Source organism: Podarcis vaucheri (genome assembly GCF_965113315.1).
Source record: "Podarcis vaucheri genome assembly, chromosome: Z".
NCBI classification, from domain to species: domain Eukaryota; kingdom Metazoa; phylum Chordata; class Lepidosauria; order Squamata; family Lacertidae; genus Podarcis; species Podarcis vaucheri.
In genome coordinates, this window is record NC_138758.1 from 4447502 (window position 1) to 4588756 (window position 141255).

A 141255-nucleotide genomic window follows, 5' to 3' on the forward strand; every position below is an offset into this window, starting at 1 on the left:
TGCTGACCTTTAAAGCCCTAAATGGCCTCAGCCCAGTATACCAGAAGGAGTGTCTCCACCTCCATCGTTCACCTCTGAGGGCCTCCTGGTGGTTCCCTCACTGGAAGAAGTGAGGTTACAAGGAGCCAGGCAGAGGGCCTTCTTGGCAGTGGTGCCTGCCCTGTGGAATGCCCTCCCGTCAGATGTCAAGGAAATAAACAACTATCTGCCTTTCAGTGGACATCTGAAGGCAACCCTGAAGGAAACAATTTTCTATTTGCTGTAAGCTGCCTAGAGTGGCTGGGGAAACCCAGCTAGATGGGTGGGGTATAAATATTGTTTTCCAAATGTTGCCTAACACCTGCACAACTTGAGACATGAGGGAAGGAAATGGACAAGAGCCATTCTTTTGAATTTTTTGGAGAGTAACTAGCCAATATGTCAGTATTTTACTTCCCACCAAGAAGAATCCTTGCAGATGCCCATGAATTACATCCCAAAGTGCTGAAGCCTTCTTCAGGAAAAGGGGACATGCTGCGTTACCTGGCAGAAATCTACCACCACCATTCAGGAGTCAACAATCAAGCCTTCTCCTAGTGATACACCCCCACTTCTACATTGTTTCTTAAAAATGGCCAAAGATAAGGGTGAACTGGCCAAGGGACAAAAAGTATTTATTACGAGGAACAACAAAAACACTTTACTCAAAGTTCTTCCGTGGCTGTCAGCCCCAGTTAAGAAGCTAATTTCCCATCCAGGTATTGACGAGGCTGAGACCCACTCAACTTTCAAGAGTGGCAGCATCACATAAACTCTTCTCTCTCCTCTTTTTAAAATTAATCTTGCATTTCCAGAATGGAGTCCCAACACTGCAAATGGATTCCAGGGCAAAGTTTTGCCAACACTTTTTGCAAATAAAACACCACACCAACTGTAGAGGGAGGAGCAACAAAGCTGTCTTTCCCAGGCTTTCAGCAACATACTGCAGTTTAAGACACCCCTCCATCACCCCCCCAAAGAAAGACAAGAAAAACTCAGTGCAGTGTCGAACAAGTATATTTATAGCAAAAATAGGCTTTTACTCTCTTTCCCACATGATGTTCTGTCCCCCCCCACAAAAAAATCATTTACACAGTAAACAGGTCAGCTGCCGCTGTGTGCACTGAGCCAGCTCCTGACCTCCCTGATGTCTCCAGCTCTTAATGGTCCCTTCCCACCAGCATCTGTCCACCGCAAACTCCCCACCATCCTGCCTGGCACAAAGTGAGAGTCTCCCAAAAGGTGCAGGGTGTGCACAGTGCTCCACATATATAACAAGCATGCACAACTGCCCAAATGAAGGGTGATCGTAGTGCCTTGTGCCAGTAAGGAGAGTGGGCTTGCTGTGTTTCCAGAGTGGCATTTGCCAGCATTATAACGGGACCCCAGCCCTCCTGGCTCGGTGGTGGGGAAATCTTAGCAAGAGCATTTATAGATTACAGGGAGACCCACCCAGAACCAGCTCCCAGCATCAGACTGTGCTCCTTGGGAGGGGGTAAAAAACAAGGGGATACGTATTGGAGGAAACCCACCTTGGGCAATGAGTGAAAGTGTTCAGGAGTGCAAGGTGGGAATCTGTGGAATCTCTGTAGCTTTGCTACAACCAAAGCCAAAAGGTGCTGGGGAGTCACAGCCCTCTTTCTAGGCAGCCATGAAATCAGACATCAGGAAGGGGAAGCAATTGGGACAGCTGGGGTGGCCGGGAGGCAGGCTGAAAAACTGGTACAACTTTGGGAATATAAAAAAGAGCAGAAGTGGAGGCCAGGAAATGACCATTGAGGGCAACTCTAGAAAGAGTAATGGAGTGGAATTCTCTCATGGGAAGAAGCACTGCAGGCCCACCTGGTGCTTTCCCACCATCATTAGACTCCAACTCCCATCAGCTCTTGTAAATATGGCCAGCAGTCAGAGGAATGATGGGAGTTGTAGTACAGCAAACATTCAGAGGGCATGCCAGGTTAAAGAAGGCTGCTGCAGACCTCCTCCCCCCTGGACCAGTAGGAAGCAAGAAAGTCCTTCCCTCAAAGTCCAGGGACTTATCTTTTCCACAAGTTTGGCTTAAAGCCACCGACCACCCCAACTGACAGAACATCCAAGACCCAAAGTGGGCTAAGACATTGGCACAATTATGAGCAGCAGGAATGGCACAAGGCAAGGAAAGGGTCCTCTAATACTGTAAAGGACGCCAGAAACTCAGTAAGAGCTGCTACAACTGGACCAACAATGAATTGCAATGACGACCCCACCCATCCCCATTAAAAACATCTAGCCACCATGTGGCTTTCCACACCCTTTGCAGCACACACCTGCCTGCAAAAGGGTTGTGTGGACAGAAATGGCTCCAAAAGCTGTTGGATAGAAAACACCCTTGCACGCAGCCAGCCATCTGACCCAATACTTTCTCCCAGATCCTCAGAGCTCAGCAATTGCACAAGACAACAGAGGACCGCTGGGAGGAAAGGCGCATCTTTCTCTTCACATCTTAAGAGGGGAAGGGAAAGCTATCAAGTAACTGAAGTCGCTGAAATGGCATGGTGCATGAGCCAGAGTCCAGGAGGTGCTCGCCTGCAGCCCTCTAGGAGACCATGTACTGAGTGATGGCTCGAAGGGCGTAGAGCAACTCTGCCTGCAGCCGGGCTTCCAGGATGAGAAGGTTCATGTGGACCTAAAAAGGAGCAGAAGAAAAAGGGATGGTTAGAGGAGAAAGAAGCCTGACTGGACCACAGGGCAGGGGTTAAGTACATGTGAGCTTGTTGGAGCAGGCCAGTGGCCACTAAGATGCCTGTGGGAATCACACAAACAGAACATTAGCTCAACAGTTCTCTTCCATTTTTCATGCATCCTGAATCTTCAAAAATTCATCTCCATTGGAGTTCATTCACAAGTTATAGTGTTTTAAGAAACTCATTGGAGCACCAAACTACCAATGGTGGCTACTGTCTCCCTCTACAGTTGGAGGCCGTATGCCTCTGAATTCCAGTTGCTGAGAACTGCTGCTAGAGAGAGTGCTTTCACCATCTGCTTGCGGGCTTCCCATTAAGGTATGTGGTCAGCCACTGTGCTAGACTAGGGAGGCTTTGGGACAGATCCAGGTGGGTTCTCAAGTTTGCCCAGCCCACCTCTAGAACATCTCTCCTGCACCATTTAACTCCAACAGAAACATATGAAACTGCCCAGTACAGAGTTATTCGAGTGCTGGTCCATCTAGCCTAGCATTCTCAACAGCAGCAGCATTGGCAGCAGCAGACTCCCGAGACCTCAAGCAGAGCAGTCTCCCCAGTCTTGCTGCTCAACCTTCTGCAGTAGATGTAGATTGAACCTGGGACCTTCTGCATGTACATAATACTCTCTATCCACCAAGCTCTCTAAGCTATTGGACCTGCCATAAGCTCAGTGGTTGAGCACATCAACTTTTAATTAAGTGTGGTAAATCAAGATCAGCACAGCCTATTAAATTAATCAAACCATTGTTTGTAATCCCTCCCTCCTGTGTTGGGACACATTAAATTGCTCACTCAGGAAGGGGTGAGTTGGGGGAGAGAAGAGAGGAGAGAAACCCAGCCTCCTTCTCTCCATTGCCCTCAATCCTGCAATCTTGATATAAAAGTTTTTTAAAAAAACAAACCAAAAAACCCACACTCTCTAACAACCTGGCATTTGGTACAGAAAATGATTCATGGACATCCAATTCCCCCAGGGTCTTAAAAATACACAGGGCCAGCCAGCTTCTTTGAAAAGGCAGCAGCAGCAGAGATTAATGTCTTTGCCAAGCAAGGTGGTTAGATCCTCAGGTTGCAAAGCAGGTGGCTGATTTTGTAGGGCAAAAAAAAGAGAACACAGCCGGCAGTAGAACACACAGAACTATGGGCACATAAGCAAAGCTCACTCAATTAAAAAGCAGGGCAGGGTCTGCATGTTGGTGGGGACCAAAAAGTGCATGTAACACTCCTTGTCCAAATCTCTGTCAAGGCCAGCACTGTGCTGGAATCTCTCCTCCAGTTTCTCAAAAGTTTTCTAGCTCTGTCCTTTTGCCTCATAAAGATGTCTTTAGCAGACTGTGCCTGTTGGGTTATGAGCTTGCTTATTCATTGCAAGAGGGGTATATTGCGCATGTTTTATTTTCCAGGAAATCATTTTGGAGCCTCTATGGCTGCCCATGCCTCCTAATCTGAAAAAAAGGCCCAAAGGGCGAGTTCTTGTGGTGTCTCTCTGTGGGCTTTAATGGGCATGGGGGCATCCAGGGGTGCTGCAGAGTTCAAGCTGCTGGAGTGTGATTGTTTGTAGAATGAAAGAAGAGATGACCAACATACACACAGAGCCTTGGGCACCTTAGAAGTGAAGTACAGAAGACAAAGCCCCTGCCCCCTACGGATGAGAATTTCACCACACTTTCCTCTTCCCTTTAAAAATTTTCAAATGCAGTATCTTCTTTCCTCATCTTAATAACTGACAAGTATGTTGGAGTGGTGGGGCAAGGAGAGAAAACAAATATTTTAGGCAGAACAATTTCCCAGCTGCCATTCTAACAGGGCTTTTTTTTTTTTTTTGGGGTGGGGGAGCATTCTGGATTCACTGCAAGTGAAGAGGAATGCAAACATCAGCTGAGCGAGAACTGCCTGCACCACATTACCATGATGCTCCAAAAAGAGAGGGCATCTCACCCACCCCCCTCAACAATTCACCATTGGAGATGTGGTTTTGTTGCTGTTACTCCAGTGGTGCCTCGCAAGACGAAATTAATTCATTCCGCGAGTTTTGTCATCTTGCGATTTTTTTCGTCTTGAGAAGCACGGTGTCGGGAAAGTTTTGGAAAAGCTTCAAAAATCACCAAAGTCCTTAAAAACCTCAAAAAAGGCTACCACACCACGTTCTATGAGTTGCTCCTCGAAGTCACAACTGTATTAACGGTGTTAAGAAAAAGGAAACAAACTTGCAAGACGTTTCCGTCTTGCAAAGCAAGCCCATAGGGAAAATCGTCTTGCGAAGCAACTCAAAAAACCAAAAACCCTTTCGTCTTGCGAGTTTTTTGTCTTGCGAGGCATTCATCTTGCGAGGTACCACTGTATTGCCTGTAAAATGGATACAGCCTGGGCATCACCAAGGAGCAGACTAATACCCCTTTGCCCAAGACACATACACATTCTCCACCAGTAATAAGGTGGCAAATTCAGAAGTGCCGGGATCCCTTCAGGATAGTCACAGACACACACAGACACACCCCACCCCCTTCTACGATTATACAATGATCTTATAATTATGCAGTAAAAGCAATTAGAGATGCATTGTATCTCCATGTGTTGCCTCTCGGCTAGATCTGCTATTTTCTGTGCATGTACATAAGCAAATGATTTGGAGTGCTCCGGTATCTTCTTTTGAATTTAAGTGGTTTTTTCAGCACCTTGTTTGTTCAGTGTTATTAAATGCTCAGCTTTGGAGCATGGAGAACAACTTCTCCTTGGTGTTCTTCTGATGCTCCTCCTCCAGAGTGACCCTGGGAGACTGTCCTCAGTGGCTGAACTCACCTCCTTCACTCCCGATGGGCTCCAGTCAGTACAAAGGGAGAGAAGACCTTTTCTCAGTAGCTCAAAAGCTCCCCTTTCATGTGACCGGGCAGCTTCAGGACCCTGAGGTAGAAACCGTAACGGGTCTTCAACCCCTGCAATCCCTGGACACCTCTGTCCTCCATCCACTCACAAATCCTGCTATCTCTAACCTTTTCGCTGTGCTTGAACTGCTTCCAAAAGTGCGTGAACGTCTCCTGATCCAACTTCTCTGGGGTGCAAGTCACAGTTTGTATGTAGAGCTTGAGTGTCCGTTCCAGGAGCTGGTTCACCTCTGAGTAGTCGTAATCATCATACCTGGAATAGAACAGCAGTTACACAGGAGCTGGCAACCAGAATAGTTTCTCTCACCCTAAACACATGTCAGTTTCAAGCCAGATTCCAAGATGCCCTGGGCGAACAGGAATTCTGCCTGCTTCCTCCTCAGCTGAAGCTTAGGAAACTAAAACAAAACATTTGCCGGAGGCCAGGAGAATGATCTGGTCCAAACCCTCCTGTCTCTGAAAGGCAGCTGGCTCTCCATTTCCTGGACATACACACATACAGCAGAAGCATGAAGCAGAAGCTCCAAATCCTTTCCTGCAGGGATCTTGCCCAGATCCACAGAATGCACCATGCACCCTCCTCGGGTGCTTTTCCCTGCCTGGCATGTCTCCCTGATCAGCCACACTGCCTCTCCTGGGGGAGAGGGGATTTTGAAAGGCCGTGTGGCAGGATGCAGAAACCTCAGGGTTTTGCTTTGAGCAAGGACTGTGGCTCAGCGGTAGGGAACCTGCCTTACATGACGAACATCCCAAACTCACTTCCTTGGCATCTCCAAGTGAGGCTACGGATCGCACTCCCTGTCTGATACTCTGGAGAGCTGTACCCAGTCAGAGTTTCCAACACTGAGTTACATGGACCAACAGGTGTGACTCCGGTACAAGGCAGATTCCCAGGTGGTCGGAACGTAGCCTGCTTTATAGAAGGTAAGTATCACATCCATTGCTCAGCCTGCTGTTGCCTCTGGCCTCATCCACTACGTTGGGCTGAAAAAAAACCTCCCCAAGTCTTGCTTTAAATGGGTGCAGCAGAGACTAGGCTGAGTGGGGAGAAATGGGATGATTCCTCATGCTAGGCTGTAGTGCCTCTCTATATATCTAATTCAGAATATAAACAATAACTGTATATTATTAATCTCTATTATTGCTATTTTATTACCGTGTGTGTGCATGTGCGTGTGTGTTTTTTTCATTTATTGTGAGAGGCTTTTTTGTGGAATCTCGTTCAGCTGCACCGTATGGGTCCATGGTGGTAAATCCAGCAATGGAAAATTTATGTGGTGCCTCCCTTCCCCTGATGCCCTAAACAGGTGCTTATTTTGCTTAGTGGTTAATTCAGCCCTGCATTCAGCACAGTATGTGGCCTGGCTTGCTTTTTATAGCCCCCATGCATCAGTTCCACACTGGTCAGGGACGGGACGGGGGTGTTTTCGGACAATAGCTTGGTCCCCCACAGAGCACAGGAGAGACGGGCGAAGGAAGTGGTTACCTGATGCTGAACATGGAGTGGACGTAGTTCCACACGCTGCGCTTGAATGTGGCTGGGTCACAGCCCTGCCGCTTTGCCAGCACACAGCTCTGGAGCTTTTGGACCTTTTGGAACTTGTCGTCTAGCAGAAACCCGATGTCAGTGTACAACCTGTTCACCAGTGAGAAGCCGTGGTCTGCCCAGGAGTAATCCTGCCAAAAAGAAAAGAAGAAAAAAGGTGGGTCGAGAGAAAGGACAGGTAAGGAAAGGCAAAGGGAGGGTGCCACCAGCAGCCCCCAATGCAGGCTGGGGAGGACCAGCAAGGTTTCTGTGCCGATTCTGTCCCCCGCAACTGTGCAGGACATTTTCAGGGGGATCACAGCCACTCAATCACAGCCACTTTAACGCAGCTCCTTTGTAACATTTGTGAAATTTTTCTAGAAATATTCTGCAATTGCATTGTAGATTGATGCTGTGTCTTGATATTCCACATATTTTGTGGTTTTTACTACTTGTGTTTATTTCGCTATGAAATTCATTGTTGCTGAATTAGGTGACTCAAAATGTGGAATTTATCATTGTCATTATTATCACCATTAGCAGCAGCAGTACGGAATGCAGAATTTTGAGTTTTTTGCATGGGTTTCAGCTGTTATGTGCAACCTGCTTAGAGGTTGAAATATTAAAAGGTTGTGTGAATTAAAATGTAATAAGCATGTACCTGCACACAGAATATCTGTGGTTGGTTCTCATTAAGCTGAGCAAAATCCTGGTACCCAAAACTGGGGTCTTCAATGAAGCAAGAGATGTCTGTGGTGCCAGAAATTTCACCATTGCAAGCTGGAAGCCAGGTACATATAAGCAAAAGAAAAAAGAATAAGAAAGCTGTGTTGAAAGGAAAAGGAGAGGGGCCTTGGAGAAAAAGCAGGGCGTGTGTGTATGCATGCATGGTAGTACTGCATTCACTCCCTGCATGCAGAAATGTCTCCACCCAGAATGTTCTCCTGCAGCCTTACCTAAATGGAGGTTGGTCCATGTGGGCAAACAGGCAGTGCCCCACCAAACTCAGTCTGTTTACAACTGCCCCCGCCTGCCTGCCTGCCATCATGCTCACTACCAGTCATAGAACCATACAATTGTAGAGTTGGAAGGGACCATGAGGGTCATCTAGTCCAACCCCTGCAATTAAGAGCCTCTTGTTCTACAGACTGAGCTTTCCCAGCCCAGATGATGGTAGTGCCTGCCAGCTTCCTCCTCCTTGGTCTCAGCGCTGGTCTTGTCAAACACAGCTGGGAGGAGGAAGTGGTAGAAGCTAGAAGCAGCTGGCTCTCCATGCCATGGGCTCTGGTGCCATCTACTGTTGGCCTCCCTGCTTTCCATCCCACCAGTCCCAACGAGTGGCTGCCACCACTGGCATCCACCAGCGTCCAATACCCTTCTTAGGCATTACCTTCTTCCCTCTCAGGTGTTCTCATCTCCTCCCATGCCTCATTCTCCACTTTCAGCTTGTGAATGCGCTCTTGTAGACACTCCACCTCCACACAGGAATCCATAGACTGCAGGCCGGGGGGTGGGGGGGGGAGAGAAAACACCAAAGAGTTTTGCTGGCTCCCAGTCCAAGAAGGGCTCCTCCCCACCCAACCACAGTCATGATGATCAGTCAGACCAGTGGTGCATCAAGTATTGTCTACACTGACTGGCAGCAGCTCTCCAGGGTTTCAGGCCGTGGATTTCTCTAGTCCTACCTAGAGATGCTGGGGATCGAACCTGCAACCTTCTGCATGCAAAGCAGATGCTCCACCACTGAGCCACAAATCCCATGTTTCAAGTACAGAATATTTCTGCCTTCTCACCATGCCCACTTCTCTGTATACCCCAACCTCCCTTCCCAGCCCCCGGAGCATCAAGTTCACCTTCTTGCGGTTGTGATGAAACACATCCTGACTGCAGCCATTGTTGACTTCACAAAAGCACAGGCTCCCCGGCAGCGTGAGCTTCAGCAAGCCGTCTGGCGGGAAGTCTTGTTCACAGCCACATCCAAAGGCAAAACTGGCCAGTGCATGGTAGTGGGCAAGGAGCACAACAGCATGGACCAGTTCTGCCAGGGACCAGCTCTCCTCCCTGATCTGCAGCAGCTTCTGAAAGGGAAGCAACAGAAGGGGGAAATCACCTCTGAATGCAGCCAGTGGCCTCAGTTCCCAGGAACCCCACATTCCAGACACGGAAAACCTCTCACACAGCTGTCAGAATGCTTCATTTAATCCGTGCCCTTAAATTTATTCCAGCTGCCTGTTTTAAGTTAGGCTTCACACCCGCTTGCCAGTATTTCAGTTGTGGCTGCCATTTATCTTAACATTTTGACAGAATTACTTCATTGTGTATTTTGTATTATGTGTGTTTATTGTGTGCCGTTGGTTTCAAAGTTGTAAACTTGCTTAAAAGCCAATTTAGGCAGCATACAGATTTAATAATGATGATCCTAGTAATATTATTAAAATAATAAAAGTATTGCAATGGAAAAGTTTTAGTCAAATGAATTATTATTATTAATGCATGTGCAGAAGCAGGTGTGAGCACAAAGGCTCCGCTGCATTTACAGTGGGGATGAATGGAGACTCCCAACCGTATCACCATTCCCTGCTAGATTCCTTCTGCACAGCCCCACGGTGTTACCTCAAAGTGCTCCTTGCCAATGAGCCATGGCTGGTGTGCCAGGATCTTGTTAATCTCGCTGAGTCTTTGGAGTTTTGGGGGGATGTATTCTAAGCCTCTCAGCCACTGAGGGTCACCACCCACCCTCAGGAACTGCAGTGCATGTAGATTCACTAAGTATCGACACCGGTGCCGGGCAGCTGCCTGCAAGAGATGCAACAGGCACATTAAATACACTCAGAATCATAGAAATGTAGTGCTGAAAGGGACCCTGAGGGTCATCTAGTCCAACCCCCTGCAATGCAGGAATCTCAGCTCAAGCATCCATATAGAGGCTATTTCATATAGAGGCTATTTTGGAGGCAATGCAGGAAGAAGGCAACTGGCATGTATGCCCAGTTGTGCAGCACCCCTGAGGCACTCCACAAGTGCTATAAAGGTCTGGGCAGCAGAGGATGGTCCATGAGTACTGCCTCCCTAACCTCAGCTTTCCTTCAACCAGACCCCATGTGTCCGCCTTTTTTACTAGTGCAGAGGGTGGCACTGGCTGCCAGCTTCCTCATCCTTATCCTCATAGGGAGGAAGACAGGTACAAAGCCTAGAATTAAGTTGGCCCTACCTTTCATAGACCCTGTTGCTTTTGCCTCCTCCCTTAAACCCTCACCAGACCCAACGGACAAGAGACAACACAGGGTTATGAGCAGCTCCAAACCAATAACAGCAAACCGGTGCGTAAAATGGGGGAAGTGTGGGGTGAAAGGGCTGAGTGAGACCAACAGCTGTAGCAAACAAATGAAACACACGCACACACACACACACACACACACACAGCGTTTGCATGGCAGCGGAACCAGCTTTGGTTACTCCAGAAGTTTTGGACTACAACACCTAATCTGGCTGGGGCTGATGCAGTCCAAACAGGTTGGAAAAGGCTGGCTTGTGCCAACAGGCAGGTGCCGAGCAAGCTCTGGCTGGAGCCTGGAGTGCGAGTGCACCTGGCCCTTTAAGCCAAAGGTGCCACGTTGAGGGCTGGCTCCCCCCCACTCACCATGATGGCGATGTAGTGGCGGCAGTAGAATGGCAGCGGCCCATCCATGTGCAGTAGGTAGTGTTGCATCCGGAGGAAACTGTCCAGGTATTGCGGGTGATATCCCATCTGCTGGCTTATGGCTTCGAGGCACCCACGGGTAGCCAGGGCTTTCACAAAGAGCAAGTGGGAAGTCCTCTCTTTGTCACCAGCACTCATCTTTGCTACCTGGGGAGGGAGCGGGAGGGGAGGGAGGGGAAGGAGGAGAATGAGAAAGGTGCTTTGTGTCCCCCAGCTGCTCTTTTTGGGAACAGGAGAAGAGGGCGATAACAAGAAGAGGTTGACAGGTGCAGCGAGAAAGTGAAATTGCAAGCTCATGGAACGCAATGTGTCTCAAAGGCAGGAGTTGCTTTTATTACTGATTAAACTTGTAGGGGTGTTGGAAGCTGCCTCATACTGAGTCAGACCAGTGGTCCATGTCACTCAGTATCTTCTGCAACGGGAACCTTCTGCAGCCCAGGGGCCGCGTTCCCTTCTGGGCAATCTCCCAAGGGCCACATGCCAGAGGTGGGTGAGGCCAGAAGCAAAAGTAAGAGGAGCAAAGACTGAAAATTTTACGTTTGTATGGTAGGCTAGATCCTACACACACTCACCAAATCCTCAATATCCTCTATATCCTCCATCCAGAAAACCAAGAAGCATTATGAGAGTTCAAGGGTACATTCCAGCTAGGCAAAAAACAAACAAAACAGTTTGGATTTGAAGCAAGATCAGTGAAGGGAGCAGCATGGGGAGAGTTCCAGGTGTCAGAACCAGGAGTGGAGGGTCACATCCAGACCCCTTGCCCAAGGTTTCCCACCCCTTCTCTACACTGACTGGGAACAATTTCCCAAGGTTTCAGACCAGAGCCTTTTGCAGTTCTCCTGGGAGAGACCCAGAATTGGACCTAGGACCTTCTGCAGGCAACAGAGATGCTCTACCACATGAAGATTCCCAGGTGCATAGCCGTTGCAATGCACAAATCAGTACAAGAAGCATACAACCAACGACAGACACAGCAAATTATTAAAGAAAGCCGAGCATCACAATATCAAAAGATCAAACAGCCCAACAGCACATCTAAAAAACAGTCATTCCCATTGGCCCAAGAAACCACCTGCATCTTAATCTGTTGCTTAATATGGTAGGGGGCAGCGGGGTCTCGGTGGAAAGAGACTGTGTCCCCATCATCTGAGAAAAGAGAAAATCCCCTTCTCTGGGAAGCTGACTGGGTGTTAGAAGAAAACTTAGAACTGGGCACTTTGTGGGTTCAGGGCTGCACACAGTTCTGGACTATAAATAAGTGCCTGCCATGTTTTAATAAGAGTCCGGCTGCTGGACCAGAGCAAGGGTCCATCACTTTGTGTCTCACAACCAGCCAGCTAGATACCACTGGGAAACCCACAAGTGGGATGCAAGGGTGCTGACACAAAAAAAGTTTTATTTTGCCACCATGTAGAAGCAATACACCATTAAGTCTAATTGCACTAATTTCTGTTATATCTATTTTTGCTAGGGAAGAGTGAAGGGAGAGGAAAATGTATCACTGAATTCTTCCCTCCCAATCAGAAGACATTGGATTCAGCCCCCAAACCCTACAGATAATTTCACCAATCACTGCACAGGTCAGTTTACACCCTCTTGAGGACTAGAAGCTCATTTCTCCCCTCTTATTTTTTTTAAATGAAAGCCAAGGTTCCTCGGATACCTTCCTTGAACAAACTAATCAAAGCAGACATTTGTTATCAGTGATTCTGCCATGGAGGGCTCCTTCCTACAAGTCCTTGTATCTCAAAGCCCAGGTTCACATGCATTTTGCTCTCCAGCCTACCCCCTGAAATCTTCAGCTGGTCTTTCCAAGCCAGAGGGGCTCCTGCCTCCCACTTAAATAATCATTCAGGGGAGGCTCAGGCTCAAATCTCACCCAGAGCCCCATAAACAGATTTTGAGCTAAGCCAACAGATACTGCAAAAACTGTACCAACGGCAGGTGCCTAAGAGCATCTCTTGCCTGTACAGCAATACAAACAACTCTCCCTCTCCCTCTGCAATGAGCTATGGATAACATTAAGGCAAGTCTTGTGCAGTCCATTTAAGATCTGGGAAGTCGACCCACCCACCCAGGGCTTTTGGGCTTTTCTACCACTACTCCCTTACTCACCCATATGCATCGAGGCTGGGACTCATGGCAAATAGATAGAGCAGAGAAGGAGGACGGGACAGTGGAAAATCACTCAGTTTCACATATCCAGGTGGGGTACCCCACTCCTTCAGAGTCTAACAGGGCCTTAAAATAACATTCCTGAACTCTAAAATAAAATTAGAAAAAGCAACACTGGGAAGTGGGGTCAGTGGAAGTGCCAAAGCCTGGCCTTCGAGCCTCAGGAACTTCAGAGACTCCACCTGGTCCGGACACACCAGAGTTCTGTGCAAGTTAGTCGCAGGGGTCTTGTGCCAGAGTTCAGTTCAGAGGGAGCTCACCGCAGCTCCTGCTTTATTTTTAACATGCCCTGAAAGGAGGGGTCTAGGCTCTCTCTCCCCCCCCCCCATACACGCCTTCTCCATCTCCCTGATGAATAAGTAATCTAGTAAGCTATTGGTCCTGGAGATGCCCTCTCTTTCTGGTATATACAACACACATATAAAGCACACCCTCTTCCCAAAGAGAACCCTGGGAACTGTCACTCACCCCTCAAAGAGTTGCAGCTCCCAGCACCTTAAACTACAGTTCCCAGCATTCCTTTTCCTTTTGGAGCGGAGGGAGGAATGTGTTTTAAATGTATGGAGGGGATGCAGGCTAGATGCGTGCAGGTGTGATGGGCCACCACCACTCTGCTTTGGGAACAGATGAAATTCTTTGAACCAAGGTGCAGATGAACGCCAACCGGTTCTTACAAATGCTTGTGCTACTCAGAGAAGAGTCCATTAAAATTAATGACCCTGACTAACTTAGGTTCATTCATTCCGATGTGCCTACCCTGAGAGAAACTTACGACCCAATGTGATGGGAGGCGAAAAAACACCCCAACATCATTTTACAGAATTGTTTCTAACAAGTGGCAGATTAACCATAAAGGGAACAACAACAACAACGAGAACAGAGAGATAGGCTGATACGTGTTTTGGGGGAGCAGGATGCACAGCTTACCAGGGTGCTTCTTCGCCCGCCCCCCCCCCCATCTCCCCAAACACCCGACACGCAGAAGCCAGCCACTCTCCATCTTCAAGTGGGAGAATTATAAACAAGGGGGCGCACCCTGGGGAAGTGAGAGGTCTATACCTCCAAGCAAAGTGAAACACTACGAGAAGCACGGACAGCAGCAGCAGCAGCACCAAAATGGGGGAGTGTGCGGTGGTCTCTGCAGGGCGGTACAGAAACCCTGAGTTCCCTTTTTAAAAAGGCTTTCCAAAACGCAACATCTCGGGGAAAGAACACGCCCCCTCCTGAAGCCTTAGCAGCAGCTGGACCAGTGACGGCCCACTCTCCCGTCCCGGTAGCGGCCCCATTGTCTCCCTGCCGGCGCGCCCCCCAATCCATCTATGCACCCACCCACCCACCCCCGCCGCAGCGAGCGGGCCGCAGCGCCCCCTAGCCGCACCACCGACGAAACGCAGGAGGAAAAAGAGAAAAACAACTTTGATTGGCAGCGCGGGGAGGCGGAGGAGGAGAAAGAAGAAGAAGCGGCGGCAGCAGCATCCCGCATCCTTGCCTCTGCCGCCCGGACTAGGACAAAGAGAGCGGCGGAGGCCGAACGCGCACAGGCAGCGCTCCAGGGACGCACCGGACAAACAGCCGCTCCGGATGGATGGGAAGAAGCGGAGGGAGAAGCAGGGCGGCAAGCACCATGCCTCTCCCCCCGCACGCCCGTTTCCTGAGGGGTCCTAATCCTGAGAGTCAGAGGAGAGCCTTCTACGCCCCACGCCCGCCCCCGGCTCTCCTGCCCTTAGGAGGTTCAGCTACGCCAAGAAAGCAAAGCAAGTGGGGGAAGGGCACTCTGGGGGCGCGACGTTCAGGGACCCCCCCCAATTAAAAAGAAAAAGTCCACCGCAGGGTTTTTGTGGGGGGGACACGCACGTTCCGGCTGCAACTTCAACGGCTCGCATGCTTTTGAGAAGCGGGCATCCGTAGCATTCACCCGCTGTCAGGAGTGGACTGGAGGAGGGGGCGTGTGCACCCCATCCGACCGGCGCGATTGACTTGCCAGCAAACGCCGGCGGGGCTTGGAACTCTTTGCTTACTCTAGAAATTGCACCCTCCTCTGACCCAGCTGCCACAAGAATCCCTTTTAAACGAACCCCCTTCGGACGCGGCGCCAGCGCCCCAAACCGGCCACCTCGGGGGAGGTTGTTCTACGGACGTGGTGGAATTTGCAAGCGCGGAGGGTCTGTGGAATGAGTTTGTTGGTCGTGCCGCTGCTGCAGCATTTAAGCTGTGCAAGCGGGAAGTGAGCCCGAAGTGAGCGTGGTTTTAAATGAGGGGACTTCTACGCGCCTTTCCCTCGGGGGTCTCCTTAAGCCCTGCAAAGACAGTCACTGCCAGCATCTCAGAGGATCTCCCGCTTACCTGCAGCCTATGGCACTGTTTTCCGCGGGGATGTTCCGTGCTAGCGGGGCAGAGTATCATTTTCACCGGCCTGCCGGGTTTTCCTCCCTCACTGCATGGATACGGCCACTACCGGACTCTGAGCCGCGGCCAACCGGCGAAGCTTACAAGCCCGGACAGCCTAGCTGGAGTTAAGAGGAGAAGGGGCGTGGCCCACCTCCCAACGCTGTCCAAACACTGCAGAGGGGCGGAGCCGAATAAGGACTCCTGGCCTATCCCGGTCGGCGGGGCGGGGCATGGGGAGCCTTGCGGCAGGAGGCTTGCGTAACCACGTGGGTCCGAATGGAAAGTTACCTGCCCGTCAAGCGCCTAGTCCCCGCCTATTTAGGTGAAAGGGGCGGGGCCAATGTTCCAGCGTGGTATTCCTTGACAGCTCTTAAAGGAGTCGCGCCTTATTTTTGCATGTGTGTTTTTGTGCATGTGTGTATGTTACTCTGTGTGCGCGCGTGCGTGTGTGTGCGCGCGCGCTTGTATGTGTATGTGCATGTGGCTAGCTTCCTCCTATACCTGTTGGTTTACTCGGAGAACCCACTGAAGTCTTCAGAAGCTTGTAACCTGCAAAGAATAGCAAGAACACTTGTATCAATAAAATAAAATTTAAAAACCAATACAATTTTGGTTATTCGGTCCACTCTTTGTTTTTCCGTTTATAGCTCCAATGTATATTACTGCAATAGTTTGCCGTATACATACCGTAAAATTTCTCATTCGATATAAATACTCTATATATGGAGCTCAGTCACTTTCTTCTCCTCCCCCCACCCCCCAAATCCTGAGCCCTGCAGAATGTCAGAAACATAGAAATGTAGAGGTGAAAGAGACTCCACGGGTCAACTAGTCAAACTCCCTGCAATGCAGAAATCGCAACTAAATAATTCCTCACAGATGCCCCCACAACCTCTGCTAAAAAACCTCCTAGGATGGAGAGCGTACCACCTCTTCTGGGAGTCCCTTCCACTGTCAAAGAGCTCCTACTGTCAGAAAGTTCTTCCAGATGAATCTCCTTTCCTGTAGCTGGAATCCACTGGTTTGAGTCCCACCCTCCAGAGCAGGGGAAAACAAGCTTGCTCCCTCTTGCATGTGACGTCCTTCAGATATTTGAAAATGCATCTCGTATCTCCTCTGTTTTCTTTTTAGCAATCTAAACATACCCAACTTTCTCAAGCATCCCTCGCATCAGAGTTGGATTCCAGAGAGTTGATCGTCTTAGTCACCCTCCTCTGTACATGTTCAAGCTTGGCAATATCCTTCGTAAATTGTGGTGCCCAGAATTGGACACAGGACTCCAGGTGTGGTCTGACCAAGGCAGAGTAGAGCGGTACTATTACTTCCCCTTGATCAAGACACTATACCTCTGTTGAATCAGCCTAGAATTGGGTTAGCTTTTTTGCTGCCGCACCACACTATTGACTCATGTTAAACTTCTGGTCTAGATCCTTTTCACATGTACTGCTGTCAAGGCAGATGTCCCAAATCCTATATTTGTGCATCTGGTTGCTGGATCCTACAAGGCAGTACAGAGCTCAATATTTTATTCATGGTTTTCATAGCTTGTAACCAGTTGATACTGGTGTATTCATGTTATGAATACCTGCCTGCAATTTCTTTCCTTACTGTTGGTAGCATTCTAAAAATGTAAATGATATTGGGGGGGCGGGGACATAAGCACTACTGCTATCTAACAACAGCTTTTTTTTGTGTTGAACCCAGTTTGTGTCACAGTTTCTAGTTTGGGCAATGAGCCCCTGTGCTGGCTGTGGTATAATGACAGAACTCTGCACGTGCACAAAGGAGTCTGACATTCCAAATTGGTTTTAGTAGTGGGTAAAGTAAAGGGGTACCTTTACCTTTACCTTTTTACATGAAAATATACTGCTCCATTCCTCAGGAAGCCACTATAGCAACATCCCAGCAATCCTTGTTCACAAGCGAGTTGCTGTGCAGAAATCCCAAGGACTTGCCCACCCAGCTGAAAAGAAGGGAAATTACAGGAGTGTCTTTTTTATTCTGACACCTAGCATAGAAATACACTTCGGCCATGGCATGAGCCCTGGGTTTTAGAAAGATTACCAGGATAGAATATGGAGAGTATTATAGATAATCCCTTCTGCTCATTATGAAGGCCATTGGTTGGTGATGAAACATCAAAAGCCTTGTGCCCTAAGTAACAACATCCCCTCATCTGAATGCAAAAATGGAATTATAGGTCATTGCCAGGTATCCACAAGCAGGTGCTCACCCTGAGCAAGCTCAGTGAAGCTGCTGACCCAGAGTGCGGCAGCTGTGAAAAAGGCAAATTCCATGCCAGGGATTATTAGGAAAAGAACTGAAAATAAAACTGCCATTATACAAATAATGTCATTATACAAATCTTTGATGCATCTGCATTTGGAGTACAGTGTACATTTCTGGATACCTCACTTCAAAAAGAATACTGTAGAGCTGGAAAAGGTTCATAAAATGGGGAACGAAAAGATCAAGGTGGTGGAGCAACTCCCCTATGAAGAAAGGTTGCACAGGGTTTGGGACAGTTTATAGAAAAGGTGAGTGAGAGGTGACATGATAAGATTGCAAAATTATGCATGACATGGGGAAAGTGGAGGGAAGTTTATCTTCCTCCCTCATAACTCTAGAACTCACTGACATCCAATGAAACTGAATGTGGGAATATTAAGGACACATAAAACGAAGAACTTCTCTATGCAGTAAAGAGTTAAACCGTGGAACTTGCTCCCACAGGAGGCAGTGATGGACATAAACTTGGATGCTTTTAAAAGAGGAAGAGACAAATTTACAGTGGAGAGGGCTATTGATGGCCACATGCCAGGATGGAGTCGGAGGAAGCAATTCTTCTGAATATCAGTTGCTGGAAACCACAGAAGTGGGGAGAGTTGCTCTTGTGCTTGAGTCCTGCTTGCTGGTTTCCCACAGACATCTGGCTGGCCACTGTAAGAACAGGGGGCTGGACAAGATGGGCCAGCAGACTCTTCTTCTCTCATGTTCTTAACCTCCTGATCCAGTTATCCATTCATATTCTATCTCTGGGTTTTAATGCTTTTCATCCTCATAGCAGACACATTGAAATTAATCGTCCCAGTTAGCTGAGGTTCATTAATTTCAATGGGTCTACTCTTAAACATAGCTTGTGAATAAGTAGTAATAGCAAGAAGAAGGGGGAAAGAGGGGCAGGAGGTTTCAGGTAGGGGGCCCAACTTGAATAAAATATTGGGAAGGGAGGCAATAAGCCCCACCCTGCATAACTGATCACATGACATGGTGCACACACACTGTTCAAATGGCAATGCCCATCAGCTTTGGGGGCCCTTCAAATATTTTATTGGGGTGTGTGTGTGAAGACTTCTTGGTCTCTAGGAGTTTGCTCCTATGGCTCCTGGAACTGACACAGCACCCCTAACTGCAGAGATGTGGGCCTCGGCAGGTGCCGAGCTAACCCATTGCACGATTGCAAGATTTAATGCTAACACACCCCTGACCCTCATAGCCTGCCCCAGGATAACTGGTGTAGGTGCCTATCCTGATTCAGATTGCAGTGAGACACAATGCCCCAACACAGCAGCTGCCTGCAATGCAGAAACACATGCATTAACCAATTGATTGATTGATTGATTTTAATGTGTTTATATGCCACATTTCCCTCAAATGAGCTCATGGTGGTGTACAATGTTCTCTTCTTCCCTATTTTATCCTCACAACAACCCAGTGAAGTGGACTATGCGCAAGGCCACCCAGTGAGCTTCATGGCTGAGTAGGGATTCAAAACCTTGTCTCCCAAGTCACAGTCCAACACTCTAACCATTGTGTCACCCTGCCTCTCCACACATGTTCAGGGGGCCTTAAACCCTGTTAATGCAGCAGTCATCATGAATTGCCTTGTGATATAGACTGTGCTCTTCCTTGTGCCTTTACTCTCCATGCCCTGATGTCTGTCTATTCCCTCTGGTTGCAGGTGGCTTGGCTCTTTTCTCTCACTGTGCAATATTCACAGCAGGTATTGTCCTGATTATTTACACTGCATTAGTGTGGGGTGGAGATTGCACAAGAGTTTCCTTTTCCTATTTTTATTTCAACTGTTTTTAAAGATGGGGACAAAGTACAGAAATGGACACTCTAGGAAGCAGCCAATGAAATCCCAAGCGTGCAGCCATATGAACAAATAGCTGGGATAGCTTGGAAGAGCATGTGACTCTTAAATCTCACGGCCATGGGTTCAAGCCCCATGTTGGGCAAAAGATTCCTGCTTTGCAGGGTGTTATGTACTGAGTTGAATAGGATCCAAACTGAAGCAGTCTGATTGGTCCTAGAACAATAGGATCCAAATTGCAGCAGTCTGATTAGTCCTAGAACAATAGGATTCAGAATGCAGCAGTCTGATTGGTCCTAGAACAATGCAGCAGTATGATTGGTTGGCAGGAACCACCCAATCCTGCTCCAGATAGAAGTGAATCCACAACCTGATTGGCTTACAGTAGAATTCCGGAATTAGCCAATCATGTGCAGCCCATTGTGTAAATAATGTATATAAAGCAGATACTGTGAGGGGACTTCCATTCATTCCTCCTCACTACTATGAGCTGAATAAAGAGCATGAAATCACTTTGCGACTCTGAGTATATTTCACAGGGGGTTGGACTAGATGACCCTCATGGTCTGTCCAATTCTACAGTTCTATGAACTCCATTTACCCAACCATTTTTATTCTTCCAGGGTTCCTGAACAGACACATCCATGCTGTCAGAAGAGATTTAAATAACTCAAAAGTTAGCTTTAGCTGTTTAAAAAGAGCTATTTAAATCCTTTTTTTTATTCTCCTCTGCTTCTCACACTGTGAAAACATTATTTGGGACCTTGTTTTGTAGCCAGGGCTAGTCTCTTAAAAAAAAAACAGATCTAGAAGCTTGGCGGTTGATTTCCATTTTGAATTTCTTCACTGACTCAGATCTGAGCTCCCCTCTTTGGGCATCATGAATCAGTACATAGACCCTTGTTTTTCCCAAAATAGGGACAGAAAACCAACAGAACTCCTGCTTTGATTGGGTTTCACACCCTAATGCAGCTTTGTCTCCCAACTTGTCTCCCACAGCGCATAGTTAACCTACGAAACTCCCTTCCACAGGCAGCAGCGATGGCCACCAAGTCAGATGGCTTTAAAAGAGGAATGGACAAATTCATGGAGGAGAAGGCTACTGAGGACTACTGGCCACAGTGGCTCTGCTCTGCTACCAGGGACAGCCAATCCCATTTCACCACCTAAGGCGAAATGGGAATTCCTGCTGCACCCTGCTATGCCCTTCCACCCCAGTTCCACTGCCAGAATGCCCTGGATCTCTCTGAATTTGCAGGGCGCCAGGGCATTCAGCAAAGTTCTGCTGCTTGGCTTCTCCACCTGAGAGGGGAGGTATCCCAGCAGGTGGCATTGCCACTTGTCTTCCCCAACGCCAGGAAGAGAGGCAGAGTGCCAACACGGCACACAGGAAAAGCCTCTCTTGTGCTTCTGTCATCTGAGGCAGGTGCTTGGCTTGCCTCATGGGTGGGTCGGCTCAGTCTGTCACCCCAGTTGGAGGCAGCAATGCTTCTTTATACCAGTTGCTGGAAACCTCAGGAAGGGAGAGTGTTTGGGTGCTGCTTGCAGATGTCCCACAGGCATCTGGTTGGCCAGTGTAAGAACAGGATGGTGGACCAGATGGGCCATTGGCCTCATTCAGCAGGGCTCTTATATCCTTATGTTCATAGGCATGGCAATACACTCATGCCATAAGCCTCCAACATCTATCTACATGTCTTTCCTGATGACCTGGCGTGGCAAAAGGCAGGGAGCCCAAGCAGTAAATGGAGCCAGAGCCAACTATGTCCAGTTTCCCCCTCATCCTGCTCACGTCTGAGGTTCTGCAAGAGCAGCACTGGGACCAAGTAGGAGGGAACTGGCGGGCAGTGCCACCCATTGGCTGGGCCAGTGACAAGTGAGAGAGCAGGCAGTTGGGGCCTGGCTGAAGGCAGGCTGAATCTGGCAGGGCAGTGCCACCCTGGCTCTCAGAGACTAGGCCACCAAGGAAAGGACCACCATTCAATGTTTGCCAAGGATGCAGGTGCTGCCAGACTGGACCACAGGCATGCATCCAGGGCAGGAGAGAGCAGATGAGCCAGCCCAGCCCCTTGCAACTTCCTGCCTGCCTGCAAAGGTGCCTTTTGCCGGGAGTTTCTTCCCACCGTGTTCTGGCAGATCCACTTTCTGCTGCAGCTTCACTTTGGAGCCTCCAATCAGAAGGCTCCCTGGTGACATCAGCCTTTTTTAAAAAAAAAAACAAAAACCACACATAAGAGGGCTCCGTCTCTGAATGCAAAACGGGTTCAACAGACAATGCAGCTGCAATCCATGCTTTGCTTCAAAGGGCAGCTCCCCATTCCGCCCAGCACTCCAGCAGCACCCCCAAAGAGGAGGAGCCAGGGGTGACTCAGGTCCAAAGGTGCTTTTATTCACAGTGATGGTGGGCTGCAGCTCCCTCTGGGCATCACCTTCGGTACTCAGCGATGCTTATCCTTCTTGCCTATCTCCCATCTGGCTTTGGCTGCTGTGGTCGTCTTGCGAGGCTGGCCCTCATCATCTAGGCCGCCAGACGAACTGGCCCCAGACTTCCCACTGGTTTTCCCCTGGGCATAGGAGACAAACACAGATCAACAGAGTTTAGGGTGCAGCAGCAGTGGCCCTTGAAGGAGGCGGAGGTGGCAAGAACCCAACATCCATCCATCTATCCATAGCTCAACTTTATATCCAGGGAGCTCAAGGTGGTTTACGTGGTTCCCCCTTCCTCGTTTAATCTCCACAACAACCACCCAAGGTCACCCAGTCAGCTTCATGTGGTCAAGTGGGAATTTGAACCCTGGTCTCCCAGGTCCTAATCTGACACGCTAACCACTATGCCACCGCTGGCTCTCAGGTGAAAGCAGGGGTGTGCCCATAACACCCCAGTGCTCCAAACAAGTATCTCTCTTTCCCCCACCATTCTCTCTGCTATTGCACATGGCTGAAGACTCCCCTTCCCTTGGCTGTTGGTTGCATCCATCTACTCTCCAACAGCCCTGCCCTCCTCCACTGATTTAAAAGTCAAGAAGGCAATTCTTCACTCAGTTAAAGAGAAATCAGGGGGGAAAGTTTTGGGTCCAAAGTTCAAAAGTTAAGAACCAATATGGCATAATGGTTAGAGTGTCAGGCTAAAACCTGGGAAAGGAGGGTTCAAATCCCAAAACCACGCAGCTCACTGGGGGACCTTTGGCTAGCACCCATCTCTTAGCTTAACCTGTTAACAGACCTTGCAGCTTGGGTGAACTGAGTTGAAAAAAATCACACAGTTTCTGGAGTACAAAGGCTTTATTCATGCTGCAACTATTTACTGGATGTGTGTAGATGAGAGAGAGAAAATAACAGACATATTGTCTCAACAAGTTGGGAGAGAACAGCAAACAAAACACAGCTCATCATTTAGGGGTGGGGTTAACTTAGACAAAGCAAAGACTACACATAAGTTCTGGCCACATTGCTAAACAAACTGTGTCGTCTTGTGGTTTAAAGTAACACATCCATTAACTGCAAACGCAAGAGAAGGAAATGCATTTCTTGTCTCCAGCATGGCCCACCTCACAGGATTTTTGGGAAGATGAAATGGGGAGAATCATGTGCAACACCTTGAGCTCACTGGAGGAAAAGGTGGGATATAAATGTAACAAATAAATAAAAAATACCAGAGTGGTGTGAAGTGACAAACTATACCTGGCACCTTAATATCTGCACATAGATAATATCTATGCTAACGACAAGTTTTAGTCAACCCCACCCTGCCCAGAATTTTTTTTTTTTATTAATAACAACAACAACCGCTGGGAAGAAAGGCAATTCCCTGAGGCAGGAGGAGACTAGCTCCCTCATGGCAAGATCACAAAGGCTACAAGGTGCTGAAGATGCAAAGAGATAGGATGCTAAACCAGAGGTGAGAAAACTAAGGGCACCAGGCCTCTCTGTCAAGCCTGCAGAATTCTCCCCTAGCACTGCACCCCTGCCCAGCCACACCCTCTTTCTCCCCAGGCCACGCCTCTCACCAGCCCTGCTTCACACCCTCCCTGGGTGTTTTTACCTGGCTCAAACAAGCCCTTTTGCTTGCCTAGATGGAGTCTAGACAAGAGAGGGGTATGTGCATGGCAAGTCCTGGAGTTGCATCAGACAAGCTATACAGGGCCAAAGTGAGCTGGATCTGCCCCCCCCCCAGGTAAAAATGAGTGCCTCACCACCATCTGATTTGCTACTGCCATGAATGATAGGAGTGATTCCATGGTTGGGGGCTTCTTGCCATCTGTGCTCTTGAGAATCTTGAGGCGGCTTTTCTCAAGGATGTCACACTGGTTACGCAAGGAGTCTGAAGGGCAAGCAGAGATGCTCAGTGGGAAGAGGACCTGCTGATGCAGCCTTGAAAAGCCCAGCTGGCTGCACCATTGACCCAAACACAGCTTTATGGCCTGTCACAGTGCATGCAGCAATTGCAATTTCCAAAACATTTTTTAAAAAAGAAATCAGACTTGTTCTCTGCTTCACAACCACCCTGATGAGGCTGGGCCACATCCACTCCACACATTTTTAGCAGTGCCCACCAAATAATCCTGGGAACTGTAGTTCACCCCTCAGAACTATAATTCCCAGCACCCTTAACAAACTAGAGTTCCCAGGTTTCTTTGGGGGGAAGTTGTGTGCTTTCAAGGTACGATGTGGATGTGACCATCCCGATTGGTGCCATTTTAGAGAAGTGGGGGCTGAGGCTGTGGGAGAGACAGTGACTGGCTGAGCTTAAAAGGCAACCCCTGCTCTGAGTGAGCAACTGGAGAGGCAGAACAGTGTGGAAAAGTAGTTCAGGGTCAGCTTAAGCCAACCTGGTGTTCACTGGAAAATCATAGCATTCTTCTCAGTTGGGAGGGACCCTGGAGGACATCAAGTCCAACCCCTACCCCAGCTCAGTGTTGGAAGATTACAACTACAGTATCCCTGACAGATGCTCAGAGGCCTCCAGGGAAGGAGAGCCACCACCTTCCAAGGCATGCTGTCCTGTTGTTGAACAGCTCTGATCGTTCTGAAGTTTCTCTTGCTGTCCAGCCTTGTTGGGTGCAAAGCAATGATGCTTGCAATAAGTTAGAGAGGTGGGCTAGAGGCTCGGACCCTCACTGATTCCTTCTGCTGATCGTTTTCTCTCTCTCAGCTTAACTTCCTTTCTGCTGCTGCTTCAGTTAGCATTAGTGTTGGACCTTCCTTTTAGCTGACCTCATGATTCCATGACAGCCACATGGGAGCTTGTACTCAGAATGGCTTTGTTTACTAGGAGTAATAAACCCTATGTTTCATTATTATTCCATTATTCATTCATTATTATTATTATAAGCACTCTTACCCATCAAATTATTTCTGCACCCCACAGAGATAGATGATAGACAGACAGACAGACAGACAGACAGACAGACAGACAGATGATATAGATATAGTTATCTCCAGACCATTCCGAGCAACAGAGAACAAGCCTACTCCGTGACTGGATCAGGCCAGTGGCCTATCTAGTCCAGCATCCTATTCTCTCTCTTTTTTATAAATGATATTTATTGGGAATTTAAAGTTACAGAAAAAAGAGAAGAAGGAAAAGCAAAGAAAAAAGAGATTAAACAATACAAATAAATAATAAAAAATAAAAAGTACCAAACATACAATACACCAAAATCAAAAACAAGAACAAAAAAAATAAATTTAAAAACAAATCCAATATTCCCATACCCTTATCTTCATTAACTTGTTTCCTCGACCTCCTCACACCTCCCTTTTTTGTATTCTAATTATTAATTATCTCAGCAAATCCTTTCCATCTTTCACTGTATTCTGTCCTTTAGTTGTCTTAATTTATTTTAGCCTTATCTTACCATAAAAAACCCTAGAACTTAAAAGCTTATTTATACATAACTCCTTATAACATTTCTACTAAAGCCTAATAGTTTCATTCCAAGATTTTCCTAACAGTTGTTAATTTTGCAATATTTCTCTAAATGAATTTTTAAACTTTCTGCCAATCTTCAACCACCGTCTCTTCTTCCTGGTCTCGGGTTCTGTCAGTCCTTTCTATCTGTTCCATCTAGTCCATCAACCTGGTGATCTTATGTCCGAGGCTCTTAACTCTTTTCCATGTCCCTTCTGCATTCCATGTCCCATCTTCTTCATAATTGTACCTGCACTTTACTTTGTCTTCTGCTGGTCTTGTTCTTAACTTCCTTCCTTTGTCTCTGAGGAGTAGATCTCGGGGGGACAACCTAAGAGTGTCTTTATCCCTTCTCGGCCGGTCAGCCCGTTCTCCATGGGTAGCACTAAAATCCAAAAATATTCCAAAGCATACTTCAATAACCCTCCAAAGTTCAGTGCCTCAACCACTCCAATCTCCTCCTGGCCCAAAGCCAAATCCCAAAGGTCAGAGCATCCCTGCATAGGAGGATCTGACCAACTTGCCATCTCCAGTCCCGACAGGACTCCGTCTCTCCAAGTCTGCCTCACTCCAGATTCAGTCCTCAGAAATGACAGCTTATGCTCCTGCAGGGCCGCATCTCTCTCAACTTGTATTACTTGAGGTTCAACAACAACCTCCTCCTTTGTCTTCTCCGCAACTTGCCCTGTCAGGGCAAATTCCTGGGTCGGTTGTTGAGCAGGTTCTATATCAGTGGTCACTGTTTGACCGAAATTATCAATTGCAGTAGTCATCAAATCCATCTTCGCATGAAGCTGCTCCAACAAAGCACTTGTCCTGCACAAAGCAGACACTAAGGTTTCCTGTGTCAACATTCTTATCCAAGGTCAGAGCCTGTTTCTCACGCTCTCTAATCTCTACAGCTGTAGAGTTCCCCAGGTCCACTCCAACAACAGTTCAAAAGCTCCCTCTAGAGGAAACAATTTCTATTTGTATCCATCCTTTTACAAGCAGATCCAGCAACAAAATTACTTTCGTTTTTCAAATCTTTGTTCCTTTTTAGTGCAAAAGGAAACATTGGAGTCAATTTGTTTCTCTTATTTAACTATCTGTCAACATGCGTTATTATTCACAGTCAATGAACTTTCCCCAAACGTCTATCTTTGACAGCCCGTTCCCAGGTTCAAGACGATAGAAATTTATCTTTCTTTACTCCCTCTCCTGCAGGCTTAAACAATTTAAGATTTCCCCCTCTTCTCCTGCTTCCAAGGGGGGTTTGTAGTTTTAACCTATGGAAATTTAGTCCTTTACAGATGACTTTCCAGACTTTAGCTTACGATGTCTTTGCTTCAAGCTGTTTACAAAAGCGGAAGGCGGACTTCCTGTTTAGACCTTCCCGCTCCGGTGCCAAATTACAAAGTTTAGTAATCCAATTTTCCGTTCTACTCACGGGTACTTGTTTAGTGTCCAATTGTCCACAGGAAAAAAGTCAGCGCTCTCCGACAACAGCAATGCGGCTTCACTCCGTGAAAAGAGCAATCGATTCGAAGCACCACGCCGCTCACCCCACGTCGCTCTGGATCCCCGTAGCTGGGTTTCCCCGCGAGTAGGGGAGGCGCTAAAGGTGCCAGCCGAATCCCAGGTCCACAGGCTTCTCCCGCCTGTGGTTTTTAATGGGTCTCCGCCTCGCCGTGGCGGTCCAGACCCTGATTTTCACGGAGCGGGTTCCTCCAGATCAGAGGAAGCCCGCCATTGCCGGAGGCGCTAACCCGGAAGTCTCCCAGCATCCTATTCTCACAGTGGCCAACCAGATACTTGTGGGAAACCATGGAGCAGGATCTGAGCAGAGAGCAACTCTCCCCTCCTGTGGTTTTCAGCAACTGCTGTTCAGAAGCATTGCTGCCTCCAGCTGTGGAGGCAGAGCACAGCCATTAAGGAGAGTAGCCTTTCAAAGCCCTTTCCACCATTAATTTGTCTAATCCTCTTTTAAAACCCTCCAAATTGCTGGACACCACTACCTCCTGGGGAAGTGAGTTCCACTATGCGCTGAGTGAATAAGTACTTTATGTTATATCAGGGAAGGTCCTAGAACAGATAATTCAACAGTCAGTCTGTGAGCACTTAGAAAAGAATGCTGTGCTTACTAACTTCTCAAAAGCAAGTTAAGCCAGACAAATTTCATTTATTTATTTCTTTTTGATGCAGTTACAAACTTTGTGGATCAGGGGAATGCTGAAAATGTAGTGTATATTGATTTCGGGAAGGCTTTTGACAAAGTCCCCCATGATATTTTCGCAGAGAAGCTGATAAAATGTGGGCTAGAAGTGGTAGATTTGTAGCTGCTAGGTGGTTCTGTAACTGGTTGACTGACTGAACCCAAAGAGTGCTCAATAATGGTTCCTTGTCATCCTGGAAAAAAGTGACAATTGGGGTGCCACACGGTACTGTCCTGAGCCTGTTGTTGCTCAACATCTTTATAAATGACTTGGACAAAGGAATTGAGGAGATGCTCAACAAATTTGCAGATGACACCAAACTGGGAGGGGTAACTAATGCTGCAGAAAAAAAGGATTCAACGTGGCCTTAACAGACTGGAGAACTGGGTCCAAACTAAAAAAATGAATTTCAGTAGAAACAAATCTAAGGTTCTGCACTTGGGCAGGAATAGGCAGCTGCACAAAGATAAGATGGGCAAACCTAACTTATCAGTAGAACTTGTGAAAAGGATCTAGGGGACTTAGTGGACCACAAGCTTAACATGAGCAAAAAAAAAAAAAAGCTGATGGTATTCTAGTCTGCCTATATTCAACAGAAGTATAGTGTTCCGATCAAGGGAAGTAATAGTCTCGGTCTATTCTGCCATGGTCAGCCCACACCTGGAGTCCTGTGTCCAGTTTTGTGCACCACAATTTAAGAAGGACATTGAGAAGCTGGAATGTGTGCAGAGGAGGATGACTAAGATTATGAAGGGTCTGGAAACCAATCCTTATGCAAGATGGTTGAGGGAGCTGGGTATTAGCCTGGAAACGAGGAAACAGAGAGGAGATATGACAGCTATCCTCAGATATCTCAAGGGCTATTTCCTGGAAGATGGAACAAGGTTGTTTTCTTCTGCTTTGGAGGGCAGGCGTCAAACTGTGATAAAGGAGAATCTGACTAAACATTAGGAAGAACTTTCTTTCAGTAAGAGGAAGAACTCTTTCAGTAAGAGCTGTTCGGCAGTGGGATGGTCTCCCTTGGGAGGTGGTGGACTCTCCTGCCTTGGAGGTTTTCAGCAGAGATCGGAGGGCCACCTGTCATGGATGCTTTAGCTGAGATTCCTACATTGCAGGGCGTTGGACTAGATGGTGCTTGGAGTCCCTTCCAATTCTATGATTCCATCATCTGCCCTAAATCTCCCAGCAATCAGCTTCACTTAGTGTCCATGAGCTCTAGTGTTTTGAGAGAGGAAGGAAAAAACTTTCCCCTATCTTCTCTCTCCATGCCTTGCATAGATTTATACACTTCCATCCTTTCACATACGTGATGGCAGCTATCATGTCTCCCCTTAGCCTAACATGCCCACACCCTCAAAGGACTCTGATTCGAGAGCCCTCACAGATTCCAGATCCCTCTTGGTCTCCCTTCTCTGAATGCACACTGTCAACATCCTTCTTATCTCCCTGATACAGCCCACAGCTACCACGCACTGCTTCTGCCCATTTCCCTCTCTTTACAGAGCTGGGTAGCTCTGAATCTGCCCTAAACTCCAGCGCATGCCACATCTGGCCACAGTGTGCTGGGGAATCTTTGACCCAGAATCTTTCTACATTTGCTGCCCCTCTGGTAGCTGGTGAAGAACCCTGCTGGTCCCTGCTAGATCTTTCTCGGTGTTAGGAGTAGCAACTCTCCAGAGGCAGAATCTGGAATTCTGTGCTGGGACTGGTAACAGCCGGCCTGGCTCTGAACGGAAAGAGAGTATGGGAAAGTAGAAATGATGAGTAGCCTTAGGATGCTTGCTTATCTCTTGGGCTAGCCTGTCCAAGGCAAACATGAGAGTCCGCTAATTCTCATAACACCGTCCAGCTGCGGAGGCTCCCCACCCCTGCCTCCTTTTTGGAGTTCGTTATAAAATAAGAGATACCTCTAAAGAGCCTTGGATCGGCCGGATTGAAGATAAAAGTTGGCCTGACCTGCTAGAGATATAAAACCACCAGTCAAAAAAGGAACAAGGCTCTGCCTATTTCCTGACTGCATGTTGGTTTATTGTCTAATCTAGGAGTCTTGGATCTCTGTTGGGGCTTGAAGGAAGGCTAGAGCAAAGCAGAGTGTTGTGAGTTTGCGGAGCAGGGTGGGAGAGGGGCAGTTAGGCTGTATGCCCAAGTCAGTTCTATTCTTGGAACCAGCAAGGACTCGATTATTGGAATAGCCAGGCTGCTTCTTGGTAATGGCCTAAGTATAGGTCTTTAAGGTAACAAAGGAAGTGGATCTGTGCCAGAGGGCAAATGGGTGGGGGGGGGGCCATCCCTCAACTAGGTGTTAAGTTAGAAAGACAAAAGCCAGAGTGGAGAGTTGTGTGAGAGAGAGAGCGCTGGAAGTTAGAAGCAGGTGTAAGCCAGAGAGGGAGAGCCGTGCTTGATTTCTCCTGGAATCCAAGGCTGTGATTGGGACAACAAAGACTTTCTTGGTTGTTAATGCTGTGAGCCCCTCCAGCGTAGGCTCAGGTTGTGTATATGTGTGAATAAGCCATATGTCATAAAGCCACCATGGTCTCCGCTGAACCTCATTCCTAGGAAACTGAGCCATGGATATATATATCCTGGAACCCATGCTTTATAGAGTTTCCTAAAAACAAGGATAGCAATAGGCTCTGTTTCAGTTGTTGACTTTAAAAATTGGGGAGGTGGTGGGAGGAGATTTTGAAGAAGGTTTTGGTGGACCTGAGCCACATTTACACCATACATTTAAAGCACTTTAAGAACTCACGGCTTCCCCCAAAAGATTATGGGAGCTGTAGTTTGTTAAGGGTGCTGGGAGTTTTCCAGAGATCCCCTATTCCCCTCAAAGCTACAATTCCACTATGTGTGGTTGGACCATCAATCCCTCTTCACGAGGGACTTGGGAACTGTAGCTTTGCAAGGGGAATAGGGGACTGCCTAAAACCAATCTGCACCCTTAACAAACTACAGCTCCCAGAGTATTTTAGGGGAAGCCATGGTTGTTTAAAGTGGTATTGCCATGCTTCAAATGTGGGGGAGGTGGTGGGAGGAGATTTTGAAAAAAGGCTGTGACTGGGAGAAGCAAGACCTTATTGGGGTGTTAATGCTGTGAGCCCCTACAGGTTGCATAGAATTATGAATAAGTCATATGCCATAAAGACACCCCAGTCTCTGCTGTCCCTTACTGCCAGCAAACTGTACCCTGGGTAATCGCCTGGAACCTCTGGAGTCTCTCACCACTCGGAGATTGGTGTTCAACAAGAGGGAAAGATCAGAGACAGGTAATTTAGGTTTGTTTTATTTTATTTTTTCCTGCCTGCGCTCTCCTGGTGAAGCATTCCTCAAATGGAACTACCCTTTTCTTATGCAACTTGCTTGTATTATTGGATAAAAAGGTCTGTTGTGCTCATATATTGAAATCTTTTCTAAGGCTGGCATGGTTGGTGGGGGACCTGCTTTGTTCTTAATCCAGTGGTTGACAATTCTGCCTCTCAGGTTTCTGAGGGTACTGGGGCAATTGTTGGCTGGCTCACCCAGAAATTTCTAGTAAAGATAACAGTCTTCTGCTCAGACCTAAAGTAAGGGGGTAGAATTGGCCTCTGTTCTGACACCCAGTGCCTCAGTTCTATTTTAATAATAAAAAGAAGATGCTAGGTGTCGAAGTCTGTCTAGAATATACCACCACTCGGAGATCTAAAAGCTCTGCCTTCTACTCAGGTCTGTGATTTGCAGGGACAAAAGAACAGCTACACATAACCTGCCTATAGTGGTACCTCGGTTTAAGAACAGCTCTGCTTACGAATGATTTGGTTCACAAACTCCGCAAAACTGGAAGTAGTGTCCCAGGTTGCGAACTTTACCTCGGTCTAAGAATGGGATCTGAACGGTGGAAGGGCACCGGCGGCGGGAGGCCTCATTAGGGAAAGCATGCCTCGGTTTTCAGAATGGACTTCTGGAACAGATTAAGTTCGTAAACTGAGGTAGCACTATGTTGACATCAGGCAGCTGCCCTCACTGTTTCCTTTTCAGCACCTGCTGGAAAAGAATTTATTTCAGCAAGCCTACCCAGACATGTACAACGTTGGCATGTGTCATAACCTGGTTTTTTAGCTTACTAAATATTTAAATACTTCTTGTTTTCGACTTTTTCTTTTCCAGATAGTTTCATTGTTTTACTTTCCTTTCTTGCAAACTTCTTTGAGGTTTCCTTTGTTTTTGGGTTTGGCAGTCAAGGAGCGCTTTATATAAATTTCATGAAACAAAACAAATAAACGTTAGAGGAGCCTGGTTGCTGGGTCAGACCAAAGGCCTATCTAGTCCAACATTTTGTTATCACAGAGGCCTTGACGGGAAAGCCTGAAAGCAGGAGGCAAGTTCAACAGCAAGTTCCTCCTATTTGTCAGGTGCGCTGACTCAGGAAAGCACTGGGTGAGCTGATGTTACGCGACACCACAACGTCATGCATGACACCCGGATGTCAGACGTGATGCCCAGAGGTGATGCCACCCAGGCATCGCTCAGCTTCCATGGCTGACATTTGCTGTACCTCCTGCCACCACCATGGCCAGGGGGTGCTTCCCCTCCACAGCAGCAGCAGGAGGAGGAGGAGCTGCAGTGTTGCTGACTTGCATGACAGCATCGCCTCTGGGTGTCATGTACGGCATTGTGATATCATGCACGATGTTTGAACGAATACTGAGGGGGCTCAGCCCCCTGCTAACAAATATGGGGGGGGTCAAAGGGGTTCAGCCCCTAGGAGTCAGCACCCCTGCTACTTGTGGTCCTTGGAAACTGGAATCCAGTGGAACACTGCCTCCAGCACTGTAGAAAAATGCATGGCTGGAAGCTGCTGATAGCTTTAACCTCCACAGACTTGTCTGAAACCCTTTTAAAGTCATCCATGTTGGCAGCCAGCAGTATATCCTACAGTACAGAGTCCCATAGTTCAGTTCTGCTCTGTTTCCTTTTGTATGTCCTGAATCTCCCACCATTTGGCTTCACTGCATAACCCCGCTGAGTTTTAATATGAGAGAGCAAGGTTTCCCCCCATCTGATGTGAATTCCAGCACATCCCAGGTGGGCGCCATTGCCATTCTAAGAGAGCAAGGAAGGAGGCGTTCAAGGTGATTTCCAGCACCTCTCTTTTCAGTGTGAGAGAGGATGAGAAAAACTTCTTTCTAGCCCCTTTCTCCTATATGGTGTTGCTCACAGGGGAAGGAAATGTAAAAGGGGCTACTTTTACTTGCCCTGACTTCGTAGGTTTCAGAGTTGCGCTTTGATACACTGAGAATAGAAGTTTTAAGTCCTGCAAGTTCCTACCCAATAATTCTACTGGAGGGTGCTTGTACATAGGGTGAAAGGCCCGGTAGCTGTTTTCTTGTTTCGACCCTGCAAAGAGAGAACCCTGTGTTACTTGCTTTGACGCTTTGCTATGCATTTGCAACATGGAACTTGGGCTGAGTGCTCTGCATTCCTAGATACAAGTCAAGAGAATGCTCACGGCTGATTTCTACCAGCCTGCAGCTAATTGCCATTTGCCTTTTATTTATTTATTTATTGCATTTATACCCTGCCTTCTTCTCCCAGGAGCTCAAGGGGGCATACAAAGAATCATAGAACTGTAAAGTTGGAAGGGACCCCCCAAGGGCCATCTAGTCCAACATCCTTCAATGCAGGAATCACAACTAAAGTTCCCAGAAACAACTTCCCCAGGCAGGCGCCATGAAGGTTCTGTCCCTAAGGGAGAACTGCCTGAACACACAAGGAAGGAGTTCAAAGGAGGATGGTCAAAATCAGCTCTTGAGTCAGCACTGCACCCTTCTGCAGGGCAATAAGAAGGAAAGAGCCATGGACTCTTTATGCCAGAGGGACGCAGGAATCCATAGCCACAAAGACCCAAGAGGGGAGTTCATGTGTTCTGTGAAGAGGACTGTACCTGCAGGCCAGTGGAAGAGACACAGCTGGCATTAGTAAGGAAGGGCTACATGGTTAGAGCCGCAGCTGTTTACTGCGAAAGCTCTCGGCTGCACAAACGCCCTGACCTCCCCCACACAATAGACCAACTAGCCTTGAGTGGGTGGGAGGCAGGCAGGCACAGTCCTGCTTCCCTCTTATGAGCATTCTTTAATGTTTTCAATTAGATTAGGAGAAGACGATAAACAGGAGGAGCAGGTGCGCAATGAAAGGAAAGAGAGGGAGAGTCCACCCCAACCCAAGCCATATTTTGGTGCCAAGAGCAGCTGCATTCCCTAACCTGCCCCCTGGACAACCTGAAGATTGTGCCAATTAAGCACACACATTTGTTTTGCACCATGAGTTCTCAGTTGGCTCACCCTCAAGACTAGCATGATACTGAAGAATAAAAGTCTACCTACTAGCATCCAGAACTCTATTTCAGCCACCCCTCTAGCTTCTGAGATTTCGTCACCATCCAAATATTTCTGAGTGTATCTTTTGCTTTTACAGGGGCTAGGAATTTGTTCCTTAATGGAAGCCAAGATTCGCAGAAAGCCAAATCCTGCACTCAGGACCCTGTCCTGTGCTCTTTTTTTGCTCTGCACATCCAGAATTGTGGCAGATGCAGCCCTGGCTCGAGCTCGAGGGAGATTTCTCTGTGGTCTCCGAAAGATTAGAAAAGCCAGTTCCACAAAGCGTTGCCATGAAGCATCGGCAGTTATAAAGGAAGGGGAAGCCACTGCCTTACATTCCTTGATAATCCCATTCCAGGTGCAGCCCAGGTTGATGCAGATGGCTTGGAGGCTCTCCGTCTTCCATCAGGCTGCATTAGTTGGGAAAGTTCTCCCCCTCCTCATTTAATTCTCTCAATAACCCTGTTAGGCAGGTGAGGTTGAGAGGCAGAGACTGTGGCCAAGTGGGAGTTTGAACCTCCAGCCCCTACTGGCTCTCTTTCCCAAGAGGTAAGCTCGCAGAAACCTGGGTACAAGCCAGCCTTCCCCAATCTGTCTGGCAAGTCTAGATGCTTTGGACTGCCTTTTCCCTTAAGAATTGTAGTCCACAAGTTTCTGGAAGGCACCAGATACAACAGGTATGGAGTACCCGGCAAGAGTCCATGGGGTGGGGGTGGGGAGATCCCATAGTTCTGTATAAGAGCACCTGCCAAGCATGCAGGACAAAGGAAGCTGCATCATACCAGATTGGTCCATCTAGCTCAGGGTTGTCTACTCTGACTGGCAGCAGCTCTCCAGGGTTTCGGACAGGTAGTCTCTCTCAGCCCTGAAGTTGCTATTGGGGTTTGAACCTGGGACCTTCTGCATGCAAAGAATGACAGAGTCCCCTGGGGTCCCAAGTTCAGTTCCTGATATTGCTGGTTAAATGGCAGGTAAAGGGTCATGGGGAAAGCTTTGCTGTTGACCCCAGAATGCCACTGCTGATCAGAGCAGATAATACTAACAGTATAGCTCAATATAATATATTGCACAAGTCAAGAAGCAGCTTTCTGATCAGAGGTGGGTAAGTGGCGCCTTGAATGAAACACAAGAAATGGCTGTTGCTCTTTTGCATATGCCAGCTAAGGCACTCACACACATACCTTAAAATTTCCCATTGTGTGCTACACAAAACAACTCATAAAATCAAAAATATATTGTGCCAAATGACTCTAATAATAATAATAATAATAATAATAATAATAAACACAGCCAGTGAGAAAATGAAGCGGAATTGTCAGCAGATCAGCAGGCACAGTCAAGGTGCTAATAAAACCTCTCTAACCTGGGGTCCTCCGAGATGTTTGGGATTACAGCCCATGCTGACTGAGACTGATGGGATTTGCAGTCTGAAATATCTGAAGATATCTGAAGAAACTGCCTTTAGGACTTCCGGGTTAGCGCCATTAGCTATGGCAGAGTGCCTCTGACCAAGAGGAACCCGCTCCGTGAAAATCGGGTCTTGCCACCGCGACGAAGGCGGAGACCCTTTAAAAATCCCAGGCAGAGGAAGCCTGGGAACGTGGGATTCGGCTGACACCAGGAGCGCCTCCCCTACTCGCAGGGAAACCCTTTTTCAGGGATCCGAAGTGACGTGGGGTGAGTGGCGCGGTGTTTTGAATCAACCGCTACTTTTATGGAGTGAAGCCGCACAGCCGTTGCTGGAGAGCGCTGACTTTTTCCTGTGGACAATTGGACTCTAAACAAGTACCCGTGAGTAGAACGGAAAATTGGATTAAGAAACATTTTAATTTGGCACTGAAGTGGGAAGGTTCTAAACAGGAAGTCCGCCTCCCATTTCTGTAAATAGATTGAAGCAAAAACTTTACAAGCTAAAGTCTGGAAAGTCGTATATAAAGGTCTAAATCTCCTTCAGTTATTACCACCAAAACCCCTCTTGGAAGCAGGAGAAAGGGGGGGGATTTTTGATTGTTCAAGCCTGCAGGAGAGAGAGTAAAGAAAGATAAATTCCCACCGTCTCAAACCTGGGAACGGGGTGTCAGAGACAGAAATTTATGGAGAAGTTCATTGACTGTGAATGAAACGTCTTTTGACAGATAGTTAAAAAAGAGAAACAAATTGATTCCAATGTTGCCTTTTGCATTCAAAAGAAACAAAATATTTGAAAAATGAAAGTAATTTTCTTTTGTTGCTTCTGCTTTCAAAAGATGGATACAAATAGAAATTGTCTCCTCTAGAGGGAGCTTGTTAAATTGTTGCTGGAGTTGATCTGGGGATTTTACAGTTGTGGAGATTAGGATCGTGAGACCAGACTCTGACCTTGAATAAAAATGTGTTTGGAAGAAGTTTCAGTGCTTGCTTTTTGCAAGACAAGCACTTTGCTGGAGCAGATGCACGAGAAGATGGATTTGATGACTGTTGCAGTCAAAAACTTTGGACAAACGGTGAATACCCATATAGAAACCATTCAGGAACCAACCCAGGAACCTGTTTTGACAGGGCAAGTGCAAGTGCAGAAGATAATGGAGGAGGTTGCTGTTGAACCTCAAGTAACACAAATGGAGAGACTCGAGGCCTTGTAGGAGCATAAGCCGCTGTTCTTGAAGTTTGAATCTGGAGTGGACCAGGGGGAGTCTGGAGTTGTGAGGGCACTTAATTTTGGAGGGACTTTGAAACATGCTCTTAAATACTTTCTGGATTACAGTGTTGACTGTGGGGAATGGGACTGTGGGTAATGGGCTGATCTGCTGAGGGGAGATGGAGATATTTTTGGATTGGAGTCCCCCCGAGGCCTACCCCCCAATGAGAAAGGAAAGAAATTAAGAAAAAGATCAACAAAAGACAAAGTAAAGTGCAGGTATAAACAAGAAGAAGATCTGCAGAAGGGACATGGAAAAGACTTAAGAGCCTCGGACATAAGATCACCAGGTTGATGGACTAGATGGAATGGACAAGAAGGACTGACAAAACCAGAGACCAGGAAGAAGAGACGTTGGATGAAGATTGGAAGAAAGTTTTTGAAAATTTATTTTGAGAAGTAGTGTAAAATTAACGAGTATTAGGAAAAATGTTGGAATGAAACTATTTGGCTTTAATAGAAATGATATAAGGAGTCATGTACAAATAAGTATTAAGTTTTAAGTTTTAAAGTTTTTTATGGTAAGATAAGGTCAAAATAAATTAAGGTAAATTGAATGACAGAATATAGTGAAAGATGGAAAGGATTTGCTGAGTAATTAATAGGTTAGACCATTAAGATAAATTATATAACAAAAATTGAGAAAGATGGAAAGAATTTGCTGAAACAATTAATTAAATTAGAATACAAAAAGGGAGGTGTGAGGAGGTCGATGAAATAAGTAAATGAAAGATAAAGATATGGAACATTGGATGTGTGTTTTAATGGTTATTGTGTTTTTTTGCTGTATTGTTGTACAGTGGTGCCCCACAAGATGAATGCCTTGGAAAACTCGCTAGAGGAAAGAGTTTTCCATTTTGGAGGTGCTTCGCAAAACGAATCTCCTATGGGCTTGCTTCGCAAGACGACAATGTCTTGCGAGTTCCTGCTGGTTCCCCCCCCCCTTTTTCTAAGCAGCTAAGCCGCTTATCAGCTGATCCTATCAGCAGATAAGTCGCTAATAGCGCTAATAGCGCTAAGCCGCTTATCAGCTGATCCGATCAGCAGATAAGCCGCTAAAAGCCTCTAAAAGCCTCTAATAGCGCTAATCCGCTAATCCTTCAATGGGCTTGCTTTGCAAGACGAAAAAACCGCTAGACGAAGAGAATCACAGAACAGATTCTTTTCGTCTTGCGAGGCACCACTGTATTGTTTTTTATGCTTTTTCTTTTATGTATTGTAATGTATGTCTTGTCAATTTTTTTGTTGTTTTCTTTTCTTCTTTTTTCTGTAATTCTTAAATTTCTAATAAATATCTTTTAAAAAAAGAAAAGAAACTGCCTTTATACTCAGAAGAAAATATAGCTAGATCCAAAGAGGAAATGTCAGGTTTCATTTTTAAGTTTCTAGACCTTATGACTGCATGGGGCAAGAAAAAACAACAGCAATTTAAGAGGCAACTCTCTTGGTTTGTTTTGAAACAGCTCTGCCAGCTGTGCTATCAGTGGGAAGCCTGCGTATGTCTGACCCCACACCTTTGAGAAAGGGAATATTTGGAGCCAAGGAAGCAATGGCTTTCAGGAAGCTGTGGCTACCACCTGTAGAACTAGCTGTGCAGGTGGGGGAAGGGGGCTTCCTAGTCCTTGGACGTACCTGGGGCGCCCCGCTCCACCTTACATATGTAGTAGGTCACACGGGGAGTGAGGAACTTGCTGGCATTGTCTTCTGGAAACTTGACTAGGAATAGCAGCTTCAGGGTCCCATTCTCTTCACACAAGTCAATGGGATCTGAAAAGGGAACAGAGAGATATGGGGGGCAGTGGAGTGGGTGGGTTCGCCTGCTTTCCTCTGTGTAAACAGGGACTTTGCCTCTTTGTCAAAGAGCGAGCTGGCAGTAAATCACAGCATTCAAAGTTGGTGTTAATTTTTTTTTTTTTAATGACATTTATTAAGGTTTCAAAGAAAAGAATTACATGAATTTAAAAAAAAGAAAAAAAGAAAGACAAAAGTAAAAATAAAAGAAAAAATACAAAATACAAAAAAGATAAAAAACACTTTAAAAAAATACATCAGTCTTTCCATACCTTACATTCATTTCCTTGTTTCCCTGACCTCCTCACACCTCCCTTTTTTGTATTCCAATTTAGTTAGTTAATTCAGCAATTTCTTTCCCTCTTTGTTTTTATCTTAGTCCTTTAACATAATATATTATAACTTTGGATTCTCACCTGTTAACAATCCATTTTTACATACACCTTTATGACATTGCTGCTTAAACCACTTAACTTCATTCTGACATCATTCTAACATTCATTAATTTTGCAATATTTCTGTAAATAGTCTTTAAATTTCTTCCAATCTTCTTCCACCGACTCTTCTCCCTGGTCTCGGATTCTGCCAGTCATTTCCGCCAATTCCATGTAGTCTATCACCTTCATCTGCCATTCTTCCAGAGTGGGTAGATCTTGTGTCTTCCAATACTTTGCAATAAGTATTCTTGCTGCTGCGGTAGCATACATAAAGAAAGTTCTATCCTTCTTTAGCACCAATTGGCCAACTATGCCCAGGAGAAAGGCCTCTAGTTTCTTCAGAAAAGTATATTTAAATACCTTTTTCATTTCATTATAGATCATCTCCCAGAAAGCCTTAATCCTTGGGCACGTCCACCAAAGGTGAAAGAATGTACCTTCAATTTCTTTACATTTCCAACATTTGTTATCGGGCAAGACTTACTCACCCTGGAAGAATGGCAGATGCAACTAATAGACTATATGGAAATGGCGGAAATGACTGGCAGAATCCGAGACCAGGGAGAAGAGTCGGTGGAAGAAGATTGAAGGAAATTTAAAACTTATTTACAGAAATATTGTAAAATTTTTGAATGCTGATGACATTGAAATGAATTGAAGGGGTTCTAGCAACAAGGTAAAATGTAAGATGGGATTGATAATAGATAAACTAATAGGATATGAATTTGCTGAACCAATTTTTAAAAGGGATACAAAAAAGGGAGGCGTGAGGAAGTCAGGAAAATAAGTTAACTAAAGATGAGAAATTTAAAAAGAGGGAGTTTTGTTTTCTTTTATATGTGTTTTTTCTTTTTCTTTTTTGTGTTTAATGTTTGTATTTTTGTATTTTGTAATTTTGTATTTTTCTGTTTTTGTATTTTTCTGAACTTTTCTATTGATAAAACTTAATAAAATATTTTTAAAAAACTCTGCAATTTCAGTCTATCTCCCTCTTGTTCCAAAATTTCACAATATTTCGGCCATTTGACCTCCATACTGAGCTTTTTCTGAGCTTTCGCTTCCATCGGTGACAGCCACCTTGGGGTTTTGTTTTCCAGTAGGTCCTTATATCTTATCCAAACATTAAACAATGCTTTCCTGACAATATGGTTTTTAAATGCTTTATGTGCTTTGACCTTATCATACCACAAGTATGCATGCCATCCAAATACATTATTAAAACCCTCTAAATCCAAAATGTCTGTGTTTTCAAGAAGCAGCCATTCTTTCAACCAGCAAAAAGCTGCTGATTCATAATAAAGTTTAAGGTCTGGCAGGGCAAATCCGCCTCTTTCCTTTGCATCTGTTAGTATTTTAAATTTTATTCTAGGCTTTTTGCCCTGCCAGACAAATCTAGAGATATATCTCTGCCACTTCTTGAAGCAATCCATTTTGTCCAAAATTTGCAATGTTTGAAACAGAAACAACATTCTAGGCAATACATTCATTTTTATCGTAGCAATATGGCCTAGCAGTGAAAGCTTCAAATTTGACCAAATTTCTAAATCTTTTTTCACTTCAGCCCAGCATTTTTCATAATTGTCTTTAAATAAATTCCCATTTTTTGCTGTCATGTTAATCCCCAGGTATTTCACTTTCTTAACCACTGTTAAACCTGTCTCATTCTGAAACCTCTCTCTCTCAATCGGTGTTAAATTTTTCTCTAAGACCTTAGTTTTTAACTTATTCAATTTAAATCCTGCAACCTGACCAAATTCTTGAATCAGTTCCAAAACCCTTTTAGTACTAGATTCTGGCTCCTGTAAAGTCAAAATGTTGATTATATTTCTCACATTATCAGACAAATGTCCACCCAGGAGAAAGCCTACTTGGTCATTATGAATCTCTTCCATTAAGACTTTTTAAAGTCTTTTAGCCAAAATGTCTGCAAAGATTTTATAATCCACATTGAGCAATGATATGGGACGCAGTGGCGTAGCGTGGGGGTGCAGGGGGGGCCGGCTGCACCGGGCGCAACATCTGGGGGGTTAGGGTTAGGGGGCGCAAATCCACAGGTTGGGGGCGCAAATTACTTGCCTTGCCCCGGGTGCTGACAACCCACGCTACGCCACTGATGGGACGGTAGTTCTTAAGCTGCGTCTTTTCAGTCTCTGTTTTCGGTACAAGTGTAATATACGCTTCTTTCCACGACTCTGGTGCCCTTTTCCCACCCATTATTTCATTACAGACTTCCTTCAAAGGTTGTACTAACCATTCTTTTAAGGATCTGTAATATTTAGAGGTTAGTCCATCCGGTCCTGGAGATTTGCCTAGTTGCATATTCTGAATGGCACCTTCTATCTCCTGTTCAGTTATTTTATAGTTCAGTATTAATCTATTTTCCTGAGAGATTTTTTGTAATCCATTTGTTTTCAAAAATCGATCTAAATCAATTTCTTTCTGTGGTCCTTGTGTATATAGTTGTTTAATGTACCTCTGGAAACAGTTTCTAATCTCATAGAATCATAGAATCATAGAATCATAGAGTTGGAAGAGACCACAAGGGCCATCGAGTCCAACCCCCTGCCAAGCAGGAAACACCATCAGAGCACTCCTGACATATGGATGTCAAGCCTCTGCTTAAAGACCTCCAAAGTAGGAGACTCCACCACACTCCTTGGCAGCAAATTCCACTGTCGAACAGCTCTTACTGTCAGGAAGTTCTTCCTAATGTTTAGGTGGAATCCTCTTTCTTGTAGTTTGGCTCCATTGCTTCGTGTCCGCTTCTCTGGAGCAGCAGAAAACAACCTTTCTCCCTCCTCTATGTGACATCCTTTTATATATTTGAACATGGCTATCATATCACCCCTTAACCTCCTCTTCTCCAGGCTAAACATGCCCAGCTCCCTTAGCCGTTCCTCATAAGGCATTGTTTCCAGGCCTTTGACCATTTTGGTTGCCCTCCTCTGGACACGTTCCAGTTTGTCCGTGTCCTTCTTGAATTGTGGTGCCCAGAACTGGACACAGTACTCCAGGTGTGGTCTGACCAGAGCAGAATACAGTGGCACTATTACTTCCCTTGATCTAGATGCTATACTCCTATTGATGCATCCCAGAATTGCATTGGCTTTTTTAGCTGCCGTGTCACACTGTTGGCTCATGTCAAGTTTGTGGTCAACCAAGACTCCTAGATCCTTTTCACATGTACTGCTCTCAAGCCAGGTGTCACCCATCTTGTATTTGTGCCTCTCATTTTTTTTTGCCCAAGTGCAATACTTTACATTTCTCCCTGTTAAAATTCATCTTGTTTGTTTTTGCCCAGTTCTCTAATCTGTCAAGGTCATTTTGAAGTGTGATCCTGTCCTCTGGGGTGTTAGCCACCCCTCCCAGTTTGGTGTCATCTGCAAATTTGATCAGGATGCCCTTGAGTCCATCATCCAAGTCGTTGATAAAGATGTTGAATAAGATCTCAGCTGGGTTCTGTATGTTCCTTCCTTCCACTTCTAAATATGTAACCGTATTTAATTTTTGTCTTTTTTTCTTTTGCCAAGCCAATAATTTCCCACATTTATTAGCCGACTCAAATGTCTTTTGTCTCATTTGTTTGATTTTCCATTCTATCTCCTGGTTCATCATTTTCATGTATTGTACTTGATGTAACTTTATTTCTCTCAAAATCTCTTGCGACTTTGGTTTTGCTCTCAATTTCTTTTCACTTTCTTTTATTTTCTCCAGTATTTTATCCTTCTTCTCATTTTGGATTCTCTTCTTTAATGCATTCTGTTGTATCAAGAACCCTCTCATAACAGCTTTACTTGCGTCCCAGATTACTCTTTTTTCCACATTGGTATTCATATTTATCTCAAAATAATCTCTCAAGGTTTTTTGGGCCTTCTTAAGCACTTCTTCATCTCTGAATAAGGAGTCATTCATCCTCCATCTGAAGGAACCAGTTGGTGTTACAAAGTTGGTGTTAATTCTTTATTAGCAAAAACATGACCATCACAGACTTGGCTGTCAGGCCTAAGGAGCACAGCAGCTCATCCCTGGTAGGTCTTACCCCATAAAAATCAGTTGCTGAGACTGAAAGTACCTACTTCCCCACAGCCATCTAAGTCCCTTCCCCACCAGGGCTTTCCCCAAACAATTAGAGACTACACCTGTGTGGAGCCTGCTGCTGTTCTGCCCATTTCAGCCCTCTTCTGGGGCTAGGAGACAGGAGGAGATGGGGGCTTGTTGCAGCAGGAAGGGGGACATCTGTGACTCTTCAAAAGCCTGATTTATCTCTGCCTCATGGCCTCTTCAGCCTCTGCTTCTGTTCTTCTCAGAAGCAGACTCTCCCTGCTCACTAAACCCTCTTTCCTCTTCAGCTTCTGACAATTCCTCTTCCCAGTCTTGCCCCTCTTCTCCCTGTGACTACTCATTGTCATCACACCACCACTCCCCAGGCTCTGAGCCCTGTTCCTTTGGGGATTCCCCAACTGGTTCCTCCCACCATTCTTCTTTCTCCAACAAGTCCATGACACTCTCCTCCTTTGGTCAATGGTTGTGGGTCAGCCCCCACAGAACACAACTACGCCAGGAGTTGCCTGTTCTCAGTCTTGCATTTTACGCTCTTGAAAAAAGTAATTGTGGTTATTTAATTGCCAGCTTTCCCCTAGGGCCTGGTCTACAAACATTTAAAGACAATAACAATGAAAGCAGCATACTTCAAATAGTCAAAGATCTGCATTGGCTCCCAGTACGTTTCCGAGCACAATTCAAAGTGTTGGTGCTGACCTTTAAAGCCCTAAACAGCCTCGGTCCTGTATACATGAAGGAGCGTCTTCACTCCCATCGTTCAGCCCGGACTCTGAGATCCAGCGCCAAGGGCCTTCTGGCGGTTCCCTCATTGTGAGAAGGTTACAGGGAACCAGGCAGAGGGCCTTCTCGGTAGTGGCGCCTGCCCTGTGGAACGCCTTCCCAGCAGATGTCAAAGCAATAAACAACTATTTTACTTTTAAAAGACAACTGAAGGCAGCCCTCCTTAGGGAAGTTTTTAATGTCTGATGCTGTACTGTTTTTAATATTCAGTAAGAAGCCGCCCAGAGTGTCTGGGAAAACCCAGCCAGATGGGCGGGGTATGAATAATAATAAGTTGTTGTTGTTGTTGTTGTTGTTGTTGTTGTTGTTAAAAGGCATCCAGTTGCGTAGCGAACAAACAACCTTCCAAAATATATAGTGGATTTCATATCTAAAAACAATTAAAACAATTTATATATCCAAAATAATCCCAGGTGCAATGCAGATGAAAAATAGGATTAAATAATCTCCACTTGTTGAAACAGGAAAGAGGAGCCACAGGAGCTGAAAAGAAAATGGGAGTTCCAAAGTACATTTATTAAGGATGGGTTAAGGACCTTCATGGGTGGCCAGTTTTTAGTCCTTAGTCAACAGAGCGCAAGGGTCTTCTTTTGAGTTTGTACTTCTGGTACACAGAAGTCACAAGCAGTGTGGAAACAGGATATTTTCCACCTGGAGATAAAATGGCATGTCATCCCCCCCCCCAACCCAGCACTACCTGTTGCAGGATCCGTAGTACAGTCAACCAAAGGGAAGCAGTCTTTGTTGCCTCCTGACCATCAACTGGGCAGGGTTTGCCGCTCCACTTTCTTTGTGCTTTGGGAACTCATCTCACCTGTCCTGTGCAGTCCCACCTTGTCGCGCAGGTAATGCATTAGGAGTAAGACTGAGCAGTTAATGTTCGCCAGGAGTTGTCGTTGGTCTGCAAGAAGAGGAGCCAAGGATGGTTTCTATGGGCAGCAGCTGAGCCCACGCACCATAACAGGCAGGGTTTTATATATATATATAGCAAGAGCCTGGGAGTGGGGTGTGGACTGAGTTCCCTTACCTTTTAAAAATTAAAGATATATATATATATATATATATATATATATATATATATATATATGCTTTCGTAGATTTTCACGGGTACAGGAATGCAGGTTTTGGTGTCTTCGGGTGTCTTCCCGTGTAAGAGTCGGGGTGTCTGGGCGACGTTTCGACGAGGTCTCACTCGTCATCTTCAGGCTGGTGCTTTCGGCTTCTTGTTACTGGAACAGTAACAAGTAACTCTGTTCCAGTAACAAGAAGCCGAAAGCACCAGCCTGAAGATGACGAGTGAGACCTCGTCGAAACGTCGCCCAGACACCCCGACTCTTACACGGGAAGACACCCGAAGACACCAAAACCTGCATATATATATATATATATATATATTTCTGGCAGAGAGGGCTGGAACAGACATACATCCAATGCCTAAGCCAAAAATCCACCTATATCTCTAATCAATAAAGTTGTGGCCGTTTCTAATCCAGATCATTGTCTGCCTGGGCAGAGGCACTGTGACTGGGCCCACAATAAACAAACAAACAGACATTGTGGTGAGTTCCCCCACCCTATCCCCCCAGAAAAAAATCACTGGCTAGAAGAGACACTGGTCTGCTTTCCATGGGAAAGTCTCCCCCAACCCCCAATGTTTTGTATCCACGTGAGGCTAGGAGAGATCTCAGACTAGCATCCAGGACAACTGCTGCCAGTTAGTGTGGTCAGTACTGAGCTAGATGGACCAATGGCCTGGCTCAGTATAAGGCAGCTTCCTCTGTTCCTACAACCCATGTTTATTGGGTTCCCCCTTACCTCCATATTTAACACAGATAAACATTCCCCAAATCCCCTTGGTTCAGCTGGGCAGCTCTCGACCAGCTGAACCGCCCAGGAGCCATTGTGACACCTCAGAATAACCTCATAATGAGAGCCAGTGTGGCGTAATGGTTAGAGTGTTGGACTAGGACCTGGGAGAACAGGGTTTGAATCCCCACTTGGCCATGAAGCTAGAGTTGCCATATTTTGAAGAGCGAAGAAGAGGATGATATGACGTCTCTCAGTTTAAATACCCCTACTATATGTCGGGGGACGCAGGTGGCACTGTGGGTTAAACCACAGAGCCTAGGACTTGCTGATCAGAAGGCTGGTTGTTCGAGTCTCCGCGATGGGGTGAGCTCCCGTTGCTTGGTCCCTGCTCCTGCCAACCCAGCAGTTCAAAAGCACATCAAAGTGCAAGTAGATAATAGGTACCGCTCCGGTGGGAAGGTAAACGGTGTTTCCGTGTGCTGCTCTGGTTCGCCAGAAGAGGCTTAGTCATGCTGGTCACATGACCCGGAAGCTGTACGCCGGCTCCCTCGGCCAGTAAAGTGAGATGAACGCCGCAACCCCAGAGTCGGCCACGACTCAACCTAATGATCAGGGGTCCCTTTACCTTTACTATATGTAGGCTACAGAAGCTGTGATCTATTGCTGGTGGGGAGCAAGAGAAGAGAAGAGGAAAGTAAGTCCTGTCTACGTCTCATCCAGAAAGTATAGCCAGAGACATTTTGGCAAATTTTAAAAATCCACCTGGACAGAAATTTTATCCCTGGAAAAGAGGATATGTCCTGGAAAAAGAGGACAAATGGCAACCCTACATGAAGCTCCCTGGGTGACCTTGAGCCAGTCACCATCACTTAGCCTAACCTCCCTCAAAGGGTTGTTGTGAGGATGAAATGGGGAGGAAGCATGAACCATGTACACCACCTTGAGATCCTTGGAATATGAAGGTGGTATATAAATGTAAATAATAATGATGATGGTGATGGTGATGATGGAACACAATGTGAGGGAGGCTGTGGTGTTAAAATCTCTGCAGGCATCTGCAGCTATGGCTGATCTCTGAAACAAATCAGGAAAGAAAAACAGTCAGCTGTACTGTTTTGCTTAGAGAGTCACCATCCAAAATCTGTGAGAAGGAAGACAGACTTTGGTCTTTCAAATTTCAACAGAAACTTGTGCGAGGTTAAAATTCGGCACACTCCTAGATGGAAACAAGAGCAGGATTTTGATTCACTTGCAGTGTAAAAATTATTGTGGACAATATGGTTCGATGTAAAATTTGGAGTACGAATGAATATGCAGTTGTAGATGTTTAAAAGGAGACTCCATGGAGGGGATGGGGGGAAGCTGCGGGATTTGGAGAATCTCTTTATATCATTAGTTTGTGTTTAGTTGCACTTTGTATTTGTAAAATCAATAAATATTCTTTACAGGAACTACCATGAGGCATATGTCATAGTCGCAGAGCTCTGTGGCGCTGCCTCATGTCTGCCTCTGCTGCAAGAAGGATTAAGTATGCCTGCTCAAGGCCACAGCATAATCCCTGGCTATGCGAGCAGCTGAGCTGTAGGCAAAGGGCCGCATCTCAAGAGTAGAGCATCTGCTTTGCATGCAGAAGGCTCCCGGTTCAGTCCTCAGCACCTCCAGGTTGGGCTGGGAGACACCTCTGTCTGAAACCCTGGGCAGCTTCTGCCGGTGAGTGCAGGCAGCTCTGGGTTAGAGCAGGACCAATAGTCCAGCTTAGTGTAAGGCAGGTTCCTATGTCTCTACCCTGTCCCAGCCGAGAGAGCGGTGGCAGGAGGCTGAGATGACCAACTCTAGCAGGGGCAAGCAGGGCTGCCCTGGGAAGGTGGGTGTGAATAGGGGCGACTGTCCCAGGCCCCACGCTTTGGACGCCCCTGCTTATCACTGGTGGCACAGACAGTAGCCCAAACTTCCTGGCTGGTCTTGCTGTCTCCTACCCAACTGGATAACCTCTCAAACCCCTCACTTGTTAGAGCAAGGCAGAGAAGTCGGGCGGAGGCAGCAGCAGCAAAAGAAACGAGATTAAGAAAGGAGGGAATAGGCCACCGGAGCTAAAGTGGCTGCAAAAAACAAGAAATTTCAAGTTAGCAAGTGAAGGACACAGAGAGGAAGGCCACTGGCACTTTTTGCAGCTGCAAACAATGCAAATAAAGCCAAGGGGCATGTGGGTGGCCAGGCTTTTTGGGGGGGGGGTGTAGCCAAAGTTGTTGAGCTGTTCTTGAGAAATCACAAGTGAAAATGCCCCGTAAATAGGTCATTGCAGAGACAGGCTTCTGCTGTGGGGGGTAGAACTTTGGATAATTGAGTACTTTCAAATCCATAAAAATACATAGCCAGCTGAGGTTCTGCACCCCCTAACAAGAGGCCTGTCCCACCCTAACAAAAATCCTTTTCCCACCCATGCTTTCAGTGCTTTTCAATAATATCTGTGGATCTAGGGGGGCAGCTGCCCCCCTTGGCTACGTCCATGCCAGGGGACAATAGAGAGAGGGAGCCCAACAGGGCTAAAGTGGGTGCAAAAAATGGCTCAGAGTAAGAAAGGGGAAGGAGGATGTGGGGGAGAGGAAGGCTGCTGGCACTAATGCAGCTGCAAAAAGCAACACAAAGTTGCTGCTCAGTGTGTGGAGATTTCTGGGCTGGAAGACCCTTGGAGCCCCTTCCAACTCTGCAATTCTATGATTACACAGTATACTGGGTTTTGTAGTTGTAAACATTATTGCTTTCCCTTTTGCTCAAGACCACACTGCATTAGGGGTGCAAGAAGGTGCCTTATCCCAAATCTGATCATTGGTCCATTTAGCTCAGTGAAGCAGGTTGTGGACTCTCCTTCCTTGGAGGTTTATAAGCAGCGGCTTGATGGCCATCTGTCATGGATGCTTCAGCTGAGATTGCATTGCAGAGGGTTGAATGAGATGACCCTTGGGGTCCCTTCCAACTGTATGATTCTAGGATTTTAAGAATGAAGATCATAGAATTATAGAATTGTTGGAAGGGACCAGAGGGGTCATCTAGTCCAACGCCTTGCAGTATAGGAAACTTTTGTCCATTATGGAGCTTGAACCCACAATCCTAAGATTAAGAGTCTCATGCTCTACTGACTGAGTTATCCCAGCAGAATGCTCCTTGTTGTGACCTAAAGTCACTGGCCTTCTTCACACATGACTCTATGCCATGGTTTGATAAAGTCACAAAACATGAATCAACCAGGTGCTGCCCAGAAGATGATCAGACAAACCATGGTTCCTGTCCCAAATGCTATACCCCTAGTATATTTGTAGTTTGGTGAGTGTTTAGGGTGGGGTGGTAAGCCAATACAAGGTTAATAATAATGCTGGGTTCACATGTAATGCTAAGCCACAGTTAAAAACCAAACAAGATTCTGTTCATGGTTTTTTAGCAGTAAGCCAACCATAGTTAAGCTGCACAAAGCTCACACATCACTAAACTATGGCTTAATAAACCACAGTTCAGCATTTTGTGCAAACCGGGCTACTGAATCATTTCTTGAATGCATCTGCAACATGTTCATGGAAAACAAAACAGATTTGAGCAAGGCATTTCAGAACAATACTCAGTATAGAACTCCCACACAATTAAAATATATCAACCCACCCTACAGTCCCAATTGTTGGAGAGGCTGTGCCCTGAAAGACACTTATTTCTACCTATGGTGTAAGTAAATTTTGGGTGCTGGTCCAGAAAGAGCTTTCTGCATCAGTTACATAAACTATTGTTTACTCCCCGTATTTGTGTATATTATCCTTACATTTGAAGGAACCAGGGGTCCTTCAAATGTCCAAGGGGTTTCGCTGCCTGAAGCAAAGGGCAAAAGTTGCCTCCTCCCCCCACTCCCATTCCATTTACAAAAGCCCTATTGCACCCCAAGGGCAATGGCCTAGTAGTTTACTGGGTTCAGGAGATGCTGCATGGGATGCATGCACAGAGCTCTCTCCACTCATTGCCCCTCAACATTTACCACCTGAGGCAGTTGCCTCCCTCTGCCTCATGGTAGTTCCTGTAAATAACTTTTTGACATTCTTATTTATTGCTGCTAGGCAAACGGTAGTACAACAACACAAACTTTTGAGCAATCTGTCCTAGCAAGCACCGTATAAAAACATTTGGAACAATGCAATTTTAGAAAAGATTACCCACAATCTACATTCATGGCAGCGTAAAGAACAGCCACTGCCTTTTAGTACAATATGGTGGGACCTTGTTATATTATTAAATACTGGGGGACACACCCCAAACCCTAGAAATTGATAAATGGTAGGATTTTGGTTTATGCACCAACTACTGGTGCTGAAGAAACTGAAATTGACCAATATTCATGGATTAAAGAACCTTTTAATGACGGTGAAAGAGGAGAGCACAAAATATGGTCTGAAGCTCAACATCAAAAAAACGAAGATCATGGCCACTGGGCCCATCACCTCCTGGCAAATAGATGGGGAAGAAATGGAGGCAGTGAGAGATTTTACTTTCTTGGGCTCCATGATCACTGCAGATGGTGACATCAGCCACGAAATTAAAAGACGCCTTCTTCTTGGGAGAAAAGCAATGACAAACCTAGGCAGCATCTTAAAAAGCAGAGACATCACCTTGCCAACAAAGGTCCATATAGTTAAAGCTATGGTTTTCCCAGTGAGAGCTGGACCATAAAGAAGGCTGATCACCAAAGAATTGATGCTTTTGAATTATGGTGCTGGAGGAGACTCTTGAGAGTCCCATGGACTGCAAGAAGATCAAACCTATCCATTCTTAAGGAAATTAGCCCTGAGTGCTCACTGGAAGGACAGATTGTGAAGCTGAGGCTCCAATACTTTGGCCCCCTCATGAGAAGAGAAGACTCCCTGGAAAAGACCCTGATGTTAGGAAAGATTGAGGGCACAAGAAGAAGGGAACGACGGAGGACGAGATGGTTGGACAGTGTTCTCAAAGCTACCAGCATGAGTTTGACCAAACTGCAGGAGGCAGTGGAAGACAGGAGTGCCTGGCGTGCTCTGGTCCATGGGATCATGAAGAGTCGGACACGACTAAATGACTAAACAACAACAACAACAGGATTTTGGTTAGATGGAGTATTGAAGGGAAGATTGCAGGCTGGAGGGAAAATACAGGCAAAGCTTTCTTTCCAAGACAGGGCCTCACCTGGGGTAAAGGAGTTAATGTGGCAAAAAGTGTTGATGGCCCTTGTAAGAGGAATCTTGGGTGTGGGCAGACAGAAGGTTCCCAGAGTAACTGGATGAAAGGTGACAGGAAAAGAGTCTTCAGAGCAAGGTATGCTGGGAAGAAGCAGAAAGAGGCCAAAACTGAGATCCATTTTGGGAAGGTTGGCTGAAGTCTGGTTAGGAGAGATGACTTGGACTCCAGTGCTGTTCTGCTATGAAGTACAAGCCCCTCTTGAAAGGACCATGCTGTAAGATCTGGACTCTCTCCATGCAGACTGAAGGTGTATATAGGTCAATAAACCATATTTCTTAAAGGAGTTTCTGCTGTGTCTTCAGTTCTTCAAATTGTTCAGTTGGTAGAGCATGAGACTTTTAATCTCAGGGTTGTGGGTTTGAGCCCCATGTTAGGCAAAAGATTCCTGCATTGCAGGGGGCTGGACTAGATGCCCCTCATGATCCCTTCCAAATCTACAATTCTATGATTCTCCAAAGGAGCACAGACCCTGGGTGAGTGCTTGGAACCCTCTGAAATCTTGCTGCTGCTTGGCAGAGAGTCGGGGTGGGGGTGGCGCCCAACTTTTGTAGCAATGTATACCTCTAATCACAGAAAAGAACATCTGTGAGAAACCGCAAGAACGATTTGGCTTGCATGATCTTCTTATGGTCTTCTGTCAAGGTCCAGCTTCTATTCTTGTATTTGTACTTATCCTCCCCTCCCATTGATGTATGACTTCCTTACATATGGAGCCAATGCTCCAGATCTCCTGTTTTCTTATGGCGGATGGGGGGATGTTCTATGTTGACTTCATATTTTCTGTTTGTTATCTATACAGTTAAGAATCCAATCAGTTATTTATTTATTTTAAAAAAACCCCTCTATTTTGGACAGCAGTATAAATGTTGACCTCAGTTCTGCAATTAGTGAAAACTGGTGGTGACATTTATCTAGGACAAGCCAGTTCAAAAGGTAAAAATGTGTCCAGATGCAGAAGCTCAGGAATGGAACCTAGGAAGTTGCCTTATAATGAATCAGACTCATTGGTCCAATATTGTCTGCTATGACCGGCAGCAGCTCTCCAAGGTTTCAGACAGGGATCTCACTCAGCCCTACCTGGAGATGCCAAGGATTGGACAGGGCACCTTCGGCACTCAAACCAGGAGTTATACCAGTGAGCCAAATCCCTTCCCATGTAATTTGACAATGTTCTTAACTGCAGGGAAAGATCACAACTAGAGATCCCCACTAGAAAAGGAAATGTGTCTTAGGCTGCCTGTGTATTGGTGGCTTAAAACACAGCTAGGTAGAGCCAGTGTGGTGTAGTGGTTAAGAGCGGTAGTCTCGTAATCTGGGGAACCGGGTTTGAGTCTCCGCTCCTCCACATGCAGCTGCTGGGTGACCTTGGGCCAGTCATACTTCTTTGAAGTCTCTCAGCCTCACTCACCTCACAGAGTGTTTGTTGTGGGGGAGGAAGGGAAAGGAGAATGTTAGCCGCTTTGAGACTCCTTAAGGGGAGTGAAAGGCGGGATATCAAATCCAAACTCTTCTTCTTCTTCTTCTTCTTCTTTTTCTCAATTGAAGCTAGTTTTGAGGGGAGCACATCAAGATGCAGTATTTCATAAGAAACAAAGGAATAGATACAGAATAGAGCAGACATGTTGTGCTCCTTCTGGTGTGCCACCCTTTGGTCCCCACCCTCTCACTTGCGGCTCCTAGAAGCTGTCAGAATGAGACAGCAGCCACAATCCTGGGAATGGCTTTGACTGGCCGGGTAAACCAGGTGAGGGAAGTCAGTGGGTCAAACCATCGGTGTGTTAGGGACTTCCCTGCATGCGAAGACAGGCTCCAGCATACTGAGCAGATCAGACCAACTGTGGGTCCAATGGTCAAGAAGGCAGTTTTTGCACGTGCTGTAGAGGGAAACAAGGGGGCAGGTGGAGCTTGTCCACCTGGGAAGGTAACCCATGTAGAAGAATGAAAACTCAGATCCTAAACCTCCACTAGCTTGTGGGATACCTTCAGGAGAAGAAAAGGCTCAGGAGTAAACCCTATACAAATCCAGAGTGCAGTCCCTAAGATGGTTGGATGGGGCCTTGTACGCCTCCTTCTAGCAACTCCTGCAGCCAAGCGGGTCCCAAACGTATTGCTCTGTTTTGCTTTGGACCACATCAGTGAAGCTGGCAGGTGGATCTTGTTGTCTGGATGGCCTGGGACACTGCCCAAACTTGTGGGCCAGGGAGGACACTTCAATTTGATTTCACCCCTGGAGGTGCACCCCATTGTCTCTCGAGACAGACAGATGCCAGCAACAACTTTAAAGAGCAAATGTTGACCTCTGCCGTTGGCCACTCCTTCCTGTAGGGCAGGAATGATGCTGTCTTCCTCTGGCTCTGAGCAGAGTGGGAAAAAGAAGTTAGCAACACATTGCTGCTGAACTCCACTCAAGGCCTTGTGGGCAAATCTCACTGAGCTTGCTGTTGCTCACTTGGCTTGCTATGCTGACCCTCCCTGCTCGGTCACCCTGCCCAGGCCATGTTAAGAATTCCCCGTGGCTGCTGCAGCAACTGTTTCAAACTTTTGCATCCACATCTCTCTTGGCCTGTTTTTCAGATATCCAGGAGTGTCATGAGCTGAACTTGCTCTCTGCTTGCAAGTGGGGTGGGGCCGTGGACCTGGAGAATGTGGGTGATGCCAGCAAAGAATCGTCACTTGGAGAATCATCATGACCAGATATGGCCTGCAGGTGAGAGGGTGGATGAAATATACTCGGAGTCCTGCAGTGATTTCATGCTCTTTATTGCAGCTTGTAAAACAGTGATTGAATTGTCCCCCAAACCTCAGGCTTTTATATACATTATTTACACAATGAGTCCCGTCTGACTGGCTGATTCTGCTTCCCTCCTGGAGCCTGATTGGTCTTCTCCTGCAGGCCAATCAGTTGTTGCATTCTACAATCCTACCAGCCTAATAGGCTGATTAACTTCCTCTTGGAGCCTGATTGGTCTTCTCCTGCAAGCCAATCAGTTGTTCCATTCTAGGATCCTACCTGCCTATTGTTCTAGGATCCAAGCTTAGTACATAACAGTGGACTTCTATTCAGGCCACATTCAAATTCCCCCACCCTCCTCCAAACCCAAGTGATGGGCAGCCCGGCTTGCGCTCTGGGGAGGTCTCTTTCGTGTCACTAAAACAGTCGTTTGGCTTCACACTTGGAGGCACACTCCGTTGTCTCTCAAGACAGATGGCCGCCTACAATTGCTTCCCAGACCAGTGGTGGGAGTGCACTGGATGGATAGTGAACATGTGAACACAGCCTTAATGCCACCCTGGGCTGCATGGTTATATGAGTAGCAGGACTGTAAGGATGCGCTAGAGAGAAATAATGAGGCAAATCAATCCTTTTTATTAGGCATAATAGTGATGTGTCTGCATATGGTCATCAGAGGAAGCAGAAGCAGCAGTGCACAGCAGGAAGAAGGACAACAGAAATTTCATGGGTTGGAATAGAAACAGATGACGCCTGAGAGTTTTCCCTCACCAAAGCTGCTATGTCTTATCCACATGTTATTCTATCCTCCATATTTTATAGGACTATAAGATCCCAATTTATCTTCTCAATAATTCCTCTACACATTATATCTTGAAAGGACATTCAAAGCATATTCTTTCCCTCAAAGAATTCTTGGCACTGTAGTTTACCCCTCACAGAGATACAACTCCCGGTAACCCTAAACAAACTACAATGCCCAGAATTCTTTGAGGGAAAGAATGAGCTTCGAATGTGCTTCAAAGGTACAGTGTTCATACACAGCCTCGGGAGAATCCTCTCTTTCTTTTTTTAACAGCCAACTCCAAACCTAAGGCTGCACAGACACTATAAACTGAAAGCACATCCAAAGCACATGGCTTTCTGCAAAAAAAAATTCTGGGAACTGTAATTACCCCCCCCCCCCAAGCTGGAATTCCCAGCTCCCTTAAGAAACTAGTTCCCAGGATTCTTTGAGGGAAAACATGTGCTTTAAATGTGTGGTATGGTGGTATGTACAGAAAATGTGGCCAAGTTCTTCTCCATAGCCATCAAAACCAGGCCAAAGCGATTAAAGGGAAGATGAATTCAGAGATAAAACTATGCATTTTCCAACTGCTTCTGAGCATTCACCTGTTTTGTTATATTCTTACTTCATAAGGCACAATTTGTGTGCATGCATATTGTGAATATTATGTATACTGTGGAAGACTTGATAGCCCTACAATGTACCTGAGGGCTAGAGGGGTTGATCCACAACATACATTAAAAGCACACTACTTCCCCCGTAAGAATCATGGAAGCTATAGTTTATATAGCTCTGTGCAGCGGAAACCACAGTTCCCAGTATTTTTTTGTGGGAAAGTTATGTGCTTCAAATGTGTGATGAGTGCGTTTTGGACATACTGTGCAAATGTGCCGTTAGCACCAAATAAGCTAAACTGAAAACAAAAGCAGCTTGGAGGCCAAGCAGAGGAAAGATAAGGGGTGGAAAAGGGCTAGTGCTGGAGAAAGAAGGACCTTAAACCCTGTTCCTAAGCCTGCAGACGTAAAAGAACACTTGGCAGGGCTGTATCTATAGATGGGCTGGCTGAGGGATCAAGGATTTCTAAGGGGTCAATGCTTTTGGGGAAAGGTTCTCTAAAAAGACGGGCAATAGCCTCAGAAGCCCCTAGCCAGGGAGCATGACAGACCCACAAGTGGCTGTTCCACAGGCCCTACTCGATGTTGACCTTGAGGGTAGGGTCTGCAGGAATGCCAGCCACTCCTCCAGCCTTGCCCATGGCATTGTTGCAGATGGGTAAATAGCCCCCACCAGGGAACAGCTCGCTGACACAGCAAATGCTTTCGCGATAGTTGGGCTTGAAGCTCTCCACTGCATCCTTGGAGACCCCTGCCCATTCCTGCAGGGAAAGAAAATGTTGAGAATGGAATGAGGTAACCCACTCTGCTATGCCTGCCTCCATGGCTTTCCTTCTGGGCTGGGCAGTTTCTTCACTTGCTCAAGTGATGGCCCAGAAAAGACAAAAGCACTGATCTTCTTCTGCCTTGCTATGCCACCCACAATGTAGAGATATAGTTGTGCACAGACAGTATGCTTGCAAAAGTAGACTCTGAGATTCTGCAAGCCTTAGAGCCTCCAGTTATCTGAGGCTTGGCTGAGTCAGTCCTCTGCAGGCATTTTGCCATCTCTCTATGCAGAGATGCAAATTCTGACTTCAAATGTTGCAGAACGCAAGCTACCAAATTTCCCATCTAAATGATCACAGGCATGTTCTTCTTAAGTTTCACTCCTCCCTGGGACAGTGCATTTTAATTCTTTTAACCCCTCCCCCAATTGATTTCCCAACAGAACCTGTCCAAATAAATCCAATTTACCTTTAAATTACCCCTGATTACCTCCCCAAATCATAAATAGGTAATGTATCCTTAAATTATTGTTTTCTCCAAATTAATATCCTAGCCAAGATCACCCCCAATAAAATTGCTCCCAAAATCATTCACCCACTCAGAAACACTTGGAGCACTGAAAAAAAATATCTGGGGCAGAGGCATGCCCCTTACCCCTTTCCTAGCAATGTTATAGTTATGTGGGGCAGGGCTTCTGACCTGGGAGATTACCTTGAGAGGATAGAGAGTCTACATAGCCCAGTTTCTTACCGAGAAATTGCCTTGGTGCGCAGTAAAAAGATCTTCAAATTTATTCCTGGGGTTGGGAATCCTGGGCATCAGTACCAGCCAAACTCTGTGGGGAAGTTAAATTGATTAGAGGTGGGGGTCTTCTCTTTATTGTTTTGAGAGATACTAGGTAGAGTGGCCAGAATTGCAAAGAGTTCTCCCTCTAAGGGAATGTTGCCTGGAGAGCCAAACCAACGACCATCCCCAGCAAGGTGGCACTGTTGATCTTTCCAAGAACATCAGCCTTATTTGTGGGGCTCATTCATAAAAGTCAGTCCTGGCCACACAGTGAACTGTGTTCCGTCATAGAGCTGGATTGGTTTTCAGTCTGTGATGAGATGTGTATGGAAAAAGTGACCTCATCGTGTACTGAAAATCATTCTGGCTGAGCGGCAACAGAGCAAACTGACAAGCCCTTTTTCTCTGCTGCTAGCAGTGAAGTCAGTGCTCTGCAAGGGCCAGTTCTTCTTTTTAAACTAGCCTTCGGTCTGCAGCAAAAGCACTCAAAATGAAATTTGTTTTTTGTGGCACATTATTTTGTAAGGCTCATTTTTGTTTGCTCTTAAAATGCTTTTGAAGCCGTGCCAAGAAATGTGAAGTACTGTACACCCCCCACCTCCATCTGTTGTTCAGCTGCTGTTGCTGCTGCTGATTGTCCTTGATGACAGATGACATGGTCAGTTCCCCCACTGGGGCCTTCCACAAACTGGGGCCTTCTAAATAAAAAAATTCCTTCCAGTAGCACCTTAAAGACCAACTAAGTTAGTTCTTGGTATGAGCTTTCGTGTGCATGCACACTTCTTCAGATACTTCATCTGTAACTGGGGCCTTCTAGATACTTCAGACTTCAGCTCCCATCATCCTGGCATTAGCTAGGGATTATGGGAGTTGTAGTCCAAAATATATGGAGGGCATCAGGTTTGGGAAAGGCTGCTCAGTTGTTCAAGCCAATCCCGGAGCTCCCAGCAGAGGCACTAGCAGCTAATGGCCTCTGAAACGTGGGGATCTGGATGATAGCCATCCATGATCCTCAGTTGCCAACATTTGCTTGTCACAGAACATCATTCACCTTCTGAGCCATTTTGGATAGAACAGAGATGAGAGAGCAAGCATGGGGAAACCAACCGTCTTTACTGGTGAGCTGTTCCCAGTTGCCAGCTAGGCTGTCCCCCCATGTCCCACAAAGCAAAGTCAGCCATGGGTCTAGTATGATTGCTCAACTTACCTCTCCATGCGCATTAGGCTCAAGAGAAGGAGAAGCAGGAGGAGGACAGAACCTACAGGGATGATGATTCTCTGTATCCAGATTGAGACAGGGGGGTCATCTGAGTGAGACAAGCCTGGGCGTTAGAAAGCATGCCCCAGAGAAAGAGGAATAGCCTCACATTGCCTCTCCCTACCTTCCCTAGGTCACTGGAGCTGCCTAGACGAGGGACATTGTTCCATACCATCCAACATTCCTCAGATGAAAAGAGGGAAGTAGCTTCTGTTCTACATCAGTATCACTGCTAGCTAGTTGTATTTACTGACTGGGGTTTTCTTTTTCCCTCAGGCTCCCCTAAATTCCACAGTTTTGTATGTATCCTTAAATAACTTTTGTACCTAACCAGGAGAAGATGCTCAATCAGTGATGCTGATGAAGAATAGAATGTCCTTATTCTCATCCAAGGAATGTTGGAGGCTGTGTTGTTCCTGGAGGGGCTGGGTAGCCAGTCAAACACAGGAGGCAGCAATACAGGCCTCTGGAAACTCTGGTCCCACAGCTTTCCTGCCTAGGTTCTGGCTTAAAGCCAAGTGCCGCTAGGGAAACAGAGGTGTCTCTCTGCAGTTGATCCAGAAAGGGAGGCCATGTCCCACTGCTGCAGCTTGCAGGTGGGACTCAGCCAACAAGGAGGCATCCTAGGGATCTGTCATTCGTTGGGAGCACTTGCAGACTCTTTCAAGGTGGGACTCCAACACCTACTGCAAAGTTCAGGTTGCACAATTATTAAATCTGATTTGGGGCTCTTGCTCAACAAAACCGTTTTCGCCTTCCCCTAAAGACTGGACGTTTTTTGAGATGGCAGTGGCTTGACTTATAACTTGACTTATATTATTATTTAGGGAAGTTTTTTAAATGTTTTATTATGTTTTAATACATGCTGAAAGTCCTCCAGAGTGGCTGGGGCAACCCATGTAGAATCTAGACACACACACATATATATAAAAGCTGTGAAAATTGTTTTTTTTAAAAAAAAAAAGTTTTAAAAAGTGCATTGAATTTGTCATTAAGCTCACCATTGCCATCTAGTGTCACATTTGTATAATGCACTTAAAACATTATATTTGCAGCTGTATAGCTGAGTCCCTAGTCAGATGGGTGGGGTACAAATAATAAAAGTATTATTATTATTATTATTATTATTATTATTATTATTATTATTATTACCTCCTTGCAAAATCAAACCAAACTCAAAAGCTCTATAAACAAGAGCATTTGGAAGCACTTTTAATCTCAAACATGGATCTTAGAAGTTGCAGGCCCCACAGTGCCCAGTAGAGGGCAGTACTGCTTACTTTTGATAAGCCCTTCAGAATCCACTGTTTTGAATTAGAATTGAAACAGCGGTTGTTGTTATATTTGTGAAACACCCCTCGAAAAAAGGCCTCCCCCTCCCTACACCTTTCTCAGCTCATCACCCCCATGGAGAAGCAAGCAGTATCAGATCTCTTTAATTCTCCCACCCATTATTTTTCATACTGCATTTTATAAGATGAGTGGAAGGGTTGAACAATTATAAATATTTCTGTTTAGGGCATATATATATATATATATATATATATATATATATATGCTTTCGTAGATTTTCACGGGTACAGGAATGCAGGTTTTGGTGTCTTCGGGTGTCTTCCCGTGTAAGAGTCGGGGTGTCTGTGCGACGTTTCGACGAGGTCTCACTCGTCATCTTCAGGCTGGTGCTTTCGGCTTCTTGTTACTGGAACAGAGCCAGTTCTTGTTACTGTTCCAGTAACAAGAAGCCGAAAGCACCAGCCTGAAGATGACGAGTGAGACCTCGTCGAAACGTCGCACAGACACCCCGACTCTTACACGGGAAGACACCCGAAGACACCAAAACCTGCATATATATATATATATATATATATATATATATAGTTATCTGCAAGTTCAGCTGCTACAGTTTCCTGCAACATTAGGGGCTTCTCCAGACAACCTGTTTAATCAGCATTTGTCATGATTCACTTTCACAAAGCTTCCTTGGAGGTTAGATTACATCTGGGCTTTATTAAGCATTTATTCCTATTTATTCACAGGGAAGTCATATGGCAAAAATCACTCATCTTGCTTTCACCCTGACTTGCTTGCACTGTCTTTATATCTCTTAGACATTTTCCCATTAACAATTTTCTCACTTTATGATGCATTCCCCAATCACCTTCCAATCTGCAAGAAGACGCCCCCCATGTATAAAACGCCCCCTATTTTTGAGGACTCCAAATTAAGAAAACACCCCTCAGCACTACCCGTATATAAGACGAGCCCCAATTTTAAACCTAATTTTTGGTTTAAAAAACCCCATGTCTTATACACGGAAAAATACGGTATATTTTTTTTCAAAAGGAAAAAACATGGATTTGTTGTGCTAGGCACTTTAATCCATTTTAGTTGTAGAAACCTCAGTTTCCAGGTAACTAAATTATTTATAATCTGCACTTCCATAAATATAGAGCAAGGCGATATACAACATACAAAGTTATAATAAATTCAGAAAGATGTCACTTAAAGCATCACTAAACACATCAATAAATGCTGGTGGGTTAAAAAGAGAAATTCTTATTACAAAGACTTATCTAAACAATATAGTTTTCAGGGGATATCTTAAACAAGGCAGGGATTGTTTCTGCCGAACCTCTATTGGCAGGGAGTTCCACAGGGCATGGCCTGCCACACCAAAGGCTTGGTCTCTGGCTAAGGCCAACAAGAGCGCAGGGCTTCTGGAACCACCAGGAAGATCTCAGTGATTGAAGTAGAGTGTAAGAAATCAGTGAGCCTTTAAGGTCCTTTGGGACCAAGTTGCTAAGGGCTTTTTGAATCAGGAAAATGGCCTTGAACCTTACTCTATAGCAAATCAGCAACCAGCACAACTCACTCAGGGGGCAGCAGGGAAGGTGGTGGTTTAAGATTCCTGCTAAGTGACTTTCCTGCATAGAATCATAGAATTGCAGAGTCTCAAGAGACCATGAGCGTCATTTTAGTCCAGCTCCCTGAAATGCAGGAATCTTTTCCCCAACATGGGGCTCGAACCCACAACCCTGAGATTAAGAGTCTCATGCTCTACCAGCTGAGTTATCTCTTCCAACTCTACCATTCTATGATTCTACTATGGCTTTGAACCAGGCATTGGGAAACTAGCACCCCCTCATCAAGCCCATCCATCGCATTATGGATGGACTGAGCAATGAAGTAGTAACTCAGTGTGGCATCTATGATTTCTTGTTAAATGACTGGCAGACTTTGAAAAGCCGTTATCACTGGATCAAGTTCATCTGTTCTGCTGAATTAATTGCAGTAAATAGTTTTAAGTGGGTTTTTGAATAAATGTGCAATTCATTGTTACTGCTATTCTGAATGATCATGTGAGTTTTAGTGGACCGAGTGGCAGTTTACTACCGTAGTTAGCAGACTCTAATTTTGTTGCATTCCCATGATCAATCTATATCATTAACCTCTATTATTATTGTTTCAGTATTATTTTTATTATTTTGTGTGTGTGGTTTTTTTCATTATTGTGGGAGTCTTTTGTTTTTTCCAGCTGCATCATATGGTCCATGGTAAATCCGGCAATGGAAAATTTCTCTGGTGCCCCCCCCCTTGATGCCCTAAGCAGTGCTTATTTTGATCAATGGTTAATCCAGCCCTGGCTAGAGTGCTGGGCCCTTCAAGGATTCTCCGTTCTCTCCAAGGAGGTGAAGCCTCAAGGAGGAAGTCAGAATACAGAGGTTTAAAAGGCTTCATTCTGCTCCCAACTCTTGTTCAGTCATAACTCCCTCTCCATGGTCTCCTAGACCTGATTCATCCTCTGTGGATTTCAGCATCATACCACAGCATCATACCAGCATCATACCACTGCCCAACAATAATAGAAAGATCATCTGTACCTTCGCTAGTGGTGTTTCCCCTCCAGGATAAAGGACCGACTGGGTCGCTCCAAAAGTTTGTGGTTGCACAAACAGACCTTACTTTAGACTTGACATAGAACGTGTAGAGCTTTTTGGGATCCACACTGGCTACGCTGTACTTCATATCATTGGTCTTCACCTCCTGAAAGGGAATGCCAGAGAGGTAAATGTGCACCTGGCACAGAAAGCAGCAGTACCCCCCCCCCGCCCTTGGTGCCTCCCCCAATCAGCCTCATGCGAAACACAGCAGCACTTCCCCCGCAACTGAGTAAAATGATCAAGGGGATGGAGCAACTCTCTGTGAGGAAAGGTTTCAACATTTGTGGCTTTTTAGTTCAGAAAAATAGTTGGCAAGAGAAGACACGATACAAGTTTATATGATTATGCAGTGCAGAGGACACATCTTTTCTTCCTCTCATATAATATTAGAACTTGGGGCTGTCTGGTGAAGCTGAATGTTAGAAGGTCCAGGACAGACAAAATAAAAGCACCTCTTCACAGAGAGGAGAGTTACAACTATGGAACTCACCATCACAAGGGGCAGCCCAGAACATTTTGCTGCCTGAGGTGAAACAGGAAAGTGCCGCCCTGAGTGCACCCTGGCTGAAGCCTTGCTGACCAGTGATCTCATGAGAGCCCTGTGAAATCTCATGAGAACTCTGCAAGATTCCATGGGCCACCCTGAAATCTCGCTGGAAGCAGCTATGGGTCTCCATACACTGCTGAGGAAAGGTGAAGAGCTGAACTTTAGACAGGAAAAATGAGAAACGGAGAGAAGCCTAAAGGGAGAGATTAATCTCTTCCTATGAGAGTTGGGCTCTGAAGAAAAGAGAAGATTTAGTTTGGGCAAGGAGCACAACTGGGAAACGCTTACCAAATGAGGAATTGTATTGTTACACACACCACCCCAGTCTCCAAGTGGTGTGAGATCCCAGGGGCACCAGGGGCACTTACCAGAGGCTCTGTTTCCTTTTAGACAAAGACACACAGTGGAGACTGTGACATCTTTATGGTATATGGTTTATTTACTCGTATATACAGCCTGAGCCTAGATGTGCAGAGCATTCACATCCCAAGCAGGATGTTCCTTCCATTGCTGCAGCCTCTGATTCATGTCTGACCCTTTTCTCTGCCCACTACACACAGCTGAAAGAGGGGCCCCACCCTTCCTTGCTTGGCATAGTCTCCACCCTCCTAATGGCTTTCTTGAGGGGCTAATGACTCTGCCATTACTGGTTTCGTTCCTCCAATGAACCACACTCAGCTAACTATGCCTAAGCCAAATCCAGCAGAGTTTGGCACAGCTTAATCAAACCTTCAATTAATCAATTCCAACTTTTACTAAAACCAGGAATTATAGGGAGGATGTAGCACCCAGGAGTTGAAGGGATCCTTGCCAACCACACACCCCACCCCCAACCCCCGTATAACAATATTTTATAATGGGGGGGGGCTGTGGCTTCCACATCAGAAAGTCAAGGCAAATCTGCACTTAGCCCTCCCAACTGAGATAACACCAGTACCTGCCATTTTTTGTCCTTGCTGCTTTTATACGTGATACAATACTCCAAGCAGTGGTTTTTGGGGCTGGCTGAACCCCAAGACAGTAGCAGCTGGTTGTTGCTCTTCTCCTCATAGCAGAAGTTAATGGGTGGACTGGGTTTCACTAGGAGAGAGAAAAGAAATCTGTGTATATGCGAGAGGGAGAATATGCAACAGTGTATATGCAACAGCCACTCTACCTCCCTTGGCTCATATCAAGATCTAAATCAGTGGGTGATGCCACCCCCCGGGGGGCACTGGAACAATCCAGGGGCGAGGCAGTAGCCTTGGGTGCAATTAGGGGGAACTGAATAAAAATAAGGGGGCCGTGAAAGCGTAAAGAAGAGAACATTTTGAAAAACCATTCGTACATGATTCATCTGTTGCGTAATGACCCTCACTGCTAGGTTGCGCACCATTGTGGGGTGGGGACAATGCCTTTCAATATTATCTTTGTTATCTTAATTTTCAGTGTGCAATATGAATGTTACTATGGTTGGCTTTAATAAATGATTTTAGAATTCCAAGCTTCAAGGTGTCTTATTTATAACAACATCTTTCTTTACTATATCTTAGGATGTAGGTAGAAATATAGATGCATAAAAGAACGCAATTTTGTCACTACATCTTTCTGTTTCTTCACTTAAAGAAGGTAGGATTTCCACACACACACACACACCGAAAAGTCAGTGGTAGGTCAAATAAGTTTGGGAACCTCTGATCTAAATCTGCAGCCTAGTCACAGAGCAGTTCCACATGCTCATGAGAAACAGCATGATCTGGAAGATCAGAAGATCCCATTACTTATCCTTTCTTTGGATTCTCAGCTCAAATAACATTTTATGTGGTAAAGGATCCCAGTCTATTTCTGAATTGGATTTGAAATTATTTTATATATGAAAGGTACAAAATTGTTGACATTGTCTTTGGATGTGAAATGCCCTCCTCTATGCAGGAGACATGGGTGGGACGCGGGTGGCACTGTGGTCTAAACCACAGAGCCTAGGGCTTGCTGATCAGAAGGTCGGTGGTTCGAATCCCTGCGGCGGGGTGAGCTCTTGTTGCTTGGTCCCTGCTCCTGCAAACCTAGCAGTTCGAAAGCACGTCAAAGTGCAAGTAGATAAATAGCTACCGCTCTGGCGGGAAGGTAAATGGCATTTCCGTGCGCTGCTCTGGTTCACCAGAAGTGGCTTAGTCATGCTGGCCACATGACCCGGAAGCTGTACGCCAGCTCTCTCGGCCAGTAAAGTGAGATGAGCACCGCAACTAGAGTCATCCACAACTAGACCTAATGGTCAGGGGTCCCTTTACCTTTATGCAGGAGACACCAGCTTACAAATTAAAGGCAATTAAGGGGCACGTCAACATTAAGTCCTCAACTGCACTGAACAGGAATTGATAAAAAGGAAGAACCTGCAAAAAGGAAGCTTTTAATTAAAGGCACAATTGCCTTAAAGCCTTAACAGCAATTTAATTGCACTTTATTGGCATGGCGTTTGGGCATTTATTTTGGAACAAACCAGAATCTCTGGCAATGAGAAGGGACAGCCTGCTCACATTTAGTCTCCACCCCCCCCTTGTGACTTAGGTCTGATCTGAAGTGGGAGTAAACAACATAATACATCTCTAGAACGAGGGTCAGAAAGGAAAGTGTGGGTGGAGGATGAGGACTCTTCATCAGGGCTGAGCTCTGAAAATGCAGATGAGATCATGCAGATAAGGGCTCTGAGTCCCAGCAGAACAGGATGAAGAATTTGGGCCTCTTTTCTCCTGTGTTGCAGGCAGAGCATGGAAAGTTCATTGAAAAATAATAATCAATTCAAGTGTATCGTGTCCAAAGAGGAACTAATTCCTGTTCATGTTTGTTTCTTTACAAAAATAACCAGTTCACAGTTTGAGGTCATCCAAATAACTCCCGGCGAGAGAGAGATAGAGAGAGAGAGAAAATATTACAATGTTCTGTGCTGAAGTATGAAATACACTTAAGAAGACTGTTACAAGTGTGGACCTGAACCTCACAAGACTAACATAAAAACAAACACCTACAGCGAAATGCTTAAATTTATTTGCCCAACAATTACATTTCTTCAAGTAAAAGAATCCCAAAGAGCTTAAATAGTTTTAAAAAAAACAAAACATGTAAGGGGATGGACTTAGAAACTGTTCAAAGTTCTACCTGCAAATGAATTTAGTCACATTCCACTCACCCAGCAATTAAAGGGGACTCTTTTAAGTAGTTCAGGGATCTTTAGATAATTCAGTAAACTTCACTGAACTGAATTAGTCCGTTCTGACACACCAGCTACCATCCCTCAGACCATGTGGTGGGCCAGACTATATTTTTTTTTGGGGGGGGGGGAATGAATGAATTCCTATGCCCCACAAATAACCCTGAGATGCATTTTGAATAAAAGGACACATTCTACTCATGTAAAAACACGCTGATTCCCAGACTGTCCATGGGCCGGATTGAGAAGGCGATTGGGCCGCATCTGGCCCCCGGGCCTTAGGTTGCCGACCCCTGGGCTATAGGGCTCCCACTTATAAATACACCCACAAGTTGGTTTGGCTCAGCAGGAAATCTATACCTTGGTTCTGCAACTGCATTTCTTTTTGGAAAATCTTCGTACCGTCACTTGTGTTGACATAAATGTGAAAGTATTTAAACAGTTTAATCTCACGGAAGCGGCATCCAGTGTTAATATCACCACTCTGGAGGTAAATCTCACACTGCTTTTCTTTGCCAGACTCATACCTAAACAAAATGAGGCTTGGGGTTAGTCCTTTTCAACACCATTAGAGAACTGCAGTTCAGAACCTGAATACCTTGAGGACAGCCCTGTCTTGTTTGTCTTCTAGCCCAGGTGGAACATGCTTCTGAATACTAATACTAATATTTTTTATACCACACCCATCTGGCTGGATTTCCTCAGCCACTCTGGGTGGCTTACGGCACATAAAAAAATGTAAAACATTAGACATTTAAAATTTCCTGATACAGGGCTGCCTTCAGATGTCTTCTAAAAGTCATAGATAGGGGGTTTTTTTGCAGAAAAAGTAGCTCAGATTCAAAAAAAAGGTAGACTCCACCATGGGTGCAGGGCCAGGGTGGGAGAGTGCTTGACTCCTGTCTAGTCAAATTGCATGGGATCAATTCTAATCTATTACCTCTGAGGATGTGGACAGGCTGCTTGAAGGTGACCCAGAAACTACAAGTAATTCAGAATGTGGCAGCTAGACTGGTGACTGGGAGTGGCCGCAGAGACCATATAACACCGGTCTTGAAAGACCTACACTGGCTCCCAGTACATTTCCGAGCACAATTCAAAGTGTTGGTGCTAACAGTTAAAGCCCTAAATGGCCTCAGCCCAGTATACCTGAAGGAGCGTCTCTACCCCCATCGTTACCTCTGAGGGCCTCCTGGTGGTTCCCTCACTGGAAGAAGTGAGGTTACAGGGAGCCAGGAAGAGGGCCTTCTTGGTAGTGGTGCCTGCTCTGTGGAACGCTCTCTGGTCAGATGTCAAGTAAATGTTGCAAAATGGATGCTCAAATGCCAAGAGAGGGTTGAGGGCAGGTGTTGGTGGGGCAGAGCTCCATTTACCCTAAGAGCCTAACCTGGATGTGTCTGTCTATGCTAGGGCAGAAGGCTGGGAGGCCAAAAGGAGCTAGAGCTAGAGGCAGTAACTGGCAGACCCCACTGTTCTGGTTCTGTCTCTGCCCTCCTTCCTGCTGTGTTGCATAGAAGCTGACACTGAGACTAAAGAGGAGGCAGCTGACAGGCAGGGCCACCCCTTGGGGTGGTTGTGTGTAATAACCGACCCTCCAAGTGTCCCTATTTTCCAGAGACAGTACCGGATTTACAGAAGACGTCCCTGTTTCTCCTTTGGTCCTGGAATAGCTCACTTTTCCTTAGGAGGTCCCTATTTTCACTGGAGAAATGTTGGAGGGTATGGAGTTACACAACTGCCAAGCCAAAGAGATAGGGAACTATACAACCTTTAGAAGACATGTGAAGACAGCCCTAGATAGGGAAGTTGTTTAATGTTTAGTTGTGTTTTTATAGGTGTTGAAAGCCACCCAGAGTTGCTGGCTATAGGTAGACTGAGGTTGGAGGGCCAGTGCCCAATTCACCCTAATGAGCCAGCAGCCATTGTTCTCTCTCCCAGGTGAGGAATCCTTGCTCTGAGGAAAGGTTTCAGCATTTGGGACTTTTTGGTTTAGAGAAAAGAGCAAAACTTGGATGGCTTTGAAAGAGGACCGGACAAATTAATTGAGGAGATGGCTATTGATGGCTGCTAGCCATGAGGACTATGTTCTACTGCATCATGGTTGGAGGCAGTGATGCTTCAGAATACCAGTTTCTGGAAGCCACAGAAGGAGAGAGTGTTGCTATTGTGCTAAGATCCTGCTTTTTGGTTTCCCACAGGCATTTGCTTGGCCACTATGAGAACAGGATGCTGGACTGGACGGGCCCCTGACCTGGCCCAGCAGGGGTCTTCTTATGCTATTCTGTTAATTTGGTCCCCAGTGTAGTCTGACTCAGGGTTGGAAGAAGCTCCCCAAGAAAGAGGAAGGCTGGGAGAGGTTGGTGGTGCATTGGCTGAAGCTTGGACAAAAGCCGTTCCTGTAGAGCAGAGAAGCAAGGCGCAAGGAAGGCACATACCAGTAGTAGAGGGAATAGTTTCCTGCAGGCTTCTGTTTGCTGCCCCAGTCACAGTCCATGTATTCATAATCGAAGACGATGCACTCCAGGTCTGCAAGAGAGGACCTTCCATGAGTGAGTCTTGATGTGGGTGGGGAAGTTTGTTTCAGCCTGAGGGCCACATTCCATTCAGGGCAACACCCTGGGGGCCAAATCCCCAGTGGTGGGTGGGGCCACAGGCAGGGCCATAGCTGGGGGGGGGGTGTGAGGTGGACCCCCGCCAGGGGCACAGGCGATGGGTGTGTGTGTGCAAAAACAACTAAAAATAAGTCCATAAATATCAATTATTGCCTCATAAGAAATTGTTTTAAATAGAAGGTGAATTGAATGAGTGGAAGGGTTGGAGGAGAGCCAGAAAGAAGAGCTAATTTGTCTGTGGCTGGTGGGCGCAGTCTGGACGGTTCTGCCAGGGGCGGAACCACAGGCCACAGGCAAAAGTAGGTGGAGCAATGAATGTCGGATTTCACTTTTATATACTGCAATATGCTGGTTTCTACACACACCCACACACCCCACCACTACCACCCCTCCCTCTTTCCCCCCATCTAGGGAAGGAAGAGGCATTTACAGAGATTGAGGAAACATTCCAGCCAAGCAAAAACATTCAAGAAGCAAAGCCAGTGAGCAATGTGGCCTCATGGAACCTGAGACTTGGGGGGGGGTATCCATGAGGCCCAGAGAGCTGCATTTCGCCCCCCATCCCAGGCCTACGTCCCCAGCCCAGCCCTGCTCTGAAGGAAGCCATGCTGTGTTCACTGCCCACCAAACCTTCCTGAAACAAAACCTGTCCTACAGCTCTCCAGCAAAGTTACCTCTACACATACAACATCAGGCACAGACCATGCCACATAGTTCAGTTGAAATGGGGCTGGATCATTTGTTTGCCCATTTATTTATAAACATAAATATATAACTAAAATTAATAAATAAGAATAATCCACAAGCTAGGGTGGGGTGTGGCTAACCAGGATTTTTGCCTCGGGTGTAGCCTCCAGAGAGGCACCATTGAGGCTTCCAGCCTGTGTGTTTGTGTGCACACAAATGCATGGGGGTGTGTGAAAAAAAGCCTAGTCTCGCCCCTGCCCTAAAGCGATTTACCTGAAAATGTTAGGTTAAAAAAAAGGCAATAAGCCACACTAGCAAAACTTTTGATAAACAACAGAGCACAGATGAAATCAGCAGTTATGAAAATCAAATGTGCATAATAAGATTGCATGTCCAGGTAGGCCTTCCCTATGCAAAAAATGGATTTTGGCAGGCATCAAAAACAATCCAACAAAGATATGTGCCTTGTATTAGTAGGCAGGGATTCCATAGTGCAGCTGCTGCTACACCAAAAAATCAATTTCTTGCAAGTGCAGAACAAACTTTATGTGACACTTTCGATAGTGCCAGTTCCGCAAATCAAACCAGTCCAGAAGGCCCATCTGGGGCTGGGTGACCCTTCAAGTAAATGGTTAAATTGCCCAGTGCTCAGGAATGGCTAATATTCAGCACCATCACCCCAACAGTTCTTGTGAACACTTTACTTTTGCTACCCAATCTGAGCTGGTTGTATTTCATCAGTTAGTCCTGTCGGAAAGTACACCAGGACATTTTTGGTTGGGAGAGGGAAGGAGATATTTACCTCTTAACTGGTGACTGTGGATGAATGAATTAGAAGTTGGTATCTGCATTGGATTTTAAATTGTTTTTATGGTACAGGCAATCGTTTTTACCGTTTCTAAACATGCAATTGTTTTACACATATTTTTTATTAAGTTGTTAAAATTTGTTAAATAGCTTCAAGATGCAACACAGTCAGTGATTCATAAATGATTCATAAATGAAACAAATACTGTAATAGGTGACTTTCAACTAAGTTTTACTGAGAGTGAACCCACTGAAATTAATGAACATGACTAAGTTAGGTCCATTAATCTCAGTGGGGCCATTCTGAGTAAAACTTAGCTGAAGGCCGCTCTCAACAATACTAGTGCTAATTACTGTTTCAATGGGCATCCATTATTTATTGTATTTTTGTATATTAACCTTTTATGTATGTTGCAAAAAGTGCCACATAATATTCATTCCTCACTTGCAAGGAAATGATCTCAGGCATGGCAGCAACTACTGGCAGGAGCTTGCTGCTTATTTATGTCAGGCAGGCTGTTGTGCTGTTTCTGATGTCTGCTTGGGGGGGGGGAATGCATATGTAGGCAGCCATAACCCAGATGTGTACATTTGTATCAAAACAACAACCAGTGCTTTTTTTCTGGGGGTACGCAGGGGTACTCATACCCCTAAAATTTTTTATGAATCTTTGTACTTTTGTCCATTGACTGCATTCATTTTTCCCGATTTGAACTATAAAATGGTGATTTATTTTTTTTGAGTCAAAATGAGAGTACCCCTAAACTATTATTATTATAATTATTACAAAAGAAGCACTGACAACAACGACACCCTGTTGATTTTATGTCCAACTCAGCGAGGCCAAAAAGAAAGTGAATGTTAAGTGGAAATCATTCCCTGTTCCTGCCTGACATTCCAGCCCCACCTACTGGCAATCTTTAGGAAATATTTCCCTGTGGTTTTGCCATTATAAGTGCAACAGCTGTTTATGGACACAAAAGAAAGAAAGTTATGGATTCACAACCATAAGAACTGACAAGACCTGAATGTAGCTTTTTGCCGCTCAGGGGACTTAACCCAACATTGCAGAAAGTATTGAAGAACAGATAGAATGTGGGTTAGAGGTTGCTGCATTCATCCTCTTAGAATCATAGAATCTCAGCGTTGCAAGGCACCCAGCGGGTCATTTCATCCCACCCCCTGCAATGCAGAAATCACAGCTGAAGAATCCCTGACAGCAGGGGCAGCGAGCTCCCAGCCCATAGGGAGTGGGTTACCTTGCTGTGGAGAACTCTCTGTGGCTTGCTCGGTTCGGCCCAAGAACAGGAGGACCAGCACAAGGAACATCCTTTGTTCCCTCGAGGCCTCCATCACCCTCCTAGCAGCCTCCGCTTTGCCAGAGACAAGCGCTCAGCACAACAGGATGTGGTTATTTCAAAGCTGATCTGAAACTGTGGGCTGTGCGATTCTCAATTTATACTTATGATGCCTTCCTGTGGAAACTCCCAGAACTTTGCAGAAAGTTTCTTAAAGGCTTCTGAGAAGCTGCACTGGTAGAGCCTGGGCTAGATTAGATTAATTTCAACCTCAGGGCCCCTTGTGAATCATGACCAAGATGGCTAAAGGGTCTGGAAACCAGGTCTTACGAGAAGCTGGGTTTGTTTAGCCCGAAAAAGAGGAGACTGAGAGGAGATATAGTAGCCATCTTCAAATACTATAAGGGCTGTCACATGGAAGAGGGAGCATGCTTGTTTTCTCCTGGTCCAGAACTAGGACCTGATTCAAGTTACAAGAAAAGAGATTCCAACTGAAATATACTCAGGGTTGAGTGTGAATTCCATGCTCTTTATTCAGCTTGTAGCAGCAGTGAATGAAACTTTCCCTGAAACGTCTAGCTATATATACATTATTTACACAATGGGCCCCGCGTGATTGGCTAACTCCTGGCTGTTCCTAAAGGCCAATCAGGTCACTGATTAACTTCCACCTGGAACTGGATTGGGTGGCTCCTGCAGACCAATCAGACTGCTGCATTCTGGATCCTATTGTTCCAGGATTCAGCTCAGTACATAACACCAACTAAACATCAGGAAGAACTTTCTGACAGCAAGAGCTGTTCAACTGTGCAATGGACTCCCTGGGGAGAGGTTGTGGACTCTTCTTTCTTGGAGGTTCTTAAACAAAGGCGGGATGGTCATGTGCCATTGCATGGGATTGGACTAGATGGCCTTGGGGGGGACTCTTCCAACTCTACAGTTCTATGATTCTGTCATGATCCAGTGGATGCCTTCAGAGCATTTTCAGTGCTGGTTCCTGAAGACACTGCCTGCTCCTCATAGTCCTAGACCCACAGAGTGCTCTTATGTCCCATGCAGGGTATTCCTCTCCCCCAACTAGCCACCAATCAAATCAAAACATCATTGGACCCTAGAAAATATAGGTTTGCAGAAATGGGGTGTGTGTGGTCTTTAGATCCAGAGATGCTTATTATCCTTTCCAAACACTGGCTAACTTACTAGAGCTGAAACTCGGATGGCTGCACACATGCCCCACAATGCTGCAGGGGCACATTGGACTAGGGATAGCTCTTCAAGGAGCAGCCAGAATGCCTGTCCACTCAGCTACTTTTCTCCAAGTGACATCTGTCCAGGCTAGCAGCCACTTCGTCCCTAGGGGTCCTTGTATCTTGGCAAGCCACAGCACAGAAAGCATTGCAAATAAATCTGAAAGTGGATCTCCAGGAAGTGAGCAGCACCTTGAATAGACTGCTTATTTCCTGTTTCCTATCTTTTTCTTCCTTGGACACCTGGGAATCTTCATATGACATATACTACAGGAAAAAGGGATATCACTGCACAAATTTCTGACTGCATTAGGAAAATTAAACCTTGTTCTGCTGTGCTGAAGGCCATGGAGGCAGATCTCAGTGTAGGATCCAGGATGTCCCTGTTTCCATCAGAGAAATGTTTGAGGGTATGGAGTTACCCAACTCCTGAGTCGTCTGAAGGCAAACCTGTATAGGGAAGGTTTTAAAAATGTTTAATGTTTTATTATTATTATTTATATGTTAGGAGCTGCCCAGAGTGGCTAGAGCAACCCAGTAAGATGTGTGGGGTTTAAATAGTAAAGTAGTAGTAGTAGTAATTATTATTATTATTATTATTATTATTATTATTATTATTATTATTATTAATACCCCGCCCATCTGGCTGGGCTTCCCCAGCCACTCTGGGTGGCTTCCCCCAAAAAATATATTAAAATACTCTAATACATTAAACATATTATCATTATGGAATGGGACGTCTCTATTTCCACCAGAGAACTGTTGGAGGGTAAGCCCTCCTTTACCCACCATTTTTTGATACCCTCCCCACAGAGCAAGGGTGAGTGCTGCCATCATTACATCAACAGGACATAGCACAGATGCCCTCCACCATTCTGAGAAAGCCCCTTAATCCTGATTTTATCCTTTGGTTGATGTACAAAAAGAGACACACGCACACACACACACACACACACACACACACACAAAATAAAGTTTAGAAAGGAGCAGTATTAGATGTGGACACAAAAAGCTCCCCTTCCCCCCCGAAAAATCAAGATTCCTTCTGCACCACTCCCTCTTTCTTCCTGCCCTGCTCTCTGCCTGCCAGTCAGAGCTGGCTGGACCTCGGGGGGGGGGGCAGCAGCCTTTCCTCCTCCTTACCCATTCTCCAGCGGCTGCTACAAACTGCCCAAGGGAGGGGGCTGGCAGCGGTGGCCATGGAGAGACAATGGATGCTCCCTTGTAGCTGCAGCCACATCGTAAGAGAATCGGGGTCAGAGAGGGGAATAATGGAAAATGACCCTACCAATATCAAATATATGTATTATTCGATTTTAATATCCTGCAAGAATGTAAACTGTGCCTTGGACTTCAAGAAACGTATTTTCTGAATGTGCCGTTTACTAAGAATGTATTTTTTGTTGTTGTATCTTTCTCATTGACTTCAAGAATGTTTCTAAATGTATCTTTGATCTAAATGCTGTATCTCTTTCCTGAATGTATATAAATGTATCTTTTATCTAAATGTAATCCCCCCCACTCTCATCGCCTAGAGAATGCATCTTAATGTAGCAATGTAACAATCACTTGTTTCAAATGTATTTGATTATTTGATTCAAATGCACTAGTGTATACTTTTATGTACCCTCTTGGAGAAGTGTTTTCTTTGTACTAGAAAATGTACCTAGAGAAATGTGATTTTATATATTGCTTATCGTGCTCTTGCATGGTCCACATTCCATCCTCTGTCATTTCATGAGCTGTCAAAATATTTCCCTACACCACACTGCCACCTACTGGGTCTACAAGTAACACTGTGAATACACAAAAATACATCCTCTAAAACAAAATTAGTTTTATTTTATAAAGTATGCAAACATAGAAACATCACAGATGGGTTGGGTATAAATGGGGGGGGGGAATATTTATTATTACATATTGTTTAATATTGTTTTTGCAGTACAGTATACTTACCATAATTACCATTTACGTGATCAAAGCGACCTCTACAAACTGTAACAGCCTTTTCTGTGCCTGTTTATTGAGAACAAAGTATGTACACGTACACATATTAAAATCCTGAGAGAATACCAAAACACCATATTCTACCCCTGAAGATTTGTGATTCAGCTGCTGTAGAGAAGGCTAATGACTTTCTGTATGCACTGGTCTTAAACTAGTGGTATTTTTCGTGGTAAAAGTCCCCTCCCCGTTCCCCGTTAGACAGCCATGTGTATTGTCTCATTTGCAAATCATCTGATTAGCGTTCTAGAAAAGTTTGGGGTTGGCTTTTGCAGCCCAACTCCGCACCAAGGGACTCAGTGTCCCCCTAAGTCCATTACTGGTCAGAGAAGAATGGTTTGAGGCAGGATCCAGTGAAAGCAAGGCAGATCTTTATTTTTGTTGTGGCAACAGAGTCCCCCCCCCACTCAAGGACTCATATCTGGGGTCGACAAGGTTTACTTCTGGGCTGGTTCACTCCAGCGGAGATCCCTCCATGGGCCAGATTGCGCAAGCATGTGCGCCCGTGATTTCCGGCATCTGCATTGCACAGATGCTGTTTCTGGCGCCGTGGAAGTGAGTCCCCATGCCACACTTCACCAGTTTAGCACAGCATACGGGGACTCGCTTGTGGCCCATGGGCCTTAGGCTGTCTACCCCTGACCCAGATCAAGATATACAAGAACCTTTAAAGACTTTTAAAATTGCCAAACCCCTTAACCGAAGACCACCCAAAAAGACCACCCAAAATACACATGTCACAGGAAGAAGAGGTCTACAACAGAAATTTGAGTGTGGCTTGTCTCCTATCTGTCCAGGTCAGAGGTCACCAAACTTTTTCAGCAGGGGGCCAGTCCACTGTCCCTCAGATCTTGTGGGGGGCTGGACTATATTTTTTGGGGGGGAGGAATGAACGATTTTCACCTGCCTGCAAAGAGGACTGAAGATGCTTCGCTTTACCTGTCCCAGTTGTCATCCCAGTAGCTGCAGTTGGGCTTCTACAGCCAGCCAGGCGCGGTGGTGGGGTAGGAGGCTGCGTTAGCCAGAGAAGACAGAAGCAGCAGCCCTGGCGGAGGAGCCACAAACGGAGGCAGGGGAACCGGGGCATCGCTGGAGCTTTTACCCACCACCTGCTGATGCTTCTTCTTCCCAAGAGGCACCGCAGAGAAGAAGTCAGAGCTGCCTGCCAACCCACAAGCGGCTGCCACGGTCACTGCAATGACCCACCTGAATGCCATGGGAAGAATGAAGGAGGCAGGGAGGCAGGTGGCAATGAAGAAAGCATGCAAGGAAGGGGCGCAGAAAAAGGGTGTAAGGAAGGAAGGAAGGAAGGAAGGAAGGAAGGAAGGAAGGAAGGGCGGACTGAGGGCGAGGGAGGAGGAACAGGAGGAAAACGCAGCGGCAGCCGGCATCACACGCCCCCTTCACAGTGCCACCCTGCTGAGGTGGGCAGGCAGGTGAATTGACTCCCGCCGTCAGTGGCGCCTGGCGTGAGACAAGATTGCTCCGTCCCTGAGGAGAAAAGCGCCGCCGTGGGAGGGAGAGGGAAATTCGTGTGCGTTGGCAATCCATGCGGAGATTCCTGGACCATCCACGGTCGAGAAGGCAACTGGGCCTGATCTGGCCTGCAGACCTTAGTTCGCTGACCCATGGTCCAGATAATGCTTGCTGACTGAATTACCTGGCCATGCCTTTCAGATGGTAAATATCTTATTTCTTGAATCCAGGTCACAGGCCCACCCTAGTCATACAAAAAAATGCCCATAAGACAGGATTTGGAAGTGAAAGAACTATAGTGAAAGGCTTCTCCAATATATTTCCTCCTGTAGAGGAAATATTTAGAGTGATTAGGAGAGCCAATAGGCCAGGGTTTTGTATTTTTTGGGGGGGGGATTGTTCTGTGTGCTAAAATAAAATGTAACTTTTCTCAGGGAATATTTCCTAAATTTTGAAGGGTGAAGGATTGGTTTTCTGTGAAGTGAGTCTGCTGTGTGAGTGCACCCTAAAATTTTATAGCATTAGCATTCCTATTTTCAGTCTCCTGCTCCCGCTCATGGCCATTCCCTGCTTTACAATTTCTTCCATGTTCCTGGTAAGTTGGAAACAAAAACAAGCTAACTTAATTGCCATCATGATCACAGGAATAAAATACAATTTACTTCCACTGCCCTCATGGTAGATGTGCAGACTTGGTATTGTAATAACAAAATCTGCCCTTATTCCCTTATGGGGGACACAAGAGCCCTTATAGAGTCCTTTGTAGGTTCTCCATCTGTAGGAGAAAATAACAGAGGCCAACCAGAGAATAGTGAGAATCAAAGCAGCTCGTAAGCCTGATCTTTATTGAACTGTTGCAACAGGGTGCCCCCTTCACACGCAGGAGGGAGGAGGACCCAGAACAAAGGTGTGCCCGCCCTTATATAGACATTTTAAATTCCCTGCCCTGGAGTTCAAGACCACCCCTCCATACATCATACATACATCACAGAAGGGGTGTAACCCAAGACCACCCCCACAAACATCATACCTACATCACAGAAAATGCGGTCTACAACAGAAATTTGAATGTTGTTGTTTTTCCTGTCTGCCAGGTTATTTGATAATGCCTTATCTGATTGCCTTTCCTGGAAGTCTGGCCATTCCTTTGAGATGGTGATTTCCCAATTCCTGAGACAATGGGAAGGTTCCCTCACCCCCTCCCTCCTTGCAGAGAAAGCATTTGGTCAGTCTGGGAGTCAAAATGGTTTCAGGGCGGTCCTCCTGTGCTGCTCCAGACATGTGGTCCACATATCTATGTACATGCTTGGTTGGTACATTTAGGAACATTTATATATAAAAGACCTTAAAATTTTTATTTCAGTATAATAACGCCTGTCTTGTTGTAGAAAAGAATACGCATTCTATGATTTATTTTTTATATTTTATTTAACGTTTTCGGGTTGTTGTTTTTTAAAAGAATGCTGTATTGATCAGAATTTACATTCATGAATTTTTTTTAATGATTTGGTCCTCCTCTTCTGCGACCCATCAAGTTTTGCTGCAATGAAGAAAATTGGTTTCCAGGTGGAAAAATCAAAATTAGAAACAGAACTGTTAGAACCCAAAACTAAGATTTTGTCATGGATATACAACCTGCTGTTGAAATGGAATACTCAGGATGAAACGGTGAAATCTGCTATGATTAAATGGGCACAAGATGTTGGACATAACATTATGATGGCTGACTGGGAACAGTTATGGACCACAGGTATGAAGTTTACGGCATGTAATGCCTTAAGAGAGAATATTATGAAAATGATATACAGGTGGTACATGACCCCAGTCAAGCTTGCAAAAATCTATCATTTGCCCGATAATAAATGTTGGAAATGTAAAGAAACTGAAGGTACAATCTTTCACCTTTGGTGGACGTGCCCAAGGATTAAGGCTTTCTGGGAGATGATCTATAATGAAATGAAAAAGGTATTTAAATATACCTTCTTGAAGAAACCAGAGGCCTTTCTCCTGGGCATAGTTGGCCAATTGGTGCCAAAGAAGGATAGAACTTTTTTTATGTATGCCACAACAGCACCAAGAATACTCATTGCAAAGTATTGGAAGACACAAGATCTACCCACTCTGGAAGAATGGCAGATGAAGGTGATTGACTATATGGAACTGGCGGAAATGACTGGCAGAATCCGAGACCAGGGAGAAGAGTCGGTGGAAGAAGATTGGAAGAAATTTAAAGACTATTTACAGAAATATTGTAAAATTAATGAATGTTAGAACGATGTTGGATAGAAACTAAGGGGTTTTTAGCTGCAATACTATAAGGGAATATGAAAAATGGATTACTAATAGGTAAAGATTTAATGTTATAATATTTTAAGATTAAAGATTAGGATAAATAAAGAGGGTAAGGATTTCCTGAACCAACAAACTGAACTGGAATACAAAAAAGGGAGGCGTGAGGAGGTCCGGGAAACAAGCTAATGAAAAATAAGTAATGGAAAGATTGGCTTGTTTTTAATTATTTTTATTTTGTATTTTTCTTTTTTTTCTTTTTATTTTGTAATATTTTGAAAATCTTAATAAATATCTTATTTTAAAAAAGTTTTGCTGCAACGACCAAAGTCAGCCAACAGGGGGCAAACGCCTCCTTAGCATCCCTCCGCTCCCTCGGCATTCTCCGTCCTCGCTCGGCGATTTCCGTAGCCTCCAGAGATGGCGAGAGGGGGAAAAAGAACGTTGCGCTCATTCCGGCCGCTGACGTCACCGTCCCCTCGCGTGGCCGCGCGATGTTCCACTTCCCTTCTCTTCCCCCATCCCTCCCCGCCGCCATCCCGCAAGCAACCTCAGCCACTGCCCAATGGTTCCGGCCCTCCTTCGTTCCGGCCCCGCCCCGTCGCTTTCGGCCTCTTTTGCTCGGAAAGCTTCTGCGCCTGCGCAGCCGGCGCGCTCTCCCCTCCCCCACTGGCAACCGCAGCCCCCGCCTTTTGGTTCCGGCCCTCCCTCGTTCCGGCCCCGCTCGTCGCTTTCCGCCTCCTTCCCTCGGAAGACTTCGTCCGACCAGCCCCACAATCCCCGCGCCTCGGCAGCCCTGCTGGGCTCGGGCTTTTCCGGCAGCTGTCGAGACCTGCTCGGCTAGTTCCGCCGGCCCCTTGTTGTCGCGGGGGCCAGCGTCTGCCCCCCTCGGCGGGCCCGGCTGGGCTTCGCTGCCCCCCACCGACCGCTGCTCCGGCTGCCCCCCCCGCGGCCCTCGCCATGGCGGCTTTCGGGATCCTCAGCTACGAGCACCGGCCCCTCAAGCGGCCGCGTCTGGGGCCTCCCGACGTGTACCCGCAGGACCCCAAGCAGAAGGAGGTGGGGAGAGGGGGGCGGCGGTGGGGCGGCGGTGGGTCAGGAGCACAACCCCTGTGGGTCGGAGGAGGGATGTGTGTCCTATGTGGGCCAGTTGGGGAGGGGGCTCCCTCTCGCCCCACACCCACCTGCGGGGAATTAGACACCCCCCTAGCATGAGATCCAAACCGCCCCCTGCCGAGCAAGGGCCCTTGTGTTCTCATTGCCTGCCCCCCGCCCCGTGCCAGATTTATAAGGAAGCCGGCGTTTCCCTCCCCGCGCCCCGGACGCATAATCGTAGGGCTGGAAGGGGTCCCGACCAGGGCCATCTCGCCCTGTCGCGTCCAAGGCAGGGATGTTTTTTCCGCCCTGTGCGGGGCTCGAGACCATGGCCCTGGGAGTATGAGTCTCACGCCCGGTGCCGAGTGAGCTCAGCAGCAGACAGGGGGAAAGTGTGCTGTGCTTGGTGTGTGTAGCGCTGGGGTGTTGGTGGGACACAGCTTCTGGCCCAGCGGCAACCTGTGACTGCATGCCAGACAGGTGCGCTGCTTTCCCCCAGCTGCTCGCCCCCCCCTCCCCTGGCAGCTCACAAGGAGGGTGCTTTGTGCCGCCTCTCTCTTCCTTCAGCTCCCCCCCCCCCCATAGAGGCTCGGACATGGAAGCTCCCCATTCTTAGAAAGTAGCACCTGTTGGAGGGCGGCATGCCTCCGGGAACCAGTTGCTGGGGGTCACAAGTGGGTTTAGGGCAGTGCTACAGCCGGGTCCAGCTTTAAGGCTTTCCATGAGCATTTGGTTGTGGGTGCTTTGAGAGGAGGATGGCAGGGGGCTGTGATAGAGCATTTGCTTAGACAGCCCCAGGTTCAATTTACAGGAAGGGCTGGGAGAGATTCCTGCTTCTGAAACCCAGGAGTTCTTCTGAAACTGCCAGTCAGTGTAGACCAGGGCCACTGTGTCCCACAAGCTTCATTCAGGTACCCCTTGGTATGTCCTCATTAAACATTGATATTTAATTGTATTCTTTATTGCTTCTTTTATTTCTTTCATTCCATTTTGTTATGTTTGCAATTTGAATTTTGTAGGATGCAGGTTGTAATACAATATAAGAAATAAAAGAAGTGATAAAGAATACAGCTAAGAAGCGGGCAGCTACTAGCACAGTTCATTACGCTTGCTACAGCAGACCGAAAAAGCATTAGGTGGGCAGCCAAGGCCGTCAACAATTTTCAAGTGTTCCATGCTGGGAGAATGTTTAAGAAACACTGGTGTAGATAAGCGTCCTCAGCTGCATGGACCCATGGTTTGATGTGGTATAGAAAGAACCTCCCTACATTCTAATGATTAGATAAGCAAGTAGCCTGAGCCAGCAGAGCTTTTATGTTCATAGCTAATAGCCTCATATAGACCTATTACACTTTCAGTATCATGAAGTTTCATTGGATAGATGCCATGTTGTCGGGAGTATGATTTGTAACACAGAATATATGGACCTTCCTGCCTAGAGATATATGTTTGGGCCCTTTCCATGTCTGCTTTCTAGGCAGGCTGTACAGACATTTTTGCTTCAATCAGCCTTTGACTAGGAGAATTTGATGGCTCATTTATTCTTAACTCTTGTTTCAAATTTATTTAGTGTGCTGGGATTTTGTGACATTATGCTGGTTGCTGCAGTGATTTAGATATGCTCTTTTAGGTTCTGATTTTTTAAAAATAAAGTTTATTAATTCTGGATTTTATTGATCTGATATTAATGATACTGGTTTTACGATCTTATTTTTGTGAGACCTCTTAGAAAGACATTGCTTTTGGAAAACAGAATACCACTTCCCAAATAAATGACATCATGACTATCCTGCTGGAACTGTAGTTCCTAATGTTTTCAAATGCAATCACAAGGACTGCATTGCTGGATCAGACAAAAATAATTGCTAATATGATTTCTTAAGCAGAGCAGTGGAGACTGGCCCTCAGCTTACCTCAAGCCTATCCCCATCTTTCTGCCTCTCTCACAACCAGTCAACTTACTTACAGTCTACCTGCATTTGATTCTGGCTATGCCTGGCTTTGGCTCTGGCTCTGCCTGCTGTTGGTCTCCATGCCTTCTGCCCTACCAGTCCCAATGGGCATTGACCATCACTGCATATGTGATTACAAGAACTGTTCCTTATTGATTCTGCCAAAACAACTGGTCTTAGATGCTCCCCCCGTTTCTTCTGCAGGATGAGCTGACAGCTCTCAATGTGAAGCAGGGTTTCAACAACCAGCCGGCTGTCTCTGGGGATGAGCATGGCACTGCCAAAAATGTCAACTTCAATCCTTCCAAGGTGAGAGGCTTGACCGTTCTGAAGGTGCACCTGCTGCGGCCTCCTAAGTGATTGTGGCTGGGTTCTGTGGAACAGCATCAGTGTTTCAGCTTCGGTGTTCTACTGGCTTTTTGGAGCTACGATCATTGTACTCTTTTGCTTCAGTACTATCCATCAGCTACCTGTTAATTTGTCTTCTAAAGAACTGTCTCAAGGCAATTTACACTAAAGAAAATTGAAAACATTGAAAAACAGAAATCAGTTTAACGATACTAAATTATTATTATTTACTGGGTGTTCCTGTCAGATGACATGTGTACTTGCTATCCCCTGCTCCTGATTTTGGATCCAGTGTTCTGATTGCAGAGGGGTGGGTCATTTGCAGCGGAAACGGGAGAGCTGTTGTGAGCGTGTGCATGAAAGCTTTGTGCTGGGTCACAAGGTGTGACGTTCAAGCTTTGACACCCTGCAAACTCACCTTGGTCTGCATCCTGTAACCTACCAGTTTCTCAATACAGGTGGAAAGTGCCTTTGGTCTGGGAGCATGGTTCTGCTATCATTCCCTTGTGTGTTCATGTGTGTGTGTGTGTGAGAGAGAGAGAGAGAGAGAGAGAGAGAGAGTGTCTTGGATCCTCTGCACGAAGCTTTCATAGCTGAGATGAAGACAGTATGTGGCTGACGATTAACGCCGAATGTGCTGTGGCTAGTGAGTCTTTGCAGAGTGCGGGCAGCAGGGTCTCTTTGGGAGCTCCACCACCTCGTTCTTTTCCATTTTCCAGATCAGTTCAAACTTTAGCAGCATCATTGCTGAGAAGCTGCGCTGCAACACTCTGCCTGACACAGGCCGCCGAAAACCCCAGGTGAACCAGAAGGATAACTTTTGGCTGGTGACAGCCCGCTCCCAGAGTGCTATTAACAACTGGTTCAACGATCTGGCTGGGACCAAGCCCCTCACTCACCTGGCTAAAAAGGTACTTCCCCCTCCCCTTTTTTCTTTTAGCTTAGGCTGCTAGGAAGAAGGGGAGGGGGGAGTTGTAGTGTAGGGATGGCTGAACTGTGACCCAGAAGCTAAATGGGCTCCTCCTTGCTGTGATTCTAGGATAGACCCTTTCTGGGGCGGGAGGAGAGATGTCTCTGAGAATAGTGGCTAGAAAAGAAAAGAAGAGCAGACTTGAGTTCAGGGGCTGAATGGGAAGAGGATAAAGAGGAAGTATTTGGGACAGTTTGGAGATGCAAGAGTGATTCAGAAGAGTTGGTAGGCATGGAATTTGGTAGAGAAAGGGCTAGTGAACTTTTGGGGAGGGATTTCCATGGCTGTGGCAGAAGCTGTGGCACCAGGTCATATGTTGACTTTCCAAATATGGCCTTCTCCTTATAAGCAAAGACCTCATCTGCACAATACATGGAAAGCAGTATCAGTTTAAACAGTCATGGCTTCCCCCAAAGAATCATGGGGAATGTAGTTTGTTAAGGGTACTGCTAATCCGCTATTAGATCTACAGTTCTCACAGTGGTTCAACAATCAATCTCTTCCCAGGCATATCTGGGAGCTGTAGTTCTGTGAAGGGGATAGGAGTCTCCTCACGACTCTCAGCCTCCTTAACAAGCTACATTTCCTAGTATTCTTTGGGGGAAGCCATGAATTTAAGCACTTTTAACTTCTTTCAAAGCTGGGGCAGAACAGGAGCACTGTTTGTTTTGCATCCACCAGCAAGCTGCCTTCAGCTCCAGCAGTTGTTGTTGCTGGACAGCCCCTCTCCAGTTACAGCTCTCACCCTCCACCCTCCCTCTGTCAGGTCCCCATCTTCAGTAAGAAAGAGGAGGTCTTTGGTTACCTAGCAAAGTACACCGTGCCTGTGATGAGGGCAGCCTGGCTGATCAAAATGACCTGTGCCTATTATGCAGCCATCACAGAAACTAAAGTGAAGAAACGGCATGTCATCGATCCATTCAGTGGTAAGGACTGCTTCTTCCCATTGCAAATGCCATCTAGACCCATACAGCGGTGTGGGACTAGACAGGCTTGGGTTTCTTGGAGATTTCTTCTTCTTCCAGCTGTTGCGCGTCATTATTCTTCAAGACCATGCATGGGCCAAATGTGGTTTCTGAGTATTATGGATGGGATGGATGCAGAGGAGCGGTGGGAGGCATCAGCTAGGGAACCCCCAAGGGAACCCCTCAGACAAGAAGGCTCAGAGCCAGGAGATTGGTGGTGGTACAATGATGATGTTGGAAGCATAAGAGATTACAGGGTTTAGTGAGCAGGAAGAGGCTGTGGCAGAGATAAGTCCAGAATCAGAGGCAGAAGAGGAAACTGGAGTGGATTGGAGCCAAGAGGCAGAGATGAGTCAGGCTGGTGAAGAGTCACACGTGTCTCCCACTCCTGCTGCAACCAGCTCTTCCCTGCCCCTTGTTTCCCAGAACCAGAGGAGGTATGAAGAGGGTGGACAGGCAAGACAACAGAGTCTCAGATTGCTTGAGAAAGAACCAGGGGAGGAGGAGACTTAGGGAACTGTAGGAAGGCAGGGACCTTCAGTCCTCACAACTGCCTCATAGGTTCAAATTCTACCAGGAAGGGTTGTTGTGCCCACTAGGCGTGGCCTCCTGAGCTACCCTGTTTCTTTGAATAAAGAGTTCACTGAACTTGTGTGAGTTATTGCTGACCTGCTCCTGGCACCGAGGCCTCTTTATCTGGCCCCTGAAACCTTCCCCAGGCCACAGCCCTCACTGAGCCTGCTTTGCAGACCTAGCATCTTTGCCTGGATGGAGAAAGTTACTGCTTCTTTCTTGCCTGAATGGAGGAGAGTGAGTGAGAGAGAGAGAGATGGGAGTGGGTGTGTAGAAACAAGCCTACTGGACATTGGCAAAGTTGACATTAGTTGCTCTGTCCCCTATGCCTCTTGGCCTCGCCCACCACTGGCATGTGACTCTGGGAAGGTTGTGGTCCTCAGGCTGAAAAAGGCTCCCCACCCTTGCTTTGAGACCAGAGGTGGGGGACCTGTGGCTTCCACATGTAGTTGGACCATAGCTCCCCTCATCTTGATGGCTGGCCTTTCTAGATGGAGCTGGTGGTCCAACAACATCTGGAGTGCCACAGGCTCCCCACCCTTGTCCTTGACCTTTGGTACTTGTCTGCTCATTTATTTCTCCTGTTCCTGGGGCAGGACCAGCTTGTGCTTCTGCTGCTGCAGCTCAGCCTCTTGAGTCCACAGCTTGCCCTGGCTTCCCACAACTCCCTTCTTATTTCCCCCTCGTCAGTGCGCTTTTCTTTGCAGCCCTTGAGGCCCAGCCCCAGCCCCTTCTACCTCTCCAGCAGCTTTTCTTTCCTTCCAGAGTGGACGCAGATCATCACCAAGTTTCTGTGGGAGCAGCTGCAGAAGATTTCGGACTTCCATCGGCAGCTGCTGGCACAGGCCTGTGCATCTCCCTCTAGCCTCATGCCCCAGGAAGTGGAGTACTCTGTGAAGCAGTGGGACTACAATGAGAAGTTAGCTATGTTCATGTTCCAGGTGAGGGAAAGGGTGTGGCTGCTCCTTTTGACTATACTTGTCCTTTTCTCTTGTCAGAGGTTCAGACGCTCTGGCTCCCATCTAGGGAAAGGTCTGCTCAGATCTAATTTTTTGCTTCCAGGATGGGATGCTGGATAGACACGAGTTCCTGACCTGGGTTCTTGAGTGTTTTGAGAAGATTCGACCAGGCGAAGATGAACTCCTGAAGCTGCTTCTTCCCCTTCTGTTGCAGGTCAGCTTACCCCCTTCCTCTGCAACAACCACGACAAGCAGGACACTACCTGCCTGCAGACTTAAGAGTCTGAAAAACATGGCATGAAAGGAAAAAGGGACAAGGAGAGAAGAGTGGAAGGAAATAGTATTGGGCCCCAGTTCTTAAAACCACAAATTTGTTATAATAACCAGCTTGAATGGAAACAGCTGATGGGGGAGAGGCGTCAAATGCTAGCTGGTCTCTCAATTGTGCCTTGGGAATGAGTCCATCTCTTCCTCTCCCTTGATAGAATGGCTGCTGGTATGGCTGCCCATGGCATGTTTGTTGTGAAGGAAGATTTTTACTCTGACTGATACCAAGTCAGGAAGACTGGAGCCTGGAGGATAGTTGTTTCTTCATCAGTGAAGCAGCTACGACTTGGAGCTTATGTAGGAGCTGGAGGTTCTAACCGGGCCCTGATCCGGGCATGTGGCTTCCATGCACTTTCCCCTGCTCCTGAGTAGCCAGCCAGGCCCTTTGGCAGTGACTCTGGAACTCCTGCGTGCCCAATCACTCCAGTAGTCCCTGGCAAAGATAATGAGTAGCGGGTGGGAGTCAGAGAACTGCCCAGGGCTGCAGGCAGTTGGTGTGGGGACGCCTGGTCCTGGGGCCATTGCTTCTTCAGGGTATCTGGCAGTGTCGTGACCTGGTGGAAGCTCCTTCTCCCCCTTGGTCCTTCTCCTCGGCTTCAAAGTCTGGCCAGGGTTGAAGTTGCTCTTCCTGTCCAGAGCTGCTTTGCATGGAGAGGGGCAGGCCCTCCAGCCTGGCAATGAACAAGTTTTCCTTCCTTCCTTTCTCCGCAACAGTATTCCGGTGAGTTCGTGCAGTCAGCCTACTTGTCCAGGCGTCTCGCCTACTTCTGCACCCGCCGCCTTGCCATACTGCTGGACAGCATTGGTGGGCATCCTGCCCACCACCTCACAGCGCAGAGCACCCCTGCTCTTCCATCCACACCCACCCCTCAGCCGGCTGCGGGGAACCCCCCTCCCAGTCCATTCGGTGACCTGCTGCATTGCCCACAGCACCGCCCTGTGGTTTATGGGCTAAGCTGCATCCTCCAGGCAAGTCAGGGTAGAGGCAGATGCCTGGTCAATGGAGTGATGGGATGGTTTAAGGGGGTGGGGGTGGGAAAGCGGGCACATCTACTGTCCAGGAGGGTTTAGGCAACTGGTGGAATAGGAGTGTTCATAGAAGGGACTTTTGGGAAATCCTACAGATATTTGCCCTTTTACTGGTGTGATCATTTTAGCACATTGTCAGAGAACCCTTTTCAGCCGAAGGAACCCGTTCCCTTCTGGACAACCTTCCAGAGGAGCAGGGCCAAAGCATAAGTGGGTGGAGAAATAAATGTAAACTTTACCTTTGTACAGTAGCTTAGTTTCTGCATATACTTGCACACCTCTCTCCATCCTACATTCAGGCAAGCAGGAGGCATGACCAGAGTCCAAAGATGCATTCTAGCCAGGCAAGGACACTGGAGGAGGGTGTGAATCAGTGGAACGATCTTAGGAGAATTCTCATGGCCAGATATGCAGGCTTGGAAGGCAGCATTTGACCATCTTGGGCGGAGGCTCCTGACCTTAACAGGATGGCAAATAAGGAATAAGCAGTGCCAGGCTGTGTCACCCTGAGTGGGATGGAATGCAGTACTAGGCAAAGTGGGGCAACCAAGCTGGGCACATGTAAAACAAATTTATTCTCATCTGATTTGTGTGCGTGATGCTTCACCAAGGACAAGTCCTTACTCTGGGAGGCTTACAATATATAATTCCATCTGTGTTATGTATGTATAAATCAGTGCCATACCACTTGAAACAGGTAATGGCTTCCTCCCACCCAAAGAATCCTGGGAAATGTAGTTTGCGAAGGGTGCTGAAAGTTGTTAGGAGCCCCTGTTCCCCACACAGAGCTACAATTCCTAGATTTCCCTGGGAAGAGGGATTGATGTATGAACCACTTTGAGAACAGGAGCTCTGTGAGGAGAGCAGGGGTCTCCTAAGAACTCTGTTAGCAAACTACAGGTCCTAGGATTCTTTGGAGGAAGCTGTGACTGTTTAAAGTGGTATAATTCTGCTTTAACTGTGAGGTGCTGGATGGGGCCTATAGGTCAAGACAAGGAGATGGCAGGGGCAATGAGGAGAGAGGTCAAGGCAAGGGCAAACAGAAATAACATGCAATGATTTTAGTTAACATGTACCTGGATCTGGTTATAGCAGGTTTGTGGGGACCAGATGCTTTGTGGAGAGTTTTTAATACTGGGCAAAAGGGAGCAAAATGGGAAATGGTCCAAAGTCTTCAGGATGTTTATAGCAAGCATGGAAAGAAGGAGGACAGGGAAGAGGAGCCTGCCGACCTTCCAGGGATCTCAGTCCCTCTTTCTACTGTATTTCTTCAGAGCATTGTCCTGTGTTGCCCCAGTGCCCTCGTCTGGCATTACTCCCTAACCGACAGCCGAATAAAGACTGGCTCCCCACTTGACCACCTGCCCATCTCCCCCTCCAACCTGCCCATGCCTGGGGTCAGCGCTGGCTTCATGCAGCAGGTGAGCAGCAGGGACCGGAATGAGCAGCAGGTGAGCACCAGGGCCTGGAGCCCCTCATCTCGGTTGGTCTCGATTCCCACGGCTTGCCCAGCTGCAGGAGAGACATACCAGGCTTTCCCTGTCACCCCTGGCTCACCCTGCTTGGTCCCCTCTCGGGTGTTTGGGGCTAAATGGTGGCAGCCCCTCTCATGCTTCTGGGGGTTGCACCACATCCTCTCCAACACGCCTTCCTTGTCAGGTCCGAGCGAGACTCCGGGAGATCGAGCAGCAGATCAAGGAGCGGGGCCAGGCAGTGGAGGTGCGCTGGTCCTTTGACAAATGCCAAGAAGCCACTGCAGGTAGGCCATGCTGCAACGCATGCCACACTTTGCCCACGTGAAGAGTGGTTTGCTCTTCATGTCCCCACCCCCACGCCCTGATGTGTTTGCCCGTGTGCTCTTATCTGTTCTGCCGGTTGTTAATGAGCCTTTCCTCTCACTCTCCAGGCAGCCTGGCTGATTTTCTTCTACTTGGGGAGTTCTAGAATTGTAGAGTTAAAAGGGACCCCCCCAAGGGTCATGAAACCCCCTGCAGTGCAGGGGATCTCAGCTAGAGCATGACAAAAGGCCACACCCAACTTCTGCTTGAAAACCTCCCAAGGAAGGAGAGTCTGCCGTAGGACGGCCTCTGTATCTCTTCTGCTTTCCTCTTCCATTCCAGGATTCACAATAAGCCGTGTGCTGCACACCTTGGAAGTGCTAGATAGCCACAGCTTCGAGAGATCAGACTTCAGCAACTCTTTGGATTCCTTGTACAACAGGATATTCGGGGGAGGACCAAGCAAAGACAGCCACGAGGTGAGGACTATTGCACAAAGCAGCTGCAGTTTCTCTCACCATAGGAAGCTGCCCTTTGCAGAGTCAAATCCTCTTTACCCCTCTAGTTCAGCATCATCCACGCTGGCTGCCAGCAGTTCTCTGAGTCCTGCACTGAGCTTTGGTCCTTCCCTTAAAAATAAAGTAAGGTTCCAGTTCTCATGGTTCTGGATAAAGGGCTGATATGAATAAGAGCATTCCTTATGCCATTGTTCCAGCTAGCTCACTATAACATCCACATTGATTGGCAGCGCCTCTCCAGGGTTTCAGGCAGGGGACATTCCTAGCCCTACCTGGAGATGCCAGAGATTGAACCTGGGACATTCTGCATGCATAGCAGGTGCTGTGCCACTGAGCCCTGGCCCTTTGTCTGTGTGGCTGAGGCTGCGTACGCACCGTACACATAAGGCACCCCCTCAAAGAATCCTTGGAACTGTTGTTTTAAGGGTGCTGAAAATTGTAGCTCTGTAAGGGGTAAAGTACAGTTTGCATGATTCCCCCCCCTTTTTGAGGGGTGCATATAGTTGTTGTTGGCATCTATCTATCTTGGGAGACAGTGGAGTGTCCTGGGGGTGAAGTCAGACCACAGTGTTGGCAGCACCCAAGTGACCTCCCCAGTGCTTAAGCCAGGGTAGCATGAATGAAGGCCCTGGGTGACCAGATGACAAGACACCCCCTCTCGGCCTCACTGATGTGGTCCAAAAGAAAGCAGAGCAAAACTTTGGTACCAGCTGGGCTCCGGAGTTGCCGGAAGGAGGTGTACAGGGTGCCTCCCAACTGTCTTAAGGACTCCACTCCAGATTTGTGTTGAGTTCTATAGTATATGCAGCCAGAGAATGTTGGAAGCAGGTTTCATGTGGAGACTGTGGTCTGTTGCATCGATTCCAGTTCAATCCATAGCGTTCACCACCTCTTGTTTCATCTTCACAATGTCAAAGCACATAGGACAAAAGCCATGCACTGTGCAGAGAATGTGGGTAGAAGTAAGTCCGTTCCTGCCCCCTCCCTCTGTTTTTCCATAATACCAGAACTCGGAATCACCTTGTGATGCTGAATATTGGGAGATTCAGGACAGACAAAATAAAATAGTTCTCCAGACAATGTATTCTGCATCTCTGGAACTCACTGCCATAAGATGTGGTGGCAGCAGCTGGCTTAGATGACTTTAAAAGAGGATCAGGAAAATTTGTAGAGGCAGAGAAGTAGGAGGGGGTCGGTCAGTGGCTGCTGTCAATAACCTCTGGGGTTTAGGAGCAGTGTGTGCCACCTGCTTCAGGAGATAGGGTTGTGCCAGGGGTTCAGAGTCAGTTTACAGGATGTTCCAGAGAGCAAAGCCAGAGTACAGTCCAGGGTCAAGAACGGAGGGAAAGTCCAGTCATTGGCCAAGGGAAGGTTGCTTCTCAGCAAGCCACCACCGTCAGTCTAGAAACTGGAGTAATGAAACTGTTCTAGAAGCTTTCGCAAGGGACTGAAGGCTTTTATGCAGGAGTCTGTTAGGAGCAGCTAGTGATCATCACTCTCTGTTCTGAGGCACCATATGAAAACATTCTTGTTTTCCCCAGGCATTTGGTCCTTAATGTTCTGCTTATCTTTAGTGGAGTTGCACTGAGTTTGAACTGTTTGTGTGTATGTGTGTGTAACTTTAGGTTGTTTATCATGGTTTCTAACGTAAGCCAATTGCAGTTTTGCTTTTCGGGGGGGGGGGGGAGGAACAGTCATAATCCTCTCACCTTGGATCACTCTAGCATGTCTCTTCTGGCATTAATGTTTGCTTTGTTTAACACTGTGACTGAAGGAAAGCAACAGCTGGTGTTGCAGACCTGAATTTATATCCTGACCTGGCCTGATCTCTGGGCCTCTGCTAGAGCATTTTCTCTCTGAGCAACGTGGGAGGAGAGCACAGGGTCTGTGGGTAGGGATTGTTTGAAACTATGGGACCTCAGAACCCCTTCATGGTCAGTCTGCAGAAATGGAGCCTGTCACCAGCCCCTGGCACATTTAGATACCCTGCACCAGGGGTTCCAAAATTGTGGGTGGTCTACAAGCTTAATTCAGGTGGTCTGGGGCATGTCTGCGTTAAATATTCGTATTGATATTTAACTATAATGCACCAAAACACAATAAAAAGAAGAAGAAGCAATAAACAGAAGCTTCTTTTGTTTCTGACATTGTGTTTCCGTGCATTACTGTTCGCAGTTTGTGGAATCTGTTACATAAGAAATAAAAGAAGTGATAAAAATGCAGTTAGAAATCACACAGCATCTAGTACAGTGCATTACAATTGCTACAACAGGCAGAAAAAAACATCATTAAGTGATCCGCTAGGACCATCAGCAGTTTTCAACTGGTCAGGGGCAGAGGGGAGCTTGAGAACTGCTGCTCTACTCAACCTGTTTCCTGGCAGATCTCCCCAGATGATGACGCAGTGGTGGCCCTTCTCTGTGAGTGGGCTGTCAGCCACAAGCGATCCGGGCGCCACAGGGCAATGGTTGTGGCCAAGCTGCTGGAGAAGCGGAACTCTGAGATTGAAGCAGAGGTGAGTGTGGGAGCACTTTCAACTGCAGAGCCGGGCAGCAGTTGTTGGACTACAATGTCCATGATGCATAATTGATTAGCTGTTCTGGCTGGGGCTAACAGCAGTCCAACAGCATCAGGACAGCCACAGATTCATCATCCTTGCTGTAGGGAGAACTTGTAGGGGTGGAAGAAAAGAAAAAATTGCAAGGAATCTAGTGATTTGGGGAAAGCAGTCTCCCACAACCTGGTGTCCTCCAGATGTTTGGGCTACAAATCTCCTTCAGCCCCTGGGACTGATGGGAATTGTAGTCCTGGAAGGCACTAGGTTGAGAAAAGCTGGGGTAAGTACTCTTAAAATCCCACTCTTCCACCTAGACCTGGTTATTAAGGTTTGATGCAGAGTTTGAGTTGAGGGGTAACTCTGAAGCTCACTAGATGTCCTTGGACAAAATGCTAGTAACAGCTTCTGTTATCACCTCCAGGATATTGGTGTCATTCTTGTGTGGATGACCATGGCAGTAGCTTTGTTTGCTTCAAAATTATAATGAACTCTTCTGTAAAAAAAGCTGTTTAGAAAATCCCCAAAATAAAAATGGTAATAGAATTCTATTTAAAACAAGCAAAAACGTAACATAACGTAGCATAACATAACACATAACAACACAACATAACTTGGTGGAAGAGAATGTAGTCGCAAAAAACTGGAGGCACTGTACCTCTGAATACCAGTTGTTGGAAATCACAAGTGGGGAGAGTGTAGAGTGCAGTGCAAAAAGCAGCCACTCGCCCACCTATCTAACCTCTGAAGGCCGGACAATGTAGAACAGGGTGTCAGCTGACATCCTTAGAGAGCTGAGAGGCCCATACAGGAGACAGATGTTGTTAAGATACCCTGGTTGCTATGCTGTGAAGCCCTTGGTTACTGGGGCAGGCTTTTGCTTCACCCAAAGGCAGCAAACTGCAGAAGTGGGATGGTCTTTGTTTTGACGGTTGAGGGGCTGGGGACTAACCACATCCCTTTCTGCCCAGAGGTGCGGAGACTCAGAAGTGGTGGACGAGAAAGGCTCCATCTCCTCAGGTTCCCTCTCGCCAGTCGTTACGCCCGTCTTTCAGGACGTCCTCATGCAGTTCCTGGACACCCAGGCTCCCGTGCTAAGTATGGGCTCTCACCTTCAACTCCTGGCAGGCCCCGAGGCAGCAGTTGGGAAAGCATTGCCCTCCTTTGCTTACCCTTCCTTTGGGGAAATGTGGCTACACTGCAGCTTCCTCACCTGCTCTTCTCCCTTTGCCCGGCAGCCGACCCCAGCAACGAGAACGAGAGGGTGGAGTTCTTCAACCTGGTCCTGCTGTTCTGTGAGCTGATCAGGCACGACGTCTTCTCCCACAACATGTACATGTGCACGCTGATCTCCCGCGGGGACCTGGCCATCGAGCATGGGCCTCGCCCTCCCTCGCCCTTTGACGACACAGCCGACGAGCACGACAGGAAGGAGGTGGAAGGGAGCAGCTGCATGAAGCTGGAGGTGTGGGCCAGGGAAGAGAAGGAGATAGTGCAGGAGAAAAAGGGGACTTTGGGGCTTGCTTGTGGGGCTTTTAGGATCTGAACGGCTGCGCCTTGTTTCCTGTCTCTCCCAGGACACGGGTCTGTCAGAGTGCCAGATGGACATTGACCACAACTCCAGCGTGATTTTTGATGATATGGAGAAGACAGATTTCTCGGTATGACCTGCCAGGGTGGCCCTGGCCAGGCCCCTTTCTAAGTCCTATACTTCTGACTTCATAAAATAATGGGGGGTTTTGGTGTGTGCCCCCCACCCCAGTGCTTGGGGGGGGGAGTAGTGCATGCCTTTGGTTTCCTCTGCCTGGTATGCTACAGAGAGGGCACAGCCCATAAGCATACAGCTCCCTGAATGCCCGTTTTATTTCAGTATTCAAAGAGGCAGCCAGGGATGAGGGCAGAGCTTGGCACAGCCAAAGTCACCTTTTCATGGCAGCCAAAGTGGGGTTGCGTGCAGGGAGTCAGGTGGCCCTGACAGCATAAACGTGGGTTTAGTGGGAGAGACAGAAGCAAGTCGTTGGAATCCTTGGTAGCCAGCTGATTACCCCAGGCTCCCCCTCCCCCTGCACTGCCTGGTGCTCATTGAAAGGCATGCAGTGAGTGACAGGTCTGTTTGGTGTGTTGGCCACGTGACTTTAGCAACCTTGCTTTGGTGTCTTTCCGAGACTGCTTTTTTTGAAGGTAGCCTTTTTCCTCCCCCTTCCCAACTAGTTCAGTGACCTCACCTTGCCTTCTGCGTGTGCATCTCTCTTCTCCCCCCACCAGATGTTTTCCCCTCCCATGCACTGCGAGTCTAAAGCCAGCCCTTCTCCGGAGAAACTGGATCTTGAGAAGGACATCAAGCCTCTCCTGAAGGACAGAGTTGCAGATGGAATGCTGGCGTCCCTCTATGACCAGCCTCGGCATATCCAGTACTCCATGCACTTCCCTATTCCACAGGTAGGAGAGGAAGCAGCTCAAGGCTTGCTCTGGATGGAGAGAACAGGAGTAGAAATCAGATGCATAAGACCTAATCTCCTCTAAATAAAATGATTGTATTATGCTATCAGTTGTGAGAAACCCACAGCACACGCTGCAGTGAATAACAACACATTACAGATAAATGCATACCATGTTTACTAAACAGTGGAATACAAGTAAAGGTCAGTTTCCACTACACACACTCCCAAGGAACTAGAAGTTAGCTATTTCTGCTGAACTCCAATTAAGTTGTAACTAGGCTGGAAAGCTTGCCTCTTGTTTGGTATCCATATGAAATTTTCCTACAAAGCACATTCATTTTTGCATACCATCATGTCAATTTGCAATCAAAACCTTTCATAAATCAAAAGAAACTTGCCTCTTGAGTTCCAAACAAATATTCAACACAACCAGGCCAATTAATTAAATTAATTAATTAAATTTGTTAGTTGCTTTATCTTGCCCAGGACAACCCAGAGCAACTTCCAACCAACCAACCAGACAGACAATTAAAGCTCACTAGATACATTGAAACCATAGGGTAAAAAAAACCACAACCTACATTAAAAACATTCCACCCACTTCTACAAGGCTGCTGATAGTTCTAGGCCGAAGACCTGGTTACAGAGGAAAGTTTTTTGTCTGGCACCTAAAAAAAAATAAGACTAACCCTCCCTTTTAGAAAATAACCCTGGTTTCAGAAAATTTATTTGTCAATTTGCTTTTAAACGGCTTATGTTGCAAACTGAGTCTGCCTGTGTTATATTTCCACTATTTAACTTTTTATTTTTGATGATAAGTTATGCTGCAGTAGGCAGGTGGTGAACTGCCTACTGCTGTTCAGCTAGCTGAAACTTCAGCTGGTGCAGAATTCAGCAGCCAGGTTGCTCACCATAGCAAGACGGTTTGAGCATATTACACCGATCCTGGTCCGACTGCACTGGCTACCAATTAGTTTCTGGGCCCAATTCAAAGTGCTGGTTTTGACCTATAAAGCCTTAAGTGGCTCAGGACTGCAATACCTCAAGGGCCGCCTTTTTACATATGAACCTATGAGATCATCATATGAGGCCCTCCTTCATGTGCCTCCTCCTTGAGAGATCTGGAGGGTGGCAACATGAAAACGGGGCCTTCTCTGCATTTACTCCCCGTCTGGAATGCTCTCCCCAGGGAAGTTCGCCTGACGCCTTCATTATACATCTTTAGGCGCCAGGCAAAAACGTTCTTTTTTAACCAGGCCGTTGGTTGATTTGATTGACATCCTATGCCCTTTCAAAATGTGTTTTTTTTTGGGGGGGGGTTATTGGGTGGTTGTTTTTATTCCGATTATATATTTTGTGGTTTTATATTTTGATTTTGTTCTGTGAACCGCCCAATGACTTCTGGGTATAGGGCGCTATATAAGTTCAATAAATAAATAAAACAAATTAAACATAACTCTCTATTTGTCTTCCCCTTGTCTGAATAAAGAGCGCGGTAATGTTTAATACACTTAACATCAGCTTACATTCTATAAACAAGATCTTTGACCGATATAGTGACTAATGCAACATGCAGGTAGTATGGATTCCAATTTCTCCTATGTCACTTTGAAAAATGTAATCTCCATTAGAATTTGTAGGTCTTTTCTTTTAAAAAATATTATTTATACTTTTCAAATTTATACATTTCATTAATTTTACAATCATTTTAACATTTCAAGGTTTGACTTCCTTCCCCCTTTTTCTGCAGTTCCTTAAATTTATTTTTTAATATCTTCTGCATATCCAAACTCATTTAATTTGCTCATTTAATTATCTACTCTAAATGTATACTCTTAGGAAACTGCAGGTTATTACAATAATCCTGCCAATTTTTAAATCTTTTTACAGTTTAACTGTATATATTCAATAAACCATTTCCATTCATTTATTAAAAGTTTGTTATCTTGATTTATTATTCTTCCGGTAAGTTTCGCCATTTCTGCAAAAGTTTCTGTATCCATTCTTCCTTTCCTGGGACTTCTTTCCATTTTGGGGCGAGTGACATTCTTGCTGCTGTAGTCGCATACATGAATAAATTTCTGTACAATCTGGGTAGTTCTGTTCCTATAATTCTCAAAAGAAAAGCTTCTGTGATTTTTTTTACAAATGTTATTTTAAACATCCTTCTCAATTCAATTTCCCAGTAGGCTTTAACCTTGCTACAAGACCACCACATACAATAAAAAAAACCTTCTTTCGCTTTGCATTTCCAACACTTCATTGATTTAGATTTATACATTTTTGCCAGTTTACTTGGTGTTAGGTACCAACGATATATCATTTTCATATAATTTTCTTTTAAACCATAACACGCTGTAAATTTTATACGGTGGTACCTCGGGTTACATACGCTTCAGGTTACAGACGCTTCAGGTTACAGACTCCGCTAACCTAGAAATAGTACCTCGGGTTAAGAACTTTGCTTCAGGATGAGAACAGAAATTGTGTTGCAGTTGGAGGCCCCATTAGCTAAAGTGGTACCTCGAGTTAAGAACAGTTTCAGGTTAAGAACGGACCTCCAGAATGAATTACGTTCTTAACCCAAAGTACCACTGTATTCATATTCCACAATCGTTCTCATGCTTCCATGTCTATATTATGACCAATATCTATTGCCCAATGTATCATTGCGGATTTTACTTGCACATTCTTTGTCTCCCATTCCAATAATATTTTATACATTTTAGACACCTTATACATTATATTCCAACAGGCCTCACTCCAGTTTTGATATTTGTTCCCCAAACCCTCGTATCTTATCTTTCTTAAATACTTCATTCAAATGATGATATTGTAACCATGTTGTTAATTTCCCTGATAATTCCTTAAATTCTTTTAATTTATATTCTCCTCCCTCTTGTTTTGATAGTTTTCTATAAGTTGCCCACCCTTCTATCATATTCTTTTTCTTTACCACTATAGCTTCCAGTGGTGAAAGCCATTTTTTTATTTTTTATTTAATTTTTAAAATTAATTTATTACTTCTAATAAATTATTGTATTTATCCCATACTCCATACAAGTTTTTCCTAATTATATGATTTGTACATTCTTTATGAACTTTCACCTTTTGTACCATAAATAAGTGTGCCAGCCAAAAATATTATCATGACCTACTAAGTCTAAAATATGTGAATTTTCTAACATCCATTCCTTCAACCAACAAAGACAGGATGCCTCATAATAAAATTTCATATCCAGCAGGGAAAAACCTCTTTCATTTGCATCTATCATTATTTTATATTTTATTCTCGGTTTTTTCCCTTGCCAAATATATTTGGAGATATCTTTTTGCCATACATTGAAACAATCTGTCCTGTCAATCACCAGAATCAATTGAAACAGAAATAACATTCTGGACAACACATTTATCTTTATGGTCTACAGTCTACCTAATAATGAAAGATTCATTCTGTTCCAAATTTGCAAATTTCTTTTAATATCTTACCAGGTTTTTAAATAATTGTCTCTATATAAATTTATATTATTTGCTGTTACCCATACACCTAAATATTTAACTTTTCTTTCAATCTTTAAGCTGGATACATCTTGTAATTTGTTCTTACTCTTACTCTTTATATTTTTAAGCAAGAGTTTGGTTTTACCTTTATTAATCTGCTATTTCGTCAATTTTTTAAAATCTCTTATAATACTTGTTCCTTTAGTTACTTTACACTTCTCAGTCAGAACGCTATATACCATCAGCTTAGCTGACTGGTCAGTATATATTACCTTAACTCCTTTTATATAAGTGTCTCCACAACCCATATATTCTAAAACTTTAAACATAAAATCGCAGGACACATTATCAAATGCTTTGTTTAGGAATCAAAATTATATAAGAATTCTTCCATGATTTTGGAAGCTCGCCCATATTTAAAATCATATTCATAATGTCCTTTAATGGTTGTTTTAGATAATCCTGCCAAGAATTTGTAGGTCTTGTTGTGTTTTGATGTCATGTGCACCATTGTATTTACAGTGAAGGAAATCTTGTTTGGCACTTTTCCCCTTAAGGCTCTCTAAGTAGATTCTTTGTTCTGTGTGCTTTTCATATGTAAACAAGAACAATAGGTTGTGTATAATTTGGGTCTTGTGTTTCTGTTGGCAGAAGACACCTCTCCAACTTTTAGCACTGCAGAAATCCATCTGGGGTTTGACAAGCTGCATATTCTGCCTGACACCACTTAATTCCCTCCTCACGACTGCCTTCCGTGTAGTTGAGATGCTGTCACTTTCCCCTCATTACATCCTCAAGAACACGAGGGAGATATCATTTGCGGAAGTTGCTTCTGTGTGCTTGTCAAACTTCTCTGCAAACTTCTCTGCCCATGACCTGCATCATTTGGGTTTTGCTACCTTTCTGGGTTAGAACAGGGTGGTCCAACATGCAGCCTTCAAGGCCTCTTTTGTCAGCCCTCAACATTTGACATGCCCGCCCCCCGTGCTTGCTCTGCCTTCCCGAAGCCGAGTAAGCATGGCACTCTGGGAAGGAGGTTTGAGGGCTCTGACAGTGTGCTAGTTAGTGCTTTCCCACCTTTCGGAAGAAGGTGGGAGGACTCTAGGAAATGTGAAAGCCCTGAGTTAGAACATGAATTTGTGCATGCTTCCTCTCCCCGCCCCCCACCTGATTTATAAAACATTAATGTGGCTGTCCCCCCTTTTTAAAAAGGTAGTATGGTAACTAGCAGGGCTTGGCTACTGACACAAAACAAAGCGACCTATCAGCCATCTTATTATGATTAATATTTATTAGCTGCTTTTTTCAGAAACAAACTCAGAGTGACTTGGAAACAACTTGCAAAGTAGAAACATGGAGGCAGCTTCTTAGACTGTGATCTGGAGCAGGATGGGGGCTGTGGCCCTCCAGATGTTGCTGGACTCCAACTCCCAGCAGCCCCAGCAGCCAGCATGGCCACTGGCAAGGGATGATCGAAGTCCAGCATCATCCGCTGGGCCACAACTTTCCCACCCTTGATCTAGTGCATGGTGCAGTGTGGCAAAGATGGCCAATGCGCCATATAAACTTTTCTCTGCCAGCTACTTTATGCATGTAGATTTAGGAGAGAGGGCACAGCTCAGTGGCAGAGTGTGAGCTTTGCATGCAGAACTTCCCAGGTCTGACTGCTGGCATTTTCAGCCAAAGGCTTTAGATAGGAGGTGATGGGAAAGATCTCATTTTCTGAGACTCTTGCAAACTGCTGAGGGACAAAGTAGGCCCATCATGGGCTGGGTGGACAAAAGTTCTGATTTTCAACATGGCATCTTCCTATGAGCAACTCATGCATTTTTATCAAAAGCATTTCCCACTGCCTGCTACATTATGGAATGCTTTATGTTCTCTGCCTTGGTTCACCAACCCTGCACTAAAGAGTACTGTTTTTGGTTCAGCAGGCCAGACCTTTCTCTGGGCAACCCGCCTGTTGAAGTCCATTGTGCAGCACTTCCCAAGCGCCTGGAAGCCAGTTGGTGGTCAGGTGCTTGGGAACTGCCTTGCAAGGGGCTTTGCTGTTGCTGCAGCACCAAGCTGTTTGCATTGAAATGACCATTAGAGCTGAGGTTTTCTCCCTCTATTTTGGCAGCAGTTTCAATGCTGGTGGAGGTGCACCTTGCTCCTGCCTAGTTGTCCCTTTGCAGCCACTCCAGTACCTGCCCAATGCACCTGACATCAGGTGTGGGGTAGGTGAACATGGTTTAGGGGAAATGTCTTTGAGGTCCCCCACACCCTGCTTCATTGGGTTTGTGAGGTAGGCAAGGGCCTCTTAACACTGGTAGCTGGAAAACCTCCCCACCTGGCATCAGCAGCTGACACCCACCCCTTCCAACCTCTTGCTTCTCAGGAGGAGTCAAGCAGCCACGAATGCAACCAGCGGCTGGTGGTCCTTTTTGGTGTTGGGAAGCAGCGTGATGAGGCACGGCATGCCATCAAGAAGATAACCAAAGATATCCTGAAGGTGTTAAACAGGAAGAGCACAGCAGAGACAGGTCTGTGGGGCACCTGTGTGTCCAAAGAACAGGGTTTCCCAAACTTGGGTCTCCAGCCATTGTTGTTGGACTACAACTCCCATCATCCCTACCTAGCAAGACCAGTGGACAGGGATGATGGAAATTGTAGTCCAAAAACAGTTCGAGTCCCAAAGTTGGGAAACCCTGTGTTATGGGATCGTGCACTTTACATGGGGCTTCTTTTGAACACTGGAAAGGACAATGTGTTCAAAATATGGCAGTGCTTGTGGGTGAGATCACATTTGGTCAGTATTGAAATAATTGTGTTGGCTTCCTGGCCTACTTCAGAGTGCTGCTTTTGACCCAAGTGGCCTGTGACCAGGTTACCTGAATGGTCATCTCCAATATCACTATCATCTTATTGTTACCATTATTACATTTCTTACCTGCGTTATGTTTCTTCACCGTAAGGTCCCAGGGCCACATTACAGCAGTGTAAATACATGATATTAAAGTCAGTTAAAGCAATTTACGGTCAAAAGAATAGGGCGGCTCCTAGAAACACACACCTCAGGCGTTGAAAGCCAGAATAAAGAGGTGCGTGTTCAGCATGGGACAGAAGCTGTCCTGTGAAGATGCTACATGCGCCTCTGTGGGGACTGAATTCCATAGCTTAAGTGCTGCCACAGATAGTGAACACTCTCCTGGGCTGCTTTCATGCCCTAAACCTCTGAGGGTGGTAGAGCTACCAAGAGGATCTTAACATATGAGACGGTCTCCAGGGAAGGAAGCAGCCTTTCCAATATCTGGGGCCTAATTATTTAGGGCTTTGAACACTAATTTGACCACCTTCATTTGGTCCTGGTAATGAACTGATGATCTGCCAGCCTGCTAAGGTCATCCTCTGAAGGCCTCCTGCAAAGGTTAGGTGAGTCACACCTGGAGAGGAGGCTTTTTATTTTGAGGCACCTAGCCTATGGAATGCTATTTTCCAGGATATTCAGGGGCCCTCTCTGAGATACCTTTCGGGCACCAGGTTAAAAACCACTCTGTTTGCTGAGGTTCTTTGGGGGACAATAATATACAGTGCTTCTAATTCCCAACTACCATACTGAAAACTGCTGCTTTTTGTACTTACCGAGTAATTGCAAAACTCATTGCCATTTTCACATTGATTTTCTACTGACATTGTATCGCTTATGGTTTTCCAGAAGCTGCTCTTTGTGTTTATGCAAATGGAAAATGTGGCACTTACATTTCTAAGCAAAAGCTAAGCAGCAGCCATCTGGTTTTTGTTTTTTTCCTCCTTCCTTCTGTATAGGGGGAGAGGAGGGGCAGAAAAGGAAACGGAACAAGCCAGAGGCCTTCCCAACAGCCGAGGACATCTTTGCTAAGTTCCAACACCTTTCTCATTTTGACCAGCACCTTGTCACCTCTCAGGTGTGTGCCTTGTGCGTGAGGAGGGATCTCCTTTGGTCATGTGCCTTTCAGCTGACTACTGAAAGGCACATGTGTCTCAGGGGCAGAGCATGTGCTATGTACATAGAAGGTCCCAGGTTCAATCCCTGGCATCTCCGGTCTATAGTTTCACGCAGCAGATGTTGAGAAAAAGAAAGAAAGCTGCTGCCAGTCAGTGAAGACAGTATTGAGCTACATCAGGCAATGCAGATCCTTCTTCAGGCCATGGGCCATATTCCATTGTGTGCAAGTTTTTTTGGGGGGCGGGGGATGCCAGTGGTGGGTGTGGCCAAAGTAGGCATGGCCAGACACACCTACACACCCCGCTCTCCATCCTTCATCCAGGTAAGCAAGAGATCCCATCACAGTGCAAGGACACATTCCACCCAGGTAAAGTCCCTAGAGGAGGGGACAGAACAGGGCCAGTGAGGGGTATGGCCTGTGGAGGGGGCATGGCCCGGGACAGACAGAGAGGCCTGGAGGGCTGCACCTGGACCCCTCCCCCAGGGCTGACACCCACCCACCCCAGGCGATGTGGACCAACAGGCTGCCTTGATGCAAGGCAGCGGCTTCGTAATCGGTGGCTGTTGACCCCCTGCTCCCCAACTCCAGGTATCGCGCAACGTCTTAGAGCAGATCACCAGCTTTGCCTTAGGGATGTCCTACCACCTGCCCCTGGTGCAGCACGTCCAGTTCATCTTCGACCTGATGGAGTACTCGCTCAACATCAGTGGGCTCATCGACTTCGCCATCCAGGTGGGCATCTCGAAGCTGGTGGTTGATGATAGAAGCCGCTTTGGTCCCCTCTTCATTTCTCTCCCTCCCATCTTCCTTATAGCAGCCTTTCCAGCCTGATACCCTTTAGATGTTTTGGACTCCACCTGCACCCATCAGCACAGCTGGCTTGGGCTGTTGCGAATGGTGGTCCAAGGCACCTGGATGGCACTTGGTTGGGTCCTGCTGCTGTACGCGTTGACCCCACCCCTTCCAGAGACCTTGTGCTTGGTTAAGTCAGGGATGGAGAAAGCAATCGTCTTTCAAACATGGTTGGACTCACAGTTCCCATCTTCTCCAATGGTCAGGTGATGCAGCAGAGCTCTTCTTATGTTACCAAATACAATAGCAGTGAAAGGATAGCAATGAGAATGAACAGACAGAACAAAATTGTACACACCAAATGGAAGTGCATGTAATACAGTGGTACCTCTGGATGCGAACGGGATCTGTTCCAGAGCCCTGTTCGCATCCTGAGTAGAACGTAACGCGCGTGTGCTCTGGTTGCGTTTCGCTGCTTCCGCACATGCGTGTGATGTCATTTTGAGCGTATGCATATGCGCGAGCGTCGAAACCCGGAAGTAATGCTCTCCATTACTTCCGGGTCACCGCAGAGCGTAACTTGAAAACGCTCAACCTGAATCATATTAAACCTGATATATGACTGTACACAAACCATTTGCACCTTACTGTTGTTAGTCCAGAGGGGGGGAGGCATCCAAGTGAGCTGTCTCCACCCACCAACCAGGATCAGAGCATCTTCTCTGTTCTTTCCTCTCATGTTCTGCCTTTTGTATTTCATAAAAGAGAAGTCTGCTTCTTGCCTTTCTCCAGTCTGCTTCTCCCTCCTCTGCTCCATCGGAACACCAGAAGAGCCCTGCTGGGTCAGGCCAGGGGCCCAGAACCATGTTCTTGTACAGTGGTGAACCAGGTTCGCTTGAGAATGCCGCAAGCAGGACAGGAGTGCCATAGTGCTCTTTTCACTTGTGCTCCCCAGCAACTTATTCTGGAGCATGCTGTCTCTGATACTGGAGATACTTTAGTGCATTGTTTCTCAAACCTGAGTCTCCACCTGTTTTTGGATATTAGTTCGCATCATCCCTGACCACTGGCTCTGCTAGCTAGTTGTAGTCCAGCAAACCTTGAAGCTGAGCTGCCTCGAGAGAAATCTTGCGGCTTCATTTACCAAAACAAAAAGCAAAACTTGGATACATTTTCACTTTAAAAGGCCCATCACTTGCCACTGTGATGCCTGGCCTGCAAACTCTGGCTGAATTGTGTTCTCCAGACCCAAGATTCCAAGCTGTTGTTTGCAGCTGGTTGGTGATCCTTGTTTGGAGGCTATGTGCAAGTCACAGCTTCCTGGATCAGGTGTTACAACAAATTGTGGCTTTGCCCCAAAGGGAAAAGTGATTCATTTAAGCATGTGGGAGAGAGGAGGGACTGTGTGAGCACAAAGCCCCGTGGGGAATTGGCCACTGGCTACTTAGAGAGTTCATGGGTGAGGGGGCCATAGACCTACATCTCCAAGCCCCTCACTATTATTTTGGAAAACTTCAACTCCTGACCTCTTTCTGTCAACAGAAACAGCTTTTGTAAGGGGCTGGGGACGGAGGTCTGTGAGCTAGTCTGCTGTGTCACTCACACATGCCTCCTTTAATCCTTACATTTTCTTGTGTTGAATCCAGCTGCTGAATGAGCTGAGTGTGGTGGAGGCAGAGCTGCTGCTGAAGTCCTCTAACCTGGTGGGCAGCTACACCACCAGCCTGTGCCTGTGCATCGTGGCCGTGTTGCGGCACTATCATTCCTGCCTTATCCTGAATCAGGACCAGATGGCACAAGTATTCGAAGGGTAGGAATCCAGTGCTTCTCAGCTGCTGCTCTAAGGGTGTCAGGGGCCTTGCCTTGCGTAAGAGCTTCTTGTTGGTGCAGCTCCCCATCCTTAATGCCCGGAAATGCCCTGTGGGAGGGGGAGGCGTGGACAGTCCTGCTTGCCCCCTGCATGTTGAGTTTCCCCTCACCACCCTGCCTTCAATCACAGTTTCTCTCACTTTATTTGTAAACTTGTGGCTACATTTATATCCCACCATTTTTTCCAAGGAGCTTGAGGCGGCATAAATGTTTCTCCGCCTCCCTCCCACTTTTAATCCTCACAACAACCGTGTCAGGGACTGGCAGGATGCTGATGAGTGTGCCTGGGGGGAAGGGGGGTTGGAGTCATGAGAAGGGGGCAGTGATTTGTGGGGACCTGTACTAGTCAGTAGGCGAGAGTCAGAGGCAGGGAAAGCTTCGGAGATGGGAGGCACGGCACAGGATTGGTCAGAAAAAGAGGAGGAAGAGGCAGGTTGGGCAAGTGAAGGGCAGCTTCCCTGCCCTTTCTTGCACCCTTGTCTCCCAGAACCAGGAGGGGATTGAAGAGGGAAGAGCAGCAGCAGCTTCCACACAGGCGTAGTCTCCGGCTGTGTGCACACAGGCCTTCAGGGGGAGATACATAAACTGGTGGAGGGTGTGTGGCCCTCTGTTGCTGCAAGTGCTCCATAGAGCACAGACCTGGGAATAGCTGCCTATACACCAGACTGGGGATGGGGAGGGGGTGCACTGATGACAGAAGGCTAGGCTGAGAGACTGTGGCTTGCCCCAAGGTGACCAAGTGGAGGATTGGAACCCTCCTTGACTTAATCCAACTCTCTCACCACTCCTTCACCCTGCTTTCTTCTGCCCCTTCAGGTTGTGTGGGGTGGTGAAGCACGGCATGAACCGCTCCGACGGATCTTCTGCAGAACGCTGCATCCTAGCGTACCTCTATGACCTCTACACTTCCTGCAGCCACCTGAAGAGTAAATTTGGAGAGCTGTTCAGGTGAGTGCCATCTGGCTGTCTAGGGAGGTGACGCAGGGAAGTGCGTTTTGTTTCTCCTACCTAAAAGGTCCTCATCCACCTTCCTTCCTTTTCCCCACCAGCGACTTCTGCTCCAAGGTGAAGAACACCATCTACTGCAACGTGGAGCCATCTGACTCAAACATGCTGTGGGAGCCCTTGTTCATGATCGACACCATCGAGAATCCGTCGGCCCACAACTTCACCTACACCAACCTGGGCAAGAGCCTCACCGACAACCCGGCCAACCGCTACAGCTTTGTGTGCAACGCCCTCATGCACGTTTGTGTGGGGCACCACGACCCTGATCGGTGAGAGCTGGACTAGGCTGGTTGGTCCTCTGGGCTGGGCTACCTCTCCTCCTAGTGACACTTTTTAACCATGTAAGGGCTCTGGATGGGCTAGACTAGAGCAGAGCCGTCAGGCCCACCAGCCCGTCTCCTACAGGGGCCAACAGGCACTTCAGAAGAAAAGTATGAAGCCAATAGGCCTTGCCTACATTTTTGCCTCCCTCCTAGAAGCATATAGCATTTTTTAAAAAAAAATTAAAAATTGTGATGCTTTTCATACTGCTTGATTGTAAGTGGAAAAGCCTCGAAGCAATTTACAAAAAGAAAAATAAGAAATTCACCATAAAAAACCAGTTGACAACAATTATTTAATACCTTCAGAAATCATTAAAAGTCACTATAAGCTAAAACTAGGATCCAAACACCGAGATCGAAAGAACCATTCTACATTTCTGGACAGACCTGCCTAAACAAGTGCAGGTCTCTTAAGAGGTATACTGCCTCTGCACGTGGAGGTTCCATTTGACCGCCACAATTAAATAACCACTGCTAGGTTTCTTCTCCATTTAGTATGTCGTAATCGCCTCTTTTTGAAGCCATTCAGGCCAAGGGCCGTCACCACCGTCACCACCAATGCCTTTCCTTGTGCAGGGTCAACGACATCGCAATCCTGTGTGCTGAACTGACGGGCTACTGCAAGTCACTCAGTGCCGAGTGGCTGGGAGTGCTGAAGGCTTTGTGCTGCTCCTCCAACAACGGGACTTGTGGCTTCAATGACCTCCTCTGCAACGTGGACGTAAGGGCAGGGCCTGGGCTGTGATGGGGGTGGAGACATTGGAGGTTGTGCTGGATAGAGTGTGCGTGGAGGCTGCTGAGGGTACCTGGAGAAGCGTCAGGGTGTGAAATCCTTGAGGAGCAACTCAAGGCAATACACAGGGTGCTAGAAAGAGGAAAGGCACCTGTTTTACACGCAGAAGGTCACAGGCTCAGGGAATCTGCCTGAAACCCTGGAGAGCAGCTGCTGGCCAGTGTAAACAGTACTGAGCAAGAGAGACCAATGGTCTGGCTCAGTTCAAAGCAGCTTCCTGTGTTCCTATGTCTGCTGCTAGCTAAATATATACTGTGGAGTGCTGCATTTGCCTGAAGGGCTTTACCCTGAGGAATTTTAATCTCTGTCACAAGACATTTCTTTTTTCATTTCTTTACCTTTTCTCTCTCTCTCTCTATTCTGTTACTATTCCCTTTAACATTCTCTCCTACTATATTTTGGTAAGAACTGCATGCAGGTGAAAGTGACAGACAGTTGGTAAAGGACCCAGTGTGAGAGGCAGGGAAGGTGATATCCCAGGGTCAGAGGCTGGGGGAAGAAAGGGATGCTCCCAGGTGAGAGATTGGAGGATGCTTATGGGACAAAAGTTAAGGGGAGAGAGGACTTTTTGTAATTTTTAATCCTTTCTCTTTTATCTCTTTCCTTCTTTTTATTGTTTCTTTTTTATTTAACTCAGTTTGTTTCTTAATTATATTATGAAAAGTCTTAATAAAACTTTATTTAAAAGAAAGAAAGAGAAAGAAAGAGAAAGATAAATACTCCCCAGCCTGAGGCTATGGTGTGACGAGGTCTTGTGTGTGGATTGCTCTTGAGTGATTACAGTTCCACAGAAGCAACTTTTTTTTAATTAAAAAAGCCTCAGCTGTGGCCTTCTCCTTCCCTTAGGTGAGTGATTTGTCTTTCCATGACTCCCTTGCCACGTTCGTGGCCATCCTCATTGCTCGCCAGTGCCTCCTCCTCGAGGACCTGATCCGCTGTGCTGCCATCCCTTCATTGCTCAATGCTGGTGAGTGCCTGCTTGCAATGGCTGGGACCCTGCTGCCTAGCAAGGGGCCTTGCAAATGGAGGCCTGCCCACCCTCCTTGAAAAGTAGAGGGTCAGCTTAGATCAATTGCCACTGGTGGTTTTACCTTTCTGCAGCTTGCAGCGAGCAGGACTCGGAACCCGGAGCCCGCCTGACCTGCCGGATTTTGCTCCACCTCTTCAAGACCCCGCAGCTGAACCCCTGCCAGCAGGACAGCAGTAAGTGATCGTACCTTTGGGGCGTTTCCGCTTCCGTGTCTCTTCTTGCCCTGATGGAGGATGCTGCTCTCCCCGAACCCTCTTTCCTCCTGTGCAGTTTCGTGGTCAACCTGTTGCTGCTGACAGTTGTCTCTACAGCCTATGGGGCAGAGCATCCCCATGGGGTGGTGTCTGCAAGTTCTTCCCTTAACTCCATTAACTGATTATAAACAGACACTCTTTTACCACCTCTTCCTTGCTTCCTCGTTTGCTGTGTCTCCTGACTTGGCCAGCTGGTGACATCTGCCCTTCTTTCTCATGGCTGGTCAAAACCACCTTCCCACATTGACTGAGCCAGCCTTTGCCCTGGTGGCCAGTCAGGCCTCTGGTGCCTTATGGTGACTCCCTGTGGCCACAGTAATGCACTGGATGGCCCTAAATATCTACACCATAGCTACTAGCTGGGATGGCTAAATGGAAGTCTCCATTTATTGCTGGGATGCAGACCCTGTGACAGTCCCAAGAGTTATCTCCATTTATTGCTGGGATGCAGACCCTGTGACAGTTCCAAGAGTTATCAGACTCCAGCTTCCATAATCTCTAGCCATTGGTCATGCTGGCTAAGCATGATAGGAACCCCTCTTGGGGCTCCTCTTAGGTTGAGAGCCAGCAGGTGTCTTGAGCACTGTGGCTGGGTCTGGCCACCATTCCATTCCATTCACTGCTTGATTGTCAAGAAAAAAACCCAAAAGCAGTTTACAAAAAAAAATTTAAAAAGCAGGAGAGTAACTTTGTAGGCTTATTTACAGGGCTATCATAACTGTTTCCAAAAAGATCACAAAGAAACCAAGGTCTGCCCAATGTCCCAGGGAGGAGGCCAGCAAACACTTCTCACAATGTCCTGAAGGCTCCATTCTTGACCAGAATTTTTATCACTGTAGCTTTCCCAAGCACCAAGGCTTTAACAATAAGCAATGGCTAAATGTTCTGTACAATGACACCATCCTGGCTGCTCTGTGTTCACCAGCTACTGCATTGCCTTTGGGTGCCTTTTTGTCTCCCAGCTTGGTCTGGAGTATTCATAGTCTGTTCACGGCAAGAGCTTTTCCCTTCCCTTGTCACCTTGCTACAGGCAAGCCGTCAGTGGGCATCCGCTCTTCCTGCGATCGACACCTGCTGGCTGCTTCCCAGAACCGCATTGTGGACGGAGCCGTGTTTGCTGTGTTGAAGGCTGTCTTCGTACTGGGTATGTGCCTGGGGAATGTAGGTTCCTGTCTCCAGGAACGTGAGGAGATGGGCACAGTCCTGCCTCATCTGAGAGGCACAGCAACATGTGGCCGTTACATGTGGGTCTCTGCCCTGGGTGACCCTTGCTCCTGGTTGCAGGGGACGCCGAACTGAAGGGCTCTGGCTTTTCCCATCCGGCCGGGGTGGATGATCTTGTGGAAGACGACAAGAAGCCTGCAAGCCGGATGGTCTCCATAGAGACAGCCAGCCTGGACGTTTATGCCAAGTACGTCTTGAGGAGCATCTGTCAGCAGGTGAGCATAGTGGGTTCGTTTGCCCTTCTGTTGCTCCTGCCTCCTGTTCCACAGAGACATGGATGGTGGACAGGTTTCAGCCAGAGTTCTGGCTTGTTGTGTGAGGTCCCCATGGGTTCGTTGACATGCCTTAGAAAACTCTGGGGACATGGTTGAGTTCCAGAATATGAATGGACCAGGGGACTCTTCTTATTGAGACCCACAATCTGGAGACCTTGGCAGAGAAATCAGACAAGGGAATGTTCAGTCTACATCCAGTGGGTTAGGAATTGCCCCTGGCACTTCCTTTGTGGCTCTCATGGACAGAGCCCTACCACTGTCCTCAAATTCAGAGGATTTCCACAGAAGCCAGATGCTGCAAAATAAGGTGAAGGCCCTCTAACGATGATGAGGATGATGATTTTAACCAAGTAGTCAGCAGCTCTTGGGAGACACTCCAGGTCTGGTCAGCTGACCCTTAGACATCAGCCCCCTGCAGAGACAATGTTTACAATAGCTTCCCTTAGCAGGTGCCCTTGGAGGTATCCAAGGTCCTGTTCTTTTCATTACGCTACAGTGGTACCTCTGATTACAAACGCTTCTGGTTATGAACGCTTCAGGTTATGAGCTCCGCTAACTAGGAAGTAGCTGCTCTTGGTTGCGAACTTTGCCCCAGGATGTGAACAGAAATCGTGCACCAGAGGCACGCATGCAGCGGGAGGCCCCATTAGCAAAAGTGTGCCTCAGGATAAGAATGGTTTTAGCTTAGAAAGGACCTCCAGAACAAATTAAGTTCGTAACCAGAGGTACCACTGTATTGTGAACTTCAAACTCCCAAAGACCTAGACTGTCCTTTCTCCTTCCCTGCCCTGCAGTTTTAGACTTTAGTAAGCACCTCTTGTAGGGAGTGTCTCCCTCTACAGTGCAAGAGAAAGGGCCCAGTGTGGGAGCCTTGGCTCACTCTGCAGCAGTCCAGCTGTGACTCAGCTGGCCAGAGGCTGCTCTTTGCCTTGTGCCATGTGACTTTGGTAACATGCTTGGCATACAAACTTCTCCAAGAAGCTTGGGTGTCTAGATGCCAGGGCTGTGTGCATGGAGCAGCAGCCAGTGCAGACCAGCAAAAGTGGTGTGGTGAAGAGGCACCAGCCTTTTCAGATGGTGGGTCCCAGAGGCAAGGCCTCCCAGGCTGAGTGGGGCACTGTCACCCCTGTATGCTCTCTTCCACCTGCAGGAGTGGGTGGGTGAGCGGTGCTTGAAATCCTTGTGTGAAGACAGCAACGACCTGCAGGATCCTGTCCTGAGCAGCACCCAGGCCCAAAGGCTGATGCAACTGATCTGTTACCCGCACCGGCTGCTCGACAACGAGGAGGGCGAGAATCCCCAGCGGCAGAGGATCAAGCGCATCTTACAGGTGCAAGCAGCTACAGTTTCCTTGGGGCTAAACATGGACTTCCCAGTGGGCTGTAGGGCAAGCCTGCATCGTGATTGAAGGTCGTGGCAGTGTGAGCTCCAGTGAGATCCTTGCTCTTTACAGTGCTAAATTCAGCAGACTCTCACTTTATTTTTTGTTAAATCTTTCTAGACCCTTAGGATGCAAGAATGTTTAATTGCATATATGGGAGATGCTGGCAAGAGGATATTCTGTGGTTGGAAGATGAGACTTCTTTTTTTCTTCTTCCTAAAAATCTAGTGCAAGCAAGGTGCAAAATAATTAGATAGATTCACTTTTGCTTAGCTTCTATAATTGAGGTTGGTCACTCAATCAGCCTGCATCAGCACAGAATTAATTTCTCCCAGCCCCTCTTCCTTTAAACATGGCCCTGTTCATAGGTTTGTAAGGAAGATGCATTTTGGGGTGTGTAAACGAAGGCTATGGGACAGCTGGAAAAATAAATAAACATGGGGCTACCTTTGAAGGTGACTCAGAAACTGCAGTTAATCCAGAATGTGGCAGTTAGACTGGTGACTGGGAGGGGGTGCTGGGACCATATAACTCCGGTCCTGAGAGACCTGCATTGACTCCCAGTACGTTTCCGAGCACAATTCAAAGTGTAGGTACTGACCTTGAAAGCCCTACACGGCCTTGATCCTATATACCTGAAGGAGCGTCTCCACCCCCATTGATCAGCCCAGGCACTGAGATCCACCTCCAAGGGCCTTCTGGTGGTTTCCTCACTGTGAGAAGTGAGGTTACAGGGACCCAGGCAGAGGGCCTTCTCGGTAGTGGCACCCACCCTGTGGAATTCCCTTCCATCAGATGTCAAGGAAATAAGCAACTATACTAATTTTAAAAGACATCTGAAGGCAGCTCTGTTTAGGGAAGTTTTTAATGTTTAATGCCGTATTGTGTTTTTAATATTCGATTGGAAGCCGCCCAGAGTGGCTGGGGAAACCCAGCCAGATGGGCGGGGTATAAATATTCATTCATTCATTCATTCTGGAACAGCAAAGGGTGCCAAAAAATTCAGTCTTGCACTGGCAAAGTAGAGGAGGGGGTGAGATGCAAGTGAGTTTTACTGCCACAGCAAGCAGGTGGGTGATGGGCAGCTTGTATGTTTTTCTTCCAGAACCTGGACCAGTGGACAATGCGACAGTCGTTGCTTGAGCTGCAGCTCATGATCAAGCAGACGGCAAACAACGTAAGCATTCAGTGCCACATTTGGGGATAGCATAGGAATGATGGGGGTATTCAAGGGCCACTCTCCTCATGTTTGTGTGCAGCAACATAGTAACACAGAAAGCTGCCTTATACTGAATCCAGACCCTTGGTCCTTCTAGTGCTGTAATTATCTATATTGACTGGCAGCAACTCTCCAGGGTTTCAGGCAGGGAGTCCCAGCCCTGTCTGAAGATGCTTGGAATCAAACATGGGACTTTCTGCATGCAAAGCAGATGCTCTCCCACGGAGCTATGGCTCTTCCCCAGCATCAGATGTGATTGCAAAGGGTGCTCAGAAGGGGCGGGTGCCTGGGGCAGGGAGTTGGAGAGTGAACAAGTGGCAACAGACTTTTTGGCACGGGGACTTCTTTGGAACAAATGAGGAAGTTAGCTGCTCAAAAGCTCCGCTTCACCTCTCTGCAGCAGGAAATGAACTCCCTCCTGGAGAACATTGCCAAGGCCACCATCGAGGTGTTCCAGCAGTCAGCTGAGACCAACTTGGCCAGCAACGGCATCGTCAGCCTTTGCAGCTCCACAAGCTTTGTGCCAGCAAGCACCAAAGCCAAGCCCATCCTCAGGTGAGCGTCTGCAAAAAGGCACAGGAGAACAGGGCAGTGGTGGGAAGGGATTCCTGCAAAAAAAACAACAAGGAAGTTTGTGGGGGAAAAGGAAATTTGCAGGAAATGAGGAAGCTTGCAGGAAATAATAAGGAGAGGCTTACCACAACTCTTCCTGCCTGCCTTCCCCAGCTCCTTGGAGAGATCAGGTGTGTGGCTGGTGGCCCCTCTCATTGCCAAGCTCCCAACTTCTGTGCAAGGCTACGTGTTGAAGGCTGCAGGAGACGAGCTGGAGAAAGGGCAGCATTTGGGCTCCTCATCCCGCAAGGAACGGGACCGCCAGAAACAGAAGAGGTGAGGAGGCCTAAAGGAGAAGGAGGGTGGGTTTGCGGAGGCTGTCTTAGGAGCCATCACTCAACCCTTCTCTCTTTCTTCGCACCATGGTACACCTGCAGCATGTCCCTGCTGAGCCAGCAGCCTTTTCTGTCCCTGGTCTTGACCTGCCTGAAAGGCCAGGATGAGCAGCGTGAGGGCCTCCTCACTTCCTTGTACAGCCAGGTTCAGCAGGTAAGATCTTTGCTGTGGCCACATCAGAAGTGCAAAGGGACCCTTTCCATAACTCCCACTATGATTCTTGGGAAGAGCACAGGTGGTGGCTTGAGTGTTAAAGCTAAGGGGCTCCAGAGAACATGCACCATTGGTCTGTCTAACTTAGTGTTGTCCGCACTGACTGGTGGCACTTCTCCAGGTTTCCAGGGACATAGGAAGCTGCCTTATACCATGTTATACCATTGGTCAATCAACACTGACTGGCAGTGACTCTTGAGGGTTTCAAGCAAGAGACATTGCCTGCTCTACCTAGAGATGCCAGGGATTGAACCTGGAACTTACTGCCCCAGAAGCCCTTCCTGCAAAACCCCCAGGGCATGTTCAATGGCTGCGGTTGTGGGAGAGAGGGAGAAAAAGAGGGAGGGTACTTCGGTACATCCCTGGAGCTATTTTCTTGCCTCATATGAAGTCCTGCGCACCTGTTTTGTTCTTCATGCATTGAGTCACAGGAGCATGTTAAGGGTGGCATTGCTCTGAGCTTCTGGGGCTGTGGGGCTGGACACTCCATGCTTGGCCTTTAGCCAGATGCAAGTCTCCTCTCTGCCCACCTAGATTGTGACCAACTGGCGAGAAGATCAGTACCAGGATGACTGCAAAGCGAAGCAGCTGATGCACGAGGCGCTGAAGCTGAGGCTCAATCTGGTAAGTGCCAGGGGAGGTGGGGCACAAGTTCCTCTGGCTTCCAAGGTGCTGCCAGAAAAAAAGAACAAGGAATGTCTCCAGCTGGCAGGACCATAAGCCTGAGGATTGGACCCAGCCCTTTTCTCCTGACTCACCTTTGTTCCTCTGCCTTGCACAAACTAGGGAGGGTCTGTTCTAGTTAATGTGGCTTGACTGTGCCGGCGTGGTAGGGACACTTGGTGCTTGTCCTCTCCTTCCCTCTCCATCAGGGTTCCCTATAGGTGTTGTGCTCATTGTGCCATCCTCCAAGTGTGCTTCCTTCGGGCCAACGCAGCCTCTTCTTCTCGTTCTTAGGTGGGGGGCATGTTTGACACGGTGCAGCGCAGCACCCAGCAGACCACAGAATGGGCTGTGCTCCTCTTGGATATCATCAGCAGTGGCACTGTTGACATGCAGTCTAACAAGTGAGTGCTTTGGTGCACATGCACACACACTTCCTCCATCAACTGTGCTGAGTCAGGAAAGGCAGCAGGCTCAGCCTGAACCTTGTTGAGTTCATCCCTGATACCACTGGATGACAGTGGAGGAGTTGAGTGTGTGCCAAATCATCCCGTCATCTCAGCAGGGCCTGGGAAGAAGGGATGCGCCTAAGGAATGCAGGCTCCCGGCCCTTGGAGGCATCCTTGCCCTTGGGTCTTAACGTCAGGAGGGCACCCAAGGTGGTGGTTGTTTTGGCATGGGTGACCACAGCGGCGTTCCCTGCCATTCAGAAATGCGCGTTGGGACTGGGACAACAGCGGCTGCAGTTCCATTTCCTCCTGTGACCTTCTCCCCTTTCTCTTGCTCTAACCCGGCAGCGAGCTCTTCACCACAGTGTTGGACATGCTGAGTGTGCTTATCAATGGTACACTAGCGGCAGATATGTCCAGCATCTCACAGGGCAGCATGGAGGAAAATAAGCGGGCCTACATGAACCTGGTCAAGAAACTCCGAGTAAGTAGAAGCTACCTTGGAATTCTGTGCCCCTTCCCTCCGGCTCTTGGGGCTCTACCCTGCCACAACCCCTACTGGCTGCTTCATACACCTATTGGGTGCTTTTGCCTGGCTGGAAGATGTGCTTGAACTATGATAATACCTCTTGCAGACAGAGGGATATTCATTCCTAGGACCTGGCCGAGTGTACAAATGTAGAAACTGCACTCATTGGGTGGCGCTGTGGTCTAAACCACTGAGCCTCTTTGGCTTACTGATCAGAAGGTGAACAGGTGAGCTGTTGCTCTGTCCCAGCTCCTGCCAACCTAGCACACCAGTGCAAGTAGATAAATAGGCACTGCTGCGGCAGGAAGGCAAACAGCATTTCCGTGCGCTTTGATTTCCGTCATGGTGTCCTGTTGCACCAGAAGCAGTTTAGTCCTGCTAGCCACATGACCTAGAAAACTGCCTGTAGATAAACACCGGCTCCCTTGACCTGAAAGCGAGATGAGTGCCACAACCCCATAGTCGCCTTTGACTGGACTTAACTGTCCAGGGGTCCTTTACTTTCATGTTTACCTCATTTCATGTTCCACCTCTGACCCTGCCCACCACTAGCATGTTCTCAAGGAGGAGAGAAAAAGTTCCTCATCCTTTGTTTGTATGATGTAAAGCAAGGATATTTTCCCAATGACATGATGCAGAGCAAGCTTGCATGCTTATTTTTGCACAGCTTAGTTTCAGCTTCAGGGCCATGCACCCCACCACTTTCCTTGGAAAGGCAGGCAGACAGTCCCATCTTACAGAGTAAGTAGCATTTTGGCCCAAGCCATAGTGTAGTGGGATGTGAAGATTTTGATGTGTAGCAGGGATGACTGAAGTGCAAAGGGGTTCCAGGAGGAGCTCCTGCAGGCCAGGCCTCTCAACAGCCCTCTCTGTGGCTTCCTTTCTCTGCAGAAAGAGCTGGGCGACCGTCAGTCTGACAGCCTGGAGAAAGTGCGGCAGCTGCTGCCCCTGCCCAAGCAGACTCGGGACGTGATCACCTGCGAGCCTCAGGGCTCCCTCATTGACACCAAAGGCAACAAGATCGCTGGCTTTGACTCCATTTTCAAGAAGGAGGCAAGTACCGTATTTTTCGTCCTATAAGGCGCACTGGCCCATAAGACGCACCTCATTTTTTGGGGGGGAAATGAATTAAAAAAAATTATTCCCCCCCCAGCCCTGGCTGCCGCCCCAAGCCTTGCGCTCACCTGCCCGAAGCAGGGGGAGCCCTCTGGAGGGCTCCCCGTGCTTCGGGCGACAGGCTGCCGCCCCAAGCCTCGCGCACCCAGTGGGACCTCCTGCCGGGCGCGGGAGGCTTGCAGACACTCGCCCAAAGCAGGGGGAGCCCTCCGGAGGGCTCCCCGTGCTTCGGGCGACAGGCTGCCGCCCCAAGCCTCGTGCACCGGCGGGACCTCCTGCCGGGCGCGGGAGGCTTGCAAACACTCGCCTGAAGCAGGGGGAGCCCTCCGGAGGGCTCCCCGTGCTTCGGGCGACAGGCTGCCTCCCCAAGCCTCGCGCACCTGATGGGACCTCCTGCCGGGCCCGCAAGGCTTGCGGACACTCGCGGGGGCTGCAGGCTGCTGCCCGCAAGCCTTGTGAGCCCGCGGGTACTCCCACCGGGCTTGCAAGGCTTGCGGATAGCTTCCTGAAGCTTGGAGAGCGAGAGGGGTCTGTGCGCACCGATGCCTCTCGCTCTCCAGGCTTCAGCGAAAGCCTGCATTTGCCCCATAGGACGCACCCAGATTTCCCCTTCATTTTTGGAGGGGAAAAAGTGCGTCCTATGGGGCGAAAAATACGGTAGCTTCCCTGACCACCAGCCCTGGTGTGGTTGCATCTTCTCAGTATGTAGGATGGTGTGGGAAAGGGGTGTGTGGGTGGGTGCGTTGCCCCACCCACAGCGTCATTGGTGGAGTGCCCTCCCCTTGCAAGCACAGCGCGCTGTTTTCATTTTGGTGCCTAGTCAATACAAACCTGCATATTCAGGTATTATAATTTCTTTCTTGGGCAACCTCTGTGTTGTTCCCCCAAAAAAAATTCCTCTCCGAAACTGTTGTACTGTGTTTGGTCTAATGTGTTTTATTTTGTACCCCACCTGGGGATCCTGTTACTGATAAGGAATGAGTTTAAATATATATATATATATATTTTAAAAAGATGAAATTGACAGCAGCTGCAAGAGGGTGTCCCAAGTATCTGTGCTGATGATTGTATGCACAGGTAAAGGAGTCACTTTCCAATGCTTTGTGAGAGGAAGGAGAAGGTAGCATCTCTCCTCTGGCCCTGTGAACCTGGACCAAGGAGGATGAGTTCCTGCTGCTGTTGGCTGGTGTTCCATGTTCTTCCTTTCCCTCCCTCCCCAGGGCCTGCAGGTGTCCACCAAGCAGAAAATCTCCCCCTGGGACCTCTTCGAAGGCGTGAAGCACTCCGCCCCACTCTCCTGGGGCTGGTTCGGGACGGTGCGGGTGGACCGCAAGGTGTCCCGCTTCGAGGAGCAGCAGAGGCTGCTGCTGTACCACACGCACTTAAAGCCGAAGCCCCGGAGCTACTACCTGGAGCCCCTGCCGCTGCCTCCCGAAGAGGAGGAGCCCCCCACCCCAGTCGCCCTAGAGCCGGAGAAGAAGGCTGTTGAGCCGACCAAGGTGGAGAAGACCAGTGCGAATCCTACCAACTCTGCCACTGAGCCCAAAAAGAAGACCAAGACGAAGAAGAGGCCCCCACCCGCCAACAAGAACGAGGTAAAAGGGCATTGCAGTTGCTCCTGGGGTGCCAAGCAGTTCCCAGCCATTTAAGAACTGAATATGAGCCTGGCTGCTGGATCAGGCCACAGGGGGCCCAACAGCATCCTGTTCTGACAGTGGCCACCCAGGTTGTTATATAGTTTATGCAGTATACATGCACCTGATATGTGCAGCCAACGTATTCCTGCAACTGTGATGTTTTTAAACAGGTTTCAGTGCTGAGTAGTACATTTGTGTGTATTGTTCTGGGACTTGCTGGTGAAGGGCAGATAACTATTGGTAGTGCTACTGCTAATAAAAATTATATTAATTAATTTTTTGTAGGCTACCCTGGGACCTACTGGTGAAGGGTGGGTCATTAGTACCACTCCTGCTACTGCTATTGCTAATACTATTAATCGCTAATATTAGTATTCTTACTAATTACAAATGCTACTAATAACGTTGTTGTTGTTACTGCTGCCATTGCTGTTACTGGATGGGGTGGTATCTTAGGAAAGCAAGCTCCCAGTTTCTCAGAGTTCCCCCCACCCCCTGCCACCCAGTGGGGAAAAGAAGCGTTCCCCAGCAGCGTGCTACACTTGCTCTTGCTCTTTTCTCTATTGTTGCCAATCTTGGCTTGCCCTGCTGTGTGTGTTGCTTTTTCACAGCCTTTCCCCCTGCAGGACTACATGATGAGCACAGGCCGAGGGGTGTCCTATGGAAGTGGCATGCCCACCGACCTCCTACACCATCAGACGGGGAACCCCATGTCACGGCTGGCCTACGGGCAGTCTCCAATGGGCCTCTATGCCCAGAACCAGCCTCTGCCAGCAGGTGAGCCAAGACTTGTGGGTGGGGTGGGGTGCTCCAGCCCATTCCAGATCCTGCCTTGGAAGGGGAGATATTCTGGAACTGTTCTTTGGTGGCACAGAGCCTGATGGGGAGCCCGGGATACGTAGAACTGTTGGGTTTTAAGTCTGGACCCATATTGTGCATGCTGCAGTTGTGACTTTTGTGTTCCAAACACTGGTGCCTTTGGGAATACTTGATAGGTTCACACTCAGTTTGGGCAATGTAGCCTTGCAGGAATGTGCATGCTCCTTGGGTGGCATTTAATGCTACGCAGGGCAGACACACTGAAGTCTAACTTTGGTTCATTAGTTTCAATGGGTATGTTTCAAAGTTGAACATTGTTGAATACCACCCACAATGTGTAAAGTGCAGACAGGCATGCATACACTGACACACCCATATAAATGTGTGTTTTGTGGCTTCCAGTCCCTAGAGTGCTGGTCTGGTTTTTTCACTCCTGCTGCCTGCTGTGCTATTCACAACCCTTTTAATTTCTGTTTATTATTTCACTAGCATTTTCAGTACTTCCATTGCTGTTGGCTTTGGGTCTTTGTCAGGGGGGGGGGGTGATCACTTTAGCACCCACATGAAGCCAATACTGGGTGGCTTGTCCCAAAGGGCCAACCAGCAAGTTTAATGGTGGCTGAGCAGGAGATTGGACCCAAGTCCTTGCCTACAAACCCAGAGCGCCAACCCCTCCTCCCAAGCAGGCATTCTTCCAAATCCTGCAGAGCTTAGAAAAGTTTTCAGACAATCCAAACCACAAGGTCAGGGCAGAATTGGGGAAGTGGTGGAAGTGGTTTGCCTGCTGCCTTCCAAGTACACACTTTGAGGGTTAGCAGCAAAGTTTTGTGGAATAATGAGATTAAAATCTGTGCCAGATTCTGAGACTCTGCATTTTGGCATCTAGCTAAGCTGTGTGTGAGAGATAAACCTTTGCAAGGGTCCAGGGTTTTTTCTTCAGGGGACACTCAGCAGTTAGCAATGAATTGGAATAGTCATCATCATGTACTTCACACATCCAGCAGAACAGAGGCCAGGAACCTCCAGCTCAGGAGTTGAATGCAGCCCTAAAAGTCTCTTTATCAGCTCCTCTGAAATCTCCCCAAGCAGCATTCATTACTGGTGCACCTTTGCACCACAAGTGTTTTTGCCTGCCTGAGCAGAGTCACAGAATCTTAGAATCAAAGAACTGTGGAGTTGGAAGGAATGCCAAGGGTCCTCTAGTCCACCCCCTGCAATGCAGGAATCAACCACAGCAGTCCCTGGGAGGGCTCGAACCACCTTGAACTTTGATCTTGCTTGCCAGGATGGAGGATAGAAAGGGAAAGTGGGAGGGAACTGGCCTAACTGTGCTCCATAGAGTTGGAAGAGACCACACTTTTGCCTCTGACCCCACCCACCAATCCCATGTGGTCCTTGGAAATTTGCCCAGAAGGGAATGCGGCCCTTGGCTGAAAGCTACACCTGCCACAGTGTTTCAGTAGGTGCAGCCACATCAAGAATAATCAGAGAGCCCTACAGATTCAGGTAAACTAGATCAGCACCTTGGAGAGCTCCCAGTGAGTCTGGCCTGTCTGGCCTTTCTTAAATAGGCAGCACAGAGAGATGCTGCCACAGCAAGAGGTAGGAGACACCTGCCAGGTTATAAGGGCAAGTGAGGCTTCTTCCACAGTCAGCCCCACCTTCTGGGAATTGTGGGATGTACACATTAGAACTGTAGAGTTGGAAGGGAAGCCGTGAATCATCTAGTCCAACCTCCTACAGTGCAGGAATCCCAACTAAAGCATCCCTAACTAGATAGCCATCTGTTGTTGTTCTTTAGTTGTTTAGTCGTGTCCACCTCTTCGTGACCCCCTGGACCAGAGCACGCCAGGCACTCCTGTCTTCCACTGCCTCCCGCAGTTTGGTCAAACTCATGCTGGTAGCTTCGAGAACACTGTCCAACCATCTCATCCTCTGTTGTCCCCTTCTCCTTGTGACCTCCATCTTTCCCAACATCAGGGTCTTTTCCAGGGAGTCTTCTCTTCTCATGAGGTGGCCAAAGTATTGGAGCCTCAGCTTCAGGATCTGTCCTTCCAGTGAGCACTCAGGGCTGATTTCCTTCAGAATGGAGAGGTTTGATCTTCATGCAGTCCATGGGACTCTCAAGAGTCTCCTCCAACACCATAATTCAAAAGCATCAATTCTTCAGCAACCAGCCTTCTTCATGGTCCAGCTCTCACTTCCATACATCACTACTGGGAAAACCAGAGCTTTAACTATACGGACCTTTGTTGGCAAGGTGATGTCTCTGCTTTTTAAGATGCTGTCTAGGTTTATCATTGCTTTTCTCCCAAGAAGCAGGCGTCTTTTAATTTCATGACTGCTGTCACCATCTGCAGTGATCATGGAGCCCAGGAAAGTAAAATCTCTCACTGCCTCCATTTCTTCCCCTTCTATTTGCCAGGAGGTGATGGGACCAGTGGCCATGATCTTCGTTGTTTTTTTGATGTTGAGCTTCAGACCATACTTTGCACTCTCCTCTTTCACCCTCATTAAAAGGTTCTTTAATTCCTCCTCACTTTCTGCCATCAAGGTTGTGTCATCTGCATATCTGAGGTTGTTGATATTTCTTCCGGCAATCTTACCCTCTGCTTAAAAACATCTAAGGGCCATTGGCTCAGGTCTTACCCTCCAGAACAGAAGAAAACAAGCTTGCTCCCTGTCACGTGGGACAGTCATTTAAGTACCGTATTTTTCGGCCCATAGGGCGCACTGGCCCATAGGGCGCACCTAGTTTTTTGGGGGGTGAATAAAGGGGGGAAATTTTATTTCCCCCCCCCCCAGGCGCGGGGCTGGGACGGGGGAAGCCCGAGCTTCCTCCGACCCCAGCCCCCAGAACAGGCTGCTATCTGCAAGCCGTGGGAGAGCTGCGCGACTTTGCACAGCTCTCCCACGGCTTGTGGAGAGCCGTGCGAAGCCTGAAGCCTGGGGGGCGCTGAGCTCAGCTTCCTGAAGCCTGCCATTGCCCCATAGGACACACACACATTTCCCCTTCATTTTTGGAGGGGGGAAAGTGCGTCCTATAGGGCGAAAAATACGGTATTTGCAGATGACCTCTTAGTCTCTTCTTTCCCAGCCTAAAACTTCCCAACTACCTCAACCATTCCTCATAAGGCTTGGTTTCCAAACCCTTGATCATCTTGGTCATCATTGCATTCTTCATCTGCAGAGTTGAGGAGAAGGCCGTGTGGCTTTTCCTTCCAAGATCTGGGGGTGGGGTCTAAGGCTGCATGCTCTAGCTCGAACGGCGAAACGGAAGCATCCTCCCTTGGCGGGTGGCACCCTGAACCTCATCAACGTCTTCCTCTATGCCTTGTGAGAACCCAGGTCCAGGAGGGGGGTGGTCATGTCCGTAACGTTACCCATCTTCCTCCCTCGCTTCAGGTGGACCACGGTTAGATACCTCTTACCGGCCGATGCGCATGCCAATGGGAACACGGGTTCCAAGCCGCCCTCCCTACACTGGGGTCTTGCCCACGAGCATGGGGGGCATGATGGGAATCGACCCTTCCTACAAGTCGTCCATCTACAGACAGCAGCAGCCGCCTGGTCCTCAGGGGCAGCTCCTTCGGCAGCAGCTGCAAGCCAAGCTGGTAAGGATCCTGCCCTCAGCCACCCTACCCCCCCCCCCAGCCCATGAACTAGAGTGACGGGGAGAGGGATCAAGAACACTGTGTTCCACTCCTTTCACTCTCCCCTTCCTTTCAGCTAGCTCTGCCATTTAGACCAAAGCATCGGGGCTTAAGTGTTGGTGCCTCGGTGATCCTACAGTCCAGGTTGGGTGTGGGGTGGGTCCTTGCATCCAGGAAGGAGTGCCATTTGCAGGTTTACCGCTGGTGGAAGTACACAGCTGAAATGGTTAGTAGTTGGCCACCGATAACCTTAACCTCCAGGAATTATTCTTAACTTACTTCCCAAGCTGGCAGAATTTGTGGCCATCTCTACTTCTTCAGGCTGTCTTTATCTCAAATGCACAACTTGATTCAAGCCTGGTTGTTTGAGTGCAGCTGGCAGAGGCCTTCGACAGAGTCTCAGGCCCGCTTTCCCCCAAATTCTGGCACCCTGCCGCACCCCACAGCCTCCACCCAAAGCAGGCTACGGGCTTTTCCTTCCCTGCCTTGTGGGAGGTTCCCTGGGGCCACCTTTGCTAGCCACACCTCTCTGCTGCTTTTCCAGCAGAGCCAAGGAATGTTGGGGCAACCACCCGTGCGCCAGATGGCTCCTGCCCCGGCCTATGGATCTGTGCAGCCGTCACAGGTAAGATGGGGCTGGGCAGGTGCTGGGCCTGTGCGTGGGGTCTGCACCACAGTTCCCACCTGGGACTCACTCTCATCTGGAACCTTTTGCTTGATGCACTTTGAGCATCTGTATCAAAGGGGGAGTAGGAATGGGATTACTTCAGAACCTGTATACCTGAAGGAGCGTCTCCACCCCCATCGTTCTGCCCGGACACTGAGGTCCAGCTCCGAGGGCCTTCTGGCGGTTCCCTCACTGCGAGAAGCAAAGCTACAGGGAACCAGGAAGTGGGCCTTCTCAGTAGTGGCACCCTCCCTATGGAACGCCCTCCCACCAGATGTCAATGAGAACAACAACTACCAGACTTTTAGAAGACATCTGAAGGCAGCCCTGTTCAGGGAAGCTTTTAATGTTTGATGTACTAGAGTATTTTAATATATTTTTTTTGAAGCCGCCCAGAGTGGCTGGGGAAGCCCAGCCAGATGGGTGGGGTACAAATAAATTATTATTATTATTATTATTATTATTATTATTATTATTATTACCATGGAAAGGAAAGGGAGACAAAGGAGGGATCAGGTTGGGCGAGGCAAGGGGATAGGAAATGGAAATAGTAAGTTCACCATGCTCACCTCTGTGCCTCTCACATCCCACCCCTATTTTGCCCTCATGCCTTTGATGGCAGAACAGTCCTCCTGATGGTATGCTCTGCCAGCGTATCTGTCAGGAGGTCATCATCTCTAGTGCTCTGCTGACATAGTGGGCAAATCCCACAGCCCCTCATCCGGCAGATTTCAAACACGACACCACACCTTTTTAGATATCACTCTGTTGTTATTCAACAAAATCTGTGTACCACTTAAACTGTAAACAAAACGTCCAAGCGCTTTGCAAAGGGTATAAAGTGTACATTGAAATTGTCTGCTAAAAAAACAAAATTGTTGTTATAAGTTTACATTGCAAGCTAAAGCTGCAGATTAAAATATAGGTCAGCTTTACAGGTCTGGGTAAGTTTGCCTAAGCAACAAATTTATAGCAGGCACAGAAAGGAACACAGCGAAGGGGCCTGTGTGGTGTCAATGGGCAAGGAGTTCCCACACTAAAAGACTAGTTTTTTTACAAGTGCAGAACGAACATTATGTGGCACTTGTAGAGTTGACAGTTCTGCTGATCAAAACAGCTGAGTGGGCATTTGTGAGTGAAGGTGACCTTTCAAGTAAACTGATTCTAAAGGGGGTTGGGGACTTTATATCATAATAGCTGGCAAGCAACTCTTTCTTGTCTCCTGTTTCCGTCAGCCATCTTGTTTATTTGTTTAGTTTAGGTCCTGTCCTTCCTCATGAAGGAGCCCAGCCCCTCTGATTTTAACAAAGCGCGCATCTTTGTTCCTTGCAGGGCTACACCCCCTACGTCTCCCACGTTGGCCTCCAGCCTCACCCCTCTCAGTCAAGCGCCATGGTGCCCCCCACCTACTCCAGCCAGACCTATCAAAACACGCACCCTGGCTCCAACCCTGCCTTTGTCGACACCGTCAGGCCGATGCAGAGACCCAGCGGCTATGTCCACCAGCAGGCACCTGGCTACGGACACGCCCTGAACGCGGCCCAGAGGTACTTCCTGGGACCAGGCACCAGGTCTGCAAGCAGGGGTGGTGGGTGAGGGACTGCTTGGCTGAATTTTGAGCCATTCACTAAAGGCAATGAAGCATGTGTGGGGAACCCCCAACTTGTTGGTCTAATTAGAGCTGGCACGGGGTCCCAGCTTGGCAAATGTGGCTGTTTCTTCCTCCAGCCATACTTGATGCCATGTGCAATGGTAGGTAAGGACACTTGGGAAGAACAGCCAAACAGTGGGGAGGTTCATGTGAGCTCCTGGCTATTCCTTTCCAAGCAGGGCTTGCCAACAGTGAGCCCTGCTGAGATCAGCTGATCCTTGCTGAAAGCAAGCCCCTTTGAAGCTGCCACCTGGTGTCACAGCACATTTTTTATGCGTTTTATTTATTGTTTCTGACTATTTTTGTTACATTCACAATTACCTGAGCCGCCTTGGGCTTGATTTCAACTAGGGCTGGGCAATATATCAATATATCCTCCAAAACCAGTTTGAAGTCCATATCATGATATCGTTTTCATAATTTTTGACCTGGTGTTATATTGCAAATCATGATATGTGTGCGTGTGTACGTGTGTGCTATGCAAAAATCACGATGCAAGAAAAACCGTGAAGCCAGCCCATGCCTCTACGTAGCTCCATCCTTATTTTAGACATTGGTGATCTATCAGTATATCACAATGCTTAGCTGGTGATATATCATGATGTTGAAAACCAGATATCGCCCAGCCCTAGTTTCAACCATGGAAAGGTGGTGTACAAATAAAATGATGTGTGTGTGATGAAGTCAGGCTCCACCTGCCTGCCAAAATGGGCTGGGGCAGATGTGGGGAACCTTTGGCTCTCCAGATGTTCTGCAGCTGCAACTCCCAAAAGCAAGCATGGCCAAGTAGCCAGAGGTGGTGGGAGCAGTCAATGAGCAATGTCAGAGAGCCTGAGGTTCCCCACACCTGGCCTAGCAGGAGAAGGAGGTGGAGGAAGTGAGGATCTGGCCTGCCCTCCAGAAGACATTTCCGTTGGCATGGAACAACACGGAGATTTCCTGAAGAAGAACTTATAGCGCCGCTAACCACCAAGAGCCGCAGGGAGTTCTTTCCAAACCAACTGGGGCATCCTTTCCTTTTGGTTGCTTCAAGGCACACTGCCACGTTCTCCTTCCCTTTTTCTGGTTGCAGGTTTCCTCATCAGTCAATGCAGCAAGCCGCCATGATAAGCGGGTTAAACCACATGAGTGCTCAGGGCGTCCCATCAGGGATCCGACCCAGCCAGCTCCTGCCAGACCAGCAGCAGCAGTACCTGCGGCAGCAGCAGCAGCAGCAGATGCTGAGGGTAAGCATTAGGACAGAGCTGCCACCAACCTGTGTTGCATGTTCCTTTTGCCCAACTTGGCTCCCTCTCTTTTTTTCTGCTCAGTTCTTCCTTTCAGATGCCCCACCAGCCATTGGGCGTGCCATTTTAATATTTCGATTGATTTACTATAAATTAGTAAATTTGTAGCTCAGTGGTGAAGCATCTGTTTCAGTGTTAGAAACTAAGATATGAAAGCTAGGAACTAAATGACACCTTAAACCTACGTTATGGGCACAACAACAACAACAATAATTTATCATTTCTACCCCGCCCATCTGGCTGGGTTTCCCCAGCCACTCTGGGCAGCTTTCAACAGAACATTAAAAAGAGAATAAAACTTCAAATCAAACATTAAAAACTTCCCTAAACAGGGCTGCCTTCAGGTGTCTGAATGGAATATCTAGGCGCACTTTTTTATAACAAAACTACAAAGCTGAAAATTAATGAACTGCAGCTAAAATATCATGTTCATTTTTCACATGGTCTAGTCCTTCCCCTGCCCACCCCCCTAATATTCTTAAGAGGGTCTCTTCTCCAGTCTTCAGAGAGTAGCTGGAAGTGGGGAGGCAGAAAAAGATGTTCCTTTCCTTCTACTCTGCAGTTTTAATTTGAAATCATAGGCACAGTCATTGCTTTTTTTCTGGGGGAACACAGGGCTATGCATACCGCTAAACATTTTGTGAATCTAATGAGAGAAGAAACTAAAGTTTTTAAATTTTTTAGTTTTTTTCTGTAGCACGGTGAATCGTCAGTTCCGTTGCTACCCCCAATGGTGGCCTCATTTCCTGTCATGGTGTTTCCTGAGTCTCAGATGGAATGAGAGTACCCCTAAACATTCTTTTAGGAGAAAAGCACTGGGCGCAGTACTGCACCCAGAGCTCAGAAGCAGCTCACCCCAATGAAATGCCCTGTTGCAAAATGCGCCTAGAACAATGGGAATTCTAAACAATGATCTGTTTTGCATGTGGAGGGTCCCAAGTTCTTTCCCCAGTGACATCTCCAGGTGGAGAGATACACCCGCTCCTGAAATCCTGGGGGGCTGGGTCCCTTATTGAAAACAAATACCATTTTCCACCAAAATTATACGTAATAATGTTCATCTGTCAAAAACTTGATTCCTGTTCACTATAAGAACGATTCTGAATTTAAACGTGACTGGACTACTCTGTTGCCATATAGAGAAACACCCACCCATGATCTTTTTCCTTGCTTTTCTCCCTCTTGTTACTCGAGAAATCACATCTTGATTTCATTTTATTTTGCATGTGTTTGATATTTCATCTTGTTTTATTTTTGTATTCCTGAAGGAGGAGTAAAGACTGGATAGGAATGTGCTCACAAAGAAACTGCCAAAGTGGGGATCATCCCTCGGTGTGTCATGTAACCCCAACTGCTTTCTTCGCGTTCCTTTCTTTCTTCACACTCTTTTAAAAAAACAAGTGCCTCACTGTCCTCATTCTTGTCTTATCTTCAAGACCTTGTGAAGTAACAGGGCCTGGTTGGTGTCAGAAGAAAGTTTTCTGCACAAGCTGAGTGGAAACCTTGAGGTGGCTTTTTTCACAACACAAGCTGGTGTTTTGCACAATAGGGTCTGGATGTGGTTGCTCCATTAACCTTTCACAATGGTTGGGTACACACCATACGTTTAAAGCACCCCCCCCCCCGAAAAAGAAGAATCATGGGAGCTGTAGTTCGTTAAGAGTGCTGGGCATTATATCTCTGTGAAGGGCAAACTACAGTTCCAAGGATTCTTGGTGTGCATGTGCTTTAAATGTGCAGTAAATATATGATGCGTGGGCAACTCAACTCGCCTTACCTTCCTTCCTCCCAGACATCTTCCTCGGAGCTCCCCAAGGGTTGTGCTGCAGATGAGGTGAGAGGATTTGGCGGGTTGGGAAGTAATAGGTCTTCAGTAAAACCTGAGAACAGTCTTGGCAGATCATCCGTAACCAACCAGCCGGATGGCAGTGGAAGAGCCATCCTCTGCTGTTTGTCCTGCACCTCTGGTACAATGCTTTTGCATCTGGAGGCTCCATTAAGCTTCTGTGGCAAACAACCGTGGATGAGCCAAACATCCATGTGGGTTTTAAAAATTTCTCTTCAAAGACACCTATGCTAGCGGACATCGCCACTAGTGGAAGGGGGGATGACTTTTGGCTAAGCCTCGTTGCAGACACCTGTGCTGGTCCCTTCACTGCTCCCAGGCTAGCTGAGAACATTCTGTGTCCACGCAGTAGAACAGGGGTGGAGAATCTGTAGCCTTCACAGATGGTATGGGAACAAAAGTTCCCCTCATCTAGGGCTACTGGCCTTGCTGTTTGGGGCTGGAAGGCAATAGGTTCCCCCAGATTATGAGAACGAAACACATCTCCTACCTTGCTGTGCAAAACATTGGACCATGAAAAAAAGCTCTTCTGGATCAGGGCAGAGGCCCACCTAGCCCGGCATCCTGTTCTCACAGGGACCAAACAGATTACCATGGGAAGACCCAAAAGCAGGACCTGGGTGCAACATCCAGCCTCTCCGCTTCCGGCAGCTGGTATTCAGAGGCAGCCACTGCCCCTGTGGAAGAAGGAACACAGCCAATATGATGTTTCCAGCCTTGTTGACATGCTGCACTTCTTTCCCTTTCTTCCTCCTGCCCTGCAGCAACAGCAGCAGCAGCAGCCACAGCAGCAGCAACCGCAGCCCCCACCTCAGCAGTCCCAGCAGCAGCCCCAGGTCCCCACCGTCCCCCAGGCCCAGGCCCAAGGGCAGCCTCCCGGTCTGGGGATCCCTCCTCAGCAGCCTCTGGTGAGTATGCCCTGCCCCTGCAGCTCCCCAGGACAGCTGCCTCTCCCTTGTTCCCACCCAGCCTCTAACATCTGTTCTTTCTCTCACTCCCTCTCTCCCTGTCTCCTTTCTGTGCAGTTCCAGCGGCAAGGCCTCCAGCAGACGCAGCAGCAGCAGCAGACGGCAGCTTTGGTTCGGCAGCTCCAGCAACAGCTTTCCAGTAAGGCCCGGGTCCCTTCTCCCCCAGTCCCCTGGGCACAGCACCCCCCCCACACACACACACACACTAGTGGAGAATGCAGGCAAGGCAAATGAGGCATGGGAGTACAGCAGGGTCCCCCTGGCCAACTGCAGGAGTTACTAAGTGGCACTCAAGATGCTCTGTGGAGAGGAAAGTGCAGGAGACAGTGAAAGCCCTCTCTTCAAAGATCGTAGGAAATATGATCTCTTCTCCCTCTGTGATAGGAGGCAGGACGCTGTCCCTAGTCAGCCACCCCTGCCTTGCTTCTCTTCCCCAAGTGAGCAGCAGCAGCCATGCATGGCCCCAATGGCGCACGAGAATAAGATAGGCTTTGAACGCAGCAGGGAGCTAAGAGTCCCCAGACATAAGAGTGCCAAGCCCCAGCTTGGAAAGAGTCTCTTGGTGGAGGGTTGTTTTTCTCACGCCCTCCCCCGTTCCTCATCTAGCTTGCAGGTTTTTGCAAGGCTGGTTTCAGTCCAGGCTCCCAGGAGGGAGCTGCCCTTGTTTCCCTGTGTGAAAGAGACCTTCCCCTAGCTTGTGAGGGTTGAGCAAGGGAAGCGTGCTAAGCAGCTGTGATCTGACCTACTGAATACATACGGCTTTTGCAAAAAGAGGTTTCTGCAGGGCGAGGTGGGGAGTGAGGTGGCAGAGAGGAGGGCAGCCCAAGATTCCTTTCTTGAGCACTCCGTATTGTGGGCTGTGGAATGGTTCCACACTTTCGCGCATGCCCATGTGCCGGGGAAGAGCCATGCATTGCAGGGAGGGAGGTGAGTGCTGCTGCTTCAGCTTGACTGGAGCATTGATTGCTGTGGGTGAGGGTGCATCACACACACACACACACACACACACACACCCCTGGGAGGAGGAGGATGTGGAGCAAAGTGATCACTCATGCCTCAGAGGAACTGGCGATTCCTTAAAAGTCTCACCTGTTTGGTTTTGCCAGAGATGCCCAGCAGATTTGGCCAATTAATGTGGAGCACAGCACCAGGGCCAAACCTCCTGTTTCTCCTGTTCTTGCCCACCCATCTCTCTTGCCTGCAAGCTCATACGTAGATTCTAACTCTTGTGTTTTGGTCCAAACAGATACGCAAACCCAGCAGAACAGCAACCCCTTTGTACGGTACTGAGACCCAGCAAAGAGAGAGGCCTCGCAGTGGACTTGAGGGGGGCTCTGTTTGCTTGGGGCCACCAACAGCTTGCCCCCCACCGCCCTCTGGGGCGCCTGCTCTGCAGCAGCGGCAGCACCCTGCCACCCGGGGCAGAGAGAAGGTTAATAATGCCGAACGAGTGTTTTTGATCTCCCCTTTCTACCAGTGATTTGGAATCCCGTGTGATTGCTAGAGTCTCCCCGCCTTTAATTTCAGGTTTAATAAGTTTTTTGGTATTTTTGTTAAAATAATGATGAAAATGAATTGTAAGATTTTCTACTTTATTTATACCGGATGAAACCCTGTATCACAGATGTTCTGAAACAAATACAGAGAGCGTACTTTCCAGAAGGCGATGTGTGTCGTGTGTCCGTAGTGGGTGGGCTCTGAGGCATCTCCCTCCTGCCTTTCCTCAGCGCCTGGATATCCGCTAGCAAACCGAAAAGGCGGCTGGCGCCACCATGCCTCAGCGGGGGCTGAAGCGGCATTTTGGTGTTACACGCCCTCCCCCGTCCTCAATCTGCTCCAGACACGCAGAGGCAGCCTGCCGCAACTTTTAATTACACAAATGAAAGGCATGCTTACACATTTGCATAACTTGATGCAGGTTTGAGAATTTAACTTTGCGCTTAAAGGGAACTTCTGACATTCTTTTTGAGGCAGTCGGACGTGGGTAGCAAATGTCATCATTTGTTTTGTTTAAAGCAGTTTGTTTGTTTGTATATCCCTCCTTTTTCTCTAAGGAGCTCAAGGTGGCATACATGGTTCTCCCCCTTATTTAATCCCCACCCCAACCTGGCAGGGTGGGATAGAGAATGGCCCAAGGTCACTCAATGAAATCTTCGTGGCCAAGTGGGGATTTGAGCCCTGGCCTCCCAGGTCCCTGGTTTGATGCTCTAACCACTGCACCACCTCTGGCTCTCTCTTATTGTATATTAGAGACCTCCCTAGCTGTTCCCTCAGCAAAATGCATATCTGTCGAAGTGGGGAAAGTATCCAGGAATGGGTGAGCTGTGGCTATACTCTTGATTTATAAGGCAGTGCCAGAGCATTGGCTGCCCTGTGCTTCAGCTCCTGGGCCCACGTTCTGTTGCTAGTAACTGAAAATACAGAATGCCTTGTGACACACACTGACTACTTGGGCACATGAGTTAACTGAGCAACGGGAACGGGGTAAACTCAGATCTCTCCTTTCTGTAAGGCAGCACACTTGTAGGTGCATTTGCAGGGGAGGGAGTGTGGGTGCTTCACACATGTAATGTTACCCATAGGTCAGGGGGCACCATCCTTTTTAGACCTCAGGGCTTTTGGATTTTTGAATGTGGGCTGGGCCTCTTCTCTCTCCCCTGTTCCCTCTGAACAGGAGCTGGAAGAGGAGGTGGGAAAGAGTGCTGCTCTTGCAGTTTCTTTCTTTAGCTCTATGCACTTTCCAAGGGAGAAAAATGTACCCATCTCTTGCCCAAGGGAAGGGGGAACTTAGAGGCTCCTGGGGATGGGGAAACACTGGGAACCCCCGCTGTGCATGGAAACTTATTGACTGAAGATCAAGGTAGAAATTCTTTAAACAAGGTGCTTGTTCACTCCCTGGCACTTCACTGCCCACAGCTATTGAGTGAGAGGAAGGTTTGCAGGGCTTCTTGATCTAATGGCTTTGAAATCACTGGTGCCTGGGTATATCAGTCGACATGCAGCATTGGGGTTAACTCCAGGTCAAAATGTTTCCAGGAGGGTTCAGTTGCCCCCTACTTGCAATGCTCCCCCCCCCAAGTCCAAGTCTTGTGCAGCTTTGGGTTGCAGAGCTGCCCTCCATGCAAACCACGTGTGAGCTGGCTGGGCCCACAAAACCTGATCAGAGCTGAAAGAGACAGACTTCTCTGCTAATGAGGGGGGACAGCTCTGGGCAGAGCTGCTTCCTGTGCACTTCCCAACCTGTCCTGTTCAATCAGCTTCCAGGTCTGGGAGCAGCCACCTCTGCTGGGCTGCAGCGCACCAGCCTCTTCCCCCGGAGCCTTCTCTGGGCTAGATGAGCCCCCTGCACCCTTTCGTAATGGGTCGAGTGTGGCCCCAAGAGAGGACATGGGTCTACATATGCTACTACTTATATTTGGAGAGAGGGACGCGGGTGGCGCTGTGGGTAAAACCTCAGTGCCTAGGACTTGCCGATCGTATGGTCGGTGGTTCGAATCCCCGCTGCGGGGTGAGCTCCCGACATTCGGTCCCAGCTCCTGCCCACCTAGCAGTTCAAAAGCACGTCAAAGTGCAAGTAGATAAATAAGTACCACTTTATAGTGGGAAGATAAACGGCGTTTCCGTGTGCTGCGCTGGTGCTGGCTCGCCAGAGCAGCTTCGTCACGCTGGCCACGTGACCCGGAAGTGTCTCCGGACAGCGCTGGCCCCCGGCCTCTTAAGTGAGATGGGTGCACAACCCTAGAGTCGGACACGACTGGCCCGTACAGGCAGGGGTACCTTTACCTTTTTATATTTGGAGAGAAAAGCAAATTTATATATAATCACTACAATTTCAAGAAAACAGGGCAAGTATGCCCATACAACATTGGTTTTTTTGGCAGAAAACAGTGTTTTGTGCTGCTCACCTTGGAGCAATTGAAATCCAAAGGCCCTTTTATGAAGCTCCCTTTGGAGGAAAGCTTCTGGAGACTGTAGCAGTGCCTTTGTAATACTTTTATGTGTAAGCATACAGGTTGAGCAGACTTTGAAAGGACACAGAAGCAGGCACACAATCAGGCTGGGCTGCTTCCAAAGAAACCTCCACCCTGTCTTTGGCTATCTGGCCACATCTAAAACTTGGTGTTTAGAGCTCCCATGCACAAGGTATATTTGTTGCTGAACAGCCCTGAAGCTGGCAGGGATCATGGAGTCTAGCAGTGGATGGCAAGTACCCTATTCCACTGGGGTTAGTGACCTCATGACTTTTGTGACACGAGATGTTTTAAGCAGAGCAGAGCCAAGGGCCAAAACATACAGGAGGTGCCTGGAAAGGGGCACTGCTCAGTCAAAAGGGAAAGGCTCCAAATCTGGTCCTGAGGCTGGGCAACAGGTCTTGCAAATGTACTAATGTTCAGGTTGAATGGGCTTTGCAAGGGCACGGAAAGCGCCAAGGCAAGCCCCACCCACCCCAATGTCTGTGTTTCTTCTGCCATCATTATCGGACTCTTAACAGATCAATCAGAACAACCAGAGTCTTGGCGCACCTGCAGGGCAACTTCACCTGTTGGATGGCAGGCTGAGTTCCATGTGACCCACACTGATCCAAGCAAACTTCTGTTTGGAGGCAGACACACAGAGAGAGAGAGAGAGCCCATGGTCTGTCTGCCTTTCCTTGCTGCACTTTGGTCCCTGCTTTCATCTGTAACTGGAGTGTATCAAGGCCCCACCCTACCCCACTATAAAGCTTTAATCGGGGCTAACAAAGCCAGAGACGCTAATCTGGATTTCAGCAACACAGATGAACTAATCAGGATTCAGCTATAACCCACCAGAGCTAATCTAGGCTAATGATCCCAGGCCAGCTAATCTAGACCAGCTAACAGCTCTTTGGCCGGTCCAGCAACAGCTGCCCAAAAATCTGCCATCGGCGTCTGGCTTTTTTTTGAGTTTGTGCAGATCCTTCACAAGGGCTTTGCTGAGCTGAGGTTTCCAAGAGCTGGGTGTCCTCTCCCAGCTTTCACCAGCTGCTCTGGACCACAAATCCCATCAGCTGCAGCCAGCACAAATGGGAGTCGCTTTCCAAAACAACTGGAGGGCAGTGCCAGGCTGAGCTTCGCAACCCAGGGCCATATTTGGTGTCAGTATTGCTGCTGCTGCTGCTTGATGCTATTTATTATTATTATTATTATTATTATTATTATTATTATTATTATTATTTATTGATATAGTACCCTTCATCAAAAGACCACAGCGTGGATGGAGGACTTGACCTGGCATGTGTAACAGAGACTTGGTTGGATGAAGCAGATGGGCCTGTTCTTGCTGCTGCTTGTCCACCAGGTTTCTCTTACGCACAGCAACCCAGGTCATGTGGGCGGGGAGGGGGGGGGTTGCAGTGATTTTTAGAAAGTCACTAGCTTGATTCAGGCATCCTATTGGGAAGACCCAGTTCTCTGAGTGCATGTTCTGGAAGCTGGGAAATAAGGGCAGTGCAGGATTCCTTTTGGTGTACTGACCTCCCTGCTGCATCAAGGATTCCCTGCCTGAGCTGCTTCAGGTCATGGCGGATGTTCTCCTGGAGACACCTAGTTTGGTTGTCCTAGGGGACTTTAACACCCATTTCGACACAACCTTACAAGGGGCTGCTCGGGACTTCGTGGAAAGCATGGCCTCCATGGGGCTGTCCCTGAATAAGTTTGTCCCAACTCATAGTCGCGGATATGCCTTAGACCTGGTGTTCACCTCTAGTGACGTGGGTGATCTGACAGTAAGTAAAAGTGAAACAAAAGAAGTGCCATGGTCAGATCACTTCCTAGTGCAACTGGACTTCTCCGCGACCCTTCCCCTCTTCAGGGAGGTGGGACCAATTCGGATGGTCCACCCCTGCCACTTAATGGATCCAAATGGTTTCCAGAGAATCGTAGGGGATGTTTTATCCCATGTTGATGGCCTTTCAGTTGATTCCCTGGTGGCCCGCTGGAATGCGGAGTTAACCAGGGCTATCAACTGTCTGGCTCCGAAGCGCCCTCTCCAATTGCATGGAACCCGGACAACCCCATGGTTTTCCATGGATCTGAGGGCAATGAAACAATCGCTGAGATGGCTAGAGTCCCAGTAGCAGAAAACTCATTCTGAATCAGACTGGACACTGGTTAGAGCTCAACATCGAGCCTACCAAGTGACGATAGCGACGGCAAAGAAGACTTTCTTCACTGCATCTACTGCATCTGCAGAAAATAGTAGCAGGAGACTCTTTCAGGTGGTTAACAATTTAATGGAACCACCTTTACCATTGGGGATTTGTAAAGACCCCAAGATCTCCTGCAACGATTTTGCAAAGTTTTTTGCAGATAAAGTCACTCAGATTCGGAAGGAGGTAGACACCACCGTGGGAGCAGGGCCGGGGCAGGAGAGTGCTAGAGCCCTGTCTGGTCGAGTTGCATGGAATGAATTTCAATCTGTTACCCCTGAGGATGTGGACAGGCTGCTTGGACGCGTGAAACCAACCACCTGTCTCCTTGATCATTGCCCATCCTGCCTAATAAAAGCAAGCTGGGAAGGGCTGGGCAATGGGCTCTACAGGGTGGTGAATGCTTCCCTCTGTGAGGGAGCCTTCCCAGACCCGCTGAAAGAGGCGGTCATTAAACCGCTTCATAAAAAACCATCTTTAGACCAGGCCAGTATGGCCAACTATCGCCCAGTCTCAAATCTTCCATTCTTGGGCAAGGTGATTGAGCGCGTGGTTGCTGAACAATTCCAGGCTCGCCTGGAGGATGTGGACCATTTGGATCCTTTCCAATCGGGATTCAGGCCTCATCATGGGACTGAAACTGCCTTGGTTGCAGTGGTCGATGATCTCCAGTGGGCTAGGGACAAAGGTGAAAGCTGTTTCTTAGTTCTGCTGGATCTCTCAGCGGCTTTCGATACACTTGATCATAACATCCTTCTGGACCGTCTAGAGGAGCTGGGAGCTGAGGGCACTGTTATACAGTGGTTCTGCTCCTTCCTCCTGGGCTGTGTCCAGAAAGTAGTGTTGGGGGATGAGTGTTCAGACCCCTGGGCCCTCACCTGTGGGGTGCCTCAGGGTTCTGTCTTCTCCCCCATGCTTTTTAACATCTACATGAAGCTGCTGGGAGAGATCAGGGGGTTTGGACTGCGTGTTCATCAGTATGCGGATGATACCCAGCTCTACCTCTCTTTTAAATCAGAACAGGTGAAGGTGGTGAAGGTCCTGTGTGAGTGCCTAGAGGCGGTTGGAGGGTGGAGGGGGGCTAAAAGATTGAGGTTAAATCCTGACAGGACAGAAGTACTGTTTTGGGGGGACAGGGGGCGGGCGGGTGTGGAGGACTCCCTGGTCCTGAATGGGGTAACTGTGCCCCTGAAGTACCAGGTGCGCAGCCTGGGAATCATTTTGGTCTCACAGCTGTCCATGGAGGCGCAAGTCAATTCTGTATCCAGGGCAGCTGTCTACCAGCTCCATCTGGTACACAGGCTGAGACCCTACCTGCCTGCGGACTGTCTCGCCAGAGTGGTGCATGCTCTGGTTATCTCCCGCTTGGACTACTGCAATGTGCTCTATGTGGGGCTACCTTTGAAGGTGACCTGGAAAATACAACTAATCCAGAATGCAGCAGCTAGACTGGGAGCGGCTGCCAAGACCATATAACTGCGGTCCTGAAAGACCTACATTGGCTCCCAGTACTTTCCGAACACAATTCAAAGTTTTCGTGCTGACCTTTAAAGCCCTAAATGGCCTCGGCCCAGTATACCTGAAGGAATGTCTCCACCCCCATTGTTTTACCAGGACACTGAGGTCCAGCGCAGAGGGCCTTATGGCGGTTCCCTCACTGCGAGAAGGAAAGCTACAGGGAACCAGGCAGAGGGCCTTCTCAGTAGTGGCGCCTGCCCTGTGGAACGCGCTCCCATCAAATGTCAAAGAGATAAACAACTACCTGACATTTAGAAGACATCTGAAGGCAGCCCTGTTTAGGGAAGTTTTTAATGTGTGACATTTTAATGTATTTTTGATCTTTGTTGGAAGCCACCCAGAGTGGCTGGGGAAACCTAGCCAGATGGGCAGGGTACAAATAATAATAATATATTATTATTATTATTATTATTATTATTATTATTATTATTATTATTAATTTGTTTGTTTATTACAGCACAGAACACAAACGTCAACAATGCAATATCTATAGAGCATAATGCAAACACAATCGTAGTAAGAAATACATTATAAGAAATATATGTGTAACAGCAACAGCGTTAAAAATTAGAAAGGAGAATGAGCATCTAAAATACAAAAAAATGCACAACTATAAAACCTTCTCTCTATCCAAAAGTCTTAATCTCCACCCCTACAGAAAATGCAAGAACTTCCCAGCTCTCACTTGGGAGCTCTCTGCTTCTCTCCCAGTCTCTCACTCTGAGAAATCTTCACTTCCCTGTCTTTCACTCAGGGTTCTTCCACCATCTATGCCACTTAGATGTGGCTGTGGTCCGTGGCCTCCAGTGACATCCCAGAAAGACAGTGAGAGGTCAGGCTCTCGGCATTGGAAGTCCTGCCTCTTAATTCCACATGTGTGATGGAAATTTTCCCATTTACTGAAGTAGGTGAGGGGAAGCACTGCACATGTTCAAGTGAACTCCCTTTCATTGCAATTCATGAGGGCCAAGGCTGGACCATGGAAATAGCTTCTGGAGGAGCTCAGGTATGCCTACGTCAAGACACATCTTCACCAGGGACGGGGAACCTGTGCACCCCAGGTGTTGTTGGATTCCATGTCCCATAAGCCCCAGCCAGCATGACCCCGTGGGCAGGGATGATGGGAGTTATAGTTCAGGAACATATGGGGGACCACAGTTTCCCCATTCCTGATCTCCACCAATATGCAATTCGGGGAAACAGTTTGGATGTCTTTAATCAAGTGATCCCAGCCACATAAAAGAGGGTATCTGAGTTGCAGACTACATGTTCTTTGTCACTGTAATTGCATGCTCAGTTACAACCTGTCTCCTACGCAAAGCTGAAATGGCACATAAGATTATGCAAAGTGTAGAGAAAAGTGGTTGGAAGTTTATTTATGTTTATTTACTACATTTATATAGTGCCTTTTCCTTCAAGGTAGGGTGTATGGTTCTCCCTTCCTCATGAGGTAGGTTAAGCTGAGAGACAGTGACTGGCCCAAGATCCCCCAGTGAGCAACTCTGGTCTCCCAGGTCTCAGGCCGACACACTAACCACTATGCCACACAATACTAGAACTGTATGAATCTATCCAATGAAGCTGAAGATTCAGGATGGACAAAAGGAAGTACAGTGGATGCTCAGGTTGCGAACGTGATCCATGCGGGAGGCATGTTCGCAACCCGCAGTGTTCGCAACCCGTGACCCACGTGTCTGTGCATGCGCAGGTTGTGATTTGGCACTTCTGCGCATGCGAAAAGCACGATTTAGCGTTTCTGTGCATGCGCAAGTGCCGAAACTTGGAAGTAACCATTCCGGTACTTCCAGGTTCGGCGTGATGCGCAACCCAACGCATCTGTAACCCGAGGTATGACTGTATGTTTACTTGCTCAGCACGTAGTTAAACTACGCAGTTCACCAAGTTATTCCTGATGGCCACCAACAAGGGCAGCTTTAAAGGAGGGTTAGAGAAATCCATGGAGCATAAAAGTATCAGTGGCTACTAGCCACAGTGAATCACAGAATTGTAGAGTTGGAAGGGACCCTGAGGGCCATCTAGTCCAACCCCCTGCAATGCAGGAATATGCAGCTGTCCCATGAGGGGATTGAACCTGCAGACTTGGTGTTAGCAGCACCATGCTGATGGCTACGCTGCTCTAGTGTTGGAGGTGATTAGAGGACTGTTGGTTTCAGATCTTGCTTGCAGGCTTCCCACAGCCTTCTGGTTGGCCACTGTGAGAACAGACTAAGCTGGGTGGGCCTGTGACCTGATCTAGCAGCTTGTTCTTATGTTAAAGGCAGGCCTTTGTTTGGACATAGGGCTTCTTAGGATGTGGGCCAAAGGCAGGGGCACCAGGAACTCTTTGAGGGGAGGGGCAGCTGAAGACTGACATCAGCCCCAGTCCTCAACTATGGAGCGCATATTCAATATGTGTGCCAAATTCTTAAACTAGCCCACTGCATATTGCTTTTTACATGTCCAGATCCCACTTTGTTATGACATGACAAACGTAGAGTAAAGGATGAGTACCTATGCCAAGACAAGTCAAGATCTGAGTACAAGGCGAAACACTCAGTGCAGAAGGAAGCTATGCTATTTCCAGTTGCTCAAGCAAGCCTCCTCTCTCCCCTGCTGTGGATACCCACTTCCTCCTGCCAATGCACCATCAGCCTTGCTGGAAGCGTACTTGCTTTGTAGCAGACCATGCCTGCAACATCATACATGGTAGCCAAATGTCCTTTCTTTCTGAGATTGCAGAGCTGCGATACCCACTTGCACTCCAACTACAAAAACATTTCCCCTTGTCCCAGCTTGGGGGCCTGATGTTGGGCCAAGCCTTTCCTGACCCGTGCAGGGGCCATGCCCCTCTGTCCTGACAGGCACACCAAGGCCAGGCCTCTGGCAGCTTAGCTGTCAGGGTGGGCTGGTACCCTGTCCGTTAGCACCAGCCAGCTTCTATGTTAAGCTGGACTGACAGATCCCAGCCTCTTTTCTCTTGACTCTCATCTTCTCCAAGTTGCTGCTAAACACTACTTGTGCCAGAGCCAGCGGGGATGAGCAGTCTGCTTGCATGCCACTGTCAGAGCTGTCTCCTTGCCCTTCTGGGTGCCTGTTCATCCCAGTTGCTCCTCTCAGTAATAGACAGGCTGGGGCTCTAGAGTGGCATATGCTGCCAGACTCTGGGCATTGCTGCTGTCATGATCCAGCTAAACAACCATCTGGGTTATAGGGCAAAGCCCATGAGCTAGTGGCATAGATGATCCAGGGTGTTTGGAGTGGAGAGTTCAACTCAGGAGCACCTGAAGACTATGTTTCTCCCCACATCCCAATTGTGTGCGGGTGTGGGAGCTCTTGTACCTGTCAGTGGTTGGTAAGAATATATTTGCTAGGAGACTTGCAAACCTGATAAGGAAAGCTTTAAACTAATAAGGAAAGCTTTAAACTAAACCCTGAGGCTGTGGTGCAGGCACCAAGTACTGGAGGTAATCACTTCATTGATGTACAAGAGACTGTGGCGCAAGAACCTGCAAAAGAATGGGGACCATAAAGTAATGAGGGGGAATGACTCGTCGTTTCACTTTTCTTTGTACTAATGCACAGAGCATAGGAAATAAAGATGAACTTGAGCTCTTAACACAGGTTGGCAAATAAGGCATAATGGGCATTACTGAAACCTGGTGAGATGCAACTGATGACTGGAATGCAGTAATTGAGGGGTATAATTTATTCAAAAAGAAAAGACCAAACTCGATGGGAGGAGGAATAGTATTAAATTTTAAGGATGTGTACACCTGTGAGGGGTTTCAGCTTGGAAGGCATGCTGAAAGTACTGGGGTAAATTTTTTAGGAGGGGGAAACAACAGTGACTTCAGTGGGGTCTACTATAGACCTCTAAGCCAAACTGAAGTCATGGATGATACCTTCCTAGAACAGATTACCAAACATTCCAAAATGACAAATATAGTAGTCATCATTGAAGACTTCAACTACCCTGATATCTCTTGGAACTTAACCTCTGCCAAGAATGTAAAGGTAAAGGGACCCCTGACCATTAGGTCCAGTTGTGAATGGCTCTGGGGCTGTGGCGCTCATCTCGCTTTACTGGCCAAGGGAGCTGGCGTACAGCTTCCGGGTCATGTGGCCAGCATGACTAAGTCGCTTCTGGTGAACCAGAGCAGCGCACGGAAATGCCGTTTACCTTCCCGCCAGAGCAGTACCTATTTATCTACTTGCACTTTGACGTGCTTTCGAACTGCTAGGTTGGCAGGAGCAGGGACCGAGCAACGGGAGCTCACCCCATTACGGGGATTCAAACCACCGACCTTCTGATCGGCAAGTCCTAGGCTCCGTGGTTTAACCCACAGTGCCACCCATGGCCAAGAATGTAAGGGCCAACAAATACCTTGAGATAACAATCATTTTCTGTGATCTGGCACTGCAGAAACTGGGCTTAAGGTTAAGTAGACCCGGGATGTTGGTCTTGGCCTCAAATCTGTGTTCCACAACCACCCATGCCACAAAATAATAACAATAACAATAATAATAACAATAATAGCCTGTTGTCCAAGTGATGGAGAGAGTAAGCTCACACCTTGCTTGAATAAGCAACAGTTTTTAATTAATTAATTAGTACTGAGAGAGAATAGACTCTAAATGGTTAATGTGTGGCCTTCCTGAGCTGTGAATTTAGCTTCTCTTACATTGTTCCTCCTTGCTGCTGCTGTAACCAATAATGGTGGGTGTTGCTAAGTAAAGGGATCCAGTTTAAAGCTTATAGCAGTGTCTGGGCTCACCCATGCTTCCTCTTGTCCAGGTACTTCTTCCCGGAGAAAATGGCTCCTTATTGTTGAATCAGAGCAAACATCAGTTGGGTTTGCAGTGGATTCATGTTTACTCTGATTCAGCAGTAAAGAGTGGGTTTTCCTGGGGAAGACGGTGGGGCAAATGGAAAACCACTTGGATCCATGCCTAGAAAGCATGCAGAAGTATGGGTGAGGCATCTGTCTTCATCAGAATGAGACAAGGAACCTGCTCTGCAACACTTATTTCCAGAAAAGAGGACAAACATGGGGCATCTTCCTGGATTGTGTGGTGCATCTTCCTGCTGCTGCTATTGCTGCAGCAAAGCCTCCAGCATTGTCAGATGAAATTAGAGACTTGTCATGTTTTCGGAAGGAAAAATCAAACAACTGTTACATTTATATCCTACATTTCTCCCACGCACCTCAAGGCAGCATACAATGGGCTAGGTGGGGATGCTCCCAGGTAGTCCCCTATCCAGGCACCAAGACCTGCTCAGCTTCACCCAGTGGAAGCTGGCCTATTTAGGGCAGAGGGTGGCACTGTACTACCAGCTTCAGACTGCTCTCAGCCAGCCGCCTCCTCCTTAGTCTCAGTGGTGCCCTGGCAGAACTCAGCAGAGAGCAGGAGGGTGAGGACGAAAGTTGGATGAGTTGGCTTTGCTTATCTCTGGCTCTGGCTCTGGCTCTACCTGCAGTTGGGCTCCCTGCCTTCCCAGCCCAGCAAAGTGTCTGCACCAGGTATCCTTATACCTCTACAGCAAAAAGAAGGTCCCCAGGCCTGGGGAGGGCCAAATGGCCCTAGGAACCCTCCCCATGCCACATCCCTCACTGGCTCTGCTTTGCACCCTCCATGAGTGTCAAGGACTAGTTGAATGCAGAGGAATGGTGGGAGGAACTAGCTAGGGAGCCCCCAAAAGAAGAAGGCTCAGAGCCCAGGGAGTGGTGGTGGGATGATGATGAGTAGTCAGAGGGAGAGGTCTGGGAGGTGGTGTTGGAAGCTGAAGGGGTAACAGGGCTTAATGAGCAGAGAGAGTCTGTGCCAGAGAGAAATCCAGAATCAGAGGTAGAAGCTGAAGCAGGAAAGTGGGAGGAGGGAGGCCAAAACGCAGTGAAGAAGCTGGTGAAGAGTCACAGGTATCTCCCACTCCTGCTGCAACAAGCTCCCCTTCTTGCTTGTCTCCCAGAATCAGGAGAGGTGTGAACCAGGCAGAGCAAAGACATGGCACACAGGCACTGTCTCTGATTGCTTGGGAAAAGCCCTCAGAGTTGCACTCTGTTCTGGATCACAACTGGGATTGTTCTCACTCTCACTTGATGCTCTTGCTCTCATTTTGAAAATACATCTATCCATATTCTGCAATTAAAAATGATTTTTTTATATACTATAC

At 47.4% G+C, this 141255-nt stretch overlaps 4 protein-coding genes and 2 long non-coding RNA genes across 19 annotated transcripts; 3 read left to right on the forward strand and 3 right to left on the reverse strand.

The window, feature by feature from the left end:
• Positions 1-1019: 1019 nt before the first annotated feature.
• Positions 1020-16015, reverse strand: LOC309523871 (sestrin-1-like). Of its 6 annotated transcripts, none has more exons than XM_082208056.1 (10): positions 15370-16015; positions 11421-11495; positions 10789-10995; positions 9762-9944; positions 9002-9226; positions 8539-8644; positions 7810-7928; positions 7110-7300; positions 5732-5876; positions 1020-2683 (listed from the first exon to the last, which is right to left on the reverse strand). In XM_082208056.1, exons 2-10 carry the CDS (start codon positions 11448-11450, stop codon positions 2594-2596), a joined length of 1296 nt encoding a protein of 431 aa, XP_082064182.1. In that variant the 5' UTR covers positions 11451-11495; positions 15370-16015; the 3' UTR covers positions 1020-2593. The 6 variants fall into 6 exon arrangements, with proteins under 6 accessions (XP_082064182.1, XP_082064181.1, XP_082064180.1 ...); XM_082208055.1 differs by lacking the exon at positions 15370-16015 and adding an exon at positions 13495-14343; XM_082208054.1 differs by lacking the exon at positions 15370-16015 and adding an exon at positions 12967-14342.
• Positions 16016-21878: 5863 nt separating this feature from the next.
• LOC309524059 (uncharacterized protein CXorf65 homolog) lies at positions 21879-45630 on the reverse strand. Of its 2 annotated transcripts, XM_082208431.1 has the most exons (6): positions 45529-45630; positions 44528-44614; positions 38276-38410; positions 32918-32986; positions 23704-23831; positions 21879-22074 (listed from the first exon to the last, which is right to left on the reverse strand). In XM_082208431.1, the coding sequence occupies exons 1-6, from the start codon at positions 45551-45553 to the stop codon at positions 21949-21951; spliced, it is 570 nt and encodes a 189-aa protein (XP_082064557.1). In that variant the 5' UTR covers positions 45554-45630; the 3' UTR covers positions 21879-21948. The 2 variants fall into 2 exon arrangements, with proteins under 2 accessions (XP_082064557.1, XP_082064558.1); XM_082208432.1 differs by lacking the exon at positions 32918-32986.
• Positions 29595-54684, forward strand: LOC309524061. The gene is made up of 4 exons (XR_014215770.1): positions 29595-30282; positions 30638-30879; positions 53344-53476; positions 54143-54684. It is a non-coding gene; the product is annotated as an uncharacterized lncRNA (long non-coding RNA).
• IL2RG (interleukin 2 receptor subunit gamma) lies at positions 53513-70907 on the reverse strand. Its single transcript, XM_082208428.1, has 8 exons — positions 70751-70907; positions 67821-67911; positions 65746-65912; positions 63139-63281; positions 61595-61757; positions 57663-57762; positions 56420-56504; positions 53513-55662 (listed from the first exon to the last, which is right to left on the reverse strand). Exons 1-8 carry the CDS (start codon positions 70842-70844, stop codon positions 55477-55479), a joined length of 1029 nt encoding a protein of 342 aa, XP_082064554.1. The 5' UTR covers positions 70845-70907; the 3' UTR covers positions 53513-55476.
• A 7645-nt stretch (positions 70908-78552) lies between these two features.
• Positions 78553-128813, forward strand: MED12 (mediator complex subunit 12). 8 transcript variants are annotated; one of them, XM_082208394.1, is made up of 45 exons: positions 78553-78864; positions 81057-81161; positions 81920-82111; positions 82937-83096; positions 84474-84649; positions 84771-84881; positions 85709-85963; positions 87298-87474; positions 87683-87782; positions 88144-88280; positions 90703-90834; positions 91845-91971; positions 92112-92338; positions 92451-92534; positions 93139-93312; positions 99196-99340; positions 100623-100741; positions 101105-101149; positions 101372-101515; positions 103222-103385; positions 104261-104392; positions 104494-104721; positions 105352-105496; positions 106415-106535; positions 106670-106771; positions 107883-107996; positions 108137-108291; positions 109502-109681; positions 110838-110909; positions 111352-111506; positions 111678-111839; positions 111941-112052; positions 112647-112736; positions 113070-113179; positions 113573-113708; positions 114645-114806; positions 116090-116464; positions 117133-117283; positions 120731-120939; positions 121523-121603; positions 122978-123192; positions 124369-124522; positions 127193-127336; positions 127454-127535; positions 128643-128813. In XM_082208394.1, the coding sequence occupies exons 1-45, from the start codon at positions 78766-78768 to the stop codon at positions 128684-128686; spliced, it is 6504 nt and encodes a 2167-aa protein (XP_082064520.1). In that variant the 5' UTR covers positions 78553-78765; the 3' UTR covers positions 128687-128813. The 8 variants fall into 8 exon arrangements, with proteins under 8 accessions (XP_082064520.1, XP_082064521.1, XP_082064526.1 ...); XM_082208395.1 differs by having other exon boundaries at positions 121526-121603; XM_082208396.1 differs by having other exon boundaries at positions 78554-78864; positions 87298-87444.
• Positions 124530-126202, forward strand: LOC309524062. Its single transcript, XR_014215771.1, has 2 exons — positions 124530-125025; positions 125096-126202. It is a non-coding gene; the product is annotated as an uncharacterized lncRNA (long non-coding RNA).
• Positions 128814-141255: the final 12442 nt, after the last annotated feature.

Coding starts and splice junctions, on each gene's coding strand:
- LOC309523871 (XM_082208053.1), bottom strand. CDS start 15,429: ATGATACTCTGCCCCGCTAGCACGGAACATCCCCGCGGAAAACAGTGC. Junction 9,945..10,788: donor GCCACTACATCGCCATCATG/GTGAGTGGGGGG, acceptor CATCTCTTGCAG/GCAGCTGCCCGGCACCGGTG. Junction 7,929..8,538: donor AACACCTGAGAGGGAAGAAG/GTAATGCCTAAG, acceptor CCTGGCTTCCAG/CTTGCAATGGTGAAATTTCT.
- LOC309524059 (XM_082208431.1), bottom strand. CDS start 45,553: ATGTTTATCTGTGTTAAATATGGAG. Junction 38,411..44,527: donor GGTGGGACTGCACAGGACAG/GTGAGATGAGTT, acceptor TTCCCTTTTCAG/ATCCCATTGACTTGTGTGAA. Junction 23,832..32,917: donor CCCTCCAGTAGAATTATTGG/GTAGGAACTTGC, acceptor CTTGCCCTTCAG/ACTCCTTGCGTAACCAGTGT.
- IL2RG (XM_082208428.1), bottom strand. CDS start 70,844: ATGGAGGCCTCGAGGGAACAAAGGATGTTCCTTGTGCTGGTCCTCCTG. Junction 65,913..67,820: donor AACTATTCCCTCTACTACTG/GTATGTGCCTTC, acceptor CATTTTGTTTAG/GTATGAGTCTGGCAAAGAAA. Junction 56,505..57,662: donor AGCCTAATGCGCATGGAGAG/GTAAGTTGAGCA, acceptor ACTTCCCCACAG/AGTTTGGCTGGTACTGATGC.
- MED12 (XM_082208394.1), top strand. CDS start 78,766: ATGGCGGCTTTCGGGATCCTCAGCTACGAGCACCGGCCCCTCAAGCGG. Junction 112,737..113,069: donor TGAAGCTGAGGCTCAATCTG/GTAAGTGCCAGG, acceptor TCTCGTTCTTAG/GTGGGGGGCATGTTTGACAC. Junction 117,284..120,730: donor GAACCAGCCTCTGCCAGCAG/GTGAGCCAAGAC, acceptor CCCTCGCTTCAG/GTGGACCACGGTTAGATACC.